We start from the raw sequence: 144,179 nt of genomic DNA on the forward strand, positions 1-144,179 counted from the left end.
TACAGTCTCAGAGGGTTTCAAATGCAAAAAGGAACAGTCTTACTTATGCGGTGATTGAGGTGCAGCTCATACTCTCTCAGCGTCCGCAACAGGCCACGAAGTCCCGGCTTGGAGGGATCCCGGTAGTGCAGTGGGGTGTCAGTCTGTATTCTCTCAAAAACTGGAAGAGGGCTAGTTCTAGGTTTTGGCCGTCTGCCATGGCAATTTGGATAGTCTTATTTAGAGTTCTCATCAGTCTCTCGACTTCGCCATTGGCTTGAGGCCACCTTGGGGTTATCTTCCGGTGTTTGATGCGGTGTGATTGGAGATACTCTGCCAGTTCACCGCCGTTGAAGGGTGTCCGTTATCAGTGCGTAGTTCCCCTATGAGTCCATGGGCCACAATGATTTTCTCTAGCTTTGGGATCACTTGGGAGGCTGCGGTGGAGGGCAGGATTTCAATTTCGGGGTACCTCGAGAAGTCGTCTACCACAACAAACATGTACTTCCCGCCCGGGAGGCTGCCAAAGTCTGCGCTGGCTCGTGCCCACGGGCGGTCGGTCCTTCTTCTGTGATTACAGGTGCTGGGGCGTTGGGCTGGCTAGTCGCTATGCACACTGGACATCGTTGGATGACTTCTTCGACTTTCTTGTCGAGTCCTGGGAACCAGAGTTTGGTTCGGATGCGATTCTTCGATTTCACGATGCCCTGGTGAGCGCCATGGGCTAGGAGGACCGCTTAATGGGTGAGGCTGTCCAGCAGTACTAGGCGGGGGCCTCTCAGGAAGCATCCTTCTGGCGAGATGAATAGCTCGCTCTGGACTTGGTAGAGTTCTTTTAGTGTGGCCTGGGCTTCTAGGGTGCGGAACGACGCCAGGCTCTGTAGTGGTTTCCAGTTTCCTGACTGGATGGCCTGGATGGCGATTTGCAGGCAGTCATCGTCCTTGGTGGCTCGTGTCACGTCTTCAAGTGAGATTGGCAACGGCCTCGAACGCTCTACAATCATTCTGACATACTCTTCAGTGGCGTCGGCTTCCGCGGCTTCTGCTTCAGTGACGGGGCGGGCATGTCGCGACAGATAGTCGGCGGGGTTTCTGGAGCCCTGCCGATACTCCACCGTGAATTGGTATTCCTGGAGCTGGTGCACCCATTTCTCGATGCGTGGAGGAGGCCGTGAGGAGGAGCCTTGGAATAGTGGAAGGAGTGGTTTGTGGTCTGTGATCACTATGAACGGGTGTCCGTACAAGTAGATATGGAAGTGACGGCACCCCCATAGGATGGCGATGGCCTCTCTTTCGATTTGTGAATATCGTTGTTCTGTCATGGTGAGAGTCCTGCTTGCATACGCGACGGGTGCCCACTCTCCGCATGGTTGTTGTTGGGTCAGGACAGCACCGAGGCCGGTCAGACTGGCATCAACCACGAGCTGGCACTCATAGCGAGGGTTGAAGTAGGCCAGGGTCGTGTCTGCTGAGAGTGCCGCTTTGGTCTTCTGGAAGGCCTCTTGCTGTTCCTGTCCCCACTCCCAGGTGGCTGTGGACCTTGTGAGGTCACGAAGAGGGCCGTTGAGGTCGGACAAGTCTTTAATGAAGCGCCCACAGTATGTCACCATCCCAAGAAAACTGCGGACAGCGGTCACTGATGTCGGGGCGGGAGCATCATGGATGTCTTGACTTTGTCCGGGTCCGGCCCAATGCCCTGGTCGGAGAATCTGTACCCGAAGAAGCTGATGTCCTTTCGGAGGAACTCGCACTTCTCCCTGTGAAGGGTCAGACCCCTCTCTTGCAGCCTGGCAAAAACAGCTTGGAGGCGCCGGATGTGTTCGTCCAGCGTCACCGTGTTGACCAAGATGTCATCGCTCACGTTCAGTACACCGTCTAAACCTTACAGGACGTTTTGAATGATGTTCTGAAAAACTTCGGCTGCACTGGATATCCCGAAGTTGAGTCTGTTGTATCTCCACAGGCCTGCATGGGTGGAGAAGGTCGTTATCGGGCGGGAGTCCGGGTGCAGAGGGATCTGGTGGTACCCGGACCTCACGTCCATCTTCGAAAACCACTTTGAACCTGACAGCTCACCGATGATGTCGTCTATGGTTGGGGTCATATGGCGTTCTCTCTTGATCGCGAGGTTAGGAATGCGCATGTCCACGCAAATCCGTACGGCGTCTGGTTGTTTCGGTTTCTTGGCCACCACGATGGGCGACACCCATGGAGTGGGCCCGCTGACTCTTTCTATGATTCCGGCTCTCTCGAGCACACGTAGTTCCGCTTCCACTTTGGGCCGCAGGTGGAACGCTATGTGCCGGTGTCTGAGGGCCACTGGAGCGACTGAGTGATCTATGTGAAGGCGAACGGCGGGTCCTCTCAAACAGCCGATCCCGTCGAACAGTGAGGTGTGTTGCAACACAAGATGGTCGAGGCTGTGGGCTTGGACTGTGAGGGCGAAGTGGATCAGCCCTAGGTCTTGGGCGGTCCGGCAGCCGAGCAGGAACCCGCCCCCCTTCTTGCGATACGTAGATCTTGGTGTGTAAGTGATGGGAGTCGTGTGATACTGTTGTCTGGAAGACTCCACACAGGCGGAGGGGTCGACTGGTGCCGTAGGCATACACCTGTACCCTCGTGGGACGGAGCACCGGTGGTGTGTCTAATGTCCGGTATACGCTGGCTGCCATTAGGTTGATCGTTGCCCCGGTGTTTATGAGGGCCGCCACTGCTTGATCTTGTACACTCACTGTGCACAATAGTTCTGCGGATGGTGTCGCGGCTAACGTGTTGAGCATTCGCACTACGTGGACGGACGCTGCTTTCGCTTCATCATCGTCCATGTCGCTGTTGGAGGCGGTATCTGGCAGCGGCTCTATTTGTCTCACTCTTCGGGGCGGGCCGTTGGACTTTTTCCTCTGTGAAGATAAGCACACACTCGCGAAGTGGTTGGCTTTTCCACAGGCGCTGCAGATTTTTCCATGTGCAGGGCATGCCCCGTTGTGGGGGGTTGCTCCTCCGCACCACATGCAGGGGCGGTCGTGAGGTGACTGAGCTGGGCTTGTCAGGATCTGCCAAGGCGCCTACCGAACATTAAAAAACTACAACTCCCAGAATGCCTATACAGGGGGCGTGGTCCTATATAAGCTGAGTGGACCCATTGCTTCCTGTTCGTGATTTTGTGACCTGCAGTACGTTTGCTGTATAGTGGAGAATTGTTTTCTTGTCTTCTCTGGATTCTGGAAAAGAGAAGTTCTGTCCGTTTTGTTTTTGGTTCCAGAGTGAGTGAATTTGGAACGCGCTATTATTGCAGAGTGTTTTTTCACGTCTGCCCTTGAAGCTGGGAACGGTGTTTTCTGTTCCTTGTTTGGTTTGCCTGATCGGTACCTGCTGGCATTTCAATCTTCCTTGCTGTCAGGAGAGGGACGAGCCACGGACTCAAAGCGGACCGTCAAGAAGTGCAACTGAGCTGTGAGTTACACGCACGCGTGAGATTAACGCGTGCTAGGAAAATATGAACTGTGATGTGTAAACTGTGTTATGCTGACTGCCTAGAATATTATTGGAATCCTGGTGGTGTTTATTGAGAGCGGAGTGTAGTGGTGCTAGCCTTCTGCGCACTGCCGCTACGAAGCAAGGCACTAGTGTCTCCTGATTTAAGTACCAAAGCGGAAGATAGTGGGAAGGCCTACATCTTGCCGTGTTTGGAGCGGGCACATAGGAGAGACCTTTGGAGATATTGAAAGGGAGCGGAAGATAGTAGTAGGAGGCTACATCTTGCCGTATTTCCTGAAGGAATTTATTGTACACTCTGGCATCACAGACATGCTCGTTGGAAGAGCCTAACGTTTATAATTTGAGAGCACTTATTGGGTGGAAATCCTTACGTTTAATTTAAAGCACAATCCTTTCCAGGAGGGGTAGGTATAGCCATGTTGCAAATAATTGTACAGTTACTCTAGGGGGGTGAATTAGAAATAATTGTTGTTTATATCCCATAGGAAATATTGTTGCAGCTATACATATACCATGATACAGGGAGGAGGTGGAGAGCGTTGATTAAAGAAAGGTGAGCCTTTTATCATCATAGAGAAAGAGGAAGAGAGATAGGGTGTTCGAAGTTAACAGTAATAACCATTACACTGTTATTTTCTTGTATTTCAGCCTTCCCTTCCCAGCTGCCCCCTTCCTTTCCCTTCCTTGGTCTCCTGTTTTTTCCCTCGCCCTATCGCTCGAACCCACTGTGTTTTTACTACCAGTGTGTTGGTGAGATCGGGAGGTGGAGTTTTATGTGCATCATCCGGATCCTGCAGCGTGGAGTCTGACAGAATCACGAACCCACGAATTGCATTCTGCCTGGTCCGGTTGGTGTACATATGGCCACCTTGGATGATGTGTTGAGGGCTTTGGCTTTGGTTCAACAAGAACTAGTAGCGTCCAAGGCTGAGGCGGTTGCACTGAAGGACAGGGTCGAACAGTTATCAAAAAACCCTTTTTCTTCAGGTGCATCACAGATTCAAGTAACTGTTCCTCCCCCTATCCCTTTAGCTACTCCCGAACGGTATGGGGGGGATCCACGCAAAACACAGGCTTTCATGACGCAGATATTGCTGCATTTTTCTTGTAAGCCTGCGTCTTTTCCTACGAACCACTCCAGGGTTGCGTTTGCCATGTCATATTTGGTGGGGGATGCAGCCAATTGGGCAGTGCCCTTAGTTAAGAGAGATGATGCCATGCTGTCAAATTGGAATGTGTTCAGGAAGGAGTTTGAGAAAGTCTTTGACAGAAGGGCCACTAATTTCAGTGCGGACAAGGAGTTGTTATCACTGCGACAGGGGAGAAGTGATTTGATAACATATCTAACTACGTTCAATCGCTTAGTAGCGGAAACGGAGTGGCCAGAGGGTAAAAGAATGTCCCTGTTTTATCAGGGTTTACGGGAGGAACTGAAGGATGCAGTAGCACACATAGACCCGCAGCCCACTACTTGTATAGATATGGTGAACCTGGTATTGCGGTTGGATGGTAGGTTGACTGAGAGGAGTGGGGATAGAAGGAAATGGGACAGGGGCTATGCCCGTAATGTAGGATTTCCTTCTAGAGCTACCGGTTCTGCAGAGGCAGGGGTGGAGCCAATGGAAATAGGAGCTATTAGGCCCCCTTTATCAAAAACTGAGAGAGAAAGTAGAAGAGTCCAAGGTCTCTGTATGTATTGTGGGAAGAAGGGACACTATGTAAGAGAATGCCCTTCAAAACCCAAGACCTCAAATACTTGGAATAAGAATCAAAGGGTGGCGGCTTCTAGCACGGCCAGAGAGACGGAAGAAGGGCAATCATCCTTGCCTAAGGCGGAAGAGATCCCCGACTGGAAACTTACCTCCTTGTCATCCTCTGGGATAGGGGAAACTGAGTCCCATTTGGTGTTAGAGATGTCTTTGGAGTGCGAGCAAAAAATCCATGCTGTAATGGTGATGTTAGACTCAGGGGCGACAGGAAATTTCATAGACAACGGGTTGGTGAATCGTCTGTTGTTACCTAGAGTACCCCGAGGTAATCCCGAGGAGATTTTAGCCGTTGATGGGCAGCCTATTAAAATCGGGTCTCATAACTGAGAAAACTGCTGAGGTGGAGTTGTCTATAGAAGTATCAGAAGGTAGACACGTGGAGAAAGTGGAGCTGAATATCATAGATGCACCGCAATATGAAATAATCTTGGGAATGCCATGGTTTATATACCATAATCCTTCCATTGACTGGAAGTCCCGTACAGTGCATTTCGCTTCAGGGTTCTGCAAGGAACATTTGGTACCTTATGTTTCTTCTCCAGGGGCAGTGCTGGCATTGCAATTTGTGGTGGCTACAGCGGCTGAGAAGGAGGTGGTGCTTCCAAAACAGTATGAATCTTTTCAGGATGTTTTTAGTGAAAGCAGAGCTGAGAAACTACCGCCTCATAGGGCCTACGATTGTAGGATTGACTTGATTGATGGGGCAGTGATTCCTACGTGTCGGGTATATGCGTTGTCTGTGCCCGAAACGGCTCATCTAAAGGAGTACATCAATCACTACGAGAGCATAGGATTCATAAGACCGTCCTGGTCTCCTGCAGCCTCGCCACTTTTCTTTATAGCAAAGGCCAAGGGTGATTTGAGGGCATGTGTGGACTACCGCGTCTTGAACAAAAATACCATCCGGAATCGTTACCCTCTCCCCCTCATCACCGTGTTGATCGATCAGGTGAGGGAAGCCGTGATTTATACTCGCTTGGACTTGCGAGGGGCTTATCACTTGGTCAGGCTTCGAGAGGGGGACGAGTGGAAGACGGCTTTCAAGATGCGGTATGGACTATACGAATATCTAGTCATGCCGTTTGGGCTTTGTAATGCCCCTGCGGCGTTTCAGTTCCTGATTAATGATGTGCTGAAGGAGTTCATTGACTTGTTTGTAGTCGTGTACATAGACGACATCCTGGTGTACTCGATGGAGGAAAATTGTCATGTGGAACATGTTTGCAAGGTGCTAGCCAAGTTGCGAGAACATAGCCTTTTTGTGAAACTCAGCAAATGTGAGTTTGGAGTATATAGCGTGGAGTTCTTGGGAGTAATGATCAGTCCAGAGTGGTTACAAATGTCAGAACGTAAGGTGGAGGCAGTGCGTGATTGGCCGGTTCCAAGAAATGTGAGAGAGGTCCAGAGTTTTCTGGGCTTCGCGAATTACTATCGGCGCTTTATTTTACATTTCTCGTTGACTGCTGTGCCAATTACTAGACTTTTGAGGAAGGGTAAGCCCTTCGAGTGGACTAGGGAAGCAGGTGAGGCCTTTGAAACGCTTAAAACCTCATTCATCACAGCCCCAGTGTTGTCGCATCCCAATTTAGAACATCCCTTTACTGTAGAGGCTGATGCTTCAGATGAAGCTATCGGGGCGGTGTTGTCACAGAGAGATGTGGGTACAGGACAGTTGCACCCGGTGGCCTTTCTGTCAAAGAAGTTGTTCGGCTGAACTCAACTATACGATAGCTGAGAAAGAGTTGCTATCGATCAAGAGGGCTTTTCAGGAGTGGAGGCAGTATCTATGGGGGGCCCTTCATACCATCACTGTGTATACAGACCACCGGAATTTGCAATTTATGTCCTCTGCTAGACACTTAACCCAAAGGCAAATGAGGTGGATGCTTTTTTTTGCTGAATATAATTTTGTAGTCACCTTCCGTCCAGGGTCTGAAAATAGAAAGGCAGATGCCCTATCACGACAGTCTATGCCAGCAGATAGTGTGGAGGAGAGACAGGCCATCATTCCGGAAGGGAAAGTCTTATGCATAGTCAGAGCTGAGACCTTTTTGGATGATGTACGAACTTATCAGTATCCTGGAGGTTGGATGTCATGGGCTCATGGCGTAGCAGAGAGAAAGGTGAGAGATGGGTTGCCTTTTTACCAGAATAAATTATTTCTGCCCTCAATACCGTTGCAGAAAAAGGCGTTTGTTTGGGGTCATGAGGGAGAACTGGTGGGACATCCTGGTGTTCATAAAACCCTCGATATTGTCCAAAGACATTTCTGGTGGCCTAACCTAGTTAAGGATGTCAAGACATGGGTGGCTAGGTGTGATATCTGTGCGAGAGCAAAGGGAGTAACCTCCAAAAAAAGCGGGGAAACTTATTACCATGCCTACTCCCAGTCAACCCTGGCAGCATATCAGTTTGGATTTTGTGTCTGGTCTTCCGTTGGACAAGGGGTTTTCCGCCGTTTTGGTGGTAGTAGACAGCCTCACCAAAATGGGACACTTCATCCCTTGTAAAAGTCTTCCGAATGCCAGCCAAACGGCACAACTTCTAGCTAGCAATGTTGTCCGTTTGCATGGTATTCCTTGGGTGACAGTGTCCGACAGGGGACCCCAGTTCATCACCAGATTCTGGCGCATGTGGTGTCGTGCCCTGAATATTGAGTCTAATCTGTCTACCAGCTTCCACCCACAAACAGACGGGCAAACCGAACGTCTGAATCAGACGTTAAAGAAATATTTGAGATGTTTCTCTAAAGAAGCTCATGAATCCTGGGTAGATATTTTGTGGATGGCAGAGTTGGCCTACAATAACACCTGGCATAGCTCAACGGGAATGTCGCCATTCAAGGCTAATTTCGGATTTGATGCAAAAACGTTGCCGATTGACATACCCCCCGAACTCCAAGACTAGCCCTCTGTTAAAGAAAGGGTATTGATGTTGAGGAAGGTACACAAGGGGGTGCAGGTACATTTGAACAGGGCAAAGGAAGTGTACAAGAGGTGGGAGGATCGCCGCAGGATAGAGAGTCGTCAGTATGTGGTGGGCGATAAGGTCTGGCTGTCTACCAGGAACATTAAGTTCAAGTTGCGCAGCGTGTTCCACCCCAGGTATATCGGCCCTTACTCCATCGTGAAACAAGTGAACCCTGTAACATACAAGCTGAAGTTGCCAGGTTCCTTGCGTATACACCCTGTGTTCCACGTACAGTTGTTGAAACCTGCTCTGTCCTCTCGTAGAGCGGCCCCTCCGCCAGTGTTGTGTGATGGGGGTATGGAATATGAGGTGAGGAGCATAAGGGACTCGAAGTGGAGTCGGGGTGTTCTGAAATACCTAGTTTCATGGAAGGGGTATACCGCAGAGGATGATTCCTGGGAGCTGTGTTCGGATGTGCATGCTCCGGCGGCGGTGCGCTCTTTCCACAGGAGATTCCCTACTAAACCAGGCCCTAGGAGGCACTAGGGAGGGGGACATACTGTCAGGATCTGCCAAGGCGCCTACCGAACATTAAAAAACTACAACTCCCAGAATGCCTATACAGGGGGCGTGGTCCTATATAAGCTGAGTGGACCCATTGCTTCCTGTTCGTGATTTTGTGACCTGCAGTACGTTTGCTGTATAGTGGAGAATTGTTTTCTTGTCTTCTCTGGATTCTGGAAAAGAGAAGTTCTGTCCGTTTTGTTTTTGGTTCCAGCGCGAGTGAATTTGGAACGCGCTACTATTGCAGAGTGTTTTTTCACGTCTGCCCTTGAAGCGGGAACAGTGTTTTCTGTTCCTTGTTTGGTTTGCCTGATCGGTACCTGCCGGCATTTCAACCTTCCTTGCTGTCAGGAGAGGGACGAGCCACGGATTCAAAGCGGACCGTCAAGAAGTGCAACTGAGCTGTGAGTTACACGCACGCGTGAGATTAACGCGTGCTAGGAAAATATGAACTGTGATGTGTAAACTGTGTTATGCTGACTGCCTAGAATATTATTGGAATCCTGGTGGTGTTTATTGAGAGCGGAGTGTAGTGGTGCTAGCCTTCTGCGCACTGCCGCTACGAAGCAAGGCACTAGTGTCTCCTGATTTAAGTACCAAAGCGGAAGATAGTGGGAAGGCCTACATCTTGCCGTGTTTGGAGCGGGCACATAGGAGAGACCTTTGGAGATATTGAAAGGGAGCGGAAGATAGTAGTAGGAGGCTACATCTTGCCGTATTTCCTGAAGGAATTTATTGTACACTCTGGCATCACAGACATGCTCGTTGGAAGAGCCTAACGTTTATAATTTGAGAGCACTTATTGGGTGGAAATCCTTACGTTTAATTTAAAGCACAATCCTTTCCAGGAGGGGTAGGTATAGCCATGTTGCAAATAATTGTACAGTTACTCTAGGGGGGTGAATTAGAAATAATTGTTGTTTATATCCCATAGGAAATATTGTTGCAGCTATACATATACCATGATACAGGGAGGAGGTGGAGAGCGTTGATTAAAGAAAGGTGAACCTTTTATCATCATAGAGAAAGAGGAAGAGAGATAGGGTGTTCGAAGTGAACAGTAATAACCATTACACTGTTATTTTCTTGTCTTTCAGCCTTCCCTTCCCAGCTGCCCCCTTCCTTTCCCTTCCTTGGTCTCCTGTTTTTTCCCTCGCCCTATCGCTCGAACCCACTGTGTTTTTACTACCAGTGTGTTGGTGAGATCGGGAGGTGGAGTTTTATGTGCATCATCCGGATCCTGCAGCGTGGAGTCTGACAGGGCTTGGCCGGGGTCTTCGGGGTGGTTTCGTGTACGTGTCTGCGGTGCTCGTCTTGACGGCGCACACCGGTTCAACTTTGACTGCGACCGTTGGTTTTGGCTCCATATGTGCTGCTTGAGCTTTCGATAGCTATTTAGATCGCCCGAGCGCTAGGATGTCGCGCATGGGCATGTTGTCTGTTTCTAGGACTCTTTCTCGTAGTTTCGAGGAGGCGCAGCCTTGTATAAATTGAGCGCGGATCTCGTCGTCCACATCCGGAAGGGTACATGTGCTGGCTAGTTTTTTAAGTCTCACAAAGAAAACATCGACAGACTCTTCTGGGAGCTGGCGGGCTTGGCGGAGTAAGAACCTTTCGTAATCCGCGCTGGCGAAAGGCTCGAAGTATGTGGTTATGGCGTCGCATAGCGTGGTGTAGTTCTGGGGCGGGGCCCCTTCCACCACGTCCTTCGAGATGTGGTGTATGGCTTCCCCTCCTAGGTGCAGAAGCGGGGCCCGCCGCCGCTGGACTGCAATGTCCGCAGCAATAAAGTAGTTCTCCAGGCGTTCCACCCACTTTCTCCATCGAGCAGCCTGAGAAGGCGGCGTGCCTGTGACCGCAAAGGGTTCCAGCGGTGGCACAGCGGCCATAGCCATGAGGGGGGCGGGAGATCAGGCAGCCAAAGGGGGTGTCCTGTTACCAGTGGGCCCAGAGACCAGGAATACGCCAGGCGTGCTTTCAGGCAGTTATGGGCAGCAGCCGAGGATCCAGCAACGTTGCACGCGAGATGCGTGATAAACGGCAGGGCCTCCTCACGCGAGATGCGTGGGCAACGGTAGGGTCGCCGTTGTGCCATCGCGATGCGTGGTGAACAGCACGCCGGCGTAGCGCGGCAGGCCTGCCGGGCTGGCGTGACGCTGGAGGCTGGGAGCAGGCGAGTGCAGGAGCGCGGCAGGGCGCTGGGAGGAGGGCACGCACCTGAGGCCAAGAGGGCGACTCCGCTGGTGGAAGTGGGCGTCGGGGTCACTTGCAGGCAAGGTCCGAGTGGCGGACCGACTCCACCAGAGAGCCAGGAGCCAGTGGTGAGTCACGGAGGCAGAGCGGTGGGGCAGCGAGGCGTGGGCCGCCGCCTGACGAGTCCGATGTAGCTGGGCGGCCGGGTACACTCCGCCGGCGGGTGAGAGGCCAGCAGAGCGGGCCACACTGCGGGGGCCACAGGAGCAGGTCCACTGGAGCAGGGGGTGGAGCGTGGCACGCGAGGGGGGTGGCGAGACCACCTCGTCGCCAGTGTCGTGTTCTGGTTGGGCCTACTAGCTACACAGAAGGAGACCACACAGTGTCACAGTAGTGATCAGTGCAATGCCTGCCACGTCCAGGGCCCTGGGCTTTTTATTATCTTTTAGAATGTGCCCTCCGTCTCTACGTCGGGCGGAACCATTTAACTTAAGCTTGGAGGGAGATAACATTACAGTAACACTGCTTGTGGGCCAGGGTGGTTGCGCCCACCTAGCACAACACTACAGCAGCCATTGCGAGGAGGAGGCAGCCGAGGCAGACATGGCAGGTAAGTGCCTTTTTAATTATTTTTAATTACTTTGGGAGGAGGGAGGGAGCGGAGCGGAGCGGAGCTCCACTGAGTCTTTTTTAAACTCTGTGGAACTACGCGGAGCACCACTCTGCATACTCCGCCCAGGTTTACTTTATACTATATTTTTAATTACTTTGGGTGGGGGGAGGGCCTGGTGCGTAGTTCCGCTGAGCAGGTAAGTGCCTTTTTAATTTTTTTTAATAACTTTGGGAGGGTGGTGAAGCCGGCTAACTACACTCCACCACGGAATCGTAGTTTTGCCTGAACTCCGCGATTGCAGCAGAATCCGGAGTAGGCAAAATTACGCAAACTCCGCTGGTGGAGCGTTGTTACTCGCCTGGGTTTGCTATAGAGTAACAAGGATATCAACACTACGTGCAAAGTTAATATAATGAAATGAGCAAAGTGCTACCTTTCATTTTGAAAAATTGTAGTTATGACAAGCCCTGTGTATGCTCGTTCTAATCTGAAGTTAATGTATAAATGTGATGGAACTAAATACAGGGGCTAAAATGTGCCACGCTCCATTTTAAAACACAATACTGCTAGAATCTTTTGCGTGTAACTGTGTAAACCTAACTGGTGCAATATGTACTGTAATGTGCAATTAAATAGATGGCCTGCCATTAGAAAATAGACTATTTGCTATTAAGCTTAATGGCATCCTGTGGTTGGCTAATGATAATCTTTCAACCGGAATTGCCTACATAGGCCGAGCTAAACTGAGTACAATAAATTGCTCTCATGCTTGAAGCAAATTTGCTCGTACATTTCTTTGTGGTAAAACTGTTTGAATGGAATATTCCCCAGCCCCACGAGTTGGTCTCTCTGCCTTAGGCCGTGAGAAATAGATTAGCAGTGCATACTCTGGTAGATTACTTTTACATGTATGCTTTCAGTTGCAATTGTTGCCTTAAATCCCATTCAATGGAATCATAAAAAAATGCATTCGCTAGATTTCTTTTTGGCTTCCCGATGCACTTTTAAGCCAGGATAGTTGAAATGACATAAAAATATGCAATGTTGGACATCGTGTGGTGTACACAGCTTTCTAGTGATCACACAAAAATTATATTTGATCATCAGGTGACTGCGGTCTTGTTGCATGCTGCCTTTGCTGACTCTTGTCAACTTCCTTTGTTTGTATTAAATCTGTGCAGATATTTAGGAGAAATTTCATATTTGAATACAGACTTTTTTAGTCACATTCCATGATTAAGCTACATTGTTAAATGGTATGAATCAGTGCAAAATGAAAAATAAGGTAATAGATGCAATATTAGTGCTGTCCCTATCAATGTTATTTTATTTTTAACTTTAACCTGAATTCCGGCCTTCCTAGCTTGTGACATTAAGAATTGTTGTATTCATCTACAGTGACTGTGATAAATTGACAATGATTTAGCATATTTCATATTTCCTTGGGAAGGCTACTATTTTCCTTTACACTGACATATTACCTCTCTTTATAATAAATCACCCCGCCTCACATTTTGAATGTTACGCTTTAATATAGCGGTTGATTTATGGCTAACGTCATAAAATATTTACCATACTGCTCCATGCCTTTATGCTGATAGGGTAATAGTTCGCCCACTGTCCATAATCATCATATAGGTGTCAGGTTGCAAAACGCAATATTCAGTGATTGGGTAATGTTAGGGGTTAATGGTAGGCGGCGAAGTGAACATGCCAAAAGCAACACATTTGTTGAAATGTGATTTCACCATTTCGCTCGGTCTGCTTTCATTTAGTAAATGTGCTGTAGTTGGGATGATTTGCCTTATGCGTCCTTTGCATATTATCAACAAATGAAGTTTAAAGCATTCACAGAAGAAAACAGAGTAAGTGAAAATGGAAAACTGCAAACAATGTGTTATTCAGTGTCGTACAGCTGGGGGACTACGTGTCAAACTTTTAAAGTCTTAGTAATATGAAAAGGGCACCTTAGACGTAATTTATGTTGTAACTCATTGGTCAGATTCACTAAGCTATATGCACGTGGGAGATTAGTCTACAAAGAGAATTTATGCAAAATATGATGGATAATGAAATCTACTCACTGGAGCTTGAAGAGAGTACGCCATTGAACATTTGTGTAACATACAATCTGCCACTGGCATAACAAAACTTGAGGGGGGCCCCCCTACAATGTACATGGAGGGGCCCCCCTCCAGACTCAATCGGGATCTCTCTGGCCAGAGAATTGTGCTGAGGGGGCCCCCTGGAACTTGGGTCCCCCCCCCCCGCACCTTGGGGGCTGCAGGGGTCTGTGTTACACCACTGCAATCTGCCATTAGAATGGTATTGCAGCACTTTATGTAACCGGCTGTATATTTTTTGCAGTTTTATAGAGCACAAACGTGGCTGAAGGGAATTGACTATCCTATGAATATCTCAAAGAATGTGAAAATGAATCTCATACACAAACTTTGGAAATAACACCTGAAAATTCGAATTGCTGGTACCTACCACAATTGTTCCAATGGCACCAAGAAAAGAAACTTTGTCTTCTATTCCAAACGTCCGGCAAAATTGAAAAATATCTTCCTTCTCCTCCTGCAAGTGACCAAGACCATCAAGATACCTTGTGGAAAAAAACTGACATTGTCCCCCTCCTCTTCTTTTATAGATGAGTTGATATATCCTTTTTCAAGACAGGTAACATTCTTATCCAAGCGACCGACGTTAACCTCTCCTTATTCGATCATCACTTTCTGTCAGTTGTCAATCCTCTCTCACCTCAGGAAGATCTACATCATTTGCCTTCACCCCCACGACCTCTAACTCACTCCCCTGAACCGCCCTGACCTTTTCCACCCTCCAATTCACCTCCAGGCCTGGAGCTTCAGAGGGACCTGACCAAACATCCTTACACCCTTCCAACATACACAGCATGCGTACGTCTTCCGGAGGGTCGCCATCATTGTCCTTCCTAAACAGCAATCTCTCCCATCGTGGGGCACCTCAAACCTAGCAGCTCGGTCCTCATCAAGAGACCTGCTACACTTAAACACACCCCTCCCTACCATTGATTTACTGATTCAACCCCCATGGGCTAGCCACAAGCCTGGTCCCAATGATAAGGAACTCACACATATCAAAGCTCGATCTGCTCCTTGTCACCAAGGACTATACTCACATCCTCCCTCGTGCATTACTGAAAGTATCAAGATCACTTTCACTCAGATCTTGTCTCGTTGGGAACAGAAACTTGACTCCCTGGCAAATGACATAGCTCAGCTTAGACATGACATCTCACAACAGGCTAAGCTTTTCCAGCTATCGCACCTGAAGAGCTCTAAAGTACCCCCACTCACTGGCTCGCCCTTCTTAACCTCTACACGTATCTCCTGGCCCTTCACTCCTTTTAGTCATCTGACCCACAGACCCCATCATGCTCAAGGCACACTTTCTGATCTGGAAGCTCTGCTCTCAGTGAAACCTACCTTACGAGGCCACAGATCCCCAACCCCCTCCACTATCCCAATTATTGTGAGCACAAATAGAAGGCCATAACTATCAATGAGCCCGGACCGCCAGCTCAACTCACCACCATTCAAACTCTTCCTTCTTCTAAGGATAAGCCTTGCCCTCTCTCCTGCATGCTCCTCAACTGTAGATCAGCAGCAAAGCATGCTACTGATATTGCTAAATCTGTTCTCAAGGAAAAAATAGATATTGCTTTCCTCACGGAATCCTGGCTAAATGACCACGCCACCCCAATACTTGGCCTGTTAACCCCAACCGGGTACACTATCATTAGACAGGACAGACCTAAAAGATCGGGTGGTGGTCTAGCCATAATTCACAAAATAGGATTACAACTCTTGACTTTAAGTAGGAGGTGGAAGAGGTGTGGCGCAGCGGCCAGGGTGTCTGACTCCAGACCACGGGGTTCACGGTTTGATGCCCAGCGCTGGTGGCAGGTCAGCCCAGCACCATGTGACTCTGGGCAATAGCTTGCTTAATCTTCCCGAGACCCCCAGTGTCGGGAAACCGCTTCGGAGGTAGCTGCACGTTTTACAAATTCAAGGTTATTATTATTATTTATTATTATCATAAGTAAGGCAGAATACTTGAACTTCAAAACCCCAGGTTGAAACTCATAAACACAGGTTTCCATTCTATTAAATTCCACACCATTTACCATCCTCTAGGTGAACAAGCCTTATTTGCTGAAGAGTTCTCAGACATTATTACTCGGTGCACCTTAAATGACACATATGATGTGTTCTTGGGCAATTTAAACAACTACTGGAACAACACAGAAGACTCCTCAGTCCAACTACTCACGATCGTCCTGGGAATTAACAACCTGCAATGAACCAACTCACATAAAAGGCGATGCGATTATAACTAAAATGTACCTTATCTCCGTCAGCTCCATCTCACCTAATGACTGGTCTGACCACCATCTAATTCTATTCCCCTACCAGACCCCTCCCAGATATGATTAAGAAACCTAAGCAGTTAACCAGAAACATCAAACAAATCCCAATTCTTGAATTTAAATCCAAGATTTGTGATCAATTACAGCATCTCTGTCTCTCATCTATGGCTGAAGAGCTCATTTAACACTACAACTCATTGATCTTGGATGTTTTCGATCTAATGACCCCACCTACACTAAAAAACTAAGATCTTCAAAATGATTTAATTCCGATCTCAACAGCAAAAGAAGAAAACTCAGACAAGCAGAAAGAACATGGAGATAAAACCCCTCAACGAATCACCTGGCTCTGCTTAGATCTACAAGGCTGTCATAAAAAAAACACATCTTTAGAGAAAAAGCCTCCTTCTTCGGCAACCAACTGACCATGCAAAAAACAGACCAAGGGAGGTTTTTAACATTGGTAAACAACAAACTACGTCATCACCCCCTCTTCTTATAATTGCCACATATGAACAATGTGAAGAAATTGCTAGCTTTTTCACTGACAAAGTCGAACAAAATTGGGCAATCCTTATTACAAGCCTCCTCTCCTCCCTCCATCCTTCCCACCCTCACCATCCCACCTCCCCTCGTGGCAGATCCCCCTACGGACACCATTGCTGACCAAATGACCACAAAAGGAACTAATGGCTTCCTGAGTCTCTGCAAAGGAAGTCTTAAATATAATCCTGAATCTAAGTCCATCAGCCCAGACCAAGGATCCCCACCCATCCTCGATGATGAAAAATATCACCCACATCATCGCTCCATTCTGGACTCTAATCATCAACACATCTCTCATATGGTTCACTTCCTACCCTCAACAGCGCTCGCAACAAATCAAAGTTAGCTCATGCCTGTTAAAACCCACTTGGATCACTCTTGGCGTGCCTCAGGGCTCACTTCCTTCCCCCTCCTTTTTCAATCTCTTCATGGAACCCCTTATGGTCATCTTGAAACAGGCAGGGATCAAGTATCACCTATTTGCGGATGACACTCGACATCTTAACGACACACTGAACAAGTTACAATCCTAGTTTTCAATCACTTAAAGCTAAACCCCATCAAAAAAGAAGTAAATATTTTCTCCCCCAAAAGTAACCACCTTCCAAAGCACAAATAGCACAATGACCTCAATGCTTTAAATTGCTCTCTTATTCTATCCTACTCCGCAAAATACCTTGGCTTCTTCCTAGACAACAACATGTCAATGAAAGAGCACATCAAGAATACAGCAAAAGGAGCGCTGTACTTGCTGTGGTGTAATCTTTGGTCCTCTCCAAACTAGACTCTGGTAACGCCATTCTCACTGGGATGCTGAAAACTCACATTGTCCACCTGAAAACAGTACTTATCATGGCAGCCCGGCTCATCTTAGATGTTAAACTGTTTGAACACGTCCCTTCTGCACTCAAGAGCCTCAACTGGCTTCCTATTGAAGGAAGATGTACCTATAAGGCTGCATGTATCATCCACAAAGCCCTTCAATCTCATACACCAAAATACCTAGAAATCAAGCTGTCAAAAGCAGGGTCTACTAGATCATTGAAAAGCTCCATTGCACTTGTGCTTCTAACCCCCAATTAAAACAAAGTCAGCAACCAACCAGAAAATGCTCCAAGCATATGGAACTCTCTAATGTGTAACTCTTAATTCAAGAAAAAACTCCTCTTCCTCAACAAATACTTTAAATCCTAGATTACGGTTAATTATCACCTGATGAGATCTAAACCCTCTGTCTTTAGTAGCTGTTTATTTGCTTATGCTGTCTATTAGATCCTCTCGAATTGTGTCTCTAGTTGTTGGTTACTCATCACATGTTACTCCAATTAATCTCTTGGTCCCAACGCGTAACATGTTCCGGTTTTTATAAATAAAGATTCAGCAGAATCAATTTGTGTGGAGTGGCGTCTTTAAAAGCTCGGGCATTTTGGAGGAATGTTTACACACGGCGGTTCCGGACATTAAGGATGCACCACCTGGTAAAATGGATTACAGGACTGCAGGGCTCAAATTGGATTGAGCCTGAGAGCAGCACGCAAAGTTGGAACATTTGGAACCGGACTAATATTTCCAAGGCCCACTGGAGGGCTATAACACTGTTGAAAATGAAAGAACACTGCCTGGCAAAAACACGGACCCAAGCATTGGGTAAATTGACACTACAACTCCCGGCATGCTACTCACCAGAGAGCGCATGTCAAAAGCAGAAATGCACGTTGTGAGTGGTTCCGTGCTTGCCAGTTTCTCCCCAAGAAGAAAGAGCTGTTGCTCCGAAACGTGTCGGGACAGAGATTAATTGGAGTAACATGTTCCGGTTTTTATAAATAAAGATTCAGCAGACTCAGTTTGTGTGGAGTGACGTCCTTGAAAGCTCCGGGCATTTTGGAGGAATATATATATATATGTGTATATATATATATATGTATATACATATATATATGTATATACATATATATATATATATACATATATATATATATATATATATATATATATATATATATATATATATATATATATATATATATATATATATATATATATATATTCACTGAAAAAACCATAGGTTTCACACCAGTTATAGTTAGGAATTAGCATTTAAAAAACCTATTAAATTCACTGAAAAAACCATAGGTTTCACACCAGTTATAGTTAGGAATTAGCATTTAAAAAACCTATTAAATTCACTGAAAAAACCATAGGTTTCACACCAGTTATAGTTAGCTGGAAATTTTACTGACATAAAACCATTGAAATTCCAAATTCCCACGTTATAGTTAGTTGGACTCACTATAACTTGCGCGCCTGCAATGCACTGCTGAGGACGTCACATATTACATCACTCATGACATGGTCAGTGACATCACTCATCGCTACATCAGTGGTTTCTAATTTGGACATATGCAAGTTTCAATTGAACTATATCAGTCCTAATGAAACTCAAGTGTATGAGAGGAGTAAAAATGTACTATTACTTGGTCCGACTAGCCAATTATAATCAAACTAGCAGCCCGTCCCGACGTTGTCCGGGGATGGCCGATGTTCAGTGTTGCCTTTACTTTTTGTTAGCATTAGTAATGTGTGTTTATTTCATCCACAGGTTTTCATTGAGCCACAGCTAATTTTGTTTTGCTGTCCTTGTTGAGAGTGTTCCCCCTGTGTGCGAATGTTGTTGTTTGCCAAATGTTGTAATTTGCGCCGCAAGTGTTACAGTGGTCGCTCAGATGTTTTTGCCTGAAATTGCTTGTTTGTGAAAGGGGCTTTCCTTGTTTACGTTTTCGATCCCTCGACTAATGTCTTTTTTTTTGTTTTAATCGGCGCATGTACTGGCAGTGTTCCACTGATAACGCAGAGTGTTTGAAATTCGGAAGTGTTTGTGTAAGTTTTAAACTTTGTCCGCAGCATACGTAATTATTCAAGGCCTTGTGAATAAAGTCTTGTTCATGTTCCGTCGATTGGCTTTCTTGTCTAAGAAATGGGTGCCTCTTTTGTTTACGTTCCTCCCCCTGTGACAACGTTGTCATTTGTCAAATGGTTAAACATTTGTTATATTTTTGTATCGCAAATCATTGTGTGTCGTGATTGGTGGGCTGTGCGAAGCAACGCGAATGATAGGGGGCCCTTTTTGTAAGCCTGCCCCCTGTGGCACTGTATTATTATGGAAGGCGCGTCCCTTTTTGGATGTCATCCCACGAAGGTGTTAATGTTTGAAGGATAACGCCAACGAATGCGCGAATGTCGAGGCGAGTGATAGGCGGCCCTTTGCAAATGCGCGGGATGCACAGTTAAGTGTGTGCCTTGCACAGTGAAATCATTGAAATCGCATTTGCGCTATGCACATTGAAGTGTGTGGTGAAGTGTGTGCCTTGCACAGTGAAATCGTTTGGCATATGTTTATTGTTTGTACTTTGGGCCATGCGCCTGTAAACGCCCACATCTCTTCTTTGACACGCCCCTCTAAACGCCCATGTCTTTTCTTTGACATGCCCACGCCAATGCCCACAAGGGACTAATAATAATAATAATAATAAATCAATTTATAAAGCGCATGGCTGCACAAGCTGTGTGTCCCCGCGCTAACTGCTAATTGAATCTGTCAGAGGGAGAGGGGGGGAGGGGAAAAGGAAATAATTATTGAGGGAAGAGGTGTGTTTTTAATTTAGCTCTGAAGAGCGTTTCTGAGGGTTCCATACGCAAATGAACTGGTAGAGCATTCCAGTGCTTAGCTCCAAGGTAGCGAAAGGATCTTCCTCCCATTCTGGCTCTGTGGATACGGGGAAGTTTGAATTGTATCAATCCAGAAGATCTTAGGTCTCTGAGGGGACGATGGATAGACATCAGATTTCTAAGATAGATAGGTCCTTTATTGTGGGCGATTTTATGGGCATAGCAGAGGCTTTTGAACCTGATTCGTTTCCTAACAGGGAGCCAGTGAAGTTTGGAGAGGGCTGCTTTGGAGGATGTTCTTCTGGGAAGACCTAGAACCATGCGGGCGGCTGCATTCTGTATGCATTGTAGCTGATGAAACTGTTTTTGGTTAAGGCCTAATAGGAGAACATTTCCATAGTCTAAGTGGGGAGTTATGAGCGCGTGTACTATGGTTTTTCTGGCCTCCGTAGGGATGAGGTCAATGATCTTACGTAGTGTTTTTAGGGTGCCGAAGCATTTGCCTGTGATTTTATTGACTTGAGATTTTCCTGAAAGATCCACGTCAATCATCACCCCTAAGTTTCTGACCCTTTCCACGGGGTGGGGGGGATCGCCCAGAGCCGTAGGCCACCATGCCTGGGACCATATAGAAGCATTGTTCCCAACCACCAACACCTCTGTTTTGTCTCCGTTCAGACGGAGGCAATTATTGTCCATCCAGGTGGCTAGGGCACTCATGCAGTCCGAGAAACTACTTTCCCACTTTTGGCGTTTTTGCTTTTTTAATGTATATGGTGTCCACATCTATAGCCTATGTCCTTCTGCTACATCTCCCCTTTCAAATGGTGTATTGGGTGCAGTGATTGGTGCAGTACTTTTTGAGTTTACCTGGCTCAAAGGTTTGTGTTCTCTCTTTATAATAGTAGTATAGATTGTATATATTACATGTACATATTTTCATTCATTTTTTGGTTACTTTTTACTTAAAAAGATGTAAAATATATGAAATAACTATCATGTGTTTTCATAACGACATAGGACAACTTATGTCAACGAGCTCTTCGGATCAAATTGTATTTAAACAGTAATCAGCAAAACATGCAAAACATGAATTGTTTCTTCTCAATGCACTTTACGAAAGATGTTTTCTATGTCCATTAAGGATATCTCCCTCCCATGATACTAGCCAATCAAAGTGTACTATTTTGAATGCACTAGCACTTTAAATTTTGCTCAACTCTCTCGGTGCGTCATGTGACCAAGGCCTCTGTGAAGGCCGAAACGTTATGCTGGCGTGGTGTGCTGAAGATTAAAAAACTCACCTGCACTCTGGGTCTTCCGTTTTCTTCCTTTTGATGGGCTCTGGATGGTGGGCGCGTCACCGCGAGGAAACGAGTGAAAAGACATTTAAAACTGGTTGTGTGTTTCTCTGGTGCTGGAAGACCCCTTCTCCGCAAGCAGGCAGAGCAGCAGGAAACCGTGACCTCCGGTCACCCGGAAGTCGTGTATTTCTCCCGTTGGGGAGTTACTGCTCCAGCCCCAGGACGCCTGACAAACTCGCTGCTGTTGGTTTCGGGCGTAGTGCGGTGGGACGGCTGTCCTAATACCGTGCGTAGCGCCCGTGATTCAGCGGCGCCTTACAGGAACTGTACCGGTGGAGAAGTTGTGCCTATACGGAGGACAAGCAGCGATTGTGGCAGCATCCCCGTATCGAGTGAGTACGATATTCATATTTGAAGTGCAGCAAACACCATGTCGGCTGGAACACGTAAAGTGAGAGAGGTTGCAGCCCTTGAAGCTTTTGATGACTCCCCGGCTGGGGGGTCGGCAGCCAGCACTTCTGAGGAACCAGGTGTAACGGGAGGTTCTGATCTCCGCGACAAGTTTAAAGCATTGGAAAAACTTCTCAAATGAGAGCAGTCCAAATGGTGAGAGCATCGCTCTCTCAGCAGGTATCTAGAAGTAAACCGGATACCAAGGGGGTTGAGAGTTATGTTAGCTCCAAGCTATGAATTTATGGACCCGGCAATGCTTAAGGATTGGGCGGAATGGAGCCTGGATTCCTCTCGCCGTTTGGTAACTATGCTGGTACGCTATGCGGAAAGTGACAGACTGAAAATTCAAGAGCAGATTGATGAAATTGAGGCAGAAATAACAAATTTGTGTGTGGACAATGCAGACATTTCCCTGGAATGTAAAAAACATCGAGAAGCAATGGAGCAGAGAGTCCAAAAAGAGGAGGACATCATCAGAAAACGCAAGGCGTTTAAATTCCAGCGTGATAAAACAGACTATAATGAAGGTCGCATATTCACCTTCGCCCGCAAGTACGATGCAATAAAAGCCTCAAAGGTGTTAAGTTCACGAGCAGGACATAACGCCGCTCCTGCAACTGCTCAGGCGCGCTCTAGATCACCAGACGGCTCCAGCATTACAGATCTCAGTTCCAACATGGACAGTGGGTCTGAAACAGAAACAGTGAGAGGATCGGCTCGTTTGGGGTTTACACGGCTTACCCTGGAGCAGGAATTGGAGTGCATTCGCCAGGACAGACGCGAGACACTACGTCCCAGAATTCCAGCACCAGGAAAACCCCAAACACCAAGCGACGAGAACGCAGAAAAAGCAACGCAAGACGCAAAACCCAAGAAAAGAAACTACAAGCGGTGGAACTCAAGCAAAAAGAAGTAACAAAAGTAAGCAAATTTTCTCAAACACTGGATAATGGTCTGTCTGTGATCAATGTAACCACTACTGCTTTTACTGACTCAGAGATTGGCATCTTATCAATGGGTTTGTCGTTCAGTCCCCCTAGCAATTTTAATTACGCAGATACAAGAATTGACTCTTTAAATTCACGCGGAAACTTAAGCTGCAAAAACATTTCTCCAATAGCAAATCACGCAACATTGGTAGAAAATCCACGGTTGAGTCAGCTGCTTCGGGGTTAGTAGTGAATGATATCCCGCGGAAGCCCCCCCCTCACAGAACACACAGGGGACTGAGAATGCCCAAGTTGGTGGGCTAACCAACATCAAGCCAAACTCTACATTCACTCCTGTTACACTATACGACAACATTGACATATTTCAAGATGCCACTATAAAACAAGTGAAGGCGTTGCATGTAAAGACTTTAAAATCCAACTATCACAAACAGAAGGGCAACAATGCATATCAGAAGCTAGTTAAGAAAATAAAGATGGATGGTAACATGATAGTCCGGCAATCTGACAAAGGTGGAAACATCGTACTCTGGCCCAGGAACCTGTACATGGAGGAGGTTTACCTCCAATTAAATGACCCAAACTGCTATAGACATTGTGATGTGGGCGCACTGAGAAAAGCACAATCAGACTTCCATTCCTTATTGATGGGATGGCGATCAAGTGGGCTCATCAGCATGGATGAACTAAAATACCTAAAGAATGATCACCCCATTACCCCCGTGCCGTACTTAATTCCCAAAGTGCACAAGAACGCTATCAAGCCGCCTGGAAGACCTATTATTTCGGCGTGTGGGGGTCTATTAGAGAAAGCTACCACCTACATTGACTTATTCCTACAAGAACATGTTTTGGCACTTCCTTCCTACATCCAGGATTCCAGTGACCTCTTGAGGAAAGTAAATGAAATTCAATGGGAAAAAGACTATTGGTTGATCACTTTAGATGTTTCATCGCTGTACACCAGTATAGTGCATGCGGATGGGTTGAGGGCTGTGGAGTTCTATCTGGGCAAACGTCCAATTGAACTAGCTGAGCACAACAAAAAGTTACTCACCATGATTAGTTTCTGTTTACACCACAATTAATTCATGTTCCTTAACCAGTACTATCAGCAGGTTCGAGGTGTCGGCAAGGGGGCCTGTTTCTCTCCCAGTTATGCCTGTTTACATATGGGATACTGGGAGAGACGGGTCCTCAAAGGTGATTACCTCGAAATCTGCACCCGCCATATCATACGATGGTACAGGTACATCGATGATATTTTGATGATCTGGCGGGGGACACATGAGGAAGCTGAAAAATTCATTGATGCTCTCAACATCAATGCATATAATTTGGCCTTCACTTCTCATATCAGTCAGAAAGAAGCACACTTTCGTGATGTAACAATAGAGGTCAGTCAGGACAGGTTGGAGACTAAACTCTACAGAAAGCCTACAGCGGGCAACACCGTGCTGCACGCGGATAGTCATCATCCCCCGCACCTAATTAGAAGCATCCCCTACGGGGAAATGCTCAGAATTAGGCGCGTCTGCAGTACAGACATCCACTGTAAAGCAGCACAGGCAGCTAGTAAACAGAGGTTTCTGGCAAGAGGCTATGCAGAGAACTTAATAGACATAGCCATCAAAAAAGCAAATGCCCTGTCCCGAAATGATGCACTGATCCACAAGAAAGCCCAGAGGTCCACAGATCCCAGTGTTATCCAACCAATTAGACTCATATGGACCTACAATAGGCAACACGGGGCACTTAGGAAGATAATAAACCAACACTGGAACTTGATCAAGCTCGATCCAGTAATTGGTGAACACGTGCCCAGCAAACCAGCTATCACCTTCAGAAAGGCATACTCCTTACAGGATGCCATAGTAAAGTCTAGTTCGGAGGTGATTCCCCCTAAAAACTGGTTGGCAGCAAGTCGAGGTTTCAGGAAATGCCCGAGCTGCAAGGCATGCTCGCAGGGACTCAACAAAACCGAGTACCTAACGGCATTTTCCACAGTGCCCGCAAGATCAACAAACAGTTGACATGCAAAACGGAGTACGTGGTCTATGTGCTGGAGTGCCCATGTGGCCTGCAATATATTGGTAGTACCAAATTGCAGGTCCACAAAAGGGTACTCCAGCACATCAGGGCCATCAATACCAACAATGCCACGTATCCGGTTGCAAGGCACATCAGGGAGCACCACAACAACAACAGTGAACTCCTTAGGTACTATGCCATAGATACTGTAGGTCCCCTAAGGAGGGGTGGCAACAGAGAAGGCATCTTAAGGGCATTAGAGACCAGGTACATCTTGGAAATGGACAGCAAGACCCCCAATGGCCTCAATTCAACGGAGGATTTCTATACGTGTTTATAAATGTCCCCTCTTGCCACCTACATACATGCTTGCCCCCCACCATTTCATTTGTTGGATAAATAGATGAATTGCTTACCACTTAAGTTACATTACTGGTTACTATTCCAACTGCAAATGAGCTAAAAAACTAGGTTGAATAGTTAGATACCACTGTAATGAATACACCTGTAATATTCCTGTCAGAAGATGCATTAGGCAGCGCATAAATTCCAATTTTAATGATTGTATTTTTTGGCTTTATCACATTTGGTTTAGTTTGAACACACAACTTTATTTGGGACTTTCTATCATCAGCACTAATAATATGGCTTTAGGAGGTGAGCTGAAAATTGCGCTACATCGGTGGTTTCTAATTTGGACATATGCAAGTTTCAATTGAACTATATCAGTCCTAATGAAACTCAAGTGTATGAGAGGAGTAAAAATTTACTATTACTTGGTCCGACTAGCCAATTATAATCAAATTGTATATATTACATGTACATATTTTCATTCATTTTTTGGTTACTTTTTACTTAAAAAGATGTAAAATATATGAAATAACTATCATGTGTTTTTATAACGACATAGGACAACTTATGTCAACGAGCACTTCGGATCAAATTGTATTTAAACAGTAATCAGCACAACATGCAAAACATGAATTGTTTCTTCTCAATGCACTTTACGAAAGATGTTTTCTATGTCCATTAAGGATATCTCCCTCCCATGATACTAGCCAATCAAAGTGTACTATTTTGAATGCACTAGCACTTTAAATTTTGCTCAACTCTCTCGGTGCGCCATGTGACCAAGGCCTCTGTGAAGGCCGAAACCTTATGCTGGCGTGGTGTGCTGAAGATTAAAAAACTCACCTGCACTCCGGGTCTTCCGTTTTCTTCCTTTTGATGGGCTCTGGAGGGTGGGCGCGTCACCGTGAGGAAACGAGTGAAAAAAAAAAAGAAATATATATATATACATTGTGAAGAGCATGTAGCAGTCACATGGATTACTGTCTGCAGCCTGAGATACCGATATGTAATATTCAAACAGAGTAAATTGTTTTTCTCAGTTAGTTTGTATTGCACCAATTGATATTGCCCCCTTGTTGTTGGTATTCTATCAATGGTTTGCGGATATTGAAGAGTTCGCAAATCGTTTAGTTATATCCGTGTGAGTTGCAAGGTAGGTGGGCTTGCTCTACCCTTTTTCTGATGATTCACAAGAAACATGCAAAGTTGGCACTGTAAGTCACGAATTCATTTGTTATTTACAACTTCTAATTAGTACATTGTGAATGGGTTTTTTACTCTCGTAAAGCCTGCACTTTTCCACAAAGGAGACTTGGTAAGTTAAAAAATCATTAGAATATCTTGTCCATATTACCTACATACCAAGTACCCATCCTTATTTAGTATTCTACGGTTGAGTTGTGTGTTTTATTCAGCAGAGGAGAAATGAATTAGCAAAAGTCAGAAATATGAGAAATATGAGAACTGCAACATTTCTTGAAACCTCTGTCCAGTGTTCAACTCTCCAATTTACTGGACTCTTCAATCATAGCAGGAGCCAAGTATTTTATGAGGAGGGTTATCAACAGTAAGCCATATAATAAAACATTGAATGTATCAAACTGTAACTCCACCAGCAACTTGCTATTGTACCTGTTGACTTTTCTGAATGCCATAAAAGTTTACAATAAAAATAAAGGATAAGATGAGTTTATTGTATTGTATTTCATTGTCACAATTTTGAAACTATAAAGAAGCTAACATATCCTTCATGGTGCATGGTCTTTAATCTCAGACCTCATAGCGTAGAAATGGAAAGGTAGTTGGGTAAGAAATAAATTTGCATTTAATGATTGAAAACCTCTGAATGTTAATGTTCAATAGATTTGTCACTTGTGGCTTCCACTGTGAATATGTATCCACCTGACATAGCGGTTCAGCGGTTAATAATTATTGTTGTGTATAGCTGGTTATTGGTTTGGCCTTTTGCTCTTAGGAAATTGTTTAGAGACATTTCCACCCATTTCTGGTGGTAGACTACGTTTGTAGGAATTAGGCGAAATTATCAGGGAAAATTCATGCAAGTTGATAATGCAATGAGTAGATAGGCTAGAGGAGGTTGGGCAATTGTAAATATCAAGCAGGAATTACACAGAAGAATTTGTGATTTATGATTTGAGGCCAGTGGTGACGACTGGTGAGTCGATAGGATAAGGTAGATTGAATAGCACAAGTGATGAGAAGGTGAGCTTGTGACGAAAAATTGCTGAAATATAGCAGAGAGTAAGGTGGACAGGCATGCAACAGAATTGACATTAAGGCCTGCAGAGGATGGACTCTTAGACGAGAATACTTCAAAAGAAGAGAATTATAGAGATTTAACACTAGCTATAGCAACAAGGCCAATTTACATGCAGGGTTTTACTGGTTAGGATGGGAGTAGGTTTTTGAGATAGGAGGTAGTCTGAAGATGTGTGAAATGTAGAAAGAAATGTTGATCATTGTTATCTGTGAGCAGGTGACTTTTTGGTTGCTAGTTTGGTTATTTTGTAAAGCAAAATGATGATGTAGATACAATCTGACCATTTTGGTTCTTCCTGCAATTAGTAAAGGGTTGTTTGTCAAGGTATTTTGCTGATGTTGTTAATCATAGAGAGGGCAGCAGAGGCATTTGTCTTTAAGTTGAATGGCCAGAAATTTAGATCATGTAGATTCTCTGTTAAATCGCCTTGGGAATAACCTGGTCTTAATAATACTTTTGAACTCTTGGTGAGACGTTTTGTTTTTTCAGGTAGGGAGTTCCCTAGTTTTGTGACTTTAGCAAAAAATCTAGAGCAGCCAATGTTTCTCTTTCTGTAAACAGAAATTATTAGGTGTGGTGCCTGCCTGTAGTGTCAGATCCTAGTTTGGGAGTACTTGGTGATTTTACGTTAATGCAATGCTGGCCTTGCTTTTTATTGCTCAGTATGCATGTGATACAAATTTAATAGACAGTGGTATAGTTATAGGTTATACAGCGCCTTACGAACAATCGCACATACATCAGTTCGGGATAGTATTGAGTTACGGTGCTGTAAGGTGAGGAGAACCATCAACCACCCCTAAAGTTGTGGCCAAAGCCAACATAGAAATTCACAAACTCATCAGCACACATCTGTAGAGTACTATTAAATACCAATGCAAGTATACACAAATTATAAACATAGTTTCAGAAATCTTCTCTTTCTTTTATTCTTTTCTTTCTGATCAGCCAACACAAGTTTAATCTCACAAACTGTGAAATGGTCCAGCGACTTTCTCAAGGCTGAGTGAACAAAAAATAAATAAATAGTGGCCATTGTGACACCATACATAAAACTGGTGTGTACAAGCCCAATTCAGATATAAACGTGACATAATTGGATAGTTTCCAACCACAAATGCATTCAGAAACCAAGTTACATTGCATTCATTTAAATGCCCGAGGGCGATACATCTTTCATGCCATTCCTCTTTTCTGAATCAAAAGGAGTCATAGAGTTCATATAGCAAATCAGAAAGATATTTTCAACTCACAGTGTACCTGGAGCAAACAGCAAATTACTTTTTGCTGTTACAGAGCCTACAGTTTGCAAATCACACCTGAGAATTTATATTAGTCAAATTCTTCATCATGAGCTCCACTTTGATTGTCAATTGTGTCATTGTGCTAGCTGTCTGAACAAGCTATCAGGCAGTGGCACTTATTTAAATTATTAAAGATAAAATATTGTTGATGTGTTTTATTGTAGTCCAATATGGCGAGACGACATGCTAGCAACAATGTATGCTTAATTTTTTATGTCTGGCAGTAGCCAAGACCTTTTGATTAAAAAAAAATACATGTACCATATACTTATTTAAAGGAGCCTTTAGCCAGCTTTCTTCATCCATTGGTCTGTTGGTGTGTCATTCAAATGTTGCTGCTGCCCACTGCTGCATACATCAATGGGATGGAGGACAGTCCACTTCAGGCACTGGTAACTCCATTGTGAGTGACTGCATTTTTGGCTTTTACAAGTTCCCAGCTGCACCAATGTTTTCGTTTTTAATTTATTACTTTGATATTGCCTTTGTGTTTATAGTTTGATGTAAACACAGCACCATTATATCAGATGTGAGTACAGGCCACATTTCACACTTTATCAGTTGCTGTCTCCTCACAATACTGTAGTGAATTCCTTTGGAAAAGTCCTTTTTTTTATCTGACATTCTCAACTAAACAAAGGTCAGTCCAAAAAGAATTTCACAGCAGAACAGATTACATCCATTTGAAACTGGTATTTATTAGGTTATCAAAAGTTTCAATATTATTCTTGTGAATTCATAAGCTGACAATTCTTCATAACACATCTATTCTTCACTCAATTTCACGAATGGTTCTTTAATAAACTTACCTTGGAAGAAAACCAGCCTTTATTGTGTTTAATTGCAGCACTTGTAACACTTTTTTATATTCCTTCTTTCCTTTTACCCTTCTTTTATTCTATTCTTTCTCTTTTGTTTCCTTCTTCTTTTGTTGGTTCATTCTTTTATTCCTCTTCGCTTCTTTCTTTCCTTTTTCTTTACTCTTTATTTTTCTTTATTTCATTCCGTTTTTCTTTTTTCCTTTTTCTTTCATTCTTTCCTTCTTTCATTCTTTGCTTCTTTCTTACTTTTCTTTACACGTTCATTCTTTCTATGTTTTCCTCTCATTATTCTTGCTTTTAATTTTTCTTTCTTTCCTTCTTTCTTTCTGTCATTTTTCTTTATTCTTGCTTTCTTTCCGTTTTCCTTTTGTTTGTTGATTTCTTGTTTCTTTCTTTCCTTTTTTATTTCTTGCTTCCACTTTTTTCTTTCCTTTTTTCTTCCATACTTGCATTCTTTCTTTTCTTCATTTTTGCTTTCCTTTTTCTTTCATTCCTTCTTTCCTTCTTTTATGCTTTCCCCTTTTCTTTCATTCTTTTCCCCCTCATTCTAGTTTTTGTTTTTTTCTTTTATTTTTACTTACATCTTTCCTTCTTTTTGTTTTCTATCTTCTTTAAAATACGTCTTTCCTTCAATCTTGCCTTCTTTCTCTCTTGTTTCTTTTCACCTCTATATTTCTTTATTGCTTTAATTTAGTCTTCCCTCTTTCTTGCTTTCATTCCTCATTTCTATCTTTTTTGCCTTCATTGCTTCTTTCTTGCATTCTTTCTTGTTTTCTGTCTTATTTTCCTTCTTCCCTTCTTTCCTTGTTTTTTTGCTCTGTCTTTATTTTCTTCTTCCTTGCTCTCTATCTCTCTGTATTTTTATTTTTATTTCTTTTCTTTACTCTCTCTCTTTCTATTTTTTGTTTTTTGCAAAAGCCATGACAAAAAACAATTGTCAAAGGCTGACGGATGAAGCCAGACCTATTGGCTTTGCAATGCTGGTTATGCTTTTCAATAATCCCACTGAACAGTACCTTGGTTTTAATCTATACATAAAAATAGTGATGTGTTCAGATATATTCATTTTTTAGAGCCCAGAAGTAAATGGATCATGGCCAAATGCAAGTTCTAAATCACACCTGCAAAAGCCTCTTATATCCAAATGAGCTTTATTAGCATGGGATAGACAACATGGAATAGACAACACAATCCCCAATTCTGTTTTTTTAATCAAAACAGGTAGCAATTTAACAGTGATTCATGTCTAGGTTTTATTTATGGAAAATAAGACAGCAATATCTCTTTATTAGATGCCCCAGCAGTGCTGTGCCTGTGTTAGTGTCTCAGTTTGCAACACCTTACTGTAACAAAACCAGCCAAGATTACAGACATTATATAGAGAATGAAATGTGATTAGATGAATGCATGCAATTGAGTTCAGTTGAATAAAAGTAAACGAGAGAGCTGAGCTGAATGAACACAATGGAGAGCATTGAGTTGAGGTAAATGAAAGCTGGGTTTATTGAAAGCAATGATAGAATTAAGTTGAGTTAAATAAAGGCAGTGGAGAGAGTTGCATTGAGTTAAATGAAATCAGTGGTGAGAATAGAGTTGAGTCTCCTACTAAGATGTCAGCCCTGTACGCAAAACAGATCACATCAAACACCTCTGCAAAGCTCCATCCTCACCACCTCAGCTGCCATTGCACAATATGCTTGTCATTCTTCATCCTCTTGATGGTCCACAGTAACTTTCCCTCCATAGACAAAACAATATTGACCTATTCAACACATTCACCCAGAAGCAGGAAAATCGTGGGATAATCCAGAGTATGTACTCAACACAACAGGGCATTAAACAATAGTGCCGGAGAACTCCACTATCCATCTCATCACAAAACTAGGATACAATGCCAGCACAGTTAGGCTGCAGAATAATCACTGGCAGCAAAAGAGAGGATGCAACCAGAACTAGGGTGCAAGTGAAAGATGATATCACTTGAGGACTAGTGTAATGTTTGATACATATAAAGAAGAGTTAACTTTATTTCATCATTTGTCATGAATTATAATTTCTTCTTGTACAAAATAAAGAAAAGGGTGTTCGATACGCAAGAGAAAATACATTTAATAAGATTTTCAGAATTTGTGAACCTCTGCCAAGCCACCAGTGATGACTCCTGGTACCCTGGCATTGGTTCTGCCAATTTCTTCAGTTATCTCCATTAGATGTGGAATCTAGAATGAGTGGTTAACACCATGATAGGCTGTTTAAAATTTTTTAGTGGAGTTTAATTGAAAAGTAAAAGTGGCTAGCCCAAAATGCTTGAAATTACATCATATTTTAAAGACCAGAAATGTGAACATTGATAGTATACCCTCACTTTATTGATACATTTCCAGTACTCATATCTGGTGGTGGAAAATCAGTAATAGTGATGGCATTGTGCATATTGTGACTTTTACCATTGCAAGTAATGGTTAGGAAACCTTTTCAGTGTTCAAGAAGCACTGTTGATTTTCTGCCACTCCTTCGAAGTTGATATATGTTGCGTGACAATGGCACACTTGCATGGCCACAAACAAATGTTGACATATTGTCTTTTCTTTGCAAGCACTCATGAAACCAGTATTGGCAGAGTTCATAATTTGATTTCTCTAAGTAAAGAGCTTATAATTATTGAAAATACCTTTAAGGTATATATTTTGTTTACATCTTACATGATTTGTGTTAAGGGTGGGCGTAAAATCCGTTTCGCGGGCGAATTTGCGGATTTTCCGCGATTTCGCGATCCGCGAATCTCGCGAAATCGCGGTAAAATCCGCGAATCAGCGGGGACGAATTTTCAGCCAAGCAAGGGTTACAGCAGCAGGTGCAAAAGTTGAACCTAATTTCTTTGTAACCTTTTACAAAAGGGTTACAAACAAATTAACTTCAACTTGGACACCTGCTGCTAATTGCTTCCTGGCGCCTCGTTGCCTACTTGCAACTATTCTCTGACCCTGCTCTGACCCTTGAAGCAGGGTCAGAGAATAGTTACAAGTAGGCAACGAGGCACCTGTCCAAGGAATTAAACCTCATCAGGAAGCACTTACAGATATAAAAAACAGGAAGAAGGGAGGGGATGGCAAATACACCCATTTTGAGTTGTCAGGAGGGGTTAAACTAAAAGAGACCTTTACAGCACAATTTTCATATGCATTTTGCTAAAAATAAAAAGCTGTATGTTCTGTAGGGGCAACTCAGGAATCAGGCCCTTCAGAGATCCGGCCTCTTTCTTTCTCTCGTTCTCTCTCTCCCTCTCTCTTTCCCTCTCTTTCTCTCTCTATCTATCTATCTATCTATCTATCTATCTATCTCTTTCTCCCTCTCCCATAAACAACTGCATGGGTAACTTCGCAATGCAAGCGGCTCGCGGAGACGCAAAAATCCCAGCGAACACGCAAAAAACCCCGCGAACACGCAAAAAACCCCGCAAACACGCAAAAAACTAAAGAAAAAAGCAAATTCGCACAAATTCGCAAATTTTGCAGATCACGAATTCGCAAATCCGCAAATTGTAGACTCAAGTAAAGGACATAAACAATGGCTTCATCGAGAGAACTGAATGCTCATAAGGCCCCTTTATGCGCTAATATCCTCTGTAGTGTCTTTTCTTCCTCTGTGTAGCAAAGTCCTTGTCAGATGTGCCATCATCATCTGTGTCATCCCCACCCCTTTCTCCTTTTTGTCAAGTATTCAGGTATGTGTTTTCAGTCATCAGTGCTTGACATGAACTGTCTCTTATTTTCTATCTGTTACCTCTTCTTTTCGTACTCCTTGCTTTTTCCCTTTTACCCCTTTTCCCTTACGATGTATATTTGATTCCCTTTTATACTACTCTTCCTCAAAAATATGATTTATCTGTTAGTCCACATGGTGTATCTATTTTGTTATCGCTGCACAGTCAGGTTAGTCACTTGGAACATAAAAAGTTGTATTAATCCTGTCAAATGAGTGTTATCCCATTTGACCAAAAGTGCTCCAGATTTAGTCCCATTTCAAGAAACACACATTATGGAATCTGAAGCTCTAAAACTCAAACGTGGTTGGGTAGGCCCTGTATTTGTGTGTCCCACCTCTAATAAAAAGAATGGTGTTGTAATTTTGTGTAGAACAAACTTAGATCTCACTGTACTCTCACAAGAAACTTATGATGTTGGTAGATAGCTTATGATTAAACTTTTAACTTACAAAAATTCATTCAACTGTTTTTAATAAGTATGCCAAACCCCAATATTATTGAATTGTTTTGGCCTTTACTCGCACAAAAATGCAAACTTATGGATCTATTTTTGGATAGACAATCCTCAGTTAAGTTTCATCCTCTTAGAATGCACACACAATTTCACTGCACCATTTCCCATAGTGCATTTATCGACTCATGGAAACTCTCAAATCCCACATCACTGGACTACACTTTTTATTCTCCTACACATGGCTCCCTTACAGGACTAGATCATATTTTAGTTTCTAAGCATTCTGGTTTCAGATCATGCATGGTTTTATGGATTTGAACTTGATTCCCCATCAACCTGTTCTTCATAGGTGGAGATTTAACAGTTCATTGCTAAGTGATACTCATTTGTCTGCATCCTTTATATCATTTGCTTCTGAATTTTTCTTGATTAATGATTCTCCCAATATTTGATCTAATTTGCTATGGGACATATTGAAAGCAGCTGTGCATGGTTTTAGCATTGATTATGTGTCCAAAAAAAAGAAATTGCGGAATGAGAAACACAAGATTCTCATACCCTCCATTAGGTCTTTGGGAAAGAATTACTTTTCTTCTAAATTAAATAGTGATCTACATAATCTGCTCAAAGCCAAATTACATTTTAATTCTCTCTCAACTAATGGAGCCCCTTTGTTCCTATTGAAAAGTAGTGTTCCTTATTATAGAAGGTGCAATAAAGTTGGTAACTTACCTGTTAATTATCTTAAAGTTAAGAAACAACGACTTAAGATTCACTCATTGCTCAACTCACAGGGAGTTTCATTGACTAAGGATGCAGATATCTTGGAGGAGTTTGTTAATTTCTATAACACTATGTATACTTGTGAATGTTCAATACATCCAACTCACATTGATTATTTAGATCATACTCCTAAATCTATTCCTTCTCATTTGGACTTTGTATCTTTTGAGATGATCTCTACTTCCAATGACATTTTACAAGCACTAAGCTCATTAAAGAAAGGGAAAAAACCTGGAGCAGATGGCTTCACTGGAAACAATTGTCTCCATGTCTCAAATAATATTATTCTTCGCTTGTTGCATTTGTTTCATCACTTCATTGAATCTGGCTCTACTTTCGGCACTTTCCAAGAGGCTACCATTTGCCTTATACATAAATATGCAAAGACCCTACTTCATGTGTAAACTACAGACCTAGCTCATTAGTGAATGTACATTACAAGATTTTCACGAAACTCATAGCAATCCATTTAGAACTTTTCCTTCCACACCTCATTGGGAAGGATCTGTAAGGGTTCATGAAAGCAGATTAGCATCAAATAATGCTAGAATATTTCTTAACATTCTCAGTAAACGATTAACTGGGACGTTATGTTAGAATCCTAAGATTGCCATGGTTTGACTCTCTTCCATGTCAATCCCCTTGTGAATCAGTCCTAGTCAAATGTGTCTCCATATTTTCCTCCTCAACGTGGGGTCCTCTTTCCCCTTTTTTATTTGCACTTGCTCTCAAGCCTTTCCTGACTCATATTAGATTTATTTCATCATATCTGGTTTCAATTTGGTGATCATCATCTAAAATTAGCAGCTTATGCAGATGATGTTCTTCTCTTTCTTTCATTCCCAGAGACATCCTTACTGGTACTACTTAGTGAAATGGCCTCCTTCTCTAAAGTTTTAGGTTGTAAAATCAACAAAAACTGAAATTCTCCCTTTAAAATAATATAGAAATAAATATTTATTTATTAATATTGGGTTTCAGTGATCGTCATAATCTAAGATTAAATAATTAGGCATTTGATTTACAGTTTCAGTACAAGACTCTGTCTCTATAAACTTCAAAGAGATATTTAGTAACATTTACAATTTACTTTGATCTTGAAATCCTTTATGTCTTGGTGGGGTCGTCTTGACTCTTTTAAAAGGTTGATTTCTCCACTTTTGCTTTATACTATTTCTGTGCTGCTGGTCAATAACCATAACACTACCTTTCAGAAAATGTGGAAGGATAAAAAACAGCTAGGGTTTCTCTATCTCTTTTAAGCTTCAAGTAAACTTATATTTTACTGATTTTAGTCAGTCTCATAAGGTGTTTGGTTTATGTCAGGTCTCTTTTTGGATTTCAGATTTGCCTTCCCTTTCCTCTCCTCTATGGCTTAATGTCAAAAAATCTCTTCTCTACCCTTTTTCCCAATAGGAGGTTATATCTTTCTCTTCTCTAAATCATCTCAACACTTCCACCCTTTCTAATCACACTTGTTTCTTCATAAAATTACAATACGCCTCTACTACTCTATCACATTCTATTTTGTTACCTTGGCTATATAGTATAACACATTTGTTAAAATTCACAGCAGGCCAATATTCTGGAGATCTTGGAGGAAAAGAGGTAATATGGGGGTAGGACAGTTATTTGAAAATGATGCTCCTATCTAGTTTCCACATTTTAGACATTCATTTAATTGTCCTCAATCTTTCCATACCCTCTTTTCATTGCTTATTAATTCAGTTTTAGATGTTCTTTTCTCTCTTCCAGACACTCTACTATGCATATCCCATATGTCTGACTTAACTAATGTTCTCACTTTTTATCCTAAGGCATCCATTATTAATACATGAATTTCACACTCTATGCCTATTAGAAACAAGTTAAAAGTGGAACTCATCTGGAAGAAAGAACTGGGGTGGCATGGCACATTACTTTTTGAAACACGGTATGGTCTCTTATTTGCACAAGTTCTAGACCAGCTAGTATCACTTAAACTCTTTTTTATTAATCACAGATTTTTTTCACCCCTTTCCAATGTTCAAAAATGTGAACAACTGCTTCTACCCTTTGCTGGTCTTGTGTCTCTCCCAGAAGTGATATTATGCATATATTATTTTAATGTCCTACTACACTTTCCGTTTGGCGCAAAGTCTGGTCTCAAGTTGAACAAATATTTAAAATACAACATTGCTTAAATATTCTCATTCTTTTTTTTGGAACTTTAACTAATGAGCTGTCACCTTCCTTCCCTAAATGTAAATTGCTAAACATTTGTTTAGCAATGACCCTCCAAAATATTGCTTTTATTGTAAATGTTTCTTTAAATTATCATATAAGATTTGTTGGAAAAACGTCTATTCATATCATAAATGATATACTACTTATGTATCTCAATGCTCTACTTCTCATAAAGTTTATGGTCTATGGTTCCTTTTGACTTCTTTTCTTAATAATATTGACAATTGTATGTCTTCTATGGTTTGTTTATTGTCAGAAAGTTTCAAACCACCATGAATCGTTCTCTCTGGTGTCTCTCACATTTACGAGGTATCATTGTCTATTGTTACAATTAATTTAAATGTCATAAGATTTCCAGGTTTTTTGTATGAGGACAATTTTTCTCATATTTATACAACTAATGTTTCTCTTACGTCACTCTCCCCTTTCTGCCCCTCCCTTCCTTCTCATATAGGCCATAGTGAGGCGTTCAACATATCCGTTTGGGTCTAAACCAGAAGATAAGAAATTGGCTCAAAAGCTTTCATTTCACACTATTGTCTCTGACTCAATGTTGGAATACTCCATTAAAGTATTACATTTGAGATTAAATAAGCCAGCTATAGGATCGTCTTTTAGTGTCAAAAGCCAGCTGCCTAATGCTCAGATTTAAAACATGAAAGAATTTCTACTTGCATGTTTCAAAAGGAGTAACAGGAACAGAAGGATTCTAAGTTCAGTGAAACTACCAGCATCTATTGTGTAATGCTGGTTAGGTTAAAAGTACTTTGGGACCTACTTATTAAAAAGTAATGCAGCGCAGCATGTCACTTTGCTGTGCAGTGCTCTGTTACAGGGAAAGGGAAGCCGTATTCATTACAATAGAGTGGATTCCTGTCCTTTCCCCAGCGCTGACGCACAATGGACTGTCTAGTGCCAAAGCAGGAACCCTTGCACCATTGCTCAAGGGTGCCTGTATTGCATGCAGGATTATTTTTGGACATGAAGGAGACTTTCCTGCGCAAAAACAATCCTCAGAAGCATATTCCTCTATCTATGTGTGTTGCAGAATGCAGCACCACAGATAGAAAGAGAAAGAAAGAGAAAGTCATGAGAAGAAATTAAGATATTTTTTCTTGTTACATCTCCCCTCGGAAGGCGTATATTTTTTACTTATTCCCAAGGTCTACCAGCAATGGTAAATCTGGCAATGCAACTAAATCCATGGGCTTTGTATGGGAACATCGACTCAGTGCCAATGGAACACCTTCCCAGGACAGAGAATCACAATTCAGCGATTTGCGCTGTATTGCGTTACTCCAGATTTACCAAGTCACGCAGAGACATGCAAAGTGAATTTGAGTGGCTTGATAAATCACATTTTTGGATTTGTATCATGCACGTACCACGTTGCTTGGTGCAAACACAATGCAAACCCTTGATAAATAGGGCTATATGCTTGTAAGTCTCACTAGAAACCACCTAGAAACACAATGTGTGTGATATTGTGCCATTGTATTAAATAATAAAAAGTCACAATATGCATCTTTAGCTTTTTTGTACAAATGCAGCAGGAAGGTGTTTTAGAATTATCTTTCTCTTGTGCCTTTCTAAACCAATTTTGAAACCAGTTTGGTAAATGCAACTGACAGTTATGGCTTCCTGTAGAGCATTCTAATTAATTTCTGCACTGTTCAGGCGAGCTGGATGATGTGTGAATGGCTCACAATATTAAGGCTCTGCCAGGTAAAATTGCTTCCTGACTCACAGAGACAAGAGACCGCTGATTAAAGGACTAAGGACAAAAAAAGGATGACAGCTCAGCTCTTTCATATGCTTAACAATTCCTTGACAAAGCAAAGGAGATAGTTATCTCTGTGCGGTACTCTGTTACAGGGAAAGGACAGGAATGCACCGTATTTATTACAATTCAGCAGAAACAGGTGTAAGGGACATTTGGTTGGGACAAGAACCGTCCTTTTCTCCTCACTTGGAAGCATGTCAGCTTCCTGGGTCACAACCTTTTGTCTACACCTGTTTCCGCCATTCCTAGTTCAGCCCTTACGGTCTTGTGGAAACAATGAGATACTTTGTGTCCCTGGGATCTCAAGGATAGGAGGACAGCTAATCGGCCATTGAGGAGTACTTAGGGATCCAGAGGTCGCACTTGCTTCAGGCCAGCGAAGCCCAGGCAAAATCCGCCAAGTGATAGTCCCCTTTCAGGGGCTTGACAAGTTCCAGACCTCCTCAAATCTGCCGATAATCCAGTAGTATTACCTCCTGCCCTAATGGTTTTTCTTCATTGAACCAGCATAGTATGGTTCCAATCCCAAAGTGTTGCTACTGTTGGAGCGCAGAGCCCCAGTCGTTATACCAATCATGGACTTCGAAGATATGATCAGTTCAAAAGACCACCTTTGAAATGTGCAGGTCCTCTCTAAATTTTGTTCTGTCTGTATTTTTCTGGAGGTTTGATTACTATGTTGAGTGGGGCCAAGATCCTGCCCTCCAGAATGCATTTGCCAATTTCACCCTAATGTAACCATCCCAGAAAGGCCCCTCAGAGTCAGAGGTCTGCAGTTTACCTTAAACCTCTAGTTTATGGCCTTCAATCAGGAATTCATAGATGTAGCTGTCCTCCTATCACCCAGATGTAAATTGGAGACAGGCCGACAGGCACACAAAGCCACGTGCATCGAAAATCTAAAATTCCCAAAAGTGGCATTTCCACACACAAAGGGCCCCATTAGGATGGCATTCGTACAAAAGGACCGCCCACCTTAAGGGCAGGGGTCCCGTGGGGGCCATTACGATGCGCCCACCACAGTGGCGGGCGCATCCTGCATTCCTAACATTGTGGCGCGCGGTGCACTCAGCACTGCCCGCCATAATGTCAGGAAGGCATGTTGTGCACTTCCATGCACAGCATGGCAGGCACCGCGCAGTGACTGCCATGTTGTGCATGGATCTGCAGGGGGTACTATAGGTACCCCCCATGTGCACCCCCCACAGAGTCCATAGGGGGCCCACAACAGGCTCCCGCAGTCTATTCCTGCATGCCTTTGCCGCCACGGAAAGGCATCTTTCCAGACCCATGGTAATATGGCTGGCGGTGTCTAATAGACACCGCCACCATATTAAACCCTTTTAAAAGCGGAGGCCGGTCTTTTCGTCCACCGCGGTCCGCCCGCCATACTAATGTGGCTGGGGGAAATAGGTGGCGGCGTGGAAGGATCTTGAGCAGATCGCCACCGCCATGCATTCGGTGGCGATCTGCCCGAGATCCTAATGGGCCTCATAATGCCAAATCCTCTTGCACTTTCAGAGATGATTCACCATTATGAACTAATTGATATCAAACATGATTCTGCTACTATTCTGCTTGTAGGAAATACTGCTCAATAGGCTTTCTCTACATTCTCCAATGCTAATCTAATGCAACCACCGAACACACCACCTGGAGCCATAAACAATTTTTGCATGTTTACCCACATACACAAACACATGCCCTCTCTCATCCCAACCCTTCACCCTGTCACCTGGGAGAACTTTGATATAGCAATAGACATGAAGAAGCTTGGCACATAGCTTTTTAAATGGCAAGCCAAGTAACAGTAACCTGTGCACACAGGCTCCACCAGTGCCAACCTGTGGCACAATCGATGAACTTCCTCCATGGTTGCACAACCAGCGCTGCAGGCCCACAGAGGAGCATTCAAGATGCATGCCCTGGGTATATGTCTTAACTCTTGACAAGGGATTATAGCTAACTTGAGTCAGCCTATCATGTATAAGATGACCAAAGCAGTTTGGCACTGAATGGCAGTGATAAATGAACCCAAAGTCCTAACGCAGCAAATCAAAGTCCAAACAGGAGGTTGGCAGCTAATGAATCAGGGGAATGAGTAGCATCTAGCATGTGTTTTGAATAAATGAATTTTACATACATGACCATGGTATATGGTCGTTAAAAACAATAATTGCTTCCCACTGCAGTGAACATACAGTGATTCTTCTCAGATTTGTTTCACTAGTGCCACCACAACACATCCGTGTCGAAAATAGGTGTATAGTACCGATATTCTATATGGACGTGCTTATATGTGGTGGTGATTGTGATGGCTGTGTGCAGGGACAAAATAATAATAATGTACCCAGGGCGGCAAGCAATGACAAGTGTTTTACGTCGGTAATATGCCCCAAAGTTTCTCTCAGTGACAGATCTACTATTACACCAAATGGATGTTTTTTCAAGTTGGCAAGATTGCTCACTGAATTGAACGTTCGCATCTCTAACATGCAGGCATCTGTAGGTCAGTAGTTCTCCTGACAAGGTCCACTCAGTCTTTCATCCTTCCCATGAATTCACTGTTATGCTATATGTCAATACAAAAACATACTTACGTTTTCTTGATGTATCTGTGTACAGCTATGTAACAGTTGTCAATAAGAAGATTCAGCAAAGTGAATGAAAGAACAATGATTTCTCTACTTGAATAGGATTTAACACACTTTCGAAAGTGCCCTTCATTAATTTCCTTTAGGCCCCTAATGACTAAACGTATGTCCATCTCCGGCTCATATGATCCTCTAGTGTTTCCAACTTCCTCAGATCCCTTTAAGGACTTGCTTTGAGTGACTTTAATTTCAATATTATTCTGAAACAATACGTCTTCTCTGTAATATTTGAAGAAATGCACTTCATCAAATTGGAAAAGTCAGCTTACAGCAAACTAAGTTAACATTTCAAACTCGAACATCTCAAAGCACTTTTACATTGTCAATGTACTTTTATATTCCAAAGGTTCACCTCAGATATCAGCTTAAAATGGGTATGTGAGTGAAATTAGCACAGTCCCATGACTTACCAACATTCATGTCTTGCACTGAGTCTCTTCTGATTGGTATAGCAGAAGTGAGATGGCATTTTCAGTTGCAAAGGAGATTACATTGTGAGTTAGGTGCAAGGGCCTATCAACATCCTCTGGAAGCAGGAAACAGTTGTTTATATGGAAACCTTTCCATGAGAAACTTACACATTAACTCTACAAAGAGACGAACGCGAGTTAAATCTACCAATTTCATTAACGAGAAAAGGCTTTGTATTGGGGTTGCAGGGTAACTTTTTTCATGATTGCCAAGAGTGGCAATTTCTCACTGTGATAGTAATGTCTTAGAAGCAGGTTTACATTCTGAACACTGCATTGGAAACTATGTTTAAAGGAAGAGGCTTGGAATTAATTAATGCCCAAATGAGCCCCAACACTGTCTCATCCAAACTAATAAAACCACACCACTTTATGTTGTATGTGTGTTTAATGGAGTACATTCAGCAGATCTGCTCTTTTGTCAGTACCCAGAATACCACCAATCTTAAAGTTTTATTAGGTCTCCCTCCTGCTCCTGTCCAGTTAAAAGGTAACTACCGTCAGATTATGCACAGTAGATACCGCGTAATCAATAGTACCTCACATTGCTGTGCCATTCTAGATGTCCATACCTCTTCCTCTGCATGTTTACCCCTGAGATATAAACATTGTACAATGTGTATTGAGCATTTCACCATTTATTCTGCCTCAGCAAGTGTGAGGATCACATTGCAGGTCGACACCTATTACAAAAAACACTACCTATGGAAAGTTAGCAACAAATAAGGGAAAAAGCTAATATATACTGAAGATCCGCCCATGAGTAACAAATCCACAAGATCAAGTGAACCTCAGAATCTGAGTAACCACTGACAGAAAGATTAATCTAGCAACAATTTAGAGGAACACCAGAACATTCCCGGGTTCCTAGAGCAATCGTTCTCCAGTAATTAAGGGCCATATGTATCAAGGCTTTTGTGATTCGCAAAGGCCGAAATTCGCATAATTTCGGCCTTAGCGAATCGCAAAAGGGCTTTTTAGCATTTTTTCAATGTATCAAAAAATAGCATCATAAGGAATCGCAAAAATGTGCGATTCCTTATTTTGCTATAGCATTTAAGGAATCGCAATTTTGCGATTCCTTAAATGCTATGTAAGAAGCATTTTAAAAATGCAAATTCAGGTTTAGGAATCGCAAATTACCACCAACATGTAGTTGGTGGTAATTTGCGATTTCTTGTAAATATGCACAATTGTGCATTTGTGAGGGTGGCATATGACGCACATACATGCCCTTAGGGCATGTATGTGCGCCATATGCGCACACATGTCAGTTTCAGGGGTGCAGCAGGGTGTTCTTGAGACAACCCTGCACCCTTGAAAATTCGCACAATTTGCGAAAAGCAAATTGCGATTAGCAAATTTCCCCTTAATTTCTATGGGCCTCCTGGCCCATAGAAATGAATGGGAAGTATTCATTATTTGCGAATTCGCAATTTGCGAATTCGCAAATAAAGAATAGTAATTAATCGCTAACATTCCTAGATTACCTACATACATACCGTTTTGCGATTTTTAAATAGCGACTCCTTAAGATTCGCTATTTTAAATTCGCAAAACGGAAGTATGATACATATGGCCCTTAGCCCCAAGAATCATGCACTTTCTGAAGCGAAATCAAGGCTTTTGGTATAGTCCTAAAGAGACGGGTCAGCTAATCCTCACCCCTGTTGTCACAGAGAGCAGAAGTGATGCCTGTTGATTGGGTTTCAATCACATGTTTTTCAAGCAGGTCCTTTTGTAGGCAGTAGCATTGAAGATGAGCTAGTTTGTGGTGTGTTGAATTATGGTAGAGCAGTTTAAAAATTCAAGGCGATAAGGAGTTGGGCTTATGAACTTATTCAAAGTTGTTTTTCAGCGCTGTGAAACTGCCCCCTCATTTATTCATTCACTTTATATGGCTATGCTTTTCTTAAAATGCAGGCATAAAAGCTGCAAATAGCATTTGTAAACAGGTGAAATGCACAAAAGTACTTACTAATTTGACTCCTTTCTTGGAATAATGCTTGAAAACCACAATTTTATTTCGCTCCTAAATAATTCAAATACTCAAATTGTTCCCCTGGCAGATACCCATGCCTCGTACTAGGGGCCTTATTTATGAAGGCCTTGCGTCAGTTTTGCGCCGCCGGTGCATCACTTTTTGTGACGCACCGGCGGTGTAAAAAATGCGCCTCATAGCGCCATATTTAAAAAGTGACGCATCTAGGTAGATGCATCACTTTTTAAACCCCTGCGCCACATTATACCTGCGTCAGGTATAATGTATGCAGAGGGGGCGTTCCCCCGCAAAAAGCCTCGTAATAGTGACGCAGTGAAATCTATGAGATTTCACTGCGTCACTTTTAGGACGCTGTTGCGTCAAAATCTTGCGCCTGCCTCACAGCAGGCGTAAGACTGACGCAAGCCCTTTCACATGGGGCTTTCCCCATGTGAAAGGACGCATTGCTGGAGTTGCGTCACTTTTGTGACACACTCCAGCAATGCGTCACTTTTGCGCTTACAGAAATACTGACGTATCTGTAACTCCTTGCGACATGATGCGTCATACATTAAATATGGCGCATCAGGAATGTCGTAAGGAGTGTGCAGTGAAAAGTGACGCATCGCTGTTTTCACGCAGCGATGCGTCACTTTTCATAAATGAGGCCCTAGGTTTGTTTTGCTAAACTGCCAACTGCACGCAGGTATATAGCACCATCACATCATTAAATGTGGGACAATTATCTTAAATGCGGAATTAAACTGAAAACAGGATAGATGCCGAATAGAGTTAAAAAAAATTCATAGTATACCACTCCATTATGGGTAAGGTCGTTGTAAAGGTTGTAGCATCACTTCGGTGAAGCAGCTTGTGCATTAGTTTTCTGAAGACCCACGGCTCTTCAGTTTGTGTACTTTTATGCAGACAACATTTCGTATGTTTCAGCAGATACTTGAAGGTGATAGCATTTAGAGAGGTCAAGTTTCTAGCATAAAATAATCAGACACGAAAATGGCATGTATATCAATAAAAGACATTTAAAATACTAGTTAATTCCAGCTGAATTCACACTTTCTGATAGACTGTCTTGCATTTAAGTAGTCAAAATGTTTAAAATGTATGAGCTGCATACATAAAATATTTCTAAAAAGATGGCGTTTCATCATGAGTCATGCTCTGAAGGTCATTCCAGACAGGAGCTGCATTAGAAGGGATTTTCATTTAGAAGGAGCACTGCTTCTTTCGGAGAATGTCTGTCTGGAGTGCAAAGGAAAGTCTTTTGAATTGCCTTTGTTGAATAGAGATGCGGTCCGTGGTTTGGAATGATGATATGGCTGTCAGGATGTCAAAATAAAATATGAGTCTCTGCATTCAAAGATAGGTAGCTTTTAAATGGGCTACTCGACTGCATAACTCCAACGTGCCTTGCAGATTAAAGAGAGACATACTCCGCATGGCTCAGGTGTCAGACTTCATGAGGAAACCCAAGTGATTGATTTGGTAAACAGGACGAATTCCCACGAAAGAAAGCTTCACATTCTTGGAAAGTGTACACTAATGTTAGGAAACATCCATAACACTAATAAATGATAAAGAGCATCCCACGGAAAATTAAACAAGCGTTGGCAAAATCGAAAGGTCTGGAGTTGGCTGGTAACGTTTGGCTTTGATAACGTTTAGAATAGGGATTGTTTTTAGGAAAGTATATAAAACGACTACTTGTTGTGTGCCAGAGCACATTGTAGAAGAGTAAAATTGCTATCACTTATAGGAAGGTGAGCCATTGACTAAAGGAGGCTGACCCTGTGCCCCTTGCTCTTTGATGTGGTGAGAAGTGCAAAAATGTGAATGACCAACTGACAGACCATTCGGCGAAGCGAGCTGGCTGAAAGCCCCTATAACTAAGTAGGTTATATGTATGTAATTGTATGAAAATTAAAAAGGTCTCAGCCCAAGCCAGACAAAATAAAATGTCAACACAAACAATCTCAAGTGCCTGCATACATGTGCGCCTGACACAGACACCCAGATATTTCCCGTACTTTTACATTAATAATGGTGATAGATAAATTAATGAAATCATTAATGCGCCTACACAAAAAATTTGAACACACCCCAGGTTGGCAAGTTATAAGTGTTCTATCAGGTTTTTGGGGAGTTTTGTTTGCTATTCTTATACACTTGAAATAGACGGAGATGAGTATGTACATTAGTGCATGCATGCATAAAACGTATAAATTCCGTTATTATGCTAGAGTGATAGACCTATGTACATATTAACAACCTATAACAACTAGCAGTTTTTTTTCCCCAGAAGCATATAATGTTGGTCAGTCGCAGCTGACATTAATCGTGGGTGTGGGTGCGGGGGCGAGGGTTGCGTGGGGTGGGTTGAGCAGGGCGGGGGGGTAAACGTAATAATAAATATAAAACAAACCTGTTCGCCGGCCTGGTCCCGTGTTTTCTCGGCTCCTGCTCTCCTGCCTATGGCTGGAATGGGAAGCAGGCAGCCTCCCTCCCCTCCCCAAAGCCAATCACAATGCTGCAATGGCAGCGTTGTGATTGGTGGCTTAAGGAGAAGCCATTTTCTCCATGTAGGCTGCATCACAGCCTGCATGGAGAAGATCAGAGCGCGCATGACTGGTTTGGGTAGCCCCAGAAGGCCGACCAAACAATCATTGTGCCCTCAGGAGTGGCAACATCACTCCTTCCCTGCCCAGACCTGCTTGCAGAGCAGCCCCACCCACCCGCTCGCTCGCAACCAAACCCTTCTGCTTTCTCACAGTGAGAGAAGCAGCAACATAAAATGGTAGTTATTACCATTTTATGTTTCTGCTTTTCGCACTGCGAGAAAGCAGTGGGGCAACGCTCTTCAGCCCTTTCGGAGGAGCCTCCCCTGATTTATTTATTTTATTTTATTTGAGGTTTTATAGAGCGCGAACATGACCCATTAGTGTATCAGAGCATTTTACAGGGATACAAATGTTACGTTCAGCATTAGGCATAGGCAAAAAGCAAGGAATGGGGGTTAGGGAATTGAACACAGTAGGACAACAGCCAGAGTTATATACAATAATCAGTGCAGAAGCAAAAGTCAGCGAGTTACATGTAAGCAATAAAAAGGGATAAACCAGCAATTGTATGCGGGGGACAAAGCATAGCAAAAGGCAGAGAGAGCCTGCAGAACATTTAAAGGTGTGAGAATGTGTACACAGAGAGTGCCAAGCAGTACAGGAGATTGTGCACAGAAACACAAGTCAAGATAAAAGGCGGTATGTGCGATCAAGGAAAGTTATTGGAGGAATTTGCTCATTAGGAAGGTTTTTGCTTTCTTTTTGAAGATTGACAGAGAAGGTATTCTTCTGATGGAGGATGGTAGCGAGGTATAGTATCTTGGGGCAGCCCCAGACAACGCTTGGTTATACATTTTTTCCATGTGGAAGCGGGTGGCTAAGGCACAAGGTCTCTGACGTACCGGGAGTTTCTGAGTTTCCCAGATACCACAATTTTCAGGGCGAGGTATGCTGGGGAGTTCGTGTATAGGGCTTTGTGTGTGATGCAGGCCAGTTTGAGCTGGATTCTGGCCTCAAGAGGAAGCCAGTTCAAGGCCTTCAGATCTGGTGAAATGTGGTCACATTTTCTTGAGCCAGATAAGAGTCTAGCTGCTGAGTTGAGGCAAGCATTAAGAGGGGCCATGGAAGTCTTTGGTAGGCCAGATAGGGTAGAGCAACCGTATTCAATTATGGAGAAAACTAACATCTGAACTGGGGTTTTTAGGTCTGTAGTTTCAAGGAAGGGTTTTAGTTTTCTCAAGTAGCTCAGATGGAACCTGGCCATTTTGGCCATCGAGTTGATGTGTTTGCGCATATTTCAGTTTGCTGTCCAAGGTTATACCAAGAGATTTGGCAGAATTCACTATGATCAGTGTGCAGTTGAGTGCTATGATTGAGTTAATCCATTCCCGGATGTCATTGGAGCTATTGGGGGGGAGATGAGGAGGAACTCCATTTATTTGGCATTCAGTTTGAGCTGGTTATTGGTGAGCCATTGAACAGTCAGTTTTAAGGGCGTTGTTCAGGTGGGTAATCTCCTCCAAAGAAGAGATTTTGACGTATACCTGAGTATCATCGGTGTACATGTGATAGGAGATGTTGGCAGTGCGAAGAATTTCAGCTAAGGGTTCAAGGTAGAGTTTGAAGAGGGTAGGGGACAGAGTGGAGCCTTGAGGGACACGGATTGATATTGGTGAAGGTGCAGATGGGTTGCTGTTGACTGGGTTCGGTTCTGGAGGAAGGAACCAAACCATTTGATGACGGTACCTCCTAGACGGTAAACATTGTTTACCACAAAGTTTTCACAACGCAGTACCTTTAGCACGCATCCCTTACAACGCAAGTCGTTACCACGACTTGCGCTGGAGGGCGCTAAAGGTTTAAAAATAGTTAATTTACTATCCAAACACCTTCCCTAGGGTCCACGGGGACTGGTGTTAGAATAGTAAATTATACTATTCGAAATCCGCACCCCCAACGCAAGTCGTGGTAACGACTTGCATTGTAAGGGATGCGTGCTAAAGGGATGCGTTGTGACGGTACTCGTTGTACCGTCATACATCCCTCCTAGACCCATCCTGTGTTCGAAGTTGGTATGTGCACACATCACCAGAAGCAAAATCGGAAACACTATGGAGATTCTCCACGATAAGAGTATATTGTGTGGGACCTGTGTATGTGTTCAATGTGCAATGAAAATAACACAAAAAATATTAAGTAAGCCCTCGCACACCTAGACAGGTATATTCCTTCATCCCTTGGTTTCCTTATCCACCAGGAATGATTATAAATGTGAATAGACTTCCTCTAAGGTAGGAAGCACTTTGATAGATTTATAAATAAAGACGGGATCCAAATGGCATAGTTTAAAAATCTCGGTATATTTCATGTTCAACTTTACTAATATAGTGCAGAGGAGATGGCTAAAATATCTCTTACAGGATGCCTAGCAGAACTATCACTCCAGCATCTTATAGTCAACATTGTTCTGCCTGGTGGCCCCTAAAGGACTCCACGGCATACATCTGGACCTGGTTCTCTGCCGCTGTGCAGTTCATGTTCATGCATTCAGTCAACATTCAGAAAACTCAGAGAATATACATGCTGTAATGGTATATTACTAGCATTTTGTGCGTAAATGTGGAACACTTATGAAGATATAACCACAGCATCAATATGAATAAGACATACCTTACAACTAGGTGTACATGTGGGTTCAACCTTTGACGAATATATGACTACAAGGGAATCTCCAGAATGACCTCCATGTGTGTATATCATTCTTGGTGAGTGAGGAAGATGTAGGGTGAAGCATGGCACCCGGCTAGGTGTGTGGGGGCTTACCTAAAAATATTTGTAAAATGTTATTTGCACCATTGACACATGCATAGGACACATATAATGTACTCTTATCTCCGTTAATCTCCATTTAGGACATTCATAGTTTACTGAGTTTTCCTTCTGAGTATGAGCATTTTATGATTTAGAGGGTGTATTTCCCGATGCCTTAGTCCCTCTTGTCCCTTATGTGTGTGGACACACCCTGATGAGTATTGAGTTCAAGATTTTTAGGGCAGATAGATGTGCCTTATAATCCGGCATGCTTTTTTTACCAATCAACTCAGAGACTTGAGGAGGGGTACTTAGTCAGGCAACCTCTCTTGAAGATGGAGTATGTTCAGGGGTGTGTTGATGGAGAGTTATCAAAATTAAGATTATTTGGTCTTTTTAGTGTACATCTGAGGTAAAGTCATGATCAAAGAATTAGAGGCTTCTACAGAGCACTATCACAAGTATATCTAAATAGTCTTTCCTGAACAGTGACTGTGTGATTGACTGTCATTTACTCACCTATTCAGTTATAAACACCAACTCACTTATTTATACACATGCTAACACACACTTACTCACCTATACAGTCATTGATACAAGTACACACTCACCCCTACAGCCTATCTCACAATCACTCACTCACACATACTTTCACTTATATACTCTAACACTCACCTATACTGCCTTTCACATATGCAGTTATTCACCCATATACCACTGACATATCCATTCACTCACTGACACAACCATATGCACACCTATTCACCCATAGAGCCCCTCTCAGATGCACTCTACAACTCATACATCAAGTGATTCACCCACCCACTCATCCATGCAGAGAGTCATAAACCCTCTCACTCACTCATACAGCCATACAGGTACTCAGAAAACCAATCAATAACCCACACAGCCACTCACACACCTACTCACCAACCCATGCAGCCACTTACACACCAACCGACAGACTGATACGAATTAGACACTCACGCATATATTCACTGACATACGTATAATCCCTCACTTATACAGTCATACATGCACCCACTAAAACATCCATACAGGCACTTGTATACCCACTGATTCATCAATACACCTTGTTGTATATATATATATTTAACACTCTTTAACGTTTTAGAAACACTCACAGTCACCAAATGATGTCATGAGTGATGTCATTTGAGATGTCATCAGTGATGTCACTGACCATGTCATGAGTGATGTAATAGGTGAGGTCAAAAGCAGTGCCTTGTGGGGGCACAAGTTATAGTTAGCTCAGCTAACTATAACTGCTGAATTTCTCTGGATCTGTATGAGTGAAATATCACCCTAACTATAACGTTCCTGTAACCTTTGTTTTTTTCAATGAATTTAAAAGTTTTTTTACATTTTATTTCCTAACTAATACATCCCTGTAACTTTTGGTTTTGTTAGTTAATTTCTAGGGTTTTTAAAATGCTAATTCCTAACTATAACTTATCTGTAACCTTTAGTTGTTTTCAATTATTTCTATGGTTTTCTAACTAGTAATCATGTTTGCACAGTGGTAAAGAACGTGGACTTGGCCTCAAACCAGTTCTTGGGAGTCCTGCTGTATACGACTTACAGAAGGTACCTTGGCCCCCAAGGTCCCTTAGGATTAAAGTAGACTTCATCCCCCAATGAATAGTGCACCACAAGCCACATTTGTAGAGTAGTAGAGAAACGGGTCATGTCCTCAACACAATTCTTAACAGTTCCACTGTGTGGGACCTACTGGAGGTAACAGGATGGGTAGTTGACTCCAAAGTACATCCTTGAGACCCAACTACCAATGCCTGTTACCTACAGTAAGTACCACACAGCAGGATTGCTGAGACATTGTAGGAGGCCGTCCCCCTTTTCTTTACCACTCTGCAAATGCACCTCATGGTGCACTACTAGCAGGTGGATAAAGTCCACTTAGCTACTAGGGTACTTGTGGGCCAACCAGCCCTCCTGTTGCCTTAGCAAAGTCCCACAGTGGGTTTGCTGAAAGCTTTTTGGTGGTCAATCCCCTTTCTCCACTACTCTGCAAATGTGCCTCCTGGTGCATGACTAGTTAGGGGATAAAGTCCCCTTGGCACTTAAGGGTCCTTAGGGGACAGGTATTCCACCAGTTACCTTCAGCAAGCCACACAAAGTGGGATTGCTGAGAGATTTTTGGTGGCTAAGCCATCTTTCTCCTTCAATGTGCAAAAACGCCTCCTGGTGCACTACTAATTGGGGGATGAAGCCCCCTTGGCTCTAGAGGGTCCTTGGGGCAAACTCGCACTCCTGTTACCTCCAATAAGGCCCACACAGCTGAATTGCTGAGAGGTGGTCAAAGGCAAAGCCCCCTTTCTCCACCATTTTACAGACACGCCTCTGGGTGCACTGTGCTTGAAGAAAGAAGCCCACTTTGTTCCTGAGGCACTCAGGAGGCAGGAGGACCTCAACCGCCCACCAGCAGTGCGCAGAGAGGTGCTTTTGCCGAGTAGTGGAGACAGGGGCGTGGCCTCTGACCACCTCTCAGCAATCCTGCTGTGTGGGGCTTGCTGGAGGTAATAGGAGATCTTCTTGGCCCCTAAGGACACTCAGCAGTCAAGGGGACTTCATCCCCCAAACAAGAGTGCACCAGGAATCGCATTTGCAGAGCAGTGGAGAAAGCGGGCAGGGCCTCCTGCGAGTTTCAGCATTTAAAAATTTTTTTAGGGAAGGGGGCCCTACCGTGGACCATTTTGTCCAGGGGACGGCCCTCTTAAACATGTGGGGACCACACCCCCCAGCCGATTTTGGCCCTGTTGACTCCATCTCCTGGGGCCCAGCCTTTATTTTTTTTATTTTTTGTAAAGGGAGGGGGCCACGTGGCTCCCCTTTCCAGGCCTTTTTTGGCCCAGGGAACCCCATCCCCTGAACGGTGGTTGCTCAATAAATCAGTTAGTTCCGTAGATCTAACAAGTGTAACAAGTGCAAATCATTTATGAATAAAATAAAATAACACAGTTATAATTCTTAATCAACCTACAAGATAAAAGACATAATAATTAACTGCATCCTGCAACACACATACAAAGAGGAATAAGCCCCAAAGGATTGTTGATTTGCAGTAAGGTAGCTTTTACATCACAAAAACAGTCCTGACTACAACTGCCACAGCACATGGGGAAAGCAGACATGCACCATATTTTTGTAAATATGGCACAGTTCTGCTCTGCCCCTTTCAAACAACGCAGCACAGCAACATCCCTTACTGTGCTTTGTTGCATCAAATCTTAGTTTGTCCGGCCCCTTAGGTGTACTGGGACAAAATGGAACAGTCACTTGAGAATGTGCATACATGGTCATATCACTGATAGTCAATCGCATCATTTTGATGCGTATCTTCAGTTGTCATTTTTCTATACTCTATAAAACATTTAAAATGTCTTTATGTAGTGAGTTCTGATATCAGACATTATTGTAAATTAACATATTCATGGATTTGTAATACAATATTAGATTTTGTAATCTTGTTTGAAAAATATTACGAGGACTAATGAAGATTTTGAGACTGAAATATAATTAAGTACTGTGATTGATTTCATAGATTGTGGGTAAATATTTATGTATTGGGAATACTAAATGACAATCATTAATACACACAATATATGTGTATACGGATGTACTGTAATTATCAAATTAGTAACAATCTGAGCAGTTGCCTTTGGCTCTGTATACTTGTGCTTGCATCGTGTATGCTCTTAGACAATCAATCTTATATGTCTATCATGACTATTTTACAACTATTACTCAGATGAATAATGTTAATGCCTAACACACCTTTGGTCTGGCAAACATGAAATCATTGTGGAACAAGGTAATACTATTGTGGTTCCACATAGTAATGCTCGAGTAAAACCCAAGGCACATACATGACATATAATAAAGATTGATGTCTTCTAGCCAATAAGATGGTTCAGTGGGTTTTCTACTTCTATATCGACGAAAAAATGCATCATTCTTATTGGAATACCATTCTTACTTAGGGCTTGATTTGGAATTTGGTGACAGGATACTCCGTGACACACATGTTGGAAAACCCGTCTGCTTTATTACTATTGCATTAAATGCTATGGCAATTTTAATATGGAGGACAGGATATCTGCCTCATTTGCAATCGAGAGCCAGTCTACCAAACTCTAAATCAGGCTCTTAGTCTGTTTATATCCAATATACCTTTGACCTGTCAGCCTTATGGTTGTCTTCCCCCAAATGGTTTCCCTTACCTCCTTCATTTTTGCTGCACTTATTTTTGTTGTCCTTAGGACTCTGTGCACTTTCCCAACTGCTAACCATTGCTAAACTGCTTGTGCTCCCTCCCCTAAAACATAGTTGCATTGGCTCTTATCCAATTGGTATATTTAATTTACACATATGTCCACTGTAGAGTGGTGTACTCTATACCCAGGGCCTGTAAACTAAATGCTACCGGTGGACCCGGGGCACTAGGGTATAAAAATAGGACCTCAGACACCAAGTATTCATTACTGTTCTGGGCCTGTGGATGCTCTGCCAGGAAGAAAGAATTCTGTGCTGCTGGAAAGACTGCTCTGATGGACTACTCTCCTACTCGATTCACTGCCCTGCTGCTCTGCTGCTTCCTGCCTGGGTACAAGGATTGGATCTTCATTTGTCCCAGAACAAAGTGGCTCACAAGGGCTAGTATACTGGCCCCCCATTCAGAGGTACAGGGACACAAAAGGCTTCCTCCATTTTGAACTCATGCCTGGACCTAATGTGATTGAGTCCTGACCCTCCAAGGGTCTCTCCTGTCCTAGGCTCTTGGTAGTGGTGCTAAAGGTGCCCAAATAGTCAAAATTCAAAAGTGAGGATTTTTGGCTAAAAACTGTTCTGAGGACCAGGAGGAGACCAGGACAGACCATCTTGCCTATCTGCCCGATGTGCATCACCAGTCAGATTGACTTTGCGCTTTTCACCCTGCTACATTCTTCTCTGCAGTTATAGTGGGGGGGATAGGCCCAGCAGAACAGAACCAGGTAGGGCCTTTGTAAATAGTATCAACAATAATTTACCTGGTATCCTTGTCACTTACATTTAAATCACTTAGAAAAAAACACGCTATATTCTTTTCGTGATTGGGTTATTTAATCACCCAGTTTTTTCAAAACATTCATTATTTTTTAGACGGAAGGAATCTGACCTCCAAAGAGCTATACATACAATTTACAAACATATATCACATACATTAATATACAATTCACATTTATATATACGAACAACTGAATTAACATCAATAGATAAGACTTTTACAGTACTTTTCACAATACGACCACATAAAGGAACAAAAACCAATGTGGAACAAAGATAAAAAACTCTTTGTAATTCAACCCAATTGAGCAAAAAAAGTTATTTTTTTAATTTCGACAATATTGTGTCTTTCTACAGTATCATTCATATTTATTTGTATGGATCCTTTAGTTTGACCCAGCGATCATATCACTGTACCATCGCGTTTCAAGCCCCACTGTCGCCTTTGTGGGCTCTCATCAGGGCATCTTAGTTTCCCACATTGGACTCATCTATGGACACAAAAATTGAAACACCTATCACTGATTTGCACCATTCTTTTTAATCCTTGCTTTTACCTTTGGCCAGTTGAACACCTACCTGCCAATATGGTAAAGCTCTTTTTTTCTGTCTAGGCACTCCTGGACAGCTATCTTAATTTATTTGGTGGCGGACCTGTAATTGACAGAATTTTGTTTTTTACGAGCCACCCATACACCATACTGTTGCTTAAGGCTATTTCATCGCAATGTTAGTTTAACATACCTGCACTTCTGTTTGTTGAATAGAGTTTTAAGTTCTAATTTCAGTTATCGGGGCATTCTTTTTATAAGACAAAAGCGAGGGCACACGCCTAATCAGTACAGCTTTTGTAATATGTGCCGTTGTATTCAAAAGAATAATCATGTCGTACACATACCTTTCGGCGTTTTGTTTGTTCTCCGCCTACTTTCATGCATTGCCTGGTCTCAAATACTGTCAATAATTCCTGTGACCATTACACAAACCGTGTATTAGGGCCCCTTTGTGCCACCTTGTTAGCTTCTGCGCTATCTGATGAGAAACGCTAGATGCTTACCTCTAAGCGTTTTCGTGGCCCCCTTTCCAACTTGCTCGGTGAACTGTCGACATGTTTCCTCAATGTGAGGCGTGCATGGGATTGCACACACTATAAACGTGCCCATTTGCTGCTGGGAGTTGTAGTTTGTTAAAACTCCGCAGCACAACGCTATTAGTATTTTAGCTTTGAATTAAGTATTTAGTTTAATATGACCTTATTTCTCGGCCGGATGAGAAGGTAATTATATATATTTCAGATGAATTTAAATGCCATCTCTTAGTTGTATTTTGGCCTTGGGCGTGCTGTTTACCTAATTCAAACGACTCACAACTTTATTGGTCGCACATTCGAACCCTTGGTCTCCCGCCCTAGATTTTGGGAGATTTTTATGGAGGAACCTGATTAGGTTCCTCCATAAAAATCTCCCGAAAGGCTATTAAGGGTGGCAAAACTGTATGTTCATAAACAGTAACTCATTACACATGGACAGATGGAGGGATTGTGATGGCACAACTGTCCATCAAAATAATCTTTAAATTATGTGCAATGATGTTTCTGAAATACTATTGTGTATATATAAAGAAAAACTTTTTCTATGTTTAGAATGTTAATAAGGATATGATTTTAAATAACATCTACGTGCTCTGAGACACATATTGTGGATGAATTTATAATTGCATGAGTGAGGTTGTAGGAGTTTCTTTTGGCAAACCAGCATAAGTGCTAATGCGATGTGCATTCATTGTACAATATCATATTTGCTACCAATGTGTTAGAAAAAGTGATGCATTTCTCAAAAACGGGCAGCAACTCAGGCAGGAAATGATGCAATGGGTGTGGCAGGCTGCATACTAGGAAGTGTGAAGTTACTTTCACTTTTGCTTACTTTGTGTTAGTACCTGCTGGGTGCTGGTGGTTTCTGAGAGTTTCTGTGATTGGTTGCTTGCTCTTGTCTGTGTGTGATCTTTGTCTATAAATGGTGTGGTTGCTGTCCATTATTGTCTTTTTGTCTAGTTTTATGAAGTTTTTTTCACTGTGTTGTTGGAAGGCAGTCTTTTGTAGACATTTTCTTCAAGGGGTAGTTTAAGTAGTTTGTGTGGTTTAGTTATTTTCTATAGTGTTAGTGGGAAAGACAGGGACATGTATGGGAGAGGGAAGAATTTTTCCGAGCTGGAGTTGAGTGGGCTTAACTGGCTGTTGATGCACTACCTTCCAAGGATGGTTGCTGTTTGGGGACAGGGTGAGCAAGGGATTCCCTGCAAACGATAAAAAAGACATTTGAGGTGGAATGTGCTGCACGACAGATGAAGCATAGGTGGGCTGATGGGGTGGCACGATAGACCTATCTCATTTACCTCCTGGGACAGGAGATTGGCAGACCTGTCGGTATCAATCAATCAATCAATCAATCAGGATGTATAAAGCGCGGCTAATCACCCAATAGGCATCCAGGTGCTTGCAGGTCCCGCAGGCTTATTCGAACAGTCAGGTCCTAAGGGCCATTCGGAATTCCGGAAGTAAGTTGATGGTCCAGTCGTGCTTGGGGAGGATGTTATAGGCCTTTGCTGTGATGTGCGAGAAGGAGCGTTCTCCACTTCTGCTTCCGTAGATGTGGGGAGTATGGGAAAGTGAAAGGGAGGCTGGACGCAATGGTCAAGGGAACCCCAAAAAACACACTTAGCCCCTATGACAGATACACTCAACCCACCAGCCAGATTACTGCCAGGGAAGAGTCGTTATTGACCACATCACTCTCAATCTCAAGAAACTCAACTGGCTACCAATAGTACTCAAAACTACCTCCATAACACACAAAGCTCTCTACACAGGAAATAACGCTCTACCTCACAAACAAACTTTCCAAGGCCGGTCAAAAGAGACCTCTTCCTAGCTCAAGCAGCCTATTCTTAATTCCACCACACTGAAGAAAGAAGATTCTCACACCCGTTCCTTCTCCGGGAACACTTCTAGAGTATGGAACTAGCTACCACAGAATCTACATGGCATTCAATCATTCCAGCACTTCAAGAAGAAACTCAAACTTTTACTTGTCATAAAAGGACCTAAACACCCAAGCCACCGGACAGGGAAAACTGTACCTCCACTCCACTCCCCCACCCTCACTACACTCTACCAAAACTACCTCAGAATTGTTTTGTTCACAGAACCCACTGCTTATCCCATACTCTTTAAATACATTGTGACTATGTACATGTATCTATTTCAAGTAACTGTATTTTTTCCATAGGTAACTTGTGCTACCTATATTCTGTCTGCTCTGTAAAGCGCTCTGATGCCTAAAGGTCAGGATTTTGCTATACATTTTGTATACACTGTGACTATGTATTTGTATCCATTTCTTGTAATTGTACTCGTCCCATTTGTAACTGTGTAACCTCTATTTTGCCAACTCTGTAAAGTGCTCTGACGCCTACGGGTCCAGTTCGTGCTATAACAAACTCCTAGGTCTGATGGCCACTAGGAGTCATTCCATGTGTTGCTGCTGTTGCCAAAGATCAGTACTCCTGTCTTGTCTGTGTTCAGCTGCAGTCAGTTGTTCTATGTATGGTTGTTCCCCTGATGTTTGTGAAGTAGCAATTTAATTCTTGAAAAACGAAAGCACATACAGTACATTATTTTTAAAATGTATTTTTAATGACTGCAAGGCCCAAGATGTCCATCAACATGTGAGGAAATAATGGACATATGAATGTGAATGTGATTGAACTTTGTGGCATAAAGCTGAGAGTTATGTTGGCCCATGTATCACTTTTAGGCACAAACCTCTCCCCCAGGCTATGCTAAGTGGCTATGTGTAGAATGGACTCAAAGTTATGGAATGAGACAAAGCCACACAATTTTTGGCTTTGGTTTACTCTGTGTCAGGGACGCATTCCATGGTGTTTGTGGGGGATGATTCCCTGCGACAACCATGGATTGTTATGTATCACCAAATTTACAAAGACTTGTATACCTGGAGGATGCGTCAACAGCTTACACCTTCCATGGGGATGTGCAACGGTGAGTTTCTTCTTTAAGCCTTCTTATATTTTTCTTTTTTCCATGTATTTTTTTCATACAGGTATATGCCCCTCCCTGCACTGAAACAATCCAGCATGTAACACAGACACCCTTGCACCACAGAATCAGTGCAAAGCGGCTGAAATAATGCCAGTGTATGGGGAAAGAAAATAAATGCTCCATTAGCGAACCAAATGGCATAATTCTGCCATTTCACTTTGACGCAGGCCAGTGCAGCTAGTTGTCATGGTGCAATGAGGTCTAACATGATGCTGCTCAGCATAACTAAATACATCACATGCCTGAGCAATGCTTCAGCTATGTAATGATGGATACATCTGTTCTACATCTTCCAGCCATTTCTGGCCTGCATGCTGACACGCTGTGTTCAGTGATTTAGCCATTAACTGATATTTGTCACTAAGCTGTTATGTAAATATGAAATATTGGGTTAGCATAGTTTATACCTTGTACCTATATGTTGCAGCAGAGTTTACAGTGCTATGTACAAAATCATGTATTCCAGGAGGACATAGACCATTCACCTGAAGAGAGGTGGACTCGTGCTCCCAATGCTACCGGTAAGTGTCATGAGTACATATATGTTGAATGTTGAGGTCTGTGTGTGATCTAAGTTATATGTAACATTGTGATGGCTTTTGGGAGGTAATGATCACCTACTATTATTTGGCTGTCACTGTGTGAAATGGCTATTGTAATGCAGCCTCAGGGGTACTTGAGCCTCACTCAAAGTCAACGTGCAAGGATGTCTAAATTATATGCTACAAATCTCTTCCTCTGATGTGTGTTTTGGCATACATATACATACTGAAAAGCTGTCTAAATAATGATTTGTGCAGCCATATGTAGGCTTGTGATGATGTGTGTATTGAAAAATGTTTATATATGTTTAAGCATGTTTTGGCTACAAGTGTCAACCACAAGTCACATGTCACATTTCCCTACAGTTACTTGTGGGTGCAGAATTTGTTATCCCAGTCATGTTTTGCTGGAGATAACTGACAAACACATATCCATATATGGGCTAACTGACACTGAAGTTGTGTTGAGACATCAATGCGTGGTTGCATTTGTGACTCCAGAAGGGGTATACAATATTGAGGCAGACTACTTGGATTGTATCACCTTAACTACTTTCACATATGGGCATGTGACATTCTCTGTCCAATTGCATAATTTGATCCCTCAACCCAATTTACTGACTCAGGACTGACTCAGGACCATGGGTCAAATATTAAAACTATATATCATCATGAGTGTGAGTCATTGTTAGGTATGGTATAGTGTATTCTCATTGTGAGCATATTTACATAAAGTAAATCTACACAGATGGCTGCAGACTGCAGTATCTTGTGATAAATCCATCTAAATGTTGTGAGTTGGTCTGGTCATGCACATATGATTGTGTCATAATGTCAACTGTTTGCACACACATCCTGTACATGTACAGCTGGTGCTAACAAGTTTTACCATTACCACCCTAGATAACATGTTAGCGGAAGATTGAAAGACATTCGACATGCGGAGGGAACCGGTATTGCCACATCAAACAGGTAGGAATGGAGTACTGCAAAATGCTAATGTTTTATAAACGTGCCAAGGCAGCGGGGTCATTGAATGCCCCTCATTCACCGAGACCATCAGCAAGCTGATCCTCCACAACCTCTCAAACAACAGCAGGTAGAAGTCAGCAACATGTCCCATCATCACAAGTACCCATCAGCAGCAACACCAATGCCAAACACACGTCAGGAGGCCCAGTCAGAGGATTGGCCCCCTCTTTAAGTACTTCATTTTAAGAGAACATAAGAAGATCACCTCCAACTTAGAGGAAATCAAGAGGGAGTAGGCCACTCTGAGAAGATGGCATGACACAATTAAGGAGGTCCTGCTCCAGATATCCCAACTCCATTGAACTTTATTTTGCCCTTTGTTGGATGGGGTGCTATAGATGTATTTAATCATTGCAACGTTAATACAATCCATACACAGATAACGAAAGCACAAACATAGGCAATCTTAAAAGGTACATAAAAGACCCACAAATCCCTACAAAATATAATAGCAGCCCCATGCCAACAGTTGGCACATTTTGGTATATAATATTTATAGAGCAGTACAATTTGAATAAATGAATTAAGACACATTAAAATCACGAACTAGCACGCACTGTGCCAGATGAGGACAGGCCAAGCCAGATGAGCTTTAAACAACTGTCATTCCATAGTCAGCAAGCTAAAAGAGTGCGTACTAAACGTTAGTGATACAATATGCCAGTACAGTAGCAGTTGTGGAAAAAGGGGTGCGTAATGTATGAAGGGAAATTACATGATGCACGGAAATAGCCGGGAGCAGCATTTACATTTGAGCCAAGGGAGCCTTCCAAAGAGCTTCTCCTGGTATGCCCTATCATCATTTACACATACACACTTAGATCACAAATCCAGGCTGCCCGGATGCACCTAGCAACTGTGAACACCCCTAGCAATGAGGTTTCTGTTCTTAAAATTGTAGTGACCATAAGGTAACTTCTAACACCCAAGGTCCTGCACAATGGCAATAGCCATTTTTTTCTAGGAGACACACGCTGAGCAAAGAAATAAAAAAATAAGGTAAGTCCTCAAGAGGGCCCTTGCCAACTGGACACTCACTGCTCTTATGTGTCACATTTGTCGACTGTACACAAAAGGCCATAATGGGTAAGGACTGGTATCTGAATTGTAAAAACAGTTTCCTAGCTAAATGAGAAATAATTTGACCCTCATATCCTCATAGCTGGGGGACAGCTTGAACTCCAAGAAAGGTTATGTTGCCTCTACTACTCCCATTAGATTCTTCATATACATCCTTCCAGTAGGCCAATTTGATTACCGTTTTGGAGCCAGGGGTAAGGTCTTCTGGTACTGCCCAAGAGTATTTCAGTCCCAGTTTCTCAAGCGTGGACCTGGTATACATGAGCCAAGATATCCATTGAATGCCAGGTTGGGCTAATAGATCTTTGAGGGGATCTCTATAGCCTCCCAGACTGGGTGAAGTTCAAATCCTATGTCAGTACAGTAAGGGTCTAAGTTCAGCTTTCCAAGTGATTTTCCTAAGTGCCAGAATGAAGTACAATGGAACCAGCGGCACACTCTTGGAAGCACAAATTACTGCCTAATAAAGCTATGCATGTGATAGAATGCTACAATTGGCCTGACACCATATCTCCACTCCATATAGAGCTGCCCCCAAAGCCTTTATTTTATAGGTCTGAATCGCTAGGGCAGACTTTTTGGAAAAAGTTTTATTATGTATCATTATCAATCAAGACAAGTGGGGTATTAACATACAATCAGCTTTGTGGACATGCATAGACCAATCTAGGCTGGGGGTTAGCCTTAGCCAAAAATAATCAAGATTTTATACCTCCTCAATTGGGTCTGCATTTACAAATTATTTGCATTTGTAATGTTTAGCCCTGACAGCTTTAAAAACCATGAGTTTTTACTATTAAGTTCTAATCCCCGCTCATTGCAAGAAGTGGTAAAATCACCTAGCTGCTGTAGACCTTTTAATGATTTAGAGATCAGGAGAGTGTCATCTGCATAGAGCAGAGCAGGCACTCTCCTGTCCCCCACCCAAGGAGCATCATAGCCATCCCCATCCAGCCTTTTCACAACATCATTTATAAAATGAGAAAACAGAGTGGGTGCCAATACACATACCTGCCTAAATCCCAGCCGGATACTTATTGGTTTGGTGAGTTTGTCCTTTTACAGCCATCCAACTGTGGTCTAATTCTCCTCATGCAGCAGTGCTAAAATTGCCAATAGGTTAGGTGGAATGTCCATCCTATCCAATACTGTCCTAAGCATGGCCCTAGGAACTTGGTTCAAAAGCTGCACGCAGGTCGACAAAGGCGACAAAAAGGCGTCCCTCGTTTACCAACACAATCTTCCAAAAAAGGCAATTGATACAGAAGATCTGGTCTAGTGCTACTAATACAACTTCTGAATCTGGCCTGGAACTCTGATAGCACATAATTCTCCCTAATCCAATATAGGAGCTGTTTCAAGATTTGTTTGCAAAAAATCTTCTGGGAGGCGTCAAATAGGCTAATCGGCCTACAGTTACTAGGGACGCTACCTACTGCTACACTGACCCTTCTGGTGGATTGGGATGATTTCCACTGACTGCCATGACACAGGGATCTGAATACCTTTTGAGAGGTGGCTTACATAGGGCCCCACACACCCAAATATAATTTAAAAAGCTCACTTGGAATTCGGTTGCTGGTGCTTTAGCATAAAGCTGATGGCCTCCACGGTCTCTCTCAGGGTTACCTCCATGTTGTTTAGGTCCTTGAGCTTAACCACCATGTTCTAAGGGAATCAAACATAGACTTGGGGCTAGATGTAGGTAAGTAGTATTTACAGATTCGTAAATACCGAAATTTACCGATTCGGTATTTACGAATCGGTAAATGCTATGTAGCTAATAATTTGGTAAAAATTACTGAATCGTTAAGATTCAGTATTTACCGAATCGGTATTTACCGATTGGCTAATTGCCATTCATTCCTATGGGCCTGGAGGCCCACAGGAGTGAATGTCAATTACCAATCGGTAAATACCGATTTGGTAAAAGGGGGAAACATTGAAGGGTGGCAGGGTGTCACTTTGACACCCTGTTGCACCCCTCAATTGTTTATGGGTGCACATGTTGCAGACATACATGCCTCTGCAACATAGCACTGAAGCAATTTGCACTAAATTGCTTTTTGGGGGTTTTTCATTATTTACCACCAACTTGTAGTTGGTGGTAAATAACGAATCCTAAGATGGGCTAAGAACTCATTTAAGTGCTCCCTACATTAGGAATTCGGTAATTTACTGAATCGGTATTTAAGAAATCGGTAATTTACCGATTTCTTAAATTACAGATTCGGTAAATTACCGAATCCTTAAATTCGTTCATTTCGGCCGTTACCGATCGGTGATGGGCCACCTACATCTGGCCCTTGGCCTCCTAAACAACTGTTCTTGTAAATGCTCAATCCTTTGCTCATCGACAGTTCCCGTCAATGGGCACTGCAACTTGGCATTGTCCCTCGTATATTTGTGCCATAATGTACTAAACATAAAAGTTCCAAGACCATGCTTCACATACATATCTAACTTCGGAGTGTCTTCTGGAGGCACCGGATAAATTTCTTCTAATCGAACATCAGCAGAACAACAACGACTGCACAAAGAAAACAATTTACTAACACTAGGCATTCTCAAAACAAAACAAGTTCACTATTTTATGCCTGTCTAAACAATTGCAATTGCTTTAATCCAAAAGACGGTCCTTAGACTGTATCAAATACAAACCAAACATGCTACCATATCCACAAAAAACCAAAACAAACTCATCTGGTATAAACAGGACAAACAAATTAATTCTTCACTGCCAACTCTTCAGAATAAATGGTCAGATCCAAGGGTTTCGCCGTTTAGGACTCCAGTCGGGATGACCACTGGATGAGGCACCGTCCAGCAGGACAGAAGGACAGCTGGGAGTACCAGGAACTCTTCATGCAGGGATCCCTGATACGTCCGTCTGACCAGACGATAGCCTCAACCTCCCCCTTCTGGGAAGGGGATGGGTCACTCATCCGAAGGGGCTCCTGTGTGGGCGCCAACTGAAGGAAATTACCCAACTAGGGTCACCCAGGTCACTCACGACCACCTCTCAGCCTTCCATACCAAATGAAGAGTCGGTCAGACAGTGGAGAGTACAAACCAATACTTGTTTATTCAGATACACTCAGAGTGGAGCCCAGTCTGCCCAGTCGCTTAGGAGTGCTGCAGACGGACTGACATCAGCAAGCGTAACAATACATTATGTAGACTTCGAAACCAATGAAAGCATGCCCACCATGGAACTTTCCAAGGAGATGCAGCTGGAAAGTAAATTACAAAGGAGTCATTTTTGATTTTGAAGCCGGGCACACATTATTTAGTTAGTCAAGGCCATTCTGCCTGTGCCCGCCACTAGACAAGTGGGAGAAGGCTTCTATCTAAAGGGAAATGTATGCACTAATAACAACAGTGTGTTCATTTCTGTAGCAGAACTCCGCTTTGGAGAAACATAACTTAGAAGAAGCCGTTTCTCAGAAATAGCAAAGAATTAGTTTCGATCATGATTCAAAATTGCGCCCATACACAAAATGGTGTAGTGAAAGGTAATTTACGTAAATTAATGCAAAAGCATATTTTTATATTATAACGCCCTATTGAGGTGCAGGTGCTACTCCTTCCACCACTCCAAATACAGACTAGGCCTATTCAGCCTAACGCTGACTCATCCAAACTCTCTGGAGCCACTGCACATCCCGAGCCCCAGTCACTATAAGGCTAGACAGTCAATACACATCCTAGCAGAGGACCAAAGACACACAGTACACAGAAATGCCTACTTCTAAGTGGCATTTCTAAAATAGTAATAATAAATCCACAAACACTGATATGCAGCATTTATCAACACTATTTCAAGCATACTAAACTTGATCATGCCACCCCTTTCATGTCAGTAATTACCCCTGAAGCACATATAGGTAAATTAAATATGCCAAAGAGGTGTAGACCAATCTTACCTAGTTTACCAAAGAGAGCACATGCACTTTAGCACTAATAAAGTGCCAAAAGTCATAAAACTACCAACAGGCCAGAATAAATTTAGGAGGAAGGAGAAAAGTTCTGGGATTACCCTTCAAAAAGGGCCAAGTCCAACATTAACCAAGCTACGTTCCAGGATGTAAACATGTATTAATTCCTTAGTGGGCTCTGGGAGTGAGTCCTGTCCACATGTGCAGGGTCCCCCCCACCCCACAAGTGTTCTTTCGTGCCTACAATGGGACATCACATGCCTATCCCCCTCATTTGCCCTGATGGTGGGTATAGTTGGATTCACAGTATCACAATCCACTCACACAGCCTTAAAACTTGTGCTTCCCAGGGACTCTTCCTCTATAGTTTTATTATATGTAAAAGAAGAAAACATAAAAAAACTAGACTTTTTAAAGGAGATCTCTGGAAAAAGGTTAAGCCCAACCCACCCTGTAGGAGTCAGGGAGAACCTGATGATGAAGCATGCCACTACTAGAGTGAGTGAGGGTTATATATAAAAAATTGATTTTCTCCTCTTCCCACCTCTAAGAGCGTTGGAGTATAGATTTTTTGTATCCTTATACTGTGTCAGTTACAAGGGAGGATATTATTCAAGTTAAAAGATATTGCAGGGCATTCATGGATGATAACCCATCAACCAAACAACAATCTCTCAAGACCACCCGTACTGCATCATCAGTCTGTCCATGGGTTAACTCTTTGGATGTCACTCCTAATAATTGATTAGCACCCTTTCACAAGCACAAGCCAATGAATGCCTTTGTTGGCCAGAGAATGATGTTCTTCTCATCACCGTGGGGCCACATTTGGAACATATACCAGAAAGAACTGGGCATGATCGGGGAAAGATAGATGAGGTCTCACATCTCCTAGACCTGTTCTGTGTTGGTAGTGAGAATTACTGGGGAGAGGTAGAAAATATGCATGTTTAGGTTGGAGAATAAGCCCCTGGTTGCTGGAGTTACTGGATTCCCCCCCCCCCCAGGTCCACCCTAGCCTGTCCTGGGTCTGTATGGAACCCTAACCACTTCCTTCTTCTTGCTTGGTCCTCCCCATACATTCCCCAGCCTTTTGGAATTCATTGATTCCTGGGAACTATTGTCTGTGGAGTCTGGTGCTAGTTGTACAGCAGGCCATTTACCCATGGTCTAATTGAAGAGGGGGGGGGCAACTGGGTCCAGTGAGTAAGCATACATTTGGGATCTGGATGGGGGGTGTTTTCCTTATGCAGAGGCACTTGTTAACCGGGAACTTCAAACTCCCCTGGGATGGGGCAGACATGGTAGAGGTTTGATCCACCCTTAAAGGCTTGCACTCGTTGATTTATTTCTAAGGATTTTATAGTTTTTTTCAAAGCCCTGACTTCATCGCTAAGCCCCTCAATGCCCTCCATTAGACTTGCTATGTCTGCAGGTGCCTTGGGTAAATTAGCAGCAATAACCCCTCTTTAACAATCATCCACTGTCCTGTGGGCATAAAACAGCGAAAAATATACAAAGACCCTCGGGTCTATCAAGAAAGAAAAAGAGGTGATAGTGGCTGGCTAAGACAAAGGCGTCCCTTTGAAGGACGGTTTCCTTCACCCACCAGAGGAGGCATGCTTCTTCATAGGGAATCCTCCACACACCATGAAGCCTAGTCATGGTGCAGGCTACAACCCCCTCGCTGCGAGGGAGAAGTTTAGGGATGTTTTGTTTTCAGAGGGGTTCTCACTACGACCCAATGTGAGCTAGCAAAGTGTTGTGAGGGGTGCAGTGCTAATGAAGGTGAATTCATACTAATTACAAGGTTTACCACATCCTTTTATTCTTGCTACAGTTTAAAAACAGCAAAGAGAACAAGAGGTATGGCAGAAACCATTAGACCAAGTTGTGCTCAACTTAGAACAACATGTTTCAGACTATGACCTTAAAAGTGTTGTGGCTTTCTTCAGGATCATGAGGTAGCTACTACTGTAAGAGTTATGTCTAAAAATAGTAAAAGAGGTGGCAACAGTGACAAGTGTATCAGTAAATTGAATTTGATATTAGACCAGTTATCCAGAGGCAGCAAGATGATGGATTCACTGGTGGTACCTGTGGGGGGCCAAGAAACAACATACCGAGCAATTTATGAATAGGTATACAACTCATAGTGAGCCACCCAATTTGTCAGCGAGGGTTTTAGGATAACGTGAAGGAGGTGGTGGTGAGAAAGCCCCATCTATGAGGACAGTTATATAAAAGTCCAACCTTTGGAGTTAAATTAGATTTCTCCTATTGAGAAACAGGATTTTCGCCTATGTAATAATTGGGAATGTTTCATCGGGAGAATATATGAATGTCTTCATATAGATGGTTTAAATTTATGAGTTCCATCGAAAAGAGGCAACACAAATCTTTACACAATTCGGTGGTTGACTGGTTCGACAGATGCTTCCTGAAGAGTGGATATCAGGCCCCAGTCAATATTTCTGTTTGTACAAATGTGATACAGTCTATGACAAATCTAATTGTCTATTGTTTTATCTCGGGGGGGGGGGGGTTTGACTGAGTATTGTTATCAGATTCTGTGTCCCCTACCAAAAGAAGGGTCATACTAGTGTATGAAATTTTTTGTATTTTCCATATAATATTGATTTGATGGACTAAGCACCTATGCTGTGGATTTTATGATAGATTGTATAAAACCTTTTTTTTAATTTTTATTGCAAAAAAATGTTCAAATAAATGTTGTCTATTTGTCTACTTTGGACACTTTCATTGAACTTATTGTTTGGACTATATTGTTTAATGTTCCTTCATGTCTGTTGTTTGGGTGATAAGATATGTGATTGAGGGAGATGAAACTATGTGTTTAAGAAACGAATGAGAAACCCTGATTTTACTTGTTAAGAGTACCCTATTTTCTTTGGTGAGATAAAGGGGTCCCTCTCTTTATTCTGCCTTGACTCCAGTGGCACAGTGACCCTGGTGCCCACATCTGGGCATACCCAGTGCACTTAAGGTGAGAAAGAAAAAGACACACAAATGATGGACTGAATGCGGAACAAATACAATATAATGAGGCAAATTCACTTATACCCCTTTTGCACTGGTGTAAACATTGTTCTACTTAACTGCTTAAGAAATTAACTAGGCCACCCGCCCCCCTGGACTTAGCTGAGATCTGCTCTCTGCCTCATGCTTCATGCCCTTGTGTGTTGTGACAACCATCATGGCTCTCCTGCCTTTGGTGTCTTCTTCCTCCTGCTGCTTGCTGTTGTGTTCTGCCATGCCCAAACTACCCTTGCGCTTCTGTTCTGTTCTGTTTTCCCCCTCTTTTGGTGTTTTTCACTGCTGTGACTGTGTGAGAAAGTGTCATCTTCCTTGCATTGGTATGCCCACACTTTTTGCTGAACTGCTGATGTGCTTTGACTGCGTGTGCCCTGGGCTCCTGCCAAACAGGTACCCAGGGCCTGTGTTCCTTCCCTAAAACTGTGTTGAAACTAAACCCCAATTGACATCTCAGGCCACCTATCAGCCCCTAATAAAATGGGCATGGTGACCAGAGAAGACCCCTAAGGGCTGCAACACTTATTGTGCCACCCTTCGGGGCTCTGTACCCTGACACCCACACACTGCCTTTGCAGGCTGAGTGTCTAGGTACAGAACTAAACAAAGAGTCGACATGGCACACATCCCTGTGTACCATGCCCAAAAGACCCACTGCCCTGGAATACCTCAGTCACCCCTCTAGCTGGGTGCCCTATGCCAGTGGTGTGGGCACAGGTGCATGAGCCCTGTGCCCCTACAGTACCCAGGGTCGTTCCAGGGCACTGTAAGTACAGTGATGCCATTAAGAGTATATGGTGCTGGGAGGTTGTCATTACGCACTCCATAGCACCATAATGGCTCCACTGACAAGTTTGATATCGAACTTCTCAGCACATTAAACCCACACTGATGCCAGTGTGGGATTTAATGTAAAATGCACCAGAGGGCATCTTAGAGATGCCCCCCTGAAATCCTAACCTACAAATCCACGTCTGGTCTGAGAGGCTGCCCAGGTTGCCACACAGCAGACATGTTGCTTGACCCCTGGGTGGAGAGCCACCGCCCTCCTGCGTCTGCAGAAATGCACATCCGGGGCGAGGTTCTAGGTCTCCTCCCCCAGGATGGGCAGGGGGAAGCTTCAAATGCCTGCCACCCTTGTGAGCTTATCCAGACCACTTGCAGTACTCAGTAACTGGCCCCCACTAGTTCTGACCCCTACTTTGGCGGGAAGACTGGTGTGAAACCCTACGTCAGGAAGGGGGGTGTGCCAGCCTGTGCCAACCCCACCCCTCAGGTGGGAGAGGCGAGGTGAAGCACAACCCTGGGCTCCGGTCATCTTGAAGATGGGGAGCTCTACCAATCACAGTTAGGCTCTTGCCCCCCTACTACAGGAGAGGATCAGTCTAGTGGGTGTACCCACCCCAGGACAGGGACCTTTTGCCCCTACCCTACCTGTAACACCCCTAAGTTCAGTATTTAGGGGCACCCTGGACCTTCCTTCTTCAGATCCCGATAAGGAAAGAAAAAAGAAGATCAAGAAGAAGACCTGCCGTGCAGCTGCTAACAACAGGATGATACCAACTGACTTGGCCCCAGCCCTACTGGCCTGATGATCCTGGAATCTGCTCCTGCTTTATCCCGGTGACTACTGTGGACAGCAACCTTGGACAACCCGGAGGACCTGCCTGCCTTGACCCTCTAACAGACTGGCATTCCCCTGAGCAGAGGCTCTGCTCCAACAGCAATACCCCTGGTGCCAGTCAGGAACCGCGAATCCAGCCCACTCTGCACCCGCCAAGCCCGGCCCATGCCCGAGTGAGCCAAGACCATGAGAACGTCCCCCCTACGACTGGGACCCGATGTCCAGTGCCCAAAGACCCTCTTCGACTTCCAGACGATGCCTGCAGCCTCGGAACCCGGGAACCCCCAAACTGCGACCAGCTGAGGGTAAGCTTTCCCGACGCCAAAATACACCCCTGCACCCGGCGCCCCACAGTCCCCTGTGCCTTCCTCTGGGGTACCTACCTCTTCTCCAGGATCCCAACTTTCCTCTCGAAGTGGTGGTCGCATCTGAAGAATCTCTGTCCCCGAACCTGCAGCCTTTGTTCCCTTTTTAACTTTCCTATTGGCTAACATTGAGCGCCCAACGTCTCCAAAGCACCCTGCACCCAGCCGCCTGAGTGCCGCTGGAAGTGCAACTACTACCCTACTCTACTTTCCCACTTGCCCTCGGTAAGGGACCAGGAGCTCAGCTCCCACAGCCCCATGGCCTGCTTGTTTGCAGCAACCAACCGAAGGCCCCCTACCCTCTTTTGGATTGCATTGGGACCACTCTCTCTGCACCCTGCTGTCCCACTGCCGCTGAGGGTGTAAGTACTGTACCTTCTCGACCCTGGGAGACCCCTGAGTCTATGCCCAGAACCTTACCTTCACCAGTCGAGTACTCACCTGGAAACCGCTGACTCACTTTGCTGCCATTGGATAACATTGACTGGTTTGACTCGAAAGTGTGAAGTTTTGAAACTCTAAAATATTCCTACAAAATCAGCCGAGTAACACATTTCAAAATACTCACCTGGAGTCAGGAGAGGAGCCAGTACTGTACCTCTCAGCCCTGTACTGAACTGCAAAAGTCTACTTTTGAAAATTTCAAATATTCCTTAAAAATCATTCCAACTATCAAAACATAAATACTTACTTGTCTTATGTAGAGACCCCAGTACTGAACCTGGGAGTCCAGTCCTGGATTACAAAAGTAACGAGAACCTACTTTACCTGTGACTTGAATTTCCTTCCATAGGATAACATTGCTAGTTTTTCATTGGACCCCAGGACTGAATCTAGGATCCAGTCCTGGAGTCACAAAATTAATCTATAAAGTGATCAGCTGCATTTATGTAGAAAAACCCATTGAGCTCAATGTTAAATTGTGTTTAGAATTGTCTTGCCTACTGCAACCCCTGTACCTGTTGTGTTTACAAAGTTCTTTGCATTTCTGCAAAGCCATTATCTGAGAACACTCATATTGAGAAAAGTATATTTTGATACCTGTTGGTTCTAAAAATAAAACAACTATATCTTTTCATATAAAAACAATTGGCCTGAAGTTCAGTCCTTGAGTGTGTGAAACCTTTTGCTGACTGAGTGTGTACAACAAATAATTTATACTGTCCTCTGGTACTGCCTTATAGGCGTGGGCGGAAAATCCGTTCCGCTCGCGGATTTTGCGGATTTTCGGGAAATCCGCAATCCGCGAGATTTGCGAATTTCCCGCAAAATCCGCAAATCCGCGAGCAGCGGATTTTGCTCGCACTGCTCGCACTGTTAGCGTGAGTTCGCGCCCCGCGAATAAGTGCGAAATTGCAGAAATACGATCTTGGCAAAACTGAAAGTAACTACTTACCAGGTTCAAAAGTTCAGGCACATCATTAGTAGCCATTTCCTGCAGTGCTTCCTGAGGGGCCCCTCCAGAGTTCAGTTGCCAGTTGAAACTATTATGTGACCCTGCTCTGAACCTCAGAATAGTTACACATATGCCACAAAGGTCCTGAATTACAGCTAAGGGAGACAAGCAGGAGCCAGGCTGGAAGTTAAAATCCATTAATCAGCCCCTAATTCATTATTGTCAGTTGGGGCAGGGCAGGTGTTGTAACTAATTTTGCAACAATGAAAGCACTTAGCAAGTGCAAAAGATCACTAATCAGGGCGCACTAAGGAAGCAGGTGCCAGCTAAAAAAATATTCTGTGACACATTAATCAGCCCCAAATTAATTCAGGTCACTTGAGGCAGGGAAGGTGTGCTTTGCTTTGCCGAAAATAATGTACACTGGACAACCAGAGGGTGTAGTGATGAAACAGAGGGTGGCATGGGTGGGCCAGAGGGTGGCATGAGTAGTCAGAGAGTGGCAGTGGTGACAGAGAGTGGCAGTGATGAAGAAGAGTGTCCCAAACAGGCTGGACACGTAGAAACAACAAGTTCGCAAAACTTGCGACCCGACAGGTAAGTTCGCAAATTGCGAAATTGTAAAAACCCTCGCGAACTGGCAGAAACACGGGCGAACACAAAAAAAAAAAAAATCCGCAAATTCGCGGGAATTCGCAGATTTTGCGGATTGCGAATCCGCAAATCCGCAAAATTCGCGGATTGCCAATCCGCAAAATCCGCTCATGCTTACTGCCTTACTGCTGGACCAAGTTACCACTTTGCAGAGTAAGGTCAGCCTGGATTTTAACCTCTGTTATACCTCTGGGGGTTGTGGTCTCTATACACACTGTACCTTACTTTGATCCAGTATATATAGAGCCACTTTCTCACAGACTGTGCCTCAACGTCTGTGCCTTTCCTTTCCCTTCTTTTGCTGTTTTTCACTGCTGTGATAGTGCCTCTGCTGTGATGGTACCTCTGTTTTGATTGTGCCTCTGCTCTATGCTTTTCTTTCACCCTCTTTTGCCATGTTCCATTGCTGTATTTGTGTCCTTTTTCTTCACCCTCTTTGTTGTTTTTCACTTCTGTCCTTGTGCTTCTTTCTTGTGCTTTATGTCCCGACTAGCCGCCTTTTACCATGCTCCAACTAGCTCTGCCCATTGCCCCTTATGACCTTTCCACTCTCAAGGCCTACTTAAAGGCAGCCACAGTGTGGAATCACCACTGGTGTACTGAAGGCATGCCCAATGCAAGCCTGCCTTTGCCTGTCTGTGCCTGGACTGCACCAAACACCAGGAACCCTAATCCAAATGCACCTCACATTACCCCTCAGTGCTCCTTCACACCCTACACATTGGGCGTACCTCTCCTCACTGCTTTTGTACCACACTGCACTACACGCTAGGGCACTTTGCATGCACGCAATGTCTCTTCACATGGCATGCATGCATTAGCTCTTCACAAGCAACACTCCCACCAGTCCCGCAATGAATATCAACACGTACATTGACTCCACACCTCACTCTGACCTCCTCACCCCACAAAACCCCCCAAAGAAACACTATCATGCTGGATGCTCAACACTTGCTCACTCAGCAGGCACACGCTGGAGGTATGGGACCTGCATAACCACGATGCCCCGACCTCCTTTTGCTCACAGAATCCTTGCTGAACTTCACATCGGTCCCAGACATTGCCATTGCCATCCCAATAGCATACAAGATTGACCGACAAAACCAACAATACAAGCCGGGAGATGGGATAGCAATCATACACACAGCATGACCCCCCTTAATGGAACACCTCCATTTCAAGCTCTGCATCACTTCAAGCTACTCCCTGAGAGGGACCCTTGTCTACCAATGCCCCAGACTATGAGCTAACTATGTGCAGGTTTATGAACTTCATAAACTCCCTTGCCATCGAAGCCATGAACTACATACTTCTATGACACCTCAAATTTCATCTAGAATACCCAACCGATCCCAATTCCACAACCCTTCTGGCAAGCCTGGGCAATGTCGGACATACTCAATATGTCACAGAACCTACCCAACAGCGCCTAACACACACCTTTGATCCCGTCTTCACCACCCCAAACAGGATTAAGTTTATAGTCGACACATTCCTCAGGTGGAGCACCATACAATTATACTTTTCCAAACAAAAATCCCAGCCCCCAGGAAGCCCTCCACAAATCAATCAGCAGACTATCCTAGAGCAACATCACAGAAGCAGCCACCCATCAAACACAACCAACAAAGAAGCATCCAGACAACAGGCCAGCTGGTACACATAGGTCCTCCAACTAACTAAACGGCACTGCAAACAACTAGAAAGGAAATAGAGAACCAGTCATTACAGCAATGACACTCAAAGTCACCCTCAAACATTACTTCGAGTAGATCATAGTAACCAAGAAAATTGCAAACAGCTTTAACTGCTCCAAATAAACCTTCTCAATCGTCAAAGATTTCACCACACCAGCCTCCAAGTCTAGCAACATCATCCCCCCATAAGACCTCTGCAACAAACAGTCAGACTACTTCAACAACAAAATAAGGAACCTCTACAACAACTTTGACCCCAACCAGACCCCTCCAGCCTCGTAATCAGCCTACCTACCAACAACAATGAAAAAAACATACCCTTATGAACACCATCACCTTGGAAGAACCTACCAACACTTTGAGAATGGGTACAATTCGGAGAACCAGCTGACCAAAGCATTCACCTTATCTACAATTGAGACTCAACACCCATCAGCGAGACCTTCAAGAACACCTCTAACTCCACCGACAACTTCCCTGATGACTGGAAATTCACAGTTTTAAACGCCCTACTGAACAATCCTACCGCAGACCAAACTCAGCTGGCAAATTACCAACCAATCACCCTTCTGCCCTCTCCGTCCAAGAACATGAAGAAGTTCATCAACAAGCAACTCAGCAACTACTTTGACAGACAACAGACTGTGGACACCTCACAATCAGAATTTCAACTCAATCACAGCACAGCAACTGCTCTCCTCAGAGCAACAGGCAACATCAGGATGATCCTAAAGCAAGAGACACAGCAGCACTGATTCTGCTTTACTTATCCGCTCCTTCGACATAATCTCCTACTCAACCATAATCAAATGTCGCCATGAGGCGGGCATACAAGACACTACTCTCAACGGGACCTGCTCCTTCCCCACTAGCAGATGTCATCAGATCCCATGGCATCAAAACCCTCTCTAATGCTAACAACACCCAGTTCATGAGGTTTCTGCGTAGGGTTTTTGGTGTATAGAAAGAATGGCGCACTTAACAGGTAGCGGTGAAGTTGGGAATCCGTACAAAATACGGTGCTACTAGGTCAGGGGGAACCCAAACAACCCCTGAAAAGAGTGGGCGAGGGCCCACCCTGTAAAGTACAGAAAAAGTCCTGTGCACACATCAGTTGAGTTGATTTAAAACAACGTATATCAATAAGTATCTATTGTTCAATCAAAAAAATGAAGACAGGGTTGACAAACAATAGTTGATTTTTTTGGATATATATTGTGGAACTCCTTCAAAAGGAAACATCAAAGAGAAACCATCCAACACGTGTTTCGTCAATCGGGTAGTCACCCGTGACTCTTCAGGGCTGGGGGTAACAAAGATAAACATAGTACAGTACATTGTCCAAAATGATATATTTGCAGTGAAATGTGGATGGCGCGAGAAAAACACCTCCAGGTGAGTGGAAACCCTATAAGAACTGTGGAAAGAACAAATAAGCATTTGACTTCACACAATTGGAAGAAAAAACCTGTTGTGAGGTGGGGAAATAAAAAATTTCTCGGCATGAATGAAAACGGATCAAGGGAAAAAAAGGAAGGAAGAGGGAAAAAGGAAAAATACAAACATCAGTAAATGGCAACAATATTGGATCTGATATACATTGTGTGCGGTAACACAAATCCATAGGAGCGGCGAATGGTGAGTGACAGGTGATGAGTGCAGGCAGAGTGACCACATAATCTAAAATTGCTGAAATAATCAATAAATTGGCCAAATGAATAACTCCAGCAGTGCTCTGTAGAGAAAACAGTCACTCATACGAAATAATACATGGAGGGGCCCATAAATAAATGAGAAGATTGTTTGAGCAAAAATAAATGAGGTTCCTAATTTATAAGAAAAAGCGGACGTTGAAACAATCAATGAATTAAATGAAACGGCCTAACCGCCACTGAATTTTAAATATTGTCCCAAGATATACATCATATGTTAAGGAGAAAGAAAACCAGAAAAAGGGTAGACAAAGGGAAGGGACGGTAGAATAAGGGTGCAAAACAACTTCAGTAGACAGCTGTACACAAGAAAGAAGAAATTGCAAGGATAATCAAGAAGTAAATAGATGAGAGATGCTGAGTGAAAAAGAAATGTGAAAATATACCTGAGTAATGTCAAAATAAAAAAGAGGATCTGTGGGGGGCCATAAAAGGAAAGATCGTCACATGGGTTACAAGGCAGAGTGTCTAGCCATAAGTACTGGACCAAGTAAAAAGGGGATAGTGGTCGAAACTCACAGAGGGACAGGTGATAATTCCAACCCAGCCCGAGCTGGTAATGATGCAGGAAAAGGTCAGTAGTGGCGTTTAGTGAAGCGGGGAAACTCCCATATACCAGTAGCAACGGACGACGGGCGGGTACAACCATCTACAAAGGAAGCTGCCAGGGCAAAAAAGGACCAGACAAGGTGGTCGTGCCTTCTCCCTTGTGGGGCCGACCTTGTGGAACAACCTTCAGTCTTAGGCAAATCTCCAACCACTTCTCCTTCAGAAAAAAGTTAAAAACCAACCTGTTCCTAGAGGAATAACTGGATCGGGTCAGCTCACAAGACTACAGCTCATCTGCTCACTACATCCTAGCGAGCAAAGCACGGAGATACTCCGTTAGGGGTCGATTCTTGCGCTATACAAGAAATTAAATAAATAAATAAATAAAAATTTCCTCCTAGTCCTCTTCAAATGTATTTCTAAAAGTATTAGGAAAAACACTGTTTGTTTGTGAAGCTCCAACTGAAGATCTCTGAAATAACATGAGGCCGTTCTTTAAGTTGAAGCAGAGTCTCTCTATGACTTAGGTGGGTGTTCTACTCTTTTATATTTCTCACAGGTGTACCTGTGCATCGTCACATGTTTAATTTTTTTAAATTCATTTAATCAAAATACATTTTTATAAAACACAGAAAAGGATGCCAATATTTTTCTTAATGGTCCTCATATATTGCTTAGGGATACTGCTGAGGTTATTTTGCAATGTGTGCTACGTACAAGCCAATATTATATAGTTTTTAGTTGACACATTTAGGAAAGGAAAACAAGCAAATAAGAAAGAAAATAATTACAAACATTATGTGCATTATTTTGATAGGTTCTCCGAGAATTAACAATTAGAAGTAAGACAAGTAAAATGACATGCATCTTAAGAAGAGACATCACTATGAATGATTCTCCCTTTCACTCCATTTGGAAAGTGTTCATCAAGATCTCTAGTCCACAATTACACTCATCTGGTCCAATCAAATATTCTCATAATTTTCCCCAAGGGGAAACTTGATTTTGGATACTTGAGCTAACTCGCGTCTCATTAATTATGATTGCTGTTCTCTTTGCATCCTATAAGAAATATAAACACCACACTAAGCAGAATTTAAAGACTCCCACAAAGTTTGCTTAGTATTCCTATGAACAGAAGACAGTCATCGTATGCTGTTCATAAACTAATGCAAGGGACAGCTACAAATGGAAATAAATCGCAACTAAGAGCTACGATTTAAGAATCGATGGTGTCCACTTCCTCCGAGAATCGCTAGGTGAGATGAATGCTGATCCGGAAACATTGGGTAGGAAATTCAGAGGCCAACAAGACCGATTTTATCATTTATCCTTCTGGGGTCTACAAAAAATGATTTTGATCATTATAAATACCGCCTGTTTTTAGTGCAGTCGGGTACCTTATTAGAAATTTTGCGAAAGGCTTTCTGGAGTTAAGGTATCAACCATAAGTAAAGTATTTGTTGTTTCATGTGGAGAAGTGTGGCTCAATGGTTAAAGCGGCAGACCCTGATGCAGAGGTCTGGCCCGGCGGGGCTTGGGCTCAATTTCCTCGGACCTGATAATTTTCGCCTCGGTGCTATTCTAATCATGGGTCCCACTCTGCAACTCTGGGCAATAGCTTGCTTAATCTCCACTACGCCCCCAACAGTATTGGGATGCCTGGCTTCACCTTGTGGGTGCCTAGAAGTGGACATTTCACAGGGAAAAGCCAGGAAGGGTTCCACAGTGGTATGCGTACAATGCCAGGAAACCCTGGTTGGGGTGGAAGTGTGCTTTACAAGTACAAATTAATTTCATTTCATTTGAAACCTAATCACGTACTTAGATGAATCTGCATAAAGCTTTCTCAAAATATGTCCACTCCCATTTGATTTTGGAAAGCTTCATGCAAAGAGTTATAGTAGAAGGTTCAAAAAAGACTTTCTTATTCCAAATGCAGTCGGAAAATTGTGCTCACTGACACTGTAAATGGAAGGGTGCCGCTCGGAGACGAGTTTGGATTGTTGTCCATGTGAACCCTGCTGGGAAAGCTGCCGTAAGAGAGGAGAAGCTGCGTCTGGGGAAATTCTGCTGACATCGAAGACGGGACTGCGAGGCCCACCAGGCTGTGCGCAGGAACACCGTGCACACCTGCTGCCTCTTCCCGTGACCCCTCCCCTCTGCCAACCCTCCTTCATAATGCCTCGCGGCCCCCACTTCGCGGGAGCCGCTCGGAGACGAGTTTGGATTGTTGTCCATGTGAACCCTGCTGGGAAAGCTGCCGTAAGAGAGGAGAAGCTGCGTCTGGGGAAATTCTGCTGACATCGAGGACGGGACTGCGAGGCCCACCTGGCTGTGCACAGGAACACCGTGCACACCTGCTGCCTCTTCCCGTGACACCTCCCCTCTACCAAGCCTCCTTCATAACGCCTTGCGGCCCCCGCTTCGTGGGAGCCGCTCGGAGACGAGTTTGGATTGTTGTCCATGTGAACCCTGCTGGGAAAGCTGCCGTAAGAGAGGAGAAGCTGCGTCTGGGGAAATTCTGCTGACATCGAGGACGGGACTGCCAGGCCCACCAGGCTGTGCGCAGGAACACCGTGCACACCTGCTGCCTCTTCCCGTGACCCCTCCCCTTTTAACAGCCTCCCGTATATATCCAGGAGCTGTAACGCGTGAGCGGGACGCGTGTGCGGGACATATCCCGGGACAAAGCCCGGACTAAGGGCGGACCCTCTGAGACCCTCAGAGAACCGAGGAGACTGGACTGGGCACATCCCCTTGACCTTCAGTTATTTCATCGCCACTGAAATCGACTAACAGGTTTTCTTTTGTTTGATTTGTTGGGCTATTTGTCATAAATGTCTTCTACAAACATAGAGCAGCCCGTGTCAGACAAACAGGGTGTATTGTTAAATAGAACTCTAGATAATTATTTTACAAAATCCTCCCCTGACATCACAAAGGAAACTGCCTTGGCGGAGCGGCAGGCGGAACGCCGCCGTTCCGTGGAAAGTATAAAGAGCAGGTCAGTGTCACTGGCATCGCTTCCCGTTAATAGTATTACCGACACTGATCTAATAGCCAATGAGTCGGCATATATATTGGATAGCCAGCCTTTGGTAGCGAGTGACACTACACCCATATTAAATACCTCCCCAAAGACGGACACGAATGGTCTATCCACAACAATTCACACAAGCACTCCAAGCATATTGAAGGTAAATGCCCCGGTTCCAGCGAAAATATCCCGCAATAGGGCAAAAAAAACGATGCCCTTGTCCAAAAATTATGGCCCACCGCCGAATAAAAAACGGCGGAAAAGGGGGGATTCGCAACAACCCAAGCTGAGTTGTTCTGACTTTGGGAAAAAGGCGAACACTATTGTTAAAAAACCTAGTACTCTACAAGCAGCCTCAGAAGGAACTCATACCCCATCTTCATCCTTACCAAATTCGCTCGCAGATAAAGAGGACTGTATGGACACTAGTGTGGTTGTTAATGTGCCTAACGAGGACAATGGCCTTGTTACATTACTCAGCATAGAGAGTCTAATCAAATCTTACTCAGCATCTATTTTAGAGAGGTTGATGGAAGTAGAATGTAGACTGTGCAAAATTGAGTATGCATTGGGAAGTAAGGATGTTGTAATTAACACTGCACTAAATAATGCAACCAGCTTAGTACCAAATAATGCACCACAAAATACACCACTACCATCTCAACCACCCTCAACTGTCCCTATCTCTATTCCTTCTCCAAAAGCATCTACCTCCAAGCTCACGGGGAACACAGTGCTTGCCCAACACAACCCACCCCCTAAACCGCCCCAACAAAAAATACGAGATCAGCCGTCGGCTATTGCTGTAAGTAAAACCACCGATAATATGGCTAATACACTCTTGGAGAGACCGACAAGGGAGGTGGGGGATATCAGGTACACCTGGGGGAAACCTAGAAGGACTCCATTACCTGAACTCCCGCCAGAGGCGGTACCCTATGTGGTCGTCCTAACAGGGGTGCCTGTGTTGGAACAAAATAAGAGGGAGGGCTTCGCCCAATTGAAGAATAAGATCATGCATTGGCTGAGTCTATACAGGCCAATTGCAAATCATATTAATGGCGAAATTGTTCATGTTCGACGTCTCCAATAGTTGGGGGGTAGACCCAAATATATCGAAGGCGACGTGGTGGTTGTGAATTTTAGGGACCCAAACGCTGTCCAATTTATATTAAACTGGCAGACAGGCAGCGGTAATAACACCATAATCCCTAGACCATTAACATATTTTTACCCAATGTCAGTGGTGTTTCCACCCCAGCACCACCCACCACAGTATATAACCCAATCCCAGCCAATTAACCATTCCATTGCACAGAATGTTGGGAGTAATCAATATGCTCTGTACCCTCCGACTATACAGAACGCTAGGAATTTGCAATTTGTACCCTACCCTGTGACAGCCCCAGATCCCATTGGTTGGAACTATGCACCAGTTAGAACACATAACGCCCAAAATAGAAGGATGGATTATCTAAAACCTTTCACACCTCTAGAGACTTCAAATAGATTCGATATCTTTAGCGGCCTAGATGAATGTGATTGATGTTTCTTGTGCCGGGGGGTGAGGAAATAGGATCAAGGAGTCCTACTGTTGTGGGTGCTATCAATGAACCTGAAGTATTGGTGAATTCTGAGTTTTCTCTATTGGGTAAACCAGTAACTAATGACATAATCACCTCAGGAGAATTTTGCATTGAACCAAATGAATTGGTAATACCCAAAAGCATTTTGAATAAAATGCCATCGTCTGAGGAAACACCCTTGGTAATACAATCTGTGGTTCCCATCAGTTGTGGAGAGACACCAAGGGTTTTCCCTGAGACGTCATTTGCACTTGGGGAGTCGGTAAAATTAGTCTGCTGGAACATAGCTGGAATTGCAAAAAATTTGAGGGACCCGGAGTGGGCAAGCTTTATAGATTCCTTTGATTTCTGTTTGTTACAGGAAACCTGGGCAGTGGATACACCCCACAGAGTAGGGTAGAAGACCTACGGAATTGGCGCGATTCCTTCTAGAAGCGGAAGGCCTTCGGGGGGGCTTTTGATTTGGGTAAAAATAAAACTAAGGGTAAATATTGAGGTGGTAGACACAAACTCCGTAGATATATTAGCATTAAAAGTTACAACTTGCAAAGGGAAAAAACTGTTTTTAATAAACATCTATAATAGGCCCTTACCCTCTTCAAATGAATCACCAACCCTTTCTAAATTAGATTGTTTCCTAAGCGGACTGGACCTCAGGGAGGATCTTGTTATGCTGGCTGGCGATCTAAATTGCAACTTTGAGCCAGTCTTGGGCCTTAGTGATATCTTTGTTGAGGAAGATCAGGCGAATAAAATCCCTATCTTGGAGAATATTAAATCGGTTAAATGTTCTACGCTGGTTCTCCAACTGACTAAATTATGCACGGAGTACTGTCTCAGGGGTTGTAACGGACGTTTACCATCCGACAGCTCGAAGAAACCAACCTTTAGTAGGAATAACTATAAAAGCAACTTAGATTTTGTGATTGCTTCTATACCCCTTTGGCCGCATCTTTTGGACCTCGATGTAATGGAGAGGCTAGAAAGCGACCATTTTCCCTTAAATTTGGCATTAGATGTTTCACTGTTTAACGATATAGCTCAACCCTCCCTATCGGAGGAAAGTAGTGGTGATAATATCGAGATCCATATTAGCAACAACAGGAGATCACTTAAATGGCCTTTTATATTGGATCACAGCGACATCCTTAGCGAAATATATGCACTTTTTGCTGGGACCTTTGGACCCTTTTTAGGTCTAACAACTGATGAGGAAACTAAAACCTCCTTTTTGATAATACATCAGAAATTTTTCACTGACCTAAAATTACTAGTCACAAAAATGCCCAAAAAGAATCAGCAAAAGATGCAGAATCTGTCCCATAGTAAGCCCTGGTATGACAGACTCTGTAGAGAGTCTAAAAGGGAATTACTATTGGCGATCAAGTCTCAGTCGTCCTTAGATATCCAAAAAGCAAGGAATAATTACAAGTATGTTCAAAGGGCCTCCAAAATAGCATGGGAGGAAGACAAATGGGCTGAATTGCTGCTGGCCGCCAGATCGCGTGATAATGTGGCCTTCTGGAGGCTAGTAGCAAATGGGAACCATGTAGGCAGAGTGGTTAAGGATCTCTTTCTGGACGAGCAAACTTGGGTTACCCATTTTACCAACTTATATAAAAAATATGATGATCCTCACATGGACACAAATGTCGCAAGCTATGAAACACCAATAGATTATCTTGTCTTTACCCAAGGGGAAACAGAGTTGGCAATAAGCCAAATAAAATCCGGCAAAGCCCCAGGTCTTGATAAGATTCCGGGGGATTTATACAAGCACGATCTAAAAGTATGGGCACCATACATTAATTATTTGTGCAATAAACTATCCCGCACCTTAGAATTTCCTGAAAGTTGGAAGGGAGCTGAAATTGTTTTAATTTTTAAAAAAGGAGATAGGATGGACCCCTGTAATTACCGACCAATCAGTTTAATGGATATCCTCCAGAAAATCTACTCACGACACATTTTATTACGTGTGAGTGATTGGTTGGAGGAAAACACAATTTTATCCAAATTCCAAGCTGGGTTCAGATCAAAAATCAGTACAATAGACCAGATTTTTAGATTTTGCTGCCTATACTGGAAATATGTAAAGATCAAAAGGGGTCATTTATATGTTACCTTTGTTGATTTAAGGGCAGTATTTGATTTAGTGCCACGCAATCTTTTATGGAAAACCCTGAGTGCAGCAGGTCTGCCAATTAATCTAGTAGTTCAGATCAAAGAGTTGCATGAAGGGAACTTTGCGAGAATTAGATGGGGTCCAAATAGCGAATTAACCCAAAAAATACCAATTGAGCGCGGAGTTCACCAGGGCTGTGTTCTGGCCCCTACGCTCTTTTCCCTTTTTGTGAACGACATCCCCTCATACCTAGAGGGATGTAATAATGACTCCCCAAAACTGAACGGCGAAAGGGTAACTTCCCTATTATTTGCTGACGACACTATCTTGATTTCCCAAACCAAAAACGGCCTACAGACACTATTGAATACCTTCAGTGATTATTGTAGTAAGAAGGGGCTGGAGATTAATGGGAAAAAGACTAAATGTATGGCCCTAAATCCGACTAAACCAGATAAGTGCTGCTTAACATTGAAAGGAGTAAAGTTGGAATCAGTGCCCCATTTTTCATATCTAGGGGTGACACTAGATTCGAACTTTACTTGGAGAGCCCAAATGGAAAAAAGCAAGTTGATATTTGCCCAGAATGTAAAACCAATTCTCAGGGAACAAAGCCTGAGTACCAGCAAAGCGGTGTCTCCAGTGATTGAACTATTTAAATTTAAAGTCCAACCATCAGTCCTTTATGGCGCAGAAATCTGGGGGCCTGGGTCCAAAGATACTTTCAGTGTCCTGGACAACAATTTTATGCGAAGTCTGGTAAGGGTCCCGAGAGGCACCCCACTAGATCCATTGCAACTGGACCTAAATTTTAAAAGAAATGATCACCAAGTCTTGATTCGACCTTTAATGCTATGGGTTAGACCAGGGGTACTCATAGTACGGCCCGCGGGCCTGGGGCGGCCCGGCAAGTATTTCCTGGCGGCCCGCTGACCCCCGAAACATCATACCTGTGTTTTACGTTTTTTTTTTAAGTGTCTGCAGCAGCGCGAGAGACTCTGCTGCTCTGTGGGAACTGCCGGCCGGGCGATCCTAACAATGGCCAGAGTAAAGCTGCAGGGGCCAAAGAAGTGGTGAAAATACAAAGGCCACATTAACATGCAAATGGCCTTTGAAAGACCTGTTAAGTGCTCGGGTATGGCTGTGAGTGTGTGTGCGCCCCGGCTGGCACACAGGCAGGGTGAGATGACCGAGGGTGACAGAGGGAGTGGGAGGGAAAGGGAGGGAGAGGGGGACGGAGAGGGAGAGAGAGGGAGTGAGTGAGTGAGTGAGTGAGAGGGAGTGAGTAAGTGAGAGGGAGTGAGTGAGTGAGTGAGTGAGTGAGTGGGAGGGAGGAGTGAGTGAGTGAGAGGGAGGGAGGGAGGAAGTGGGAGGGAGTGAGTGAGAGGGAGGGAGTGAGTGAGAGGGAGTGAGTGAGTGAGTGAAGGGAGTGAGTGAGTGGGAGGGAGGGAGTGAGTGAGAGGGAGGAGTGAGTGAGTGAGTGAGTGAGTGAGTGAGTGAGTGAGTGAGTGAGTGAGATGGAGTGAGGGAGAGGGAGTGAGTGAGTGGGAGGGAGGGAGAGGGAGTGAGTGGGAGGGAGGGAGAGTGAGTGAGTGAGTGAGTGAGTGAGTGAGTGAGTGAGTGAGTGAGTGAGTGAGAGGGAGTGAGTGAGAGGGAGGGAGTGAGTGGGAGGGAGGGAGTAAGAGAGAGCGAGTGAGAGAGAGGGAGTGAGAGAGGGAGTGAGAGAGAGGGAGTGAGAGAGAGTAAGAGAGAGGGAGTGAGAGAGAGTGAGTGAGAGGGAGGGAGTGAGAGGGAGGGAGTGGGAGGGAGTGAGAGGGAGGCAGTGAGCGGGAGGGAGGGATTGAGTGGGAGGTAGGGTGTGAGAGGGAGGGAGGGTGTGAAAGGGAGTGAGTGAGAGAGAGGAGAGGGAGTAAGACGGACAGGGAGGGAGAGTGAGTGAGGTGGAGATAGAGAAGGAGGGAGAGTGGGAGGGAGACGGAAAGGGAGGGAGACGGAAAGGGAGTGAGAGGGAGGGAAAGGGAGGGAGACTGATAGGGAGTGAGATGGAGGGAAAGGGAGGGAGACTGATGGGGAATGACATGGAGGGAAAGGGAGAGGGAGGGAAAGGGAGGGAAATGGAGGGAGAGGGAGGGAAAGGGAGGGAGATGGAGAGGGAGTGAGAGGGAGGGGAAAGGGAGGGAGACGGAGAGGGAGAGGGAGTGAAAGGGAGGGAGACGGAGAGGGAGTGAGAGGGAGGGGAGGGAAAGGGAGCGAAAGGAAGAGAAATGGAGGGAGAGGGAGGGAAAGGGAGTGAAAGAGAGTGAGATGGAGAGTGAGAGGGAGGGAGACAGAGAGGGAGGGAGAGAGACATTGGGAGAGAGGGAGTGAGACAGTCAGATTGAGACAGAGGAAGATGGAGAGAGGGAGGGAGAGAGGGAGAGAGAGCTAGAGAGAGGGAGAGAGAGCTATAGAGAGGGAGGGAGACTGAGAGAGAAAGAGAGAGAGAGATGTGTTTATGCCGGGACGGCTCAGTGGACCAAGGCGTCCGCTGCAGGGACCTGTGATCAACCTCATGGTCAGTTTTATGTTGTTGCTCTAGCCCCGCCCCTCCCCCACTGACCCCGCGCCCCACTGATTCGGCCCTCGGACACAAACCAAACTGTAAATTTGGCCCCCGAGAGAAAGTTTGTGAGTACCCATGGGTTAGACTATGGCATGTTCCCGAACTCCAAGACTATAGAGACGGGTTAAAAGAAATTATGGGGCTTGACAGTATGAACGCTATCCCATGGCTCAGGCACGTTAAAGCTTGGTTCAGTAATATAGGTCTGAAACATTTTTGGGAGAATCCCGAACAGTTACCCCCTAACCCCAAAATAATTTTAAAAAGGGCCTTCTGGATCTTTATAGCAAATAGGACTGCAAGTATTACAACTGGTGGGACTCTAGTCTCAAATTTCTTAAATTTCAAGGACGAGCCACTTTTTGAGACCTTTATGGATGAAATAGAGCCCCCGCTTGCCAAAACTTTATTTTTAAAATCTAGATATGGAAATCTTTTAATAAAAACAACCTTGGCACGCTGGGCTAGAAATTGCGATCCATCGTCCTCAGCAATGGACGAAATCTGCTCTATGTGTGAACAAAACCAGATAGAAAACGAGCAACATATCCTCTTTTTCTGCCCCTTGTATGCTCAGGCCAGAAAAAGATGGATTAAACCAATATGCCTATTGCTAGCTTGAGGTCATGTACACAGGCTCTGAGAATTTTAACAACAAATACAATGCAACCAATAACATTCAGTGTTTTTTACATTCTATCTTCTTCCAAAGAAAAAAAATGGGACATCAACTGTAACAGAGCTCTTTTAAGGAATAGAACTGATTTGTTTACTGGAACTAGCGAGGTGGTTCATCCTAGGATTTTATGACTGTTTGTTTGTGCTCCAATTGTCTTCCAACATGAATTGTACTGTCTTAACTAATGATTTTAATATCCTAAGTGGAATGTTCTTCTTTTTTATATACTGAACTGTAATGTATGCATTGTTCTTTTATGGCATCAAAGCCGAAATAAAGAATTTTTAAATAAAAATGGAAGGGCATCAAACGTGCAATAAAGGCAGTGGTCAGGCAGACGGAAGGCCTTCATTTAATTGGTTTATTGGTTTCAGTCTATGAAGCCGTTTAACAACGCCGGTCAGAACATGCAGAGCTTTTTCAGCAGAGGGGAGAGGGACCTTGTTTGTAGGTCTACATTTGAACAGTTGACAGGAGCAGAACTTCTGTACCTCTTGTTAAATATTGTCATGATCTATGGGTGAAAATCATTCATGCAGCTCCCATGGAGATGACACTCACATCTATCTTTGTGTCTCTTGTTCTCAAGATTCCTGCCATAAATGTCTCACTGTCTGGTCCTTTTGAGAAATGATTTTTAGTACCTATTCATGTGTGCTCTTGTCCAACCGGTGCACACCAACGAATCAAATATTTTGATATTTAGCAGATTATTACTAAACCACGAAAAATCCCTTCTATTTGGGTGCAATTCATCCATAGCATAAAGTCCCACGTCACCCTAATCACTAGTCCAAACACACCCTCCCATTCATAACCAAAAGGAATGTATGACGTTACAATGCATACATTTACATCACGGTACATTACATAACTGTTTTTACAACACAAGTCATTACAACAACTTGTTTTGGAGGGCGCAGAACTTAGGAGTAGTATAATTTACTATTCCAACTCCAGTCTACGTACAGTAGGGAAGGTGTTGGATAATAAATGATACTATTCCTTGTCCTAGAGCGCCATCCAGCGCAAGTCGTTGTAACGACTTGCGTTGTAAAAACTGCAATGTAATGGCATTGTGATGTAAACCCCGCATTGTAAACGATGTTTCCCAACCAAAAGCGTGCAATTGATTAAATCGACTGCCTGATTATTTTGAAGCTAGATTTCAACAATGACTTATTATCGGTCTAGCACAATATCGCTTTCACAGTTTTGAAACACAGCTGGAAGAAGGATTCCTGCACTTAATAAACAGATACAATTTCTTGTCCACAAGGGTCATTGTTAGCTAACAGTCTGTGCCAGCATTGGGTTTAACTTTATAGGCATCACCTAACTATTCCTGGTCAACCAAGCACTCACATCGTGATGCAGCATAATTATTCATTGCTTGCCCACTGAAAACATGCTCATATTTCCCAGCTTCCTTCTATCATTTTCTAAGGTGTGTAAAAAGATCTTGTAGGTGTTTTTGGTGAAACTCGAGGTAGTGTTCTCATTACATAGTTCCATTACGTAATGACTATTATCTTCCCTCTTGAGTTTCAGAGAGCCCCGTAGAGTTAATCTGGTTGCCATGCGAGGAGAAGTATGGCTCAAGTGGTTGGAGTGGCAGACCCTGATGCAGAGGTCTGGCCCGGACCAGGATTCAATTCCCCGCCTCGGCGGGTCTTGGGCTCAAAATTTCCCCAGACCTGACAATTCTCGCCTCGGTGCCTATTCCAATCATGGAGTCCCACTCTGTAACTCTGGGCAATAGCTTGCTTAATCTCCACAACGGCCCCTCGCAGCGGGATGCCTGGCTTTCACCTTGGGGATGCCCAGTAATGGGTTATCTCGCAGGGGAATACCAGGACGGGTTCCCTAAGCAAGTGCTGGGACGCTTTCGGGCAGCCATGCACTCTACAAATCAAATTTCATTTCATTTCATTCATTTCATTTCATTTCATGCATCATTGCATCGAATAGACTATGTCTAAGGATGATTTGGTTCAAAATGGGCAAGTTGTTTGTTTGTTGGATGAAGAAAGCCAATAGGTCTTGCCTTTGTTGCTGTGGTGCAGAGCTATTAGTTTTGCCATTTTCCTCAAACACCTTCTTGCAAAATGTCTTTTTTTTTTATAGATTGTATGTAAAGCGGAAAAAAACATTGTGAGACAGACACCAGGAGTGCTTGGTGGTCCTCTTGGAATGTTGTTGTTTTACTATTTGAAAATGCGACCAGTGCATGCACATATTTGGCAGTCATCTTTGAATGTTTTTTTCTTAATGGAAAGAACCACTATGCACATGCATGCAAGTGAACCTTGGCCATCTTGAATTGGTAAAGCAAAATAATAACACACATTTGCAATGCAATAGGTCTCGCATTTACGAGAGTTTGAGCTATTGCCATTGTGCATGGCAAAGCTTTTTATTTATGTGTTGTTTTTACAACAGATAAATAAAAGGCATTGTCATTTACAATGCGAATAGCTTAAACTCTTGCAAATGCGAGATCGATTACATTGCACATGCCAGCGCTATAAATGTTTTAAAAAAGCATTAGGAGGGAGCATGTCCTGCCTGCAACATCAGGCAGGACAAAGCTATTTGAGAAAATAGTGCTCGGAGGCTGTAACTAAAGTCTATCAAGTAACAACACACGTAACAGGGGGTGTTGTAACGGGAGGTTACAAAATGAGAAGGAGACAAGGTGGTAGCAAGGAGGGACACCTAAGCCTTTTGACCAATGAAAAGCCTCAGTTTACAGTGGACATTGACACAGGACAATGGAAAATATGGGCGAAGAGTGGGAGGAACTTCAAGTCCCTACCTGAATTTAGCATGCCTCGTAGAGCAGGGCATGCAATGCCTAGGCTTGACCTAAAAAGGAATCCAAGATAGCTACCAGATAGGCATAAATCACGCATGGGCAGTTATCTCAGAATATTTCAAAAGACCTTATGACAGTCACTGCCAATATGCCTGTGGATAGCGGACAGAGCATGGGGGTGCCCAAGCAGGTAGTGGGGGATGGGTAGTATTGTAAATAGAGTGTAGTGCTCATGAAGGGGAGAGAGCAAATAAAGATAGAGATAAGAGTCACTCATTCACTGCAATGTCTGGTCCTACATCAGCCTTTGAAGGCTAAAATTCATCTAAAGCATACACTTTCAGACCGAAATGCTCCTTCAGTGAGACAATCTAAAAGAAGAAAGAACGCTGTCAAATCAGTAGCAGGGAGCTGAGATATATGTGAAAGTGTTTGTTGCCAAGATTGAAAAAAGCAAATTGACCCCTTGGTTTTGGTCATGCCAAATGTGATGTCATCTGCCTGTAGGGTATTGCACAGGTCCTCTCCTCCCGAAAAAGTGAACATGAGTATAGGATAAATGCATGTGCACAGCCTATATCCTTTCTCATTTTTATAGTGTTCTTATTGTTTAAGTAAATGTAACACAACAAAATGAGTGCTGCATTGGTGGCAGTCCTCTGATATAATCAAATCTTACTCCAGTCTTGAGAAAAGAAAAAGTTGGTTAGCGTGGACGGTATGAGGAAAGGACAAGTACAATAACATTTGCAATAAATATTGATACATAAAAAATAAGAAACAACTAACAGCGATACTATCAGAGTATGTACAAAGTAAACTCCAATTGACTCATTCATGTCAAACTATATCCCATCTTGTCACATAGGGTGCAGATGTGAATGATGATCTAACCCACATTAGGCAACTGATGTGAGCACCTGGTGGTAGCAGTCCAAGTTATCCTGCTGCTGCATTTTTCCCAATTCTCAGCAGACATGTCTGGTATGATGAGGGGAACTTGAAGTTGAGTTCAGTAGCTGTAGGTGTGGCCTCTTCTAAGGCTGGATTAAAGGCCCTATAACTGTGTGTATTTAGACGAAAGACCCCACTTCTCTTTTATCCCAAAAGCAGTGATGCTACCAAGTGTTTTGGAGTTATTCATTATTCTTAGCCTTCTGCTGAATTCATTGTGTCCATGTATAGCCATCCTCTCTCCAACCACTAGACTCATTGTGCTGGCTCAGCACTAGTAACCCTTACACATGGCTACAAAAGAAGATGCTTCGGAAGAGTAACAAGGATTCAAAAAACAATAGTGAGTAGCATTTTCGAATGCATATTTATCGCACAATGACACCACACTCCAATTGTCTTGGTTAGCAAAAAAGGCCCCTTTCTTAAGGCAGATTTGTATTATCAATCCATTAAAATTACTTAACACATTGTAAAATATTACAGCCTCAGTAATGCATTCAATTTTTATAATTCCCTCACCCCTAAAACTCCCAGCTTGATGAACATTGCATCATGAAAAAAATAATGCTCTGCCATCTCTTTCCTCTTCCTTTCTTCTTCCACTCACTGCTTTTGCCCCGCTCTAGAGTCTTCACCCCCCTCTCATTTATGCTGTCACCCAGGAAGACGCTATGCTGTTTTTCCTACCCTATCCTGCCCGATATGCTCCTCAAAATCTTAGTTGGGTTGTTCCAAGCAACACAATTTCTCTTTCCACAAATGCTCAAACATTTCCATCAATTAAAGCATATAGTATGATGGTCCAAATTTTGATAATTGTACTTCATCTGACCTATAAAGGTGATCATCCATTTTTTTATGTTTCTGTGAGAACAAACCTCAATTTCAATGTTCATACAAAAAACTTGCATGGCCCTATTTTATTTTTATCCAGCTTCCTCTCTCCAATGCCTCCTGCCAATAAATTCAGTACATATGATGCACGCACCAACCCAATTTAGTTTGTATCACTGTTAAGTTCTCTTTCATTTGTTCAATTAAGGTTAGGCCATGCAATTCCACCTAATAATTTTCACCTAAATTGATCACCAACATATCTGGTCTCCCTCCGTTAGAAAAAAGTTTGACTAACACTGGAAGTAAGCTTCTGAAATGCATTCCACTTTACCTTTCCATACCACCTCATCTCTGCTACTTGAAAGTCCAAGGAAATTGACCATAAATCTGTTGGTCTACATACGTTGCTGCCCATCTTACAATTGAATGTCTCACAATCCATGCCAGCATCTTAACTGAATGTGGACCTTGCAAACCGCCTAATGTAAAAGATTTGAGAAATATGTCCATATATTTGTTAAACATTTTTTGTTTTATTACCTTACGTAGCTTTTGCAGCATTTTGGAATCTATCTTCCAATCCTCTTTATGTCTGCCCATGACCAACACAATCTTGCCGCTTTGGTAGCTGCCCCAATGCTAAATGAGTGTGCCCCATATTTTTTAGATTGTTTGGCTAGTTGTTTCCATGCCAGTCTTTTTTTTTTATATAATTCTTTTTATTGAAAAAAGGCATGTAAACAATCAAAGCACCACAATGCTCAAAGGGTCTGTAGAGCACATTGATACAGCAGCAATAGCTCATGGCACACTACATTACAAGTGTCGACAAAAACCACATATTACACCATTACAGCAGCATCCTCCTCCCCGCTCCCAGGTGGTTCACATATATCTCCACGGAAAGTGTTCCATGACCCCATATTTGTGACCATTTCATTGGGCCCTCCCTAGAGACATAGATAGGAACTTCTACCACCATACACCAGTCCATGTCCTTTGCCCAATTGCCAATATTGGGTGGGTTCGGGGGCCCCCCATTGACATGCAATATTGCGCTTGGCCACCATGAAGCCCAGAGCCACCCAAATTCTCTCCTTAGAACTGAGGTCCGTTGGGTCCCAAATGTTCAACAAAATCAATTTGATGTTACATGGCATCTGCTGTCCCAACGCCTCCTCAATCATACGTACCACCATAATATTTCGGTACTGTAGCACATTTTCACAGTCTGTGAATAAAGGTGCCCTCTTGCCCACAGTGCTGGACACAGTTAGTGTCTTGGGCGTAGCCCATTTGGACCAGAGAGAGTCCAGACAAATATGTTCTGTGAAGGATTTTGAGTTGGTCCAATCGGAGTCTAGAAGGAATGGCGACCTCCGTAGAGATGCCACTGCAGCCCGCCACTCCTCGTCATCCAGCCCAGCCACATTGTGGTACCATTTACATCTGAGGTGGATCAGAGGATCCGGCATGTTGGTAATGAGTTTTCTATATATTAGGGATATAGCCTTCTCAGGCAAATCACGATCCAAAATCCTGTCCTCCAGTGGAGAGGACTCAGGGAGGTCAGCCCCTTTTGGGAGAACTGCGAGCAAAGCATGCCTGATTTGGAGATACCGAAACTGTTCGGAATTAGCCATTTCATATTCCTTCTGCAATTGGGAGAATAGTATGACCTCGCCCGATTTCCATAGATCCCCAATTCTGGAGATGCCAATGGTTTCCCATTTGTCAAATCCTTGGGACCATGACAATCGACCCAACCGGTCACAATGCCAGAACGGTGTGGCCCTGGTGAGTTTGCCCTTTCAACCCAGGCTCCTGGTAGCGTCTTTCCATACTTGCACAGCATGTTTAGTGGGACTGGACACGACGGATAAAGGAGATTTACTATACACCGCCCCTCAAAGCCTCCTCCTGTGAGGAGCCATCGGTCTATCTGAAAGGCCGGGTCATCGTGTCGTCTATATCGGCATTGGTTGATGGCAACTGGCTGCGAGGCCCATTAGTATCGTTTTATATCAGGAAGCCCAATTTCACCGTCGAACCACCCCAACGTGAGTTTCTGTGTTTCAATGGGGGTTGTTACCCTCTCATAGCAATTCCCGCACCAAAGACTCTATTTCCTTAAAATACGACGTTACTACCAGAATTCGCGTGTTCTGCAGTGCATATAAAAGTTGGGGGAGAGACATTATTTTATATAGTGCTGCATGCCACAGGAGAGTTAGGGGAAGTGACTTCCAGTGCTGGACATCTGATTTAAGATGCTTTAGCGGAGGCCGGATGTTAGTCTCATAAAATCGAGACAAGTCTTTGGATACCCAGATTCCCAGATATTTAAACCCTGCCACGGCCTCCATCAATTGACAATCCCAGGGAAGATGGGGCTTCTGCCCATTGAGGACGTAGAGCACAGATTCGGACCAGTTGATCCTGTAACCTGCAATCTACCAAAGACGTGATATATGTCCATCGCCACAGTGAGCGACTTTGCCGGGGAGGCAAGGTAAAGTAGGGTGTCATCCGCGTACAAAGATATGTGTCCTCCCAGCCATGAGTCCATCTCAGGCCCCTGATAGCTGGGTCCCAACGGATCCACGCCACCAGGGCTCCAAGGCCAAAGCGAAGGGGAGCGGTGATAGGGGATATCCCTGCCCAAATGACAAACAGGGGACTTACGATTAGTAACGACCACCTGCACCAACGGTTGGCAATATAAAATGCGCACCCAATTAATATATTTTGAGTCAAAGCCTAATTAACGGAGCACCGCAAACATGTAGGGCCATTCTATGGTACCGAAGGCTGATGCCGCGTCTAGGGACACCACCACGGCATCCTCTCTACGAGTATCCACCCTGCAGAGTACTTCGTGTAATCGGCGGAGATTGAGAGATGTGTTTCTTGACGGCATAAACCCGGACTGGTCCAGGTGGATCAGGGCGGGCAGACCCTGCAACAGACGAGTGGCGAGGACTTTCGCGAGGATTTTTGCCTCGCAATTGAGCAACAAAATGGGCCTATACGAAGAACACTGATCTGCAGATTTGCCCAGTTTGTGGATGACAATGACAGTCTCCAGTCTATGGTCTTCAGGAAGGATTCCAATCTCTTTACTCTCCTGGTACATATCAGTAAGATAAGGGACATTTATATTCGCAGATGAGAGCTGTCCTCCGCAGTAAGGGTCGGCATGTCTGTATCGCGGAGTAGTGACAAAGCATCATCCTCCAAATAGATTGTGCTGGAAGTCGTAGTGTTGCCCAAACGCGTCCGCAATGTCTTGCGGTGCGGTAACACGGGAATGCTGGTTGGTGTCAACTTCCACCACCACTCGCCTTGCCTCATCTCTATGATCCAACCATGCCCTCAGTTCGCCTGCCTTATTGACTACATCCTAGATCCTGCTGAGAGTCTCACTGTATTGTGCCTTAGTCATGTCAGTGGCCAAGTCAGAAAATTATTTTATCTTAGTTGGGAGCCTGGGACGCGATTCCTCCGAGTCCTGCGCACGAACTGCGCGTTCCAAGAGCAGGACCTCCCCCTCTAAGCGCACCATATACCCAGCTTTTTCCTTGCATTGTCCAGCAATCTGTCTCAACACTACCCCCGTATGACAGTTTTATAGGCTTCCCAAAGGGAAACGGATGAACTGACTGAACCCTGATTCAACTGATAATAGAGATCGGATTCGCCCAATACTTTTCCTTAACTGAGGGAATAGTGAGAAACCAGGGGTTAAGCTGTGCCACGCAGTCAACCATAGGTTCCCCTACTTCCACCCTGCACAGCATGGGTGAGTGATCCGAAATTCCCCTAGCCAAATGCTAAATCTTTTTGACATTATGGATCTAGTTTGTGAATGTGAGTACATAGCCGATTTGTGACATGCTACGATGGGGCCCCAAGATATGCGTGTACTGGAGCTCGCTGGGATGTAAGTACATCCAGACATCCACCAGGCCCATAGCCCCCAGAAAACTATGTATGCGTTTACGTGACGTCAGCAGGTCTTTCCGGGGCCAGCGATCCAGGGAATCAGAAACAATGGAGTTAATATCTCCCCCAATTAAAAAATCTCCCGTCTGGTAGATTCAGGAGAAGATCACCAAGATCACCAAGATCTATAAATGCCTTTGTGTGTAGGCCCGGCAAAATATACACCGATACCAGATTGAGGGCAGCCCCCTCCCACACCCCAGACACTGCCACAAACCTGCGGAGGGGGTCTGTGTGGTCCCCATTAAGAGTCAAGGGGAAGGGCTTGCAAACTAAAATGCCCACCCCTTGAGAACCAGAACCAAAGGCAGAATGAGCAGCCATCTGGAATCTCCACCAAGACAGGACCTTACAACCATTACCAAACAGATGGGTCTCCTGCAAAAGGACGATGTCAGGTGATTGATTATGACACCGAGCCCATTCACATTCCAGGATAACAGGTTGAGTTTCTGTCTATGCATGGTATACATCACTCGATGTCATAGATATAAGGTACCCCTCTGAGGAGCACATCAAGGGGGAAAAAGGGAAGGATGTCCTTGCATTCTTGAGTACTGTTGCCAAGGAGAACACCACAATCGCCTCGTCAGTTGAGTCCTGCTCGCTAGACCAATCGAAAGTGACATGCCAAAACAAAAGGAACACAAAAATCAACCCCCAACTCCAATCCCCTTTCGCCCATCCTACAACCCCACCGTGAATCCCCCTAACTTCCCCACCCTGCCTTCCTGCTCGGTGGTAACAAAACCTCTCGCCTGCACAAACTAGCAGAGTGCCTGTCGCCCACCCTTCTAAAAACGTATGGGCTCGTGCAGCCAAACCCAGCCCTCATCTTTGAAAAATGTGTCTTGCTGTTAAGCACTGTGAGGCCTACCATGTCCATGCCAAGAGCCTCGGCAAGGGCCCAGGATAGTCCCCATACTACCACCAGAATGAGCAGGGGAACAGGCAAGGTTAAGGAGATAGAGTCAACAAAGTCATGCCTGACATTCAAACCCTAGGTAGCAAAAGTCTATCGCAATTGACATGGGCAGCTGCCTCCCCACTGTCCTCCGCTCACCTGAACACAGTTCACTTTCCCCCAAAGAAAGGGATACTGATCGATTATTCAGCACTCGTGCAGCCGAACTGAGCCCACAATTTTGAGAAATGGTCGCTATATCAACAATCACAATAAATGCCTAACACATTTGCACAAAAAAACAACAGCTACGGCCCAGGATACATTCTACACGCCCAATTGTCCAAGCGGGGAACAGCAAAATTTGGGGAGGTCGGTCCAGACAAGTCATACCTGACAGAACAACTCAGAGGAACAAAGTCTGACACTTATGGCAGACGAAAATCTATCCCCACCACACACCAGTCATCTGGACCACCCGCCGCTTCACTCAAGTCATGTGACAGTGAGCCACCACCTGAAGCTCGGGCGTCTGTCCATCCTCACACCACGGCCTTGATTGTTGCGGCGGCCCACCATGCGCCATCCCTTTAGCCAGTCTCAGGTCTCCTCCGGGGTGGTGAAAAACCAGGATCTACCCTTCGATTCCACTCTCAACTTGGCCAGGAACATCATAGCATATTTCAAGTCCTTGTCACGGAGCGCCTTTTTAACTTCCAAGAAGCTCCATCATTTCCTTTGTACCTTGAGGGTGAAGTCCGGGAAGAAAGTGATGCAGCTGTTTTGGAATTCCACTGGCGGGGCAGAGCGGGCACATTGAACGATAACATCTCTGTCGCAGAAGTTGAATCTCCGGGCAAGGATGTGGGGGCCCCAGACCTCGCTGACTGCCCGGCACCCGGTGTGCCCGCTCCACCGAGAAAAAGTTGGAGAGTCCCCGCGGCTTGAAGGGGAGTAGTGATCATCTCTTCCACAAAGAGGTCTGCCAAAGGCCCCTCAGCTCATTCAGGAACCCCAATTATGCAGACGTTATTACGCCTGGAATGCCCTTCGTAGTCATCTAACTGTGCTTCGAGCTTCACAGCGTCCGTCTGCAGGTCATCCACCTTTCTATGCAACTCTGATGTGTCATCCACCAGGGAGGTTGCCTTGAGTTCAACATCTTTGAGGTACAAATTCATTGATCGCATGTCTTCTCTGATGAGGGACACCTCAGTGGACACTGTATCAATGTGCGATTTCAAGGATGTGCGGACGGTAGTGATGGCTTCCAGAATGTCCTGCAGTGTTGGTTCATTTTGTTTCAGGCCGGACTCAGACTTGTCGGATGTAGCCAGTCCTAACTTGGGACTCGTGCCAGGTCCCCCGTCCCAGGTGTATTTGGTAAGCTTGGCCTGAAGCGCTGCTTTCGATCTGCGACCTCCTGCCATATTAGTGGCAAATCCCGCCGATGAAAATAACTAGCAGTTGGGACCAGTTACTATACGTGGTAGATGCAATTAGTTAACCAACGACCAAGACGCCATCCTCGGAACAGCCGGAGCAAGCGTCTCAGGTTACCTATGTGTGGAATCCTCCAGTCCTTGAGTAGTGCCAACTGCGAGTCAGGGCTGCTCAGGGAATACTCCTCAGCAGCGCATCTTAGTCCACGGTCGGGAAAAGAGGATCTTCACCACAGGAGCCAGGAAGCAAAGGTCAATGCTCCTCCTGGCAACAAACCTGAGGCTAGTAACACAGGGCCGTAATTTGATATTACTGAGCAGTCACAGGGGGCTTTGCAGGATCAGATCCAGCAGGCACGTATATTGTGCGTCACAAGTACTCATACTTATTTCAAACCTTGCCAGCCTTCGTTGTAGGCACTCCTTACAGGCACATTAATGTGTAGTTGCTTTGGCGGTGCGGCAACGCTGCAACATCTGCTCATTGCCTCCCTGGTACTCGGAGCCTCAAGATGCCTCCCTGGTAACACAGCGATCAGCCCAATCGCAAATACTGCCTTAGGCCGGTGCAGGGCCGCCCCCGCACCATGATGGAGAAGTGTGGCTCAGTGGTTAGAGGCGGCAGACCCGGAAGCTGGGATCGACCGTGGACCAGGGTTCGATTCCCCGCCTCAGCGGGTCTCGGGCTCAAAAATTCCACGGCCTCGACAATTCTCGCTCCGGTGCCTACTCGACTCTCGGGGTCTCACTCTGCAACTCTGGGCAATAGCTTGCTTAATCTCCACTACGGCCCCTCGCGGCGGGATGCCTGGCTTTCACCCTGTGGACACCCTGCCGGGGCCTCTCACAGGGGAATACCAGGACGGGTTTCCTAAGCAAGCGCCAGGATGCCCTTTGGGTGACAGGTTGCCCTATATAAGTACACCTACATTTACATTTACATTTACATCTCCCCTCCTGTGGAAAGCGGCGGATGCGGATGCAGGCGCTGGTGCCGGATTCTGAAGCAGCGGGGCGCTCCAACACCCACGTGGCTCCCAGATCATCCTCACACCGGGGCACCAATGGCACACCCCCAATGAGCCGTGGTCTGCAAAGGACGACAGCAGCCGTCTAGGGTCCTCCGCCGAATTCAGCCAGGATGCAGCCTGCAAGTGTACAGCAATTCAGGGGCAGGAGGGAGTTTCCGTGGAGGTCGCGCGCAGTTCAGAGCAGTCACAGCCGCCGAACCGCGCAGCCGCTTCTCAGCTCCGACAATGCAGGTCTCACCGCGGATGTCCCACACCTCCTTTCCAGTCACAGGAGTTATTAAACGACTCCGCTACCCTTCTGGTTACCATTGCAGCAAGGTAAGCCGAATTTAAGCAGAATTAAATGGATAATCGATGGATTTAAGGCTCGGTCGGCAGAGCCGACAGATCAGGTGGCCATATTAATGCTCAGCTTGGCCACGCCCCTTCCATGCCAGTCTTAATACTCTCAATACATGTTAGATCATCATTTTTACGCAATTGTTATGGTAGAATATCTCCTTATCCCACAGACTACATCTATTTTGAAAACCTACACATTCCTCTACTGGACACACATCTAGTACGCCACTCTTGTTCAGCCAAACTCATTTTCCTCTACCTGCTTGATCAGTCTTTGAAGGTCTCAACCAAATTCTCAATCTATTCTTTTCTAGAAACATTTCACTACTCCTTATGCCATTATTACCATTCAAGCATAGAAACATCCATAGTATACATAAACTGAAAAAAAGTACTTCATATTCATCATAACAGCAAAAAAGCAACTATATTAGCAACTTTCCCAATACATTAACTGTCACAGACTCCAGTAGAGATGGCCTTCTGCCTTGCTCTTTACTCAAGCCTTTCAAAACCTTTCTCATTAAGTGACCCTGTACAGGGTCATATCCCTATCATAGTATACCACAAACCGATATCCCAGCCAATTTTCCTGATATAGTTGTGCGTGATAAACCCTTATCAATCAAAAACATTGAAAACTTTAGAGTGGCTTTTTCATTTGCAACTATGTCATTTTTCCTCAGGTTTCCTGTATTGTCATAAATTACAATTTCTTCTCACGCTTGCTGATAACTTCTTCCTGATAATGGGGCTATTGACTTCTCTGCTAACTCCACTATCCTCATTCCCCCATGCCCAAATGGTCTGCAGCAGATCTGTCTTGTTGCTTTCCGCACCCAGTCCCAATCTGATAAACCTCTGCGCCTGAAAATTAGAAAAGGCTTTTGCTACATTAGTCCTCACTCCTTGTGCATGTCTTGTTTTAAAGTTAATATTAAACTGTCTACCAAAAATACAGAGCTACTCCATTAAGACTTTCCAAAATTGTAAACCAAATACATGGCAGCTCTCACTGATACTGAAATCTATACTCTGTGATGTGGTAATGTTGCTCCAGACATTGCCATACATGATTGCCTAAAGAATATCTTCCCAGCTCTCACTACTCTGCATGTAAAATGTAAATGGTCCAACAATGTTTTTAATTTTGTCAATTCCAATAACCATTTCTAAATATCATTTTATTTCTTACAATTTATGTGCAGGAAGTTGTGCCATCATCTAAAGCAGTGTTTCCCAAACTGTGGTCTGCGGACCCCCAGAGGTCTGTGACACATTCCCAGGGGGTCCACAAGCAACAGTTTTAAAAGCACTTCAAAGTTCCTTGAATAATCTGTAGTTTTCGGGCAACTATAAAAGTGTCAAGATAACATCCAGTGATTAATGTACCTGCTGGAGAGGGATGTGTGTTTTGTTCAGTAGCAGGTTTGACTCATCTAAGGTAGCACAGAGGGTTAATATGCCTGCTGAAAAGAATGTGTACCATGCATTTAAAAAAAAATGTAGTTTATGTGCATAGCTCAGTAGGTTACTGCTTTCGTCACAGAGATTATTTTGTTATTGTGCAGTTTATGAGTTACAATCATACATTGGCGTAACGAAAACTGAGGGGGCCTCCCTGTACGGAACTTAGAGGGGTCCCCTCTGAGCCCAATCAGGAGCTCTCCGGCTAGAGGGCAGTGCCGAGGGGGCCTCCTGGAGCTTGGTGCCCCCTGACCCGCGGGGGCCTGTGTTAAGCCCCTGCAATCATAATCTAGCACTTGAAGCAATGACCTGTCATCAAACAGCTGCATACAAACTGCATGGTACAAGTTAGTATGCTATCTTTTTTTCCCAGTCTTTCATAATCCTCATATTGCCAAAAAGGTTTGTTTGGGTAGAATTAAACTGTTATAATTAAAGTCTAAGCTAACCCCAATGTTACATTCTGTGTCAAGAGTTTGTGCTTCTCCAGACCAATCTATCTTGAAAAATGCTCACCAGTATGGAGGGCGTGAATCCTACACCTTGAAGTCCCCTTTGCCTTATATAACATAACATTTTCTATACACCAATTTACACACGTACGATTCATTGTCTCTGTATGTGTGTGGTGTAAAGTGCTCTGACACCCCACACTTGTATGAGAGATGCTATAAAACAAATGGAATACATGTGACGGTGGGGCTATTGAGAGAAGAGAGGCACTGTTGGAGAGTGATAGTGAGGGATTCACAAAAGAGCCCCAAAAAGATTGTTGTATTGGTGCATAGTAAGGTCATCATTTACTATGCTTTAAAAGCCAATTCAATTAAATGTATAATGACAAATGTGTTGCAGAAAGCACCATTTTTTTCCAAATTTCCTTTGTGGGAGAGCCCCCCCAAGTTTGCTTTGCAGTGGTTAGCCTCACTCACTGCACTTAGTACTGGGACTGGTCGGATAACATTTGCCAGAGCGGCTTCGGGTTTCCAGTCTGGCCCTGGCAGGAGCCTCATACTGCGAAATAGAACCAAATAGAAAAGTTAGTTGCCGAGATGCAGCACTAACCACCCGATAAAAAGATTTCGATTTTGCTAATTCTTTCTATATAAAACATTACAATCTTTAGTGATTCGAGTATTTGTTTGGTGTGAACAAGTGTGTGTTTACTTTTTTCAAACTACCGTTTTAATGTTTGAAATTTAAATTGTACAAATTGTTTGGGGGGTCCTTGGCTTCCAATAGTGACTCAATAGGGGTCCTCAGGAGTCAAAGGTTTGGGAACCACTGATCTAAAGAGTATATATTTCTATACCTAAAAATGTAAGGCAAGTGCTGGGACCTTGTGTCTTTTCTGGGGCTAATGAAACTCTCACTTCTTCTGCTATACTTTGAATATTTTTAAAGCCTTTAAACATTGCAATGATTTTTTTCCAACAAATAGTAAATCATCTTCATAATGGCATACTAGTTTGTGGCCGAGCTATCGTATAACTGTGTTAAATGTTTGAAATAAAGCACAAGATATAGAACATCCCATTGGTAAAACTTAATCTACTTATATAGCTCTCCAGTATTGCATGCCCAACAAAGCAAAATCTGTACTGGTGGAAGCCTGAATGCTGATTTTATGTCACTTTTGCCAATTTTTCCACAACTTCTTCAGCCCAGACCAATTTCATTGCATCATCTACAGATCTACTAGAATCTGTCAGGAAAAAAAGTAAAGGATGAACTGCCCTTCTGGCCATGGCCTATTGTGTATTAATCTATACTCCCCTGCCCCTTTCTTGGGAATGACACCTGAAGGGCAAATGATTCCATTGTTTAACGGTCAATGCAAAATGGGGCCTGCAATCCGCCCTGCCATTAGTTCTTTTTTTCAATTTGTGTTGCACTATATCTTGCAACCCCTTTGCTGATTTTAAATGGTCTGCCCACCTTTTTAATCAATGCCCTTGGTACCCCAAGTGAAAACCTTGCTCAAATACCAAAATTAATTTTACTGCTGCCTCTTTGTCTGGATAGATCTACAGCCATTTTTTTAAATTTCAATTTTAATTGTTTTTAGAAATTGGATCTTTGCTTTGCAGAGGTACACACCCTGTCCAAGTAGGGACCACAATCCTAGATGGGGTAAGTTAGATGCACACTAAAAGATAACCTGTGCTCTTCCTCTAGAGCTTGGCACATAGAAGTCAGGCTTATCTAACGAGGCAATGTATAAAGTATTTGTGCAACACCCCCAGACAGTAATACAATGAAACACCAAAAAATGACTCTACAAAGGTTCAGAAAAATAGAGAATATTTATCTAAGTAAAGCAAGACGAAAAAGACAACAATCCAATAAGAGGATTTGGAGATATGCTTTTTTGAAGAATAAACCAAAAATAGTGCTTAGAAGTCAATATCGCTAAAAGGTAAATCCAAAGTTCAGGCCAACCACAATGGAGGTAGGCTGGCCATAGGACTCACACAGGTTCTGCCAACAAAGTACTTTGTTGGAGCAAAGCGCCGATGTTTAGGACTCGAGTCGAGGAGGCGCTGCGCATTTGTCAATCCTGTGGATGGAGTCGAGAGTCAGTCATCGATTGATGCTTCGTCAATGAACCCCTGGATAATGCAGGCACTGTGTCGTCAGCCAGCCTCGCTGTCCATCATCATGGAGCTGGGCTGGCTGTAGAATCACTGTTGTCGAGCAGCCACTGGTGTTGGCGGTAATGCAGTGAGTGCAAGAAAGTTGTTTTCTTTAACTTTTATTTTACCTCATCATCATCTGCGGACTCCCCACCATACCCCCTCACCCCACCACTCCTACCTGCATGGGCTGCTCCTGACTTATACCCAAATTTGTCTTTGAAGTTGGGGTGCTTTCAAAGCAGCTCCTTGAAGTGCACAGGTCCCCTTTTATCCCAGCCCTTTCTGTTGGGGGTAATTATCCCTTTGTGTTTGGACAGGACACATCCTATTCAGATGTGTCATCTCCCTTTCCCCCTTCCTACCCAGGGAGGCTATCATAATGCAGATAAATATAGATGAGTCCTCTGTCACACCCACCCTTCCTGTGTTTGTAGACTGTCTAGAGGAAATAAACAAAGTGTAGCTGTCACCCAGCACGGACGTGTATTAGAGACAGGCTGCTGGCACACAGAGCTAAATTAAGAGCAGAAGAAGTATCGCTCTCTAAAAATAACACTTCTAAAATAGTAATGCCAAATCCAACTTTCCCACTTAAGAGAATTTATCATTACCATTCCAAAGTTAGGAAACACGATGTAGCTACTCCTTTCTAATCAGTAATTACACCTTAAAGGTGTTTTAAGGAATTCCAAATGCTAGCCTATAAGAGGAGTACGCCTCACAGTAGTGAAAAACTAATTTGGCTATTTGTCGTTACCAGGACATGTAACACTTAAAAGTAAATGTGCTCCACCAAACACAGTGGGGTGGCTCTTCTCTTTCGGGCATCCCTTCACTTCCAGCCTATGGGGGTGTGTTGTGATAAGGAAGGTCGCTGATTGATGGTCAAGGGGTTGCTACATGGCAGATTATGCACTTTCGTGGTGGTATACGTTCCCAATACTAGGCAGAATGGCTTTCTCCAGGACTTGTTGGATAAAGTGTGGAATTTTGTGGAGGGGCACCTGTTTTTAATGGGAGATTTCAATATGGTATGGGACAAGGACCTAGACAGCTCCTGAGCCCAGAGGGCGGACACCGGTGTTTTCTCTGCTGAAACGCAACACCTTGTAGGTGACCTAGGATTGATTGACAGCTGGCGTTCTTTGCATCCCCAGGCCCGAGACTATACCTTCTTTTCCCAGGTCCACCATTCCTATTCTCGCCTAGACCATATCTTTTTAAGCCAAGCCCTCAGGGGAGATGTCCGTGATTCTAGCGTCTTTCCGCTCTCCGTGTCAGATCATAGCCTGCTGGTTCTCGTGCTGCAATGGTCGGTGAGGGGGGACGGTTTGCGGAAATTATACTTCCCAGCTGCGCTTGTCCGGGATGATACATCCTATAAGGAGCTACGGAAGGCCATCAGGGAGTTTCTGACCCTCAACCCAGCATCGGAACTCATCGGTGTTCAACACATGGGACGCATGCAAAGCATCGCTGCGGGGCACCTGCTTAGGTCTCAATGCAAACCTCAATAAATTGAGAAGGAAGGAACGAGAGGACTTAGAGGCGGAACTTGCTATCTTGGAGCAGGCGCACAAATCGAACCCGTCCAGGGTGACCCTCCGGCCATGAACGGTTGTGCGGGGAAAATTAAAGGCCCACTACAACAACCGAGCTGAATTCACCCTCCTGAGGCTTCGACGTGTTACATATTCGCAGGGGAACAAGGTAGGAAAGCACTTGGCCCGTCAGCTCCGGGACAAGTGAGAGAGGGAATACATCTGAGGGATCCAGGACCAGTCGGGGTCCCTGCAACATCGGGATGAGGACAAGGCGGACCTCTTTGGCCGCTTCTATGCTGAACTCTACGAGGGCGACTCTTTGGACCAGGAAGCTCAAGGGAGATTCCTGGCTGACCTCCCCATACCGCAGGTCTCTAAAGAGTGGAATGAGCTTTTGGCTGCCCCCATCTCCAGAACGGAGGTATTGGACGCTATTAAGGCCCTAAAACTGCATAAGGCGCTGGGCCCAGACGGCTACACTGCCCTTTTTTATAAATCATTTGCGACGGAGCTGTGCGACTATCTGGTCTCCCTTTTCAATGAAATGGCTGTCACTGGGAAGACCTCAGGGACTATGGCCAAAGCCATGATAACCGTGATCCCCAAACCGGAGAAGGATCTCTCCAAATGCTCGTCGTATCGCCCGATAGCTCTCCTCAATATCGATGCTAAATTATACTCCTCTATCATTGGGCGCAGGCTCCAGGACTTGATGCCGGCCCTCGTTCACCCGGACCAGTCCGAGTTCATTAAGAGCCGACAGACGCATGACAACTTGAGGCGGGTGATACACCTGATAGAGAAGGCCACCAGGTTCCGCATTCCGGCGATACTGGTGGGGCTTGACGCGGAAAAAGCTTTTGACCACGTTGATTGGGGATTCCTGTTCCGCACCCTGGAACCAGTTCATAACAATGATCCGTGCAAATTACAGCAGCCCCAGCTCTAGGGTATTGATTAACGGGCATCGATCCGCCTGTTTCACTCACTCCCGGGGAACAAGACAGGGATGTCCCCTTTCCCCTCTTCTCTTTGCCTTGAGCATCGAGCCTCTAGCACTTGCAGTGCGGGAGCGGGAGAAGATCAAGGGCCTTCCCTTTACGGGTGAGCAGCACAAAATCTCCCTATTTGCGGATGATGTGTTATTATCGGTGGGGGATCCAGCTCATTCATTACCGCATATTCAAGCTGTGTTATCCGACTTTGAAGCAGTGGCCGGGTTCAAGGTCAACTTTGATAAATCATACATATTGAACCTGACTCTCCCTCCAACAGAAGTGGAGCGTGTGCGATTGCTCACGCCTTTGTCATGGGCGTCCACCTCTCTATTATACCTGGGAGTTCGGCTGACTCCTACCATAGGGTCGTTGTTCTCAGCAAACTTACCCCCAATGCTAGCGGCTAAACGAGCGGACCTAGATTGGTGGAAACTGAAGTATATTTCATGGCTTGGCAGGATCCATGCTCTCAAGATGGTCCTCCTCCCTAAGTTCCTGTATCTCTTCCAGGCTCTTCCCATCCCAATAGAGGTGGATTTTTTCCGGCACCTTAAAACCTTGATGCTGAGATTCGTTTGGCAAGGTGGGCGGGCACGCTTCTCCTTCACGACTCTGCGACGTCCGCGGAAGGAGGGAGGAGTGGGACTCCCTGACATGCACCTGTACTTTAAAGCCGCGCAGCTACGGGTACTGGTGGAATGGTCCCAGCGGCTCTCAGAGAAACACTGGCTGCACATGGACAGGAGTGTGGCTGGGAGGTCGATCTGGGACCTGGCCTGGAAGCCCAAGGTGGACAGGCCCAAGAATGCCTACATCAGCACACCCACTAGCACTGTCTTGAAAGTATGGGATACGGTCACTGGTGACGACCGTTGGACCACGTTTCCGTCCCCCTTTACCCCCATACACTTCAACCCGGCCTTTCCGCCGGCGATGCAGGAGGGACCCTTCCGACTGTGGAGAGAGGGAGGGTGCAGAGCTTTTAAGCATTTGTTCCATGGGTCGGCACCTCTCACATTTCATAACTGCATGCAGGACTATGGGATCCGGCCACTGAACACTTCCGCCACATCCAGCTCCTCCATTGGGCGACCTCAGCGGGAGTGGGAGATGCCGCCATGAGACCACTTTCGCCATTTGAGGCCTTTATCCTACGCACCTCCAATATGAAGGGGACGATTTCCTTCCTGTATGGGTTGTTGCTCGCCACTGCAGTATCTCCCCGTCCCCGCTACATGGAACACTGGGAGGTCCTTCTGGGCCGAGACGTTACTGACAAGGAATGGAAGGGTCTCTGGCGAGATATCGTGGCGCACAACCACTCGGTGGATCTAAGATAGGCCCACCTAAAAACAATGATGGATTTGTACCTATACCCGTCCAAGTTACATCGAATATTTCCGGCCTCCTCGGACAGGTGTTGGAGGGGCTGTGGTCTGTTGGGGGACTTCCGCCACATTTGGTGAGACTGCCCGATCATCCGCCCGTTCTGGGCTGAAATTCTGTCCCACATCAAGGACATCCTAGGTTATCCGATCCCTGATTCTGTGGCTCATGTCCTACTGGGTCTCCGCGACCCGGTGTTGGAACATCAAACAAAAGCGGATAAACATTTCCTTTGGCTCTGCCTTGGAGCCGCCAAACTCACGCTAGCTGCAGCCTGGAAGAAACCGGATGCCCCATCTATATCGCTATGGCACTCGAGACTATGGAGATTACTGAGCATGGAGAGAATGGCGGACATCTTCCTGGGCAACTTTAAGAATTTCCTGTTTCGCTGGGGTCCCCTGGTCTGCTTCTTATCACAAGGTCTGCCCTCTGCGGTCTGCCCGTCCGCAGTTCGCGCCCTTCACCTTTTCCAGATTTAATCAGAATGTATGACTGAGGGACTAAGAATGAATATGAGTGTTGTCGCCACCACCTGGGAGGGGGGGGGAGGAGGGGGTGGGGGGGGTTCAGTTGAGTTTGTTAGTTTGTTACCTGTTGCGACACCGCATGGCCTGTGGAGGCTGTCAGATTTTTTGAGCTTTATGCAGCTACCTTTCAGTTACAGAGTACCCTGCCCTCAGGGCTACTTAGGGCCTATCTTTAGGGGGAGTCATGTGTGATAAAGGAGGGGGGTAAGGCTTGGCAAGTGGTGTTAATTGCCAAGTGGAAGTGGCAGTAAAGTGCATTCACAGACCCTGCAATGTCAGGTCTAAGACCAGTTTGTGCAGGCCCACTAGTAGCATTTAGATTACTGGTCCTGGGTATATGGTATGCTGATGCTCCTTTACAAGGGACTTATTAGTAAATCAAATATGCCAATCAGGCATACACCAATGTCACCATGTTTAAGGGAGAGGCACATGCACTTTAGCACTGGTTAGCAGTGGTAAACTTCTCATAGTCCTAACGCCAACAAAACGAAGGTCAGAAAATGAGGAGGAGGAAGGAAAAAAGTTTGGAGCTCTGCAAAAATGGTTATTCCCAACAATTGAGATATGAGCCCTTCTGTGCAAGCTGTGGATGTTGTCTCTTCCTTTTTGTTGTCTCCCTAGTTCCCATATTTTAACCTGAGAAAAAATGAGTAAGGGAATGTCTACCACCAAATTTTAAACATTAATGTTTGTAACAACAGAATTGCCATGGGCAGCAACGTGCAGCAACATGCTGCTGTGGTTGTTGGTTGCCCTCTGCCTTGCCACCCTATCCTAGAATGGAAGGGATGATACTGAAAGGACCTGTAAGTCACCAGGAAACCACTGACACATATGTGTTGTTGTTGGAGGCTGTGTGGATGGCATCCACTGTAGTCATATCTCAGAATCTACATTACCCCATGGCTTGCCATTATTCAAGTTGACCCTTGCTCTAAACTCTTCACCGTAGCTCAATCACATTTGATGCATTTGGGCCTTCCTTATAATGTTCATATCTTTGAAAAGTGCTATTGTTAAGACAGTATGTTTTTCGCAATAAACACTTGCGTAAATGAAAAAGCAGATGCCCAATTTTCTTTGTTTGTAAGTACCCTTAGCTTTAAGGCCTGTTCCCATTCCTTCTCTTTTGACCCTTCCTTTGCCTGAATATACCTATGAAGCAATTTGAATATATCTGCATGGCTTTTGTTTCTCAGTCTTATTCTTTGTTTTATCTGATAAATGTGACCCTAGCGGGCGTGGCCTTGGAAGATGGCCGGATAGTCACTCTTTCTGGAGCTCCTGCCACCCACAGTAAGAATCCTGAATAATAGGCCTTCACGTGGTGCTCCCAAAACACCCCCAATCTATGGTAAGTCACCGCCTGATGTGGGGGCACCCCATACAAACTGAGAAGCTGCATGGAGCTCTGCAGCTGTTGTTGCCCACAGCAGCCTGCATGGTGTGGCCAGCGGTCTCCTGCGTTGCGCCATGGAATAGAGTGCACCACATTTTCCTGGCATGATTGCCCGCTGGAGAGGCTGAATCAGGGCTGTGACCCAGGGTTGGGACTCATTGGCCTATATTGGTGAAGTTTGTGGAGGTGCCTAGAGCCCTGAGTATAATGGGGATGCTGCACTGGCCCACCCCAATGATTACGTGAGAGATGGGAACTGGTCTGGAAAGTGCAGGTCCCGGTATTGGTGGTGTGTGCTGATTGATGTCCAGACCCCAGTATGGAGGACACGCAATAAGGATTGTAGAGGTCCTGTGTGATTGCCTTCACCTCCCCCAAGTGCAACCACACTGCGTGATTCACAATAACCCAGAAATGAGTCAAGAGGCCCTGGGAGAGGATGAGCGGTGATTGTGATAATTTCTAACAACAGTTATGACAGCGGATGCGCACTACCTGATGGGAGATGTAGTGCTAGCGGGCAATTGCAATTATGTGATTGATGGACTGCTCGACCGTGACCCGAGTTGCAGAAACCCGAAGCCACACATGACAGGATAACTGATAGACCAAATGCAGGGCTTTAATATTTTAGATGGCTGGAGTGTTCTCCTGCTAGGCTCCTACTACAGGGATGCATGGACTTCTAGACTACTGTCTTGTCTCCTCTTGCCTGGCACAACAAGTTAGAGCGTTTTTATACTTGGCCTATTATTTATCTGATCATTCACTGCTCCTGGTGTCCATGGGGAGAGGGCGCACTCACCTTGTTGTGCTGTTATGTCACTTGACAGCAGAGGCACTAGCGGGCCTGACCTTTGCAGCCACAGTGTAAGAATTGTCCAATTACTTTCAAGAAAACTGAGGCAACTCAGGTAGCTGAGCCCTCGACTGGGATACGATGAAAGGAGTGATTAGGGATCTGTCTTAAGACCTCATATGGGGTCCGACAGCAGCTAGAACGAAATTTGGCCAGAGGTAGTACCAAATGCTTGTCACAGAGAGGGAGCTCCCCTCTTCACCCACACAGACTCGAAGATTGGCAGCAAACCTGTAGAGACAGCTCAGATGGCTGGTGCAGACTGAAGAAATACACGTATAAGGCACACCGACAGTGGTTACATGCAGATGGTGAGATGGCTGGTGATATGTTGGCATGAATATTGAGGCAGACGGACTCATTGGAACAGGTAGTGTTATTGCGCAATATGAATAGAACATTGGTCAACACCCAGCTAGCGATCAATGAAGTGTTTTGGGCCCACCTCCGTAGAACGCATGCAGAGCATGGTGAGGGACTGGATGATCATGGGATAGCTTTCCTGCCACAGAACGATCTCCCTCAATTGGGGATGGAGAAGAGGGCAGCCCTTGAAGAACCCATTAGGATGGAGTACTTCTAGTGGTGCTGCATCAGCAGAAACTTGCAAAACACCAGGAGGCAATGGACTTCCAGTCAAATCTTACCACAAATATGCTGATGTAGTTGTTAATAGACTACTTGAGGTCTTCCAGGAAGCAGTGCAGCGGTAGCAGCTGCCTGCCACAATGCGCAAGGCCCTCATCATGATAGTGTCAAAACTGGGCAAAGACCCAGGGAAGGTGTTGTCCTATAGACCGATCTCACTCCTTAATGTAGATACTAAAATATTAAGCAGAATACTTTAATTCAATACAAGTACACTCATCAGACATATCTCTCACCTAGGAGGGTAGATAACATATACACCAATATGATATGACCAGTATACTAGGTGTGGTACACCTGCCAAGGTCTTTGCGCGTGTGGAGTGGAGTTTCCCCTTGTTGCTGCCTCACTGGGGAGAGGTAGTGCAAAGTTTAAATAGGGCAACTGGCTTTGAGGTTCCTCACGCCCCACAGGAGATATTACCGGGATTGTTCCCTGCTTTGTCGAAAAAGAAACTTAGCCGTCTGTTACTCATGCTGGAATTTCTGCTTGTGAAGTGCAGAATTGCCATAAAATGGATGGGATCACACAGCCCACTGCTACGCCGATTGGTTGCGTGATACGTTCAAATGGGTGGTAGCGGAAGAAGTCAGAATGAAGCATGTGAGACGCGATGAGCGACTAGAGGATGACTTAGCAGCATGGGCACACATTTTGTAAACCCTGTGAGACAAGGTATCCTCAATGTTTACAAGCACCGGATCCCGCATTGCCCTGCTTCATGCCTCAGCAACCAGCACAGAGATAATAACGCGTATTTTATGAACTCCACAGTCTTTGTTTTAGTACAACCCGGTGGGGGGTGAACATGCTGCCACTGTGGCCTCTTTGTGGCATGCTGCCTTTCTTTTTGTCCTCGATAATCCCACCCATGGTTGACCAGGAACACCAGGCTTTCAGAAATCTTCCCCACTTGCTTCACACAAGGTGTGAATTGGCTTTCTAATTTCCTCTCCTTTATCATCATCTTTATTTACTGGTGATGTTGTAAAAATATACTCTCTCCACAAACTTTTCCTACCTGACTAGAATAAAGACTCGCTTTCATTTCCCTCCCTGCCGCCTGGAACTAGTTCTTGAAGTGCCTTACAACCTTAAATGTATATGATATACTGCTTATCTTTTTCCTTTTCCCTCCCTTCCTTCACCTATCCTGGCCAGTGCCACTTGAGCAAAGTCAGCCAGGGGGAGACTGGCTGCCGCCTTGCTCCTCCTGGGTCCTTACATATAAAGGAGGATAAAGAGCACCCCCTCCCCCTCCACCTTAATTCCAATTCCTAACACAGGAAACTTGAACTAGTGCTAAGAAATGTCTTTCTTGTGATAAGTACCCAAAATCTTTAGAGTATTAGATATAATAGAACCTTGCCTTTACAGTCCTGAAGAGCCTTCATAAAGGACTGAGCGATTTACTGAAACTGGAGAAAGCTTTCCCATCGTTTAAAAGAGAACATTGTTGGCATGATGTTGAAATATACTGAGGTTGCCATGTATGCCACATTGAATAAACACATTCATCATTTTTATTCGTAGAGTTAACATACAGAGTTTAAGCGCAGCATATCAAGCAGTCATTCTAGGCCAGTCTCCTCGTGCTGTTCACATGTCCCTGCCTTTGTCCTATGATGTCTTGCTTACATACACCGACAGTAGGAAAGTACAAGTTTTCATAACCATACACTGCGTTTTGTTGAAAGAATCTCTCGAGATGTACGGGCAGGAATGTCACACTCAACACTATTTTACTTCGATGTTTTTTTTAAATATGTGTGCAAACACGTAAAAAGGGTGTTGTTCGCATCATGTTCAGAATCAGCATGTAACCGGCTAACTTACAGACCTTATCGGCAGCCATCTTATAGTGGCCACAGGAGTTCTTTGATGTGGTTTCAGTAACTTACATTGAAGTTAAATTGTGTTTTCTTTAAATACAGGTTTGCTCTTGGACAGAGTACTATAATTTTCTCTGCACCAAGTCTGAATACATGTGCGCTATAGTTTCCATGGGAAAGGTTTTGAAATTTATGGGTGTGTTCGGAAAACATGGGAGGAATCTGCCTCGCGGGCATTTGGGTCTCCGTGGAGTAAACGCTGTCCTAAATGGAGAGAACGTAAACACGCCGCTCTTAAAGGGAATGCCTTCGCCTGCCAAATCATCCAGTAATTTTCCTCTCTTACTGTACGCGTTCTGCTTACATCTTGAGACGATTTGTTGAGACTTGCCAGAACACAGGAGTCATCGTTTTAATGACAGTTGCTCTGAAAGGAAAAAAAATAGAAAAATGATGGGGTGCTATAGCGTGCCAACAGTTATTACGCTAATACTAGAAAAGCTTGACACTCCCATTCTGTAGCAATTGATATCATACATAGATTAATGCGGGAAACAATGAGTAATGAGGACAATGTTCTTACATATTATTAAAATGAAGCTGCAAATGATGGGGTTCTTTACATATTCATTCATAAATATATAAAGTTTATGCACTACGAGGCAAACATAAGCGTTTTAATTTCCACCTAAAGTACACATTTAAACCCTGAACGAAAAACGTATGTGTTTGGGTAATATAATTTACAATACATTAGTATTACTTTATATTCCATAATGCTGCTATGTTGAATGAAGGCAGAGCTTGCTGAGCACGTTGTATTCTGGACAAATGTTAGCAAATGTTGAAATGAAAGTTGCTGACCCTCTGGGAAGACACTGCTTACAAGGAAGGGATAGAAAATAAAGTAAAAACATTAGTTCAGATTCTGGAACAAAATCAGATCTCTGCACTCGAATGTTTGAAAACGTGCATGGTTGGCTGCAAGTTTCAGAATTGAAGGACAGATGTTCACAACGTTTTTATGATGTCAAAACCCCCTGCACTGCCCCCTTCCCCCGTCTGCAGCTACAAACATCCTTTTTCTAATGTGGCAATTCCATTTTAGGAGTCAGTAAACTTTTACTGGCAGACCAATTTGGTAGCTGGAAGCAGCGTGTTGTGAGTATCCCTTCTTAATGCCTCATTGGTATGGTATATTAATGTTTTGTGAATGTAACCTTGCAACAAAACTTTGAAAACTTAGTGACTTCAAAATAAGCTGTGTGAATTGAAGAGTAAGCAGTAGTTCTAAGACCAATGCCAAATCGGAAAAAAAATATAAGAAGTAAACGTATTTTGTTTTTGGTTATTAAATGTAGCATCGCTTCTTTTTCAGGAAAATGAATGCATTTAATAAAAAAGTGTACGTTATTTAAAAGAAATCACATATATGCAGGTCTGCTGACCCTAGCAGACCACTACCACTGAGATGGACACCTACCAGTCAGTCTCCATTTGAAAGCTACCCCATAAATATTCATTATGTTGTTTAGATTATGACCCACTTTGAATCTGAAATTTAAGAAGCAACCTACTCGTATACATGCCAGTTTGTAAAATTCGAGATTGGTCTGAAAAAAAACTGGCTGGGAATTTCAACCAGTTTTTTCGACCAATATTTGTATATCAGGTTTTTTGATGGGACGCTTTCCAGATGTAATTCTGGAAACATCTGTAAATTCAGAAATACAACAATGCAGAGGTATTTCCACATGCATAATTTTAAGCAATGTATAATTTGTGCAAGGGGAGAGGCATTCTCATGAAACACTACCCAGGGTAATATTCTCAAACTCGAGTTGTTTACAAACTTTCCAGATCATCCATGTCCTGTGACACCCACTGCAAAACCCTGGAGTAGAACTGACTCATGTAAAATATTACATCTTCATTTGGTAATGTACATGTGAAAATACATTTATGAGTTCAAGTTCACCTTCTGTGAATACCTTGCACTTATAAATCATGCAATGTGTCCAAGTATGTTAAACTTACTGAATTCATTGATCGTGTATTGTAAGAAATGGGGTTGTTGGTTCATTGGGTGTGAGCCCTGGTCAAGGAGCAATCACAAACTGTGTCAGGGTGAAGCACAAATTAACCTTAAATTAACCTGTGCTTAACTCCCTGGTAGCTTGGGCCAGACCAGTCAGGCTTAACTTTGAGGCGATGTGTAAAGTATTTGTGCAACACTTCAAACAATAACACAGTGAAAACACACCATAAAAAAGGATCACACAGCAGATTAGAAACAATAGTACTTTTTCATAAATACAACAAGACCAAAAGGACAAAAATACAATTAGCAGAACCAGAGATATGCAGCGCGGGTGGATACTCTGATGGCGCGAGGTAGAACACAACTCTGATGACTTGAGGGTACCAACTTATCAAGGCTTGGGAACTCTTTGCGGTGTATACTTTCATTTACTGGTTGTGAGATTTATTGCCTGGGCACGACGTACACGCCTACAGTGTCCTGATTGGGGCCTTAATCCGTTTTACTGCATTTTATTAAGAGCTGTGGGGGATGTATTCACGCACTGGTTAATTTTGCCAATCACATCTTGACTTTTCAAAATAAAAACAAAATATTTAGCTTTGTATATTTGGATACCATCTACATAAAACACAATTTGTGTAACGTGAAACCCTGCTACGATTGTTCATATTGCCTTGAAAAAGTCGGAATACTTATTTTTGTACAGGCGAACACGTGTTGGTTTGGCTTCGAACAATTGCTGGGAATGTTGCTGAATATAAATAAAGGAGATCTGTTTCATCTGTAGTGGAGAATCCTTGAGAACCTGTGTGAGATTCGGACACGTCATGCTTATCTTATGATCATAGAACGTTGTCAGTTTTTGCTGTGTTTTTTACCTATATCAAGGTTATGTTCTAATAGAACTAAATTGTGACCAAGAAAGGGAGTGCTATAACTGTAATTTTGCAATTTTGAAGATGTTAGTGAAAATAGTACCAAAAAGGACAAAGCGTTAACTGTCGATATCTGGTCATGCTAGACTGCAAAAAGTCACAATTTCAGGCTGACTGCGTACCAGGTACCCAGGTACCCTGTTTGACCCATTGAACAAACTACCTTCAATCATGGTTTGCAGAGTGTTGTGAAGATCCCAGTTGAAGATGCACCATGCAGCCGAAGCAACCCTTTGATTTTGAGATGTGGCCGATGAGAGCTTGTGCTGTAAAGACTGCCTTCGAGGATGAATCACGCATTCAGGGAGATGCATTGGCTGCAATGTGGAGTCCGGTATTATTGTTGAGGTTGCCTTTGATGAGGGATGCAAGTGCCTGTATAGCACAGCAGAAGTTCTGATGGACTGTGATGCATTGCGGGTCCAATCCACAGCTGTGGTTGTTAAAATCTAGTTTGCGACATCAACATTATCGGCGCCATCTTGTCCCTTTTCAGGCTCATATGTGCGCGTAAGTAGCAGCCATTTTGAATGCCATGGCCTCTCTGCCCACTGCCGATAGCCAGCGCGTCTCTCTCTCTCCCTCTGACCTCGCAAGCATCCCCCGCACGCTGACAGCCCCCGCTCTCACATGCTTGGGCCATAAACCTCCCCTTCAGCGCGACCCTGCCTCGGAGCAACATCCCGTACCCACCAAACACCTCCCTCCATCCCTTTCATGATCACGCATCCTTTGATGAACCCCCTTTCCTCTGTGCCCGATTGTCCGGCTCGATCCCAGGCCACCACCTGGCCCTGTGGATGCAGTTTATTGCCCCCTACAGTAGGACGCTGCCCTCTTCAAAGGGTCTACAACTGATCAAAGCCCCCACCCCATGAGATCCGATCAGCCGCACACATTCCGGGAACCGCCGGAATGTCCAGCTGTGCGACAGTCATCACCTACTGAGATCGGGGTGGGGACTTCTACTGTAAATGTGTGTGGGAACGAGCTTGAAGCGGGGATACCGAGGATGTCTTTCCATACATCAAAGTGTTGACAAAGACGTGTTTCATGTAATAAAGCCATAAACCTGTGAATAAGAGGCCAGGCCTCAGAGATGCGGTTAGAGCACCTCGAGAAGATACCCTGTTGTCTGATTTGATGTGTTCTGCTCCGTCGGAATAAACTTCTGTTTCCTGCCTTCCAGTCTCCAGCGCCTGCCTCTTTGTTTGATAATTTCGAGTGGTATGAGAGGCGGCTAACGCCGGGCAATACTTAAAGGTTATCGGTCGAAATCGGCCCTATCTTTCACATGGTGATGTGTTGGTTCTGCTCGGGTTTGGGCCAGGGGAGCAGAGCAGATGCATCTTTTCTACGTGATCCACAAAGGCTGGCAGAGTCCCTTAGGCCCACTTCCAAGGGCCAAGGACTGGATAAATGAGGGTTGCTTCTCTTGGCATAATCTTATTGATTTGTCTCATAGTTTTATAAATCCTCTTGAAAGTATCTTTGCCAAGAAATGTTCAAATCTTATGCATTATCCAAGAATGATCAATATTAATATGCATTGTCCAAAATTGTTCAAATGACATGCATGGTCCTTAGGTAAGTTAGTGCACTAACCTCCTGCATAAGCGAAGTCTGAATCCTAGTAACCATTTTATTGTCCTTTCTTCTCCCTTTATAGGTGTTGTGGCAATGGATGCACCCAGGTGACAAGGAGACCAAGGGTACCACAAGGTGTGGTTGCAGTAGTGATCCAATGATGCAAGTAAGTGGTTGAAGGAAGGAGTTCTTAAATCTCCTTGCAGAGCACTGGCCTCCCGGAGTGTAGAAGAGGGATGAAGTGAAGCACCGCCTAGTGGTTTGGCCACAGTATTTATACTGCGCTTAAATCCAATATGGCCACTGCGTCACGTGCCATCTAAAATTCCACAAGATTTCTTATGGCACAAGGTCCTAGGAATCGGCCAAGCAATCCAGTCCCTGGGGGAGTGATACCTAGTAACAAGGTTAATTGGGCCCTATGGAGTATTATAAGAATAAGTGGCACACAGTAATAAGGACATTAGGGCCCTGGGGGAAGTATTACTTGTGGCACACTGTAATATATGGCCTTGGGGGAGTATCACAAACATGATCCATGTAGCACGGGAACTCAAGGAAGCCAGGCCATGGGGATGGCTACATGGGCAAGAGAGGGATGCCCCAACATGCAACTGATGCAAGGACAGATGAGGGCACCCAGGACTACGACAGTCCTCCTGCAAAGAATGGCCCTCATTGAGTGGTTTGTTGGGATGACAGCATGGAATACACGCAATAGGTGAGGGGCATGGACATTGGTAGTTAGTTCCCAGGAATGATTGTTTGGTCCATACCCATTCCCAACTGTCAAGTAGAAATCTACTAGTCGGCGAACCTCGAATTCCAAATGGTGATCCACCTTAATCGCAGGGGGAGGCTGCACTGGATGGGTTTGCGGCCAGTAGGGTTGATCGTCAGGCAGCTGTCATTTTACAGACAACAGACATGTCTATCTAAAGAATAGGGAAGGAACTCAGATATCCAGGTTGCAATTTTATAGCACGGCCCGGAGGCAAATATTATGCATCTCACCTTTATTTCTCCTCAAACACAGCAGCAACATACATAAGAATTTAGAACATACAAAGTTCTAAAATGCAGAACATGCATATATTGCCAGAACAGTCAGCCATCTTCCTCTTTTGTTGCTGCTCAGACTCAGATAGGTCCACAGATAAGGTGGTTTTATATAGTATGACATTTTATAATGATGGGTTGACGGTTGTCTTATTCAAATAAGAATAGGGGTTTTTAAATCTTATATAAAGTGTGTATGGTTTTAAAATTGAAGGTATTTTATTTTTGTGAGCATTTTATTAAGAAGATATATAATATTTGTGAAGTATTGTTATTGTTTGAGAGATACGAGTTTGATTGGTTTCAGTGGGCCGAAAGTAAATAGAAATCATGGATAGATACCGTTAGTAGTTTGAAGTAGAACTCGAGATGGCGCGAGGGTCGAATCCTTGGTGGTGACACGCATAATTAAAAGCGGGATGCGGGCTCGAGCGGTACTCGCAGTGAGATTTCTTCATCTAGTCGAGAGGGAACGAGAGCACTTGTGAGCGTGAGCATTCGGTGCATGATGGTTGAAACGCTTTGAGCAGTTTTGACGTTTAGGAGATTCCTAGGGGTGGGCGGACATTTCCGTTTCGCCCATGGAATAAGCGAAAATTTTCACCTTCTGCAAAGAAGGCGGAAAAACGGGGCAAATTTACGAACATTCGCGGACGGAACGGAAGTTGTCCACCTGCCCGCCTCCCGCCCGCCTTATTAAATTATATTTAAAGGCTAAAATACAACTTAAATAAAACTTACCTTACTGCGCTGTAAACTTCTCCATCGCCGCTTCTTTTTGTAAACTGCGCATGCGGGGGAGCCTGCGCATGCGCAGTCCTGGCGAGGCATGCGCATGCGCAGTTTCCAAGATGAAGCCGCGATGGGGAAGTTTGTGGCGCAATAAGGTAAGTTTTATTTAAGTTGTATTTTAGCCTTTAAATATAATTTAATAAGGCGGGTGAGAGGCGGGCGGCGGGCGGGCGGCCTCGCGTAACGGAAATATCGCGGAGAGGCACGGAGATTGGTTCAATCTCCGTGCCTCTCCGCGATAGTCCCTTCCCGACTTCCGCCCACCCCTAGAGATTCCGTATGTATGTAACGTACAGCAGACATTTTAGGAGTTTGGGATTAAATCCATGTTGATTGAATAGAGTAGGAACGGCCATATTTTGGAAATAGTTCTGAAGTCTGTTAGATTGTGTCGAAGGATTTAGACAGACTTCAGTCGACAGTTCTTTTGAGGTGAATATGAGTTGACAGGTGATCGGTTTATGCATATTTTGGAGGATATTAGAATAGTAGTTTTTATATTGTAGTTTAGTTGAAATCTTTTTTAGAATATTATACATTTATTATTAGTGAGGTTAATTAAGATTATTTTGAGAAGTTAGAATTATTTAATATTTAAGAAGATGGAAGGGACAGAAACAGGTGTGGAGGAAAGGATGAAAACGTTCATGGAATTTTTTTTTTGTTGAGCTGTATGCATCTCTGGAAAAGAAAATAGAGAATTCCATGTAGAAAACTATGCTTAGGAAAGAGTCTAAGCACAGGTCGGGAGTGGAAGAGAATTTTTGGACTACAGAAGAGGTTGAAGTAGTCGCAGAAGGGTCTGGCCAAGGAAGGAAAAGAGCTAAAAAAAGTAAACATGTCGAAATGTTGAGAAAAGAAAATGAACGTAAGTTTCAGAAAGGTAACACTATAAAGGCGAAAGGTTGCGCTATAAAGGCACGTAAAGGGAAACACAAGGTGGTGGCTTGTGATTCAAGTTCTACAAGTCGGGACGTGGAGATTCCTTGTAGATCGGACATAGATGATTCAGATTTAGAGGAGGTTCCTCTTAAAAAGATAAAAGGGGATGAGGAAATAAAATTAGAGATTGGAGATTTTCCTTGACCCACAGGGAAAGGAGATGTTTGACCCCCTCCTAATTCAGCATCCCTTTTCACCACAGTGGGCTCCTGTGGAACATGTTAATAAGTACGTCAGGTACTGGTTTTGCAGAGAAATACCGAAAGATGTTAGGACCAGACCGAGGTCTGAATGTCCAAGGCCAACTCTGGATAGTAAGGTAGCAAACACTCCAGAGTTGAACCAAAAGATGTTAACATTCATTAACATATCTGGAAAGGATCCAAGAGGGGCCTTGACAGAGGCCCTAAAAGCTGCTAGGATAGACCATTAGACATGGTGGGGCCACCTACAAATTTTTTTGATATGTGGGAAGAAGCACATTCAAACAATACTGGAATAGATGTGGCAGAAATGCGGCAATGGATACAAAGGGCAATTTGCCTATTAGGAAATTCAAATGTTGCGCTTTGTATTGAGAGAAGAAAGAGTATTCTTTTCAAAATTGATCCGAAATTAGCGGATCTAGCAAGTAAAGAGCTTGGAGAAAATAGTGATGGGTTATTGTTTGGAGATGATTTTGTGAAGGATATGGCCAAGTATTGTGGCACATTCAATTCTCTTCAGAAAGCTCAAAAAGATATTCACAGAGTTTTTGATGGGGCCGGGTGAATGCGGGGTCGGTTCCCGAGACGTGGACAAGGTGTATCTAGAGAAACCTTTGGAAAAGGTTACAGACCCTATGTATCCAGTTTTGGATCATGTTATAACTTTTCAAGGATGGAGCAAGTACGTGTTTTTCCAAAAAAAGACAAAGGGGCATATTGAGAGGCATGCGATCTGAGAGGCGATCAAGAGGTGCTTCAGGGAAGATGTTCTCAAAACCGTATTTCTATCCAGTTAAAATTGGGCGGCAGACTAGCCCAGTTTGTTACGAGATGGAAAGAAATAACACAAGATCAGTTGGTTTTAGAAACTGTGTCAGGTTACAGAATAGATTTTGTACAGACTCCAAAGCAGGAGAGACCTCCAAATATTTTGAGATTTTCAAAGGAAATGGAGGAACTTGTAACGAGGGAAGTAGAGGCTTTGGAGGCAAAAGGTGCGATAGAAGCAGCACAGATGGGGCAGGTGGATTTATAAGCAATTTGTTTTTAGTGGAGAAGAAAGGAAAAGGTATTAGGCCAATAATAAACCTGAGGGAGTTAAACGATTGGTTTTGTTACAATCACTTCAAGATGGAAGGTATTCACATGTTGAGAGAGCTGTTAAGGAAAGGGGATTGGCTAAGAAGGTTGGATTTGAAGGATGCTAACCTGATGATTCCAATGTGTGTTGAACAAAGGGACCTCCTACAGTTCAGGTGGTAAGGAAGACTTTGGAGGTTCACGAGTCTTCCGTTTGGGTTACATTAGCCCTGTGGTGCTTTACGAAAGTAATGAGGCCAGTAGCAGCTTGGTTGAGATCAAGGGGAATTCGCTTGATTGTGTATCTAGATGATATGTTGATAATGGTAGAGGAGAGGAGTTTGGCAATGGAACAAACAGAGTTGGCAGTGAGAGTTTTGGAAGACCTAGGATTTGTGGTGAACAAGGAGAAATCGTGTGTGGAACTGATGAAAGTGATGCAATTTTTAGGTTTTCAGATACAGACCTTGGATTGTATATTGAGGTTGCCTATGGAAAAGGTGAGGAAAATCAGGTTGGAGGTGAGAAGAGTGAGGGATGCAGTTTGGATAACATTGAGACAGTTAGCGCAGTTACTGGGTCTGTTATTTGCATCAATTCAAGCGATCTTTCCAACTCCCCTGCATTACAGAGGTTAAAGGCTTATTATTAGAGGAGAGGGCCAAAATGCTCTCAGAAGGTGAGGATGAATCGGGAGACAGTAGAGGAACTGGATTGGTGGTTGATGAGTTTGAAAGCTTGGAATGGGAAGTCAATTTTTAGAGAGGTTCCGGAGATAGAGATAGAATCGGATGCAAGTTTGCAAGGTTGAGGAGCTCAATGTGGCATGGTGTCGACAGGAGGTCAATGGTCAGAAGAGGAGAGAGTCATGCACATAAATTGTTTGGAACTCCTAGCAGGGTTGTTTGCAATAAAGAGTTTTATGAAGGATCAGGTGAAATGTTTTGTCCTTCTGAAGATGGACAACTTGTCAGCAGTGAGGTATGTGAACATGTTGGGAGGACCGAGATCGAAGGGTTTAGCAGATCTTCCGAAGGATTTTTGGAAGTTTTGTATAAAGAAGGAGATCATGGTCTAGGCTCAATACATTCCAGGGTTGAGCAACGTAGAAGCGGATTAGTATTCTAGGTATCTAAAAGATGTGAGCAATTGGAGGTTGAACAGGGAAGTTTTAGAGAGAATACAGCAGATTTGGGGTCCACTGCAGGTGGATCTGTTTGCAAACAGGTTGAATTGTCAGCTAAAGGATTTTTACAGCTGGAGACCAGATCCAGAGGCAAAGGGAAGATGCCTGTCTACAGGATTGGAGGATGGGAAGGAAGTATGCGTTTCCACCATTTTCAATGATCCAAAGGGTATTATTGAAAGTCGGAAGGGAGAAGGCTGAGTTAGTTTTAATAACGCCTTTTTTTGAGAAGGCAGGTGTCGTTCTTGGATTTGAAGAGTCTTTGGAGAGAAGATCCAGTGCTGTTATCTGAGTTAAGAGAGATTATTATGGGTGTGATGGGAAATGTTCACGAGTTGGTGTTGTCAGGTCAACTGAGGTTGCTAGCATGGTTGATTTCAGGAGAGTTTGGCAAGTGCAAGGACTATCAAAGGAGGCTGAGGAACTTACTGATGAGTCATGGTCCACGGGGACCACAAGGGTATATAAGTCGGCATGAAAAAGATGGTCTGGTTGGTGTTCTAAGATGGATTTGGATCCCATATCAGCTCCTGTAGTGGAGGTGGTGAATTTGGTATCAAAGCAGTGCAAAAGTGGTTTGGCATATTATACAATTAATATAAGCAGATCAGCTATTTCAGCTGGGCAAGTGTCGGTGGATGGTTTGTCAGTGGGACAACATGCACTGGTTAAAAGATTGGTTAAAAGTGTAAGAGTGGGTATGGTGTTCTTTGGGATGTTTTGGTTGTTCTGAGAGAAGTGGACAGTAGGGTGCTAACTCAATATTAGATCTTAAGTTTTTGTCTTGAAAGCTGGCATTGCTTCTCTGTTTAGTTTTGTTTAGGAGGGTTTCAGATGTTAGGGCAAGTTGAGGTTGAGTCTAGGTTTTATCAACTAGAAGGTGTGTGTTTTGAATTAAGGAAAAGGACAGAGACTATGTCTAAGACAATTTGTTACTCACTTCTGGAGGGGTATGATCGTATGTGTATGGTAGGTTGTCTGAGAGAGTACGAGAAAAGAACAACAGGTTTGAGACGGGCTGATTGTTCTCAGCTTCTGATTTCTCATAAGAAACACTTTAAAGCAGTTTCTTCACCTACTTTGGCAAGGTGAATTAAAGGGGTGATGTCCAAGGCAGGTCTGGATGTGAGTGTTTTTGGAGCACATTCGGTTAGGGGAGCAATGGCTAGCAAGGCATCTGTGAGGGGATTTAGTTTGAGTGGGATCATGAAAGCAGCAGACTGGTCTAATGATTCAACTTTAAAAAAATCAATTTTAAGCCAGTGGAAAATGTGTTGAATAGGGTTATTGATGAACTTTGAACATCCATAACATTGGCCTTGCTATAAAATGCAGATTTTCCACAGTTTTAATGGGTACAAAATCATGATTTTATTAAAGGCACAGGCCCAGATATGCCCTTTGGGGAAAGGATATTCCCCAGGAACATCACTGATTGGGTGTGGAAAGTAAATATATTCAACTTAGCGCATACATTTTTGTCACAGACCCATTGTAGAACTGCTCTAACATGACTGACATGCTCTGTTATGTTTTGTGAGTAGATGCATATGTCATCGATGTACTCAATGACACAGATATCCAGTAAATGTTGTAGAATAAAAACCTGGAATGCTGCCGGGATATTACAAAAGCCAGATAGCATTACAATGTATCAAAAAGGCCAAACTTATTGTTTATTCTGTAACCATTTTTTTGTTGACCCCGACCCTTGCCCTCCATTCTCCGCGACATGTGTCACTTTTTCTTTACTTAAACTCAATAAACAGATATTAAACAAGAAAAAAGGTCACACTTGGTTTGAATGTCCTTCTTTTACTCATCGCCTTCCTTGATGAGGTGTTAAGCCCCACTTAGGTACAGTTCTATGTAGATAATGGAGTTTCACATCTCATCTAGTAACACACGGATTAAGGGCCAGGGGTATCTACCTTTTACTTTCACCTTACTAAGTGCCCTATAACCAATGCAGACCCGTAACTCCTCATTGTCTTGGGACAAAGAATAATGGGGAGGATGCAGAAGAAGATAAACCCCAGATAAAGCAGTTTATTCAGGTAGTGCTTTAAGTGTTTGTCTCTGGATCAGATAAGACATAAACACAACTGAAAGGGAGGATGCCCCCAGAACCGAATCTATTCGACAGTCAAAGTCCCTATGAGTGGGTAGTTGCATTGCCTTTTTCTGATCAAACACATCCTGAAAATCTGGATAATCAGCAGGAAGAGTAACCACTAGTCATTGATCTACAGTGGCACGCGTCAAGGGTGGTATCATGTCTTCTGTGGTCATATAACACTTATACAAACAATGATGATACCCTAAAGTCACAAGATATAAGGCCCAGTGAATGAGGGACTGTAGATTTTTAGCAAAGGCACCCCCAAGATTGCCGCAAATGTGGAAGTGTCTATCAAGTCAAGTTTCAGTATACCCAATGCAAACCGAAGACAAGGTATGATTTGATAGTGGACAAAGTCAGATGAGAGTTCAGAGCCATTGATGGCTCTTACTGGTTTGTGTTCTTCTTTCCTGATTTTAGGGATGTTCTGGGAGCTGGCCAGCATAAGGCCTAAGAGGTTTCCAGTAGCTCCCGAATCTAAGAGCATCTGCAAGACTTTCTGTTGTTGTGGGGAAATGATCATAGTAACCAAGATAGTCAGGTGACGAGGAATTCTCTTCATGGGATTGACCAAGTATTGAGAGGTCTGTTTTTAGCTTTACTCGACCAGTCAGCCTCTTTATTAATTGAGCTTACTTGATTTCCTAAGGTGAGTCAGTGAAAACTGCATCAGATTTCTATATTCCTTTAGGTTTAGCTGTACAATCTGGGGATAATGCCCAGCCTCGCCACAATATAGGCACAAGTTTAACTTCCTTCTTCGCTCTTTCTCTTCACTGGATAAGAGACCCCGGATTCTCCCAATTTGCATAAGTTCCATGGTATCTTGTGTCTTTGGTTCAACTTCTTTACATTCTGCCCTGGCTATCAGTAACTTGGGTTCACTCCATGATCATTCACCCTTATGTGTGTTTAAGTGATGATCCAATTTGACGACTAATTCAATCAATTATGAGCAATCTGTTTGGGGAACAACTATATGGGCCAGAGAATCCTTCAGTTCATCCCTCCTTTTTTACTCAGGCCACTGAGTCTCAGTGACCAATTTACAGAATGTTGTGCTATAGGAAAGTAAGTACTTATTTCCCTGTCATAAGTGAAGGAACTCATTGTCACTGGCACGGACAATAGTGTGTTTCCCAAATAATCGGTGCATTTCTCCTTTGAACCTAGGGAAATCATGTAGCAGTGGGTCATTATTTTCAAAGAGGGGAACAAACCAAGTGGTGTCATTATCGCTTAGTTAGGACATTTTAAATGTGATTTTGGCCATATCCAAGGGAAAAGCTTTGTGCTTGCCTAAAAATTGTAATTGGCATTCTCTCCAGAATGCATTGAATTTAGCACTGTCCCCAAAGAAGTACTCAGGTGGGGCCAGAGGAATGGGAGTAGGAGTTGTTAAAGTTACATTTACTGGAGGTACTCCACTGTGACTAGGTATTGTTGTTCTTCTGGCACCCCAAAATGAGAAGGCAGAAGAATCAGGCACGTTTCTTTGGATATGGCCACTTAACCAGATAACCAAGTGGAACCATAGTAACTTACTCCTGAGGGCCTGATTTTCTTGGCTTAAGGACTGAACTTCACTCTTCATGTCAGCTAGGGCCCTGGCAAAATCTTGGATATTAGGGGTTTCTTCTGCTAAGGCCTGGGCTAGGTTGTGGGTGTTTATATGATTGTGAGGGCCCCTATCATCTGAGCAGATAAAGACATGTGCCGCTTGATTTTCTATCACACAACTCACTTTGAGCACTTGTCCAGGGAGATGGTGCTGGACCCTTGCTCACCTCTTAAACACCTCAACAGGAATTAAGGCAAGCACTGCCTCGTGGTTTGGGCATGGTATTTATACCGCACTGAAATCCAAGGTGGCTGCAGTGACACGTGCCATCCAAAATCATGCAAGATTTTTGATGGCACATGGTCCTACGGTCGGCAAAAACAATCCAGACCCTGGGGAAGTTACATACAGTAACAAGGACAATAGGTACCCGGGGGAGTATCACAAGTATATGTGGTACACAATATTAAGGACAATAGAGCTCTAGGGGAGTTTCACATGTGGCACACAGTAATATAGGGCCCCAGGGGAGTATCAGAAAACAGAAATGAGTCATGTAACACAGGAACTCAAGAAAACCAGACCCGGCTTATGGCGACATAGGCTAGAGAGATGTGCCCCAACGTGTAAATGCCAAAGGAGGGGATGCAGGCACCCAGACCCATGACAACCATTCATTAGGATGGTACATTACAATTCCAAAGACACCAAACATGAACTAGTTACCTGCTCAGATTTGGAAATTACAGCTTATTAACTGTAACACAGTAACTCCAATGGTATACTATGGGGGAGGTAAACAACTAATTTAAGAATTTTTCACTACCAATACATGAAAACCTTAAAAGTAAATGACCTAAGGTTTAAATACATTGCACACAACCCTCTGGGCTGTTGAGAGCCTACCCTAGGGGTGACTTATATGCATTAAAAAGGAAGGATTGGGCCTGGCAAAACATGTGTTTGCAAGGTCAAAATGGCAGTTTAAAACTGAGCATATATTTTGCAATGGCAAGCCTGAGACATGTTTTAAGTGCTCCTTAAGTGGGTGGTTCAATCAGTACTGCAGGCACACTAGTAGCATTTAATTTACAGGCCCTGGGCAAGGGAAGTGCTACTTTATTACGGACTTACAAATAAATTAATTATGCCGATTGGTTATAAACCAATTTTACAATTTTTTAAGGAGGTAGCACATGCTCTTTAGCACTGCTTTTCAGTGGTAATGTGCCTAGAGTCCTAGGGTCAGCAATAGGTCGATCAGTAAAATTCAAGGAGGGAGGCAAAAGGTGTGGGGGAAGACCACTCTAAGGGGCCGATTATGATGTTGAACCACCATTGTGGTGTTGACCGGGACCGTCAGCAATCCATGCGGTGATTCAGCACACCAAATCAGGATGCAACCGCCACCATGGCAGTCGCATTTTGCATTTTAACATTGCGGCCGGGTGCTGCGATGTTAAAATAGCATGAGGTGCATTTCACTGCACTGCGTGTCAGACACAACATGGTGCCTGCCACTTGGTGTAGTGAAATGTAGGGGGCTACCTTGTCCCCTGAAGAAGGGAGTGACCCATGCTCTCATCTTCGACTTATGGCAGGTACATGTAGAATCACACATATCCTGCAAAACAGCCAAATGTTTACTTTATCATCATCTTTACAGATGTTGTGGGGACCATTTGTCCCATACAGAGATGTTTAAATTGACTGCTAACCAGGATTATTTTGAAAGCCAGCCCAGGAAGAAATATGGCTAGATCTGAGATACTCTATATTAAGTGTTCAGCGCTATGAAAGATCAGAAGCGCCCCAAACCATAGTAGATATGGTGCATTTCTGCTCTCTTCTTGTTTCTTTTCACAGGGGCGGCCGGCTCAGGTAAGCGGGGGCGGGTAAGGGTGCATTATTTATTTATTTAATTATAGCTATTCCTTGTCTGTCGACTTCCCCCTAACACCCTGCCCCACCCCCGCACCACCACCACACTGCATTTACCTGTGCCGGCCGCCAATGCCTGTTCATGCAACATAGTACAGCAAGCTTCCTTGCTACACTGCGTTGTGTGAAAGGTTAGTGAATCTGGCCCACTGTCTTTTAAAGCTTAACAGGTGAACAATATCATTTCTACAGTTCCAGCTTCCCAAAACTCGATAGTAAGTAAATGCTTGATAGTTCAGCCAATACAGTGAGATATGGTAAACAATGTGTGAGGTCAACACATGTCTCTAAGCAGAAATGGCTAGTTTGTATTCTTTCAGGGTGGGAAACAGCCTTTACAGCGCGGGCTGAGCCACGTGTATGAATTTCCGCACAAGAGTAACAACCCTTGCCTGAGCCACGCATCTGCATTAACCACACATGTGCGTGGCTAAGACAGATAGCAGTCCAGTGTCTGGACGGGAAGAGGAAGAGGAAGCATCATAGCAGGAAGCTCCAGATATGGGCAAAGTGGGACTGGAGCTGAGTTGGAAGGTAGGTTTTATGAGTGGGAACCGTTTTCGTGGTTCGGGGTGGGGTTGGAGCAGTCTTTTTTAAAGGGGGCAGGTCTTTAGGGCTCAGGTCGAGATTGGGTAGTTTTTAAGGCTGGGGCTGGGTTTGGGGGAGATTTTAGGAGCGGTGTCAGTTTTACAGCTCATGGCGGGGGTCAGCATAGTTTATCTAAAGGGGGCAGGGGTTTATGCCTTAGGACAGGGGGAGGGTAGCAGTAGTTTTAAGGGCAGCACAGGGGTATGTTTCAGGGCCCAGGGCAGAGGGGCTGGTGTCAGGGTAGTTTTTGGTGGGGGGCAAGGTCTTAGGCCTCAGGGCGGGGGAATGGATATGGGTAGTTTTATGGGTAGGGCAGTGTAGGTTTTAGGCCTCAGGGCAGGGGAGTGAGGTAGGGGGATAGGAGTTTAGGGCTTAGACCGGGGAGGGTGGTTCAGGTAGTGGTGATCTTTACCACACACACCCCTTTGCCAATCATGCCTTTAAAACAAAATTGCATGGTTAAGACGCATTCATGGTTGGGACTGCATTGTAGAGGCAGACGTGCCGCTGTTATACAATATTTCAGGGTCAAGATAGAATGAAAAAGACCTCCACAGATGTTCTTGGTGTTGAAGAGAGGAGCACTAATCAGGAGGGCATACGTTTAGACCAATATAAACCCAGTTTAATATTAATTTCCCAATATGGGTAGTGTTGTGTTTTTTATTTCACTTCCACAATCTTTACGTCAACCTACCATTTCTCTGAATCCATATCAATCAAAAATAAATTCCCATTATGTAGATTGCATAACTTTTCTGGGGCTAACATTGAAATGTTCATTACAACAGCCCCATGGGCCCAGTCCATCCTCCATCCATAGTCCTAACTCTAATCCTAAATAAAAACCAAACCCTGATCTTTGATCCTAAGTGCTACTTTAACTACACCTGTACTTACCTATAACTGTAATTTGAACTGTAATTCTAGAGCTCTTCCAGCACTTACCTAAATGCTAATTTAGAGGGTAAACATTACTAGAATTGATTGCACTCTTAACCCCTAAGACTTTGTGAAGGATTCAAGTTTCATTCTGAATACAATTTAAATTTGTTTTAAAATTATTATTTAGTCCAACATACATTGCTTACAACATTTTTGAAAAAGATCCAACTTTCACAGGGGCTCTGCATAGCTTTCAATATATTTCGGAGATTAAATTGTCCTTTATCTAAATATGCCCATTTTGTTACTTACAATCTCAAAAACTGAGCTTTTAAAACAAACGCAGAGAAGATTTTTAAATAAACAGTAAATATTTTACAACTATTGTTAGCCCATCGATCACAGAGAACCTGTTCTCAAACTAGTAAAAAATTGATCCAATACAACACCATAATAAAAAAAAGCTTTTTAAACATATACTTTCTGTGATTACTTTTCCCGCATTGGAGCATACATACCCCAATCTCCCTTTCCCATTAATCACTATTACATGAATGAATGAAGGAATGTTGGATTTATAGAGCGCATGGTTACCCTGGAGCGTCCCAGCGCTGTACCACTGGGGAACCCGTCCTGGCTTTCCCTGTGAGATGGTCCCTTTACTGGGCATCCCAAAGGTGCAGCTGGGCATCCCCGGCGGTGATGGGGCCGGAGTGCAGACTAAGCAAGCTATTGCCCAGAGTTGCAGCGTGGGACCCCATGGTTAGAGTGGCACCGAGGTGAGATTTATCAGGCCCGCTGACATTGGTCCTGCACCCGGCCGAATCGGGAATTGAACCCTTGTCCCGGGCCGACCTCTGCCTCTGGGTCTGCCGCCTCTAACCATTGAGCCACACTTCTCCTGTAAGTCACCCGTAAGTTTTTTTTGTCCATTTCGACCACTGTGCTAAACATGCGAGTCACCCCGATGTTTTACATGAAACTTTGCTTGAAACCTTCATATTTTCTTTTTCCATTTTCATAAGCCTTTCAATCCACTGTCCCTTTCTCCTGCACTTTCATCAACCTGAACTTCCATTAAAGGGTCAGGTTTTTCCTAATTTTGTTCACACGTACATCAAGGTTTATGCCCCCACTGAAGTCAGTTTTTGCCTGATACCTTGTACTATTACTTTGAAAGCACCTGCCCCTCATCACATGTTTCTTGTGGCCTGATTGTGGAAACTGATTTCTAACGAAATTGTATCTTGATTTTCATTGAGTAAACAATGTGTTCCATTATTTCCTTTCATTCTAAGTACATTTTCTTTGAGTCCAAATGCTGCCAAAGTTTGTTGGATGCTGTTGTTGCACTACAGATTACCAGAGGTGTATAGGGTCTGTTTCTTGTCTTTTCTGGTAGTCAGTTCCAAGTTTTTTGCATGAGACATTTGTTTCTCAAAGGCATTTATTTTTGTATGAAGAGCTGGTCTGTTGTTGTGGCAGTCTGGAGCGGAGAGTAATCTTTTGTGAGTATTTGTGAGTATTTTTCCTACCTATACTTGGATGAAGGATGAGCCCTTGTGGTGTATGATACTATGGGTCATTATGGTATTTTTGGAGCCTGAGCATCTAGCAATGGGAAGCAAGTGGAGTTCTTGAAGGACAGATGAGATGCGCTCCTTTAGTTGTTATTTTCTTAATTATGTGCCCCTCCAAAGTAGAGTCAATTTGCCATATGAGCAAGGACAATAGAAGTTGTAATCCAAAGTTTATGCAAGAAACCTAGTTGTGGATAGGTGTATCAGAGGATTTGCATAGTGTATAAAACACATCTTGTGATATGATGAACTCATGCATCCATATATAGTTTGCCATCCATGATCATTGTGACGTTTCCCTTTTACATCTACATTTCGGGTAGTCCAGTGAGTTCCCATAGCCATATGGTTGAAGGCTGGTTGAAGGATGGTTATTTTTCCATTTTATTACAAGACAAGTCATTACCATTATGCAATAACCATTTATTGCTGCCCCAGAATGCAGCCCTTTAAAGAACATAAAAAACATAATAAACAAAACAATCCAGTTTTAGAACTTTCAATACAGTATATGATTCCACACTACTAAGCATAATCCTCTCTTATTTGCTGCTCCTTTTACAAGATAATTAATATACCGTTAGTTATGTTTGCTATGTCTTTCTGTGCTAAATAATGATTATTACGTTTCTTAGGTTTGATTTGTCTCTACTTAGTTTCAGGTAGGAAAAATATCTATGTAAAAAATATGAATGTAAACAATATCAGTAGGTAGTTATAATTAGGACCTAGTTTCCATAGGAAATCCGCAACATTCTATTGGGAATAACTTTGGCGCCGGTTGATGAATCTCCGCGAATTTCTCAAAGAAGATGGCCCGCTACGCTCCGCTCCTTCCCTGAAGGTCTTGGGAAGATTCGTCAAGCGGGGCCCGAGAAAAAGGAGGGTCCCAAAATGTGTTTTCCCCATGTTAATTTCCATAGGACGTTTAGACACGGCTACAGCCCGAACCGCTGAACGGAATTACACCAAATTTGGGAAAATGGTAGGGTCTGGTACGCAGATCACGCTTTTGTTTAAATGGTGTAAATCCCTCCAGCAGTTGCTGAGAAAATAAAGTTGAAATCAATTATATATCTATAAGCGCTCACCGTGCACGCACCGTGCGCGCACCGTGCGCGCACCTTGCTGTGCACGAGCGTCATGCTGATTGGCTGCCACTGTCTGTCAACACTCTAAAACAGAAATTGTTGGCAGCCATCTTGTGCCTCGGTAGACTGAGGCATAGGAAAGCAGAAAAACAAACATGTAGAACTCAAAAAGGGGGCAGGGTAGAAGCACCCTGACCCCCTAGTCCTGCCCTTTTTTGGGAAAATCGCAGGTGCGCGCACCCTGTGATTTCCCCACCCAAAGTTTTTTTTTATTGCCTTGGGGGTCACTTACCTCCCTTTTATCATCCTCAAATCCCCTTCCCTCACCATCTTTCCATTTCTTTTACCTTCACTCCCCTTACCCTATTCTATGTATCTCTCTTTGTCCCTTACTCTCCTTCCATATGTCCATCATCACTCCCCTTCTGTCACTCCTCCTCCTTTACTTTCTTTTCCATACTGCTCTTCCCATAATTTTTAATTTCCCTTAACTCACTACCCTACCTTTAGACACCTTGGGGCAGATTTACAAGCCCCTTACACCTGTTTTGCGCCGCCGTTGTGACACAGCGGTGGTGCAAAAGATGCGCCATGGTGGGGGCTATTTACACCGTGACGCATCTGGTTCCGTCATGGCCTCGCCCGTTCTTCAGAACGTCAGCGCAGGCACAAAATCAGCACCGCGCAGGTGTGCCGGGTGGGCCATTACGGAACCGCTCCGTCACCAGCGCAGCCCACCCGAGGGCTATGACGGAGCGGTTCCTTCATAAGCGTGGGAGGGGTTAAAGGATTGTTGTACATCAAACAGCCGACGTCCATCGTATATCAAGAGAGATGAAATCATGCACACATTCGACCACAATTGTACAAAACACGGTATAGTTAGGAATTAGCATTTAAAAAACCTTTGAAATTCACTGAAAAAACCATAGGTTTAACACATGTTATAGTTAGGAATTAGCATTTAAAAAACCTTGCAAATTCATTGAAAAAAACGTAGGTTTTACACACATTATAGTTAGGAAGTAGCATTTACAAAACCTTTGAAATTCACTGAAAAAAATGTAGGTTTCACTCATGTTATAGTTAGCTGGACATTTCACTCATATAAAACCATTGAAATTCCCCCGTTATAGTTAGTTCAGCTAATTATAACTTGCGCGCCCGTAATGCACTGCTGATGACATCACATATTACATCACTCATGACATGGTCAGTGACATCACTCATGACCTCACTGATGACATCTCAAATGACATAACTGATGACATCACTGATGACATCATTCTTGTGGAAGAGTGGCAGACCTTCTCTCACCCTAATATAACCTTTAGTACACACATTGAAAAATAGAAAATAACATTTTCAATACAATAGACAAACCAATGCCACTTACAACACACCTATTTAGTAATTCCAAGATCTATACACACATCCACTCATTCATCAACAGACATATACATTCACTCATACATGTACTCACTCATCATATGTACTCAAACACTGATACATCCTGATCATCCTGTTACACACCGACACTCATCCATAGAGTTACTCACACATAACGCATATGTACTTGTTTAAAACATATGTACTTACTCACAAATACACTATCAAGACAGTCATTCATTTACTAACACACCCATATATACACTCATCAACCCATACAGAAAAAATAATAATAACCTATATAGCTACTCACCACACACACTCATCCACCCATACAGGTGGCCGCCTGAAGAGGAGCAGAAGAATAGCTCCTGGTTTAGGGATCACCTTTTTGGTGTAAATCCCCGGATAAACCTAGAACCATCTCCGTTCAACACACCAACTAAGACAAGAAGACTTCCTTTGTCTATCGATGATACTGAAATTAATTTCGGACCCCTACTCACGTATCTGGAGACATCCGAGCGACGAGGTGGCGTACTGGTCTCCTTTGGTCCGAGCTGTGCTCACCACCGGGACCCCCTCGATACGGCCGCCCGGGCGCATGACTGCCGGGACCCCTTGGTGCTGCAGCTGTGCCGAGGACATTTCCAGGACCTCCCTTGAGGCTGATCTGGATGCCCTGCAGTGACCCCTGTTGATGCGGCCGATACGTCAATACTTTGGTTGCCAGCTGCTGCTCCCCGTCCTGCTGCCTCAGCTACGTTGCATTGATTCGGTCACAAACTCGGTCCGCTGCTCCCTACCTAGGAGGCCTCTTCGGAACCAGGGACATTGATGAAACCCCCTCGACGCCGCCTCTAATCTGGGGTGCCGTGTCCCCCCATTGAGACAACCGTTGCCTCCGTGCTTTATTCACCAGCCGCCGCTCTGCGTCCTGGTGCCTCTGTGGAACGGGCCCCCCTGGAGCTTGGTCGGCATCGTCTTCGAGCGTGTTGCTCCTGATACTCCCTTCATGTGGGCCCTCCGGGGCTGGGGGCTGTGTTCGTCAGCGACGGAGACCGGGAAGAGGTCTGTCACCCCCCCACTTGCCCTTTTGTCTCTAATGCCACAGTCTGCCTGCAGACACACAGCTTGGGGGCTCGCTGGCCATGACACCCCTGCCGCATGACGCTGTTCAATGCCTCACCCGCCCCTGGTGCACAGTGCGGGAAGCTTCGCTCCTGATGCCCTGGACTGCCTCACAGTGTGGGCAGCTTCGCTCCTGATGCCCTGGATTGCCTCACAGTGCGGGCAACTTCGCTCCTGATGCCCTGGACTGCATCATCAGTGGGGCTCGGCTGCTCTAGTGTATTTTCCTACAAACGATCCCTACTGGGAATAGATCATGGCCTTGATCTGATGCCCTGGTCAGCTACATTGCTGCTGATTTGAACAGTGGTGGCACTGTTGTTCGTCGCCAACCTACGCAGGACACATTCAAATTGTGAGCTGTGGGGATCCAGCCCTCATCACTCTCATACGTGCAAAATTGGTCACTCATTGCCCTTGTCCATTTTGTTTTCCTCAATCATCAACTAGTTTATCTGTCCTCCATTTTGTCCATCTCTACCCACTCAATAATAGACTCCTCCTCCCTATTGACACTAAGAAAGGACTGCTTTCTCCTATCAGTAACATTGACACTAAAAAAGGACTGCCTACTCCTCTACAAAACTGGCGACCATCTTTGAAGACTGGCCAGATCTTTACTCTCAATTACACGCCTATGCCCTCTATCTCTGCTCTTTATCCCATTTACTGTCATCTCACAACCAGCTCCCTTATATCTCCTCCTGTCATTTTCCTCCTTCTCACCCCATTTTCTTCTCTTTTCTTTTCTTTTCTTTAACCTCACTATACTCCCCTTAATCCAGTTATCCTCACTAAATGCTATTTCATACTATTTTATTCTCACTTAGCTTACTTCTCCTCTACTGCCTTTATGCCTGCACTTTATAACTTTCTAATAATATACATAAATCTAATTCTATTTATTCTGATTTGTGATTTCTTTACTGTACATTCCAACTGACTTTGTATACTTTCCATTTCTAATTTCTTTATCTACCGATTGTGTATTAAGTTATGTCCCTCTTCCTCATGGTACTTTATTTTCTTCATATAGTTGTAATCTATTTGTCATACATTTCAACTTTAATTTTAATTCTTCTATTTTAGATTGCCTATGTCATTGTACCATCCTTCACTTTGCACTTTATCCCTATGTATAATCTGTTGTTATATATTCTGCTTTAGTGTATATTTGATGTTCCTTTTACATTTTGTTACATTGTTTATTTTGAAGCTCCGTTTAACTCACCTCCATGTCATATCACTGTATTCTGCTTCAAGTTCTCGTTCGAATTATTCTCTATGATTTATTTCCACCTCCCGTCTGCGCTTCTTTGAGCAGTACGATCCATTCTGCTATCCATCCCCATTCTCCCCCCTTCTCCAAACCAAGCCTCCAGTCTCTCTTCCACCCTCTAGCTCAACCCCTCCCATCTCTAAACTCGGCCCAAACTCTTGGTCCATCATCTACCCCCCCATCTCTCCAAACATGGCAAGAAGAATTTCAAACAGAAAATGCTATGTCTACACCCAGAAACCTTATTTGCAGATCACCATAACAACCTTAATTCATCACTTACCACCAACTTAGTCTTCTTCACTAAACGTCCATCCAAATGGAAAAGCATATTCTTACGCCACCTCACTATCTCTAATTCACATAATATCCCTTACGGTCTAAAACTCTCCACCACACAATCCTCATCCTTTCCAGGCTAAGTAGTTATCTCCATCTTCAAATCCGGAACCATACTCATCCAAGCGTCTGAAAACCTTCTTGACACCTTTGAAAAACACTTTTGTAAGTTTTCCCAAACCCTCACTCAATCCCTGAACCCCCCCATCTCACCCCCGCTGCCCTCTTCATCTCCTCGCATCACATCCCAGACCCCCTCACTTCATCTCCCTGATTTATCCCAACTCATTTCGCCTTCTTCACCATTAATTCCACCCTCCCTCCTATCTCCTCTTCTGGACCATCCCTCTCCCTCTCTTACTCTCAACACCGTTTCTCCCTCACATCCTCAAATGACTTCCCCCACTTTCATCTCCAGTATGAACTCTGATCCACCACTCCCTCACCCCATTCTATCCCCTCTCTATATCTCCCCCCACCCACTCTAAATGGCAATTTACACCCCATTATATACCCTCTCTGTTTCCCCCCTCCTCCCCCTCCCTCAATCAAACTGACTATTCTCAATCTCTACTTACCTCTCTCGCTCTCAACATTATAACCTGCTACGACTCCCTTATCTCACAATCCTCTAGTGTTCATGCCCCACCCCCTTCTCTACCTCCGACTATCCCTCCCCCCTCCTTATGTCCTTCACCCCCTCTAATCCCCTCTAATCCCCTGGCTACCCACACACCTCCCCTTGCTTCCCTATCAATACCTAATGCTCTAAGCTCTATCTCACATGTCTCTCCTCCTACCCACCTCTCCCACATCCCTCCCCCATACACCTCACCACTCACTCCTTCTATGACACCTCCTACATCCCACACTCCCCCCCTGGCCCCCCGCTTCTAACTACAAGCTCTCTCCCACACTCCTCCCACCCCTCGACTGCCTTACCAACTCTCCCTCTGCCCCTTACCTCCTGGTTCCCCCACGCTCCATTAACTACCCCCCTCCCATGCACCTCCCCCCTTAACTCTCTCCTCACCTCTCCTACTACCATGTACCCCCGATTCTACCCCCCTCCTTACACACTCCCTCTCCTTCACTCCTCCCTCCCTACGACTCTCATACCTTCCCTCCCTCTGGCTCACATCCCCGCACCCCCTTAGCTGCCACCTTTTACCCTCCACAACCACCTCCTCTCACTTCCCTACTATATCCGATTACCCTCAATCCAACAGATCCACCTCTTCCTACTTCCCTGATGCCACCTTCTTCTAACTGTCAGCCTGAAGAGAACAAGTTTTCCACATTCTCCTCGTGTCCACTTCTTCCCCACAAAAATGATATCCCCCCATATTTTAATCCCACCCCCCTCCTCCTCCAGCTTTCCCCCCCATCCTTCTCATCGTCCCCCTCCACCACCCAACCCCAACACTGTCATCCTCCCAATAAATGCAGACCCACCTCTCATATCTAAGCACACATTGGCATCCCCCAATATTGAACTGGTCCTCACATCCCTAGTCTTAGAACTCTCCTCCCTCAGAAACGAGATCTCCCTCCTTACCAAAACCATCTCCTCACACAATGACACTCTCTACAACCCTTCCACTTTCTGTCCTCTTAACACGTTTACCTACAGCAACACGCCTCCCCACTCCAATATTGACACAACCAGTCCCATTCACACCCATCCTTCCCAAATTATCCCGCCCGACTTGGACAAAAGGCCCTCACCGCAGCATCCTGGTACTCACCCACCATCCTTAGAAAGTAACTTATCTACTAAAGCTCCCATCTCGCCCTCCCCACCCTTGCCCACCTCTCCCCTGATTCATCAATCTATTATCCCAGTCCTCTTAGGAACTAGCAGACTACCCCCTCCTTTGACCTCCCCGAGACCTCCCCAACAACTTAGACCTATCCCCCCCTGTCCTCCCTCACAATCACCCGACCCCATTCCCCTATGTTGCATGCTGATCAACTGCCGCTCCGCCGCATGCCATGCCACTGAGATTGCTGAAACCATTCTCAACGAAGGCATTGACATCGCATTCTTAACTGAAACCTGGCTCACCACCCACTCTACCCCCATCCTTGACTTACTTATTCCCCCTGGCTATTCTATCATTAGGAAAGATAGAATTGAACAAACAGGAGGTGCACTTGCCTTAATTTTTAAAACTGAACTTAACATCTCACTTGTCCCCCTTCAAGATACTTCATCCTTTGAATACCTCTGCGCCGATCTCACGATACCTGACTCCCCCTCCATCCGGCTGCACTCGATCTACCACCCCCGGGTAATAACATCCCCTTTACGGAAGAGATGACTGATCTTATTATCCAAGCGTCACTCTCACACCCTAACAATCTCTTCCTCGGTGACTACAACATCCATTGGAACAAAAAGGATGACCCTGCGGTCATCATATTCAATGACACCATGGATGTCACAATATGACCCAAATCTGCCATTCTCCTACCCATAACAAAGGTGCCACCCTTGATGCTATCATGACTAGCAGTAATCTGGCCTCCCTATCTAACATACTTCCGGTTGACTGGTCTGACCACTACCTAATCCTTTTTACCATGAATGGATCCGTTCCTCGCAGCACCCCCATCATCACTTTACCTAAAAACCCCACACGTAAGCTTCACCTCATTGACCCTGGACAATTGAAATTGACAATTAAGAACCACTTACTTCTTCCTCCACTCTCTGATAGCACCAACGATCTAACTAACCACTATAATAACTCTATTCTTGAAGCCCTCGACCAAATTGCTCCGATCAAATTCAAACAACAAAAAAATATCCCTCCTAAGTCTTGGTTCAATACCGATCTAAATAATCAAAGACGACCCCCTAGACATTCTGAAAGGGTCTGAGGAAGAATCCGACCATTGAAAATCTGGCTCTACTCAGAGCCGCTAGAGCCCAATACAAAAAACATGTCTTCAATGAAAAACCTCCTTTCTCCGGACTCAGCTTGATCAGGCGAGAAACCGCCCGAGAGAACTCTTTAACATTGTAAAAAAACAAACTTCTACTGGACCTCCCAAAATTTTAGCCTCTACCGACAGATGTGAAGAAATCGCTAGCTTCTTTACTAACAAAATCAACTTGATCGAACTATCCTTCTCCTCCCTCCCGCTCTCACTCCAACCTCCCCCCACCCAACACACCCTCTCCACCTTCTCTAACTCACCTTTGTTCTCTATATCAACTCCTCTCAATCCCTCTCAAGCCCTCTCGGCTCTCTCCCAACCTGACCCCGTTCTGGAACTCATCACCCCGGCTAAAAACAATGCCTCGTGGAGTGACTTTAGTCCAGTATCTGAATCTATGATCACTAATATCATTACCAAACTCAAACATTCCTCCCACTCGAAAGATCCTCTTCCCGCACACCTGGTTCAAGAACTTAATTCTATCGTCGCACCTATATGGACCAAAATCATCAACTCCTCTCTTTTCACTGGCTGCGTTCCCGCCTCTCTTCAACTTGGTCAAATCACACCCATTCTAAAAAATCCCACGACTGACCCTAATGACCTCAGCAACCTTCGCCCTATCTCTAACCTTTCATTTCTCTCTAAAGCCGTAGAGAAATGTGTCCTACTACAATTAGATAAACACATCATCACCTACAATCTACTTGATGTTTTCCAATCTGGCTTCAGAAAAGGATGTAGTACCGAAACTGCTATGCTAAACATTACTGACGACATCCATCACTCACTAGATAGGGGGGAATCCTCAATACTAATCCTCCTTGACCTCTCTTCTGCTTTTGATACTGTACACCACCGCACCCTTCTCAACATTCTTAAAGCTCGATTTGGCCTTGAAGGTAATGTTTTAAATTGGTTCTCCTCATTCCTTCATAACAGATCACAACAAATCAAGCTCAACCACTTCCTCTCTAAACCCGAACCCGTCTCACTCGGCGTCCCTCAAGGATCCATCCTCTCCCCAACCCTATTCAATCTGTTCATGGAACCACTCACTCTCATCCTCAAACAAGCCAATATCAGTTACCACCTCTATGCCGATGACACCCAACTATACTACAAGATCAAATCCCACAAAGACATACTTCACCTCAATGACACCTTGACTAAAGTTCAAACCTGGTTCCATCAGAACCATCTCAAACTTAACCCGAAAAAAAGTGAAATCATACTGTTCTCCCCCAAAAACAATTCCCTTCCCATCCAACTCTGGATCAATGACATCAAAGCTCTTAACTGTTCACTCTCCACTTCTAATTCCGTTAAATCCCTAGGCATCAGTATTGACCAGAACCTCAATCTCATACCCCACATTAAAAATGCAGCAAAAATTGCCCTTTTCACCCTTCTACAACTCAAGAAAATTAAATCATTTACACCAGCAGCCGACTTCAAGCTTGTGCAATCGCTGGTCCTTTCTAGGATCGACTATGGAAACGCAACTCTGGCCGACACACCTAAAATCCACCTTGCTCCGATCAAATCTGTCCTAAATCTAGCTGCAAGACTCATCTCCGACTGTAAAAAATTTGATCACATCTCCCCCACCCTCAAGATCCTCAATTGGCTCCCAATAGAAGGAAGATCCACCTATAAGATCGCTTGCATCACACAAAAGGCTCTCCACCAAAACACACCTTCTTAGCTTTCAAACAAACTACGCAAAGCAGGATGCTCCAGGTCCCTGAGAAGCACAAACTCCCTTGTCCTTATCCCTCCTAGACTCAAACATCAAAAGACCCAATCCCGTGCTTTCTCTGGCAACGCTCCTACAATTTGGAACTCTCTCCCCAAAGATCTTCGCTGCAACCCCTCTTATTCTCTCTTCAAAAAAGAACTCAAAGTACTTCTTCTCAACAAATACTGGGGTAAATAACGCAAGCTCTACAGATTACACTTTCATTATGTATTTTGATTTATTATGTATATTTGATTCCATTACGTATATTTTGCTTTTTGTTTCTCTATTTCTCATTCAAACATTCGTTGATTATCACCTCCATGTAAAGCACTCTGATACTCTTGGGTCCAGCAGCACTATATAAAACCTTTGAAATGAAATAAAATAAATAAATAAATAAATGCTTCTATGCACTACGTAAGACCTCCCAACGAAGCATACAGACCCTCAGACACTCCTACTGATAATCAAACGAACAATAACCAATATAGACACTCATGTATCACTCATATAGCTACTCACCAAAACATGCAGCCGCTTATACAGAAAGTGAGAGACTGATACAGAAATGTATATATTTAAACATTACTCACTAACCCATGTATTCATTAAGATACACTTAATCAGTCAGTTATAAAATCTATTTGTCACCAAAAAAGCAGACATTTATACACGTATGTACCCATTTCTTCTTCCATCAACCTTCAGATATACATATATAAAACATATTTAATTTTCAGAAAAACACCCATTCACTGGATGATTTCATCAGTGATGTCATCAGTGATGTCATTTGAGATGTCATCAGTGATGTCATGAGTGATGTCACTGACCATGTCATGAGTGATGTAATATGTGACGTCATCAGCAGTGCATTGCGGGCGCGCGAGTTATAGTTAGCTGAACTAACTATAACGGGGGAATTTCAATGGTTTTATATGAGTGAAATGTCCAGCTAACTATAACATGTGTGAAACCTACGTTTTTTTTCAGTGAATTTCAAAGGTTTTGTAAATGCTACTTCCTAACTAAAACGTGTGTAAAACCTACAGCTTTTTCAGTGAATTTGCAAGGTTTTTTAAATGCTAATTCCTAACTATAACATGTGGTAAACCTATGGTTTTTTCATTGAATGTATATATATATATATATATATATGGTTTTCCACAAAGTTGCCCTTGAAGGAGATCACACACCTCGGGGTATCCGCACACTGGAACTCAGGCGGCACCACCAACAGCATGCCACACGCAATCACGAAGCCATACGCGTTTCAAGCCTTTACAGCCCTTGTTCACTGGCAGAAATGAGGTAAGATGCGGGCTTAGCAGAACATGTTTTTTTAATCAATTACAAAGTCCCGCCCATGTGGGCGTCACCGTAGGCATGATGGTACCTGTAGTCCCAATATTGCCAAAGACTTCCATAGTTCTCTCGCCAAGTGGCTGCCCGCTGTCTGCCTCAAAATGTCATTCCATCAGGGTGAGAGACATGCCGGCACTCTGATCGATGCTGCCCCGTCTTCAGGAAATCCAAGGCCCCCTCGGTCCCCAACGGCGCTTGAATGTAAACGCCAGGGAACGCCTCTTGAGCGTCAGGACCTCCACGCGACCGGACCAGCCAATTAATTGGGGACCGAGGGGGCCTTGGATTTCCTGAAGACGGGGTACCATCATGCCTACGGTGACGCCCACATGGGCGGGACTTTGTAATTGATTAAAAAAACATGTTCTGCTAAGCCCGCATCTTACCTCATTTCTGCCAGTGAACAAGGGCTGTAAAGGCTTGAAACGCGTATGGCTTCGTGATTGCGTGTGGCATGCTGTTGGTGGTGCCGCCTGAGGTCCAGTGTGCGGATACCCCGAGGTGTGTGATCTCCTTCAAGGGCAACTTTGTGGAAAACAATTAATGCGGCTGGTCCGGTCGCGTGGAGGTCCTGACGCTCAAGAGGCGTTCCCTGGCATTTACATTCAAGCGCCGTTGGGGACCGAGCGGGCCTTGGATTTCCTGAAGACGGGGCAGCATCGATCAGAGTGCCGGCATGTCTCTCACCCTGATGGAATGACATTTTGAGGCAGACAGCGGGCAGCCACTTGGCGAGAGAACTATGGAAGTCTTTGGCAATATTGGGACTACAGGTACCATCATGCCTACGGTGACGCCCACATGGGCGGGACTTTGTAATTGATTAAAAAAACATGTTCTGCTAAGCCCGCATCTTACCTCATTTCTGCCAGTGAACAAGGGCTGTAAAGGCTTGAAACGCGTATGGCTTCGTGATTGCGTGTGGCATGCTGTTGGTGGTGCCACCTGAGGTCCAGTGTGCGGAAACCCCGAGGTGTGTGATCTCCTTCAAGGGCAACTTTGTGGAAAACCATATATATATATATATATATATATATATATATATATATATATATATATATATATATATATATATATATATATATATATATATATATATATATATATATATATATATATATATATATATATATATATATATATATATATATATATATGTGTATATATATATATATATATATATATATATATATATATATATATATATATATATATAAATATATATATATATATATATATATATATGTATATATATATATATATATATATATATATATATATATATATATATATATATATATATATATATATATATATATATATATATAAATACAAGCCAAATCCTTGATTGAATAAAGCAAACTCCTTCACCAGGAACGGACCACCACAAAAGGTTTAAAGTTCAGTGCAGTTTATTGAAGCCTTCTCACAACATGACGCGTTTCAGCCGGGTTGCCCCGGCCTTTATCACATACATATTATATATATATGTATATATATATATCCAAAGAAAATTACTCCAACCAAGGTAGCCACCATCTATATATATCAAAGCAATATATTATATATCTTTATATCTTAAATATTAATATTAATTTTGAAAAAACAAATTAAATTGAATATACAATTTTCCAAAATATTAAAAAATACACTTAATTAAAAAACACACAAAAAGAATAATGTACACATATAGACATATATATTTACTTTAAAATAATTAATAAACTACTATCTTTAATTTGTTTTAAAACTTCAAAATTATATATATGTATATATATATCATATATAAATGATTTAAAACATAAAAAAAATTATGGAATAAATTAAAACATAAAACTATGAAAAAATATTTAAACTTAAATTGCCCAATACAAGCAGTGCAACATTAGGAAAAGTGTTGGATAGCAAAATAATACAATTTACTATTCAAACTCCAGTGAGTGCAACAGTAGGGAAAGTGTTGGATAGCTGAGGGTGTAAACATTACTATTTCCACTCCAAAGAGTGCAACAGTAGGGAAAGTTTTGAATAGCGGACGGGTAACAATTATTATCCCCACTCCAGCGAGAGCAACAGTAGGATAAGTGTTGGATAGCGGAGAGGTAAAAATTACTATTCCCACTTCAGTGAGTGAAACAGTAGGGAAAATGTTGGATAACGGCGGGGTAAACATTACTATTTCCACTCCAAAGAGTGCAACACTAGGTAAATTTTTGAATAGCGGAGGGGTAAAAATTGAGAGTCCCACTTCAGTGAGAGCAACAGTAGGATAAGTGTTGGATAGCGGAGAGGTAAAAATGACTATTCCCACTTCAGTGAATGCAACAGTAGGGAGCGTGTTGGATAGCGGAGGGGTAAAAATTACTATTCCAACTCCAGTGAGTGTAATAGTAGGGAAATTGCTGAATAGCAGAGGGGTAAACCATACTATTTCCACTCCAGTGAATGCAACAGTAGAGAAAGTGTTGGATATCAGAGAAACAAAATTACTATTCACACTCAAACACATAGAAAAATATATATATAAAAATTACATTAATTAATTAATGAAAACAAATAAATAAATACAATTAAAAAATAGATTAAAAGAATATTAAACATATAAAAAGAACACATTTAATATTAATTACATATTAATTACATACAACAAAAACATAAAATAATAAATACATTTCAAAAAATAATTATTTTGAACTAGAACATTTTTACAAA

This window comes from Lissotriton vulgaris, chromosome 10, assembly GCF_964263255.1.
Source record: "Lissotriton vulgaris chromosome 10, aLisVul1.2, whole genome shotgun sequence".
Lineage (NCBI taxonomy): Eukaryota > Metazoa > Chordata > Amphibia > Caudata > Salamandridae > Lissotriton > Lissotriton vulgaris.